Here is a 133,492-nt window from a genome sequence, read left to right as displayed (position 1 = left end):
TCCATAAGATGTTATGGAATGAAATTTTTGACCAATTTGATATTATATTGGATAGTTGTTATTGTTTAGTCACTAAGGCGTGTTTGATTCTTTTGTGACCCTATGGATTGTAGCCTGCCAGGCTCCCCTGTCCATGGGATTTCCCAGGCAGGAATACTGGAGTGAGTTGCCATTTCCTTCTCCAGGGGATCTTAGCAGGATAGTGTGTGTGACAAGCCCTGATGATGCCAATGATGGTACATGGGCCACCTTTTGTCATTTAGCCCTAATTGAAAAATGGTCCCTAGCACTTGACTCCCTAGTGGTGGAAAAGACAGCTGAGACCCAGCAGTTTTTTCCGTGTATTGTTCATTCTGCTTGCTGATGGGCCAGTATGTATCCCAACAACCCACCAAGCACTCCTCACTCCCTCCCCAGCTTTGGGAAAGAGTCACAATTATAGGTAGAGAATGAAAGGAAACACAACGTTAATTATGGGTTATTTATTTAATCAGAGGCTCCGGCACTGCAGGATCCGATCACTGCTCAGGGTAGAAGCCAGCAGCACAGGTTATATTCACACAGTTCCTCAAAGGTTTCCAAAGGGGTCTGCAAGAAGGTGCTAGAAATATCCAGGGGCTGGCAGCTGCTTGTCGGTAGCTCAGCCTCTGGAGAAGGGAAACGGGGAAAAGCTGTTATTGCTGCCATGTAATCCCCAACCTCAACCATATCCTTCTCTCTCTTCTCTTCCCTCAAAATGATTTCACGTGACCCCAACTCAAAACCATGCTACCGCACTCACAGTACAGGCAAACACGCAAACCTCCCCGCTTTCCAAGCTTCCATCCCAGAAAGTTTGTGAATTGGCAGACGGCTTGTTAGGATCTGAAGATGAGGTCAGAGGTGGCCCGCAGAACCAGTTCAAATTGGCAGGGTCTCTCTTTGGTCTTCACGCAGTGAGGACGGACTCAGAGGAGCTATTCTCAATGTGGAGCAAGAGAGGGTCTTGCCTCACCGAGAGTTGGGGCAGGGCTGGACAGATGATGTTAAGATTATTGCCATCCTTCCCAGAACTAGGTGAGGACAACTTTGTGGGACCTCATAGAGCAAGTAACCAGGCCGTCTGCTTGTCTAGTGACGTAGACATGCATGCTGGGAACTCCATTCACTGTGACCCACAGTTCAGTGATCCCAAAGAAGAAGCTGCCTGGGGAGATGTTTGAGGTGGTGGGACTGAATTTTCTGTGCATTTGTCCAGAGACTTCAGACAGCTGGTAAGCAACATGAGGTTTGTTCACCTTACCAAGCCTTCAGCTTCCTTCTCCTCATCCTGCCCCCAAACAGAGACTATCATTTAATACATGTTTTGTTTGCAAATGTCACTAACTGAGCTGAACTTGGAGTGCTCACTCTGGATTTGACCTGCTTTGTCATCTCCTGCTGGGACTTTGGTGATAGAGACTTTGGAGAAAAAAATTACACTTTTGTTGTAATTATTATGAGAGCCTCAGATGTGTATGGTAGAAATATTAGGGGGAAAAAAAGACAAATTCTGCCCCATAATCCTACTGCTGGAGACAGATATTGTTACCCTTCTGAATGTTTCTTTTTGGTATAAACCTACACATGCACATCCTTTTTAAACAGAAACTGGATCATACTGTACATACTCCTTAATAACCTACTTTTCAAAATGTGTATTTATATTTTAGAATATCTAATACATACACAGGTACAAAGTTCAAGAAGTATGAAAAGCTCTAGCATCAAAAGTAAATCTCCTTCCCACCCTGTCTGCCAGCCTCTAGTTCTTCAACTACTTCTATCTCCTTGCAGAGACAGTTACACATTTTCAAATGTCTGTATCTATTGTGTCACAATTGCCAGCATACTGGACACCCTTTCTGCACCTTGTGGTCCTTCATTCACAATATCATGAACATAACATGTATTGTGCATCTCCCAAGCTTTTTCAATAGCATCCTCACTGGGTGAGTGAACCTTCATTTGGTAGCCAATCTTGTAATAGGGACTATTTCATCTGTTCCCAATCTTTACTGTAAATAATGTTGCAACAGACATTCTCGAGGCTAAATTTTGCACATATCTAGGACTATTTCCTTAGGATAAAATCCAAGAAGGAAATTATTTGGCTATCTTTAAGAAATTTGATATACGTTACCAACTGCCCTTCAGAAAGTTTGTACCAAAGTACTCTTCTTTTGCAGGCTTGAGAGTGCCCTGTTCCCTGCTCCCTCACTACCAGTGGGTATTATCACTTATCAAATCTTTACCAATTTGATAGGAAAATAATAGTGTATCAACGTTACACGAATTCACACTCCTTTATTAGTGAATAGCATCTTCACGTGCCTATTGGCCATTTGTACTTCTTTATTTGTGATTTTTCTATTTATCTGATATTGGTATGTTTATCTTTATTATCAATATGTACTTTTATTAAGAATATTGTTTTTGGCAAGAAACATTGCCAATATGCTTTCCAAGTGCTTTGCTTTCAAGTTTTGTTTATGGTGCTTTTTGACATACATAAATCTCAATTCTGCAATTAATTTGTTCCTCTGTTGCCAGCTTCTTCTGCCTACTGTTTGTTCACTCTCTCATTTCTATCAGAATGGTCCTTCCAAAGCACAATCTGATTATGTCACTTCTGCTTAAAAATCTTTATTGACTCCTCATCACTTTTAGGACAAAGGCCAAACGCAGCATAAAACACAAGGTCTTTCAGATGGTTTCTCACACAGACTCACCTCCTGGTCCTCTTGCCAAAGTTCCCTGCATTCCAATGCTACATAGCTTCTTGTGATTCCCTGAACCCATTGTTCTCAGGTCTCTTGGCCTTTCCATGCTTTCCAAAGCCATCTAGCTGGCTATGACTCACCCTCCAACTCACTCTGCCTTGTTAATTCCTATAGGACTTGTCAAGGCTCACTGCTTGAAAGTCTGCCTTGACTCCTTAGTCTGCATTCCTAAAAAAACAGGAGCCTACCTCTGCCTAGCATTTGCTACAAATAGGAATTAGAACTTCCTGTGTCTGTTTCTCTAGTCCACTACCTGGATGTTCCTCAAGGCAGGTACTGTGGTTTATTCATCTTCACAGCTGAATGCTTAGCACAATGCCTGGAACGTAGTAAATGTTCAGTAAACAATGGGCATTGAACTTGAAATGAATGATGGATTCAGTGGCAAATATCACTTGAAGTAAGTGCAGACTTGGACTGGATCTGTCCTTCTAAGAACTGAAGAAATCTTGAGAGACTTGGTTCAAGAGAGAAGCTACACGTTCCAGCGCTATGTGTTCCAAAATATCAGAATCACTTGAAGCAGCTGTTTTAAAATACATAATCTCAGTCTCAGCCTTAGATCCACTGAATCATGGAGATGATGCTCAAGATACAAAAGTTTTTTAACATCCTGAAGAGTTTCTGCTGACCAGCCAGGTAAAGGAGCCAGGGCCGAAATAGACCAGCAGAAAATCAGAACACCCAGCTCCACTCTGTCAAATCATGTGATCTTTCAGCATGGATGTCTTTTGGCAGAAATAGATGGAGCTTTGTTTCAACACCAGTTTGGTGTCTACTAGCTGTGTGACTTTGGGGCAGTTACTTGACTTTTCTGATCCTCATTTTCCTGACCTTTACATGGGATACTGTCTTATCCTTTGAAAGGCTGTTGGGAGGATTAAGAAATACCTGTCTTCTAGGTCAGTACTTGGCACAGAGTAAACATGAAATAAACAATAATATCCTCCCCCTCCCCAGCCTCAGCTTCCTCATTTATATTTTCTTCCTAGCTTTATGCTCAGTCCTGTCTGACCCTTTGCGATCCCATAGACAGCAGCCCGCCAGGCTCCTCTGTCCATGAAATTCTCCAGGCAGGAATACTGGAGTGGGTTGCCACTCTTTTCTCCAGGGGATCTTCCCCACCCAGGGATCAAAAGCAAGTCTCCTGCATTTTAGGGAGATTCTTCAACGTCTGAGCCACCAGGGAAGTCCTCCTCATTTACAGTGTGGCTACTAATACCTGTATGTTTAGCTTGGGTATTTTCCCAGACTGAATTCTAGAAGAAAAGAGACTTTCAACAGTCCCGTGGGTTACTCTCTGATCAAATAGAACAGCTACTTGGGGGTTAGGGGAGCAGAGGAAGCCCCATCCTCCATCGCATGCCTTCTCCAAGCATATCAGACTCCACAGCAATCGGTTGGAGTAATTCTGCTGGCTTTCAGAACCCAGTGTTTCCTAGTCACATCCAAAGATCAACATAGGTTTCTTGCTGCAGTTGCTCCCAGAGGCTGGCAGCTTCTAGGCTGCAAGGAGAAGGCTATTGTCAGGAAAGAGGATAACTGCTGCCCACTCTCCTTCCAGTGCCCTGGTCACACGCCTCAGAACAGGAAAGACAAAGCTGGCCGCGAGGCCAAAATAGCTGATCTGCAGCTGCTTAGATTAAGATGCCCCTGCTGCCCACTCCCACTGCCTACACGTGCTCTCCCCACCAGCCCAGGGCAGGCAGCACAGACTGGGAAAATGCATTCAGTCCATCAGGCATGACAGAGTTCAAATTACCAAGTCAGCATGAAAAGTCTCCCTCTAAATGGACTGAAATTGGATTCTATTAAAAACCACATTCAGCGAGGCCCTTGGCTATTAATATTTGCTAAGACACAGAGAAGGGGGAGAAGGTAGAGGCCCCTGCAAAAGGTTGGGAATCTCAGCTGTTCTGTTGAATTGCTTGCCTGGAAAAAAGCCAACAATTGAAAGCCAGATTTGCCCTGTCTTCAACATCGCACAGAATCTTAGGGCTGGAAAGAATGTTAAAGTTTGATAATTCAACCTCTCATCTTATAGATGAGGGATCAAGTCCTGAGACGATAAGTGACTTCTTCAAGGTCACATAGCTAGTAAGGAACAAAGCCAGAACTAGAACTCACATCAGTTTTCTAACAACAAATTTATATTCTGTCCACTGAATCAACATACATTTACAAAGCATCTTTCTTCTTTGAATGTAATGCTGTGATGTTACTCTCTTCTAAAGAAAGAAGGAAAATAATACTCATGCAATCATCCTCTCGCTCAGAACTTATCATTCCCATCACTCTAGTATAGGTGGTTAACAAGGTATTGTCTCTGCTTGTGAAACTCAGTCTATAGGGAAGAAGGAAAAATAAACAGGCAACTTCAAAACTGTGTAATAAATGTTATAGAGACACCAAGGGCACATGGAGAAGAGGCATCTATAGCAATCCTGGAGGATCAAGGAATGTTTTCCCGAGGGAATGCCAATTGGAGGGGCAGAAGTGGTGAGAGAGGAGTCAACTTCAGATCAGGGTCAGTGGCAAAGCTCTGTTACTCCTTTTCCTGGATACAATATGCAAAGATTTGGGGCTGTCATTATGAGCTGTCTTTCTTTACCCTTTCACTGGGTTTCATGCCTCGGTTCAGGTAATGTCACTATACTGCCCGTATAGGCTCAGGGGCTGAGAAGCCACAGAAAACTCTGCAGACTCTATCTGATTAACCCCCCTCTGTGCAGAGTAGGGACAGGTACACCAGTTATCTCTGAGCTCAATCAGAAGCTCTTCAAGACTTGTGATTTCCACAGTAGGTGAAAATTCTACACTAGGTTTCATGAATGCAGCCCCACAGGCATCATGTCACGCGGACCTTTGATATATTCCATAGTTTTTTTCCCCCCTCTGTTTGCAGGCTCTTTGTTCTAGAACAGCATTGTCCATAAGAAATAGAATGTGGGCTACCTGCATAATTTAACATTTCTAATAGCCTTGAAAAGGTAAAAATAAAAAGAGAAAATGACTTTATCTTCATGTATAAATGGGTTAGTAAAAGTCAGAATCCTGTCTGGATATCGTAATCACCCAGTCAACATTTAGAAAATACAGACGGTGGGGTCCTGGAAATAGCATTTTTAAGAAGCTGAAATTCTGGCAAGAGAAGGGGACGACAGAGGACAAGACGGTTGATGGCATCACTGACTCAATGGACATGAGTGTGAGCAAACTCCAAGAGATGATGAAAGACAGGGGAGTCTGGCTTGCTGCAGTCTGTGGGGTCACAAAGAATCAGACACAACTGAGTGAGCAAAAACAAGAAAATTCTGGTAGTGGTTCATAGAGTCATATTTGGGAATTGCTGAACTATTGAAAGGGCTTCCCTGAAAGGTTTCTGACAGTTCTAATAGTCTATAAATATGTAGTAAGAAAGCTAGCTAACACAAACAGAATCCATCCATTCTGGTCCGTGTATTTGTTTCATTAATTTGCATGAATCAGTATACATACTGGAGACTTCCTTGGTAGCTCAGTGGTAAAGAATTCTTCTGCCAATGCAGGAGACACAGGTTTGATCCCTTGTCTGGAAAGATCCCACACGCCACAGGGCAACTAAGCCCATGCACCACATCTACTGAGCCCACGTGCTGCAACTACTGAGCCCATGCACTCTAGGGCCCATGCTCTGCAACAAGAGAGGCCATCGCATCACCGCTAGAGAGCAGCTCCTTCTTGCCACAGCTAGGAAAAAACCCACGCAGCCACGAAAACCCAGCACAGCCACGAATAGTCAAATATGCATATCGGTCAAAGGTGAGAAAGCTTTCCTTTTTCAGAGCTCTGGAGAAGATGGAGGGATAGACATAAAGACAGATGGAGTGTCTGACCATCAGGCATGGTTACAAGTTCATGGTAGACTGATATTTGATGGAAACTTCCATGACAAGGAAATGAAGAGATTAAAAAGGTATGCCAGGGAAGTTCCCTAGTGGCCCAGTGGTTAGAATTCCAGGCTTTCGTTGCCATGGCCCAGGTTCAATCTCTGGTCAGGAAACATAATTTAGTATAAGCAAGGTACTGACATTCCATCCCCAGTGGATCCACCTGAAACTTTTGAGCATGCATGAGGTTACTTAGGCCTCTTAGGTACCATCAGAGCCATCAAAGGACTTGTAGAAGAGCTGAATTCTTTCACTTCTTCCATTCTCCTTCTGCTCGCAGCCACAGCTACCTTTAAGCCACTACGCCCTACTTTCCTAGCCCGGGTCTAATCTTAGACCTGCCCAGGTTTGCACCAGCCTCTAGTTAAAAGAAACCAAGGTCTTAATTGAAGTGTGTTCTGAGATCCAGAAAAACGAAGGGTAAAACAGAAGAGGAAAGGGAGCTGAGAGAAACGAAAACTCTTTTTGTCAATCAGGTTGCTCATTTTGCAGTTGAGAGACTGAGGCACAGAGCACCGATGAAACCAAGCATGTCGCTAGCCTGGTCTTCATTTCTGGGATTCGCTGCACAGAGACCTCCGAGTCTCTCTTTAGGACTGCTGGAAGTTGCTTCCATTGGTTTCCTGCATCTGTTGGCAGGTACCAATAAGAAAATTTTGAATAAGACTATGAATAGAAGATATGCATTAAGAAATGTCTAGTGAATCCACTGATAGTAGAGTTATGTCTGGTGATTAAAAAAAAAAAAACTCATACTAAATATTGCTGATGTTAAACTGTGTCTATATGCCAAAGCCAGGAATGTTTGACATGGCAAAGGCATATTGGTGATGTGGTTCCCTTTTGCTGCTCATTTCTATACAAGAACTTTATTCGAAGATGAGTCCACTAAAGTATAAAGTTAAAGTTAATTTCAGTGTAGAATATAATCTAGTTCTTAGCATCATATCCTGGCATAGAGTTTAAAAATCCCAGCAGTTCACACATCCCCCATGGAGAGTCAGGGACCTAGATAGGTGAACAGCAGTGCTTCTCAAGCTTTTCTGTGCCCAAGAATCACCTGGAGACATTGTTACAACACAGACAAATTACTGAATGGGAGAAAATAGCTGCAAGTGGTACGACTGATGGGGGTAATATCTAAAATTTATAAGCAGCTTATACAACTCAATATCAGAAAGAAAACAAAGAACACAATTTTTTCAATGGGCAGAAGACTTGGACAGATTTTTTTTTTCACAGAAGACATACAGATGGCCAACATGGACGTGAAAAGATGCTCAGTATCACTAATCATCAGAGAAATGCAAATCAAAATCACAATGATGGTTAAAAGTCTGGCTTAACCTTTGAGCATCTTCAGCACTAGAGAAGTTGGCCAGATTGAGGTCTGAGATCCCTAGCCTCTTCTTCCTGACCCTCTCTGCTGGCCTCCACAGGACCATCTTACAGCCCCCTCCTCCCTCTCACTTCAACAGCTTCTGTATTCCTGTGTTCTCTACTCTCTCCACATCAAAGGTGGCTTTTAGAGGAAGATCTGAAAATATTTCTCAGTGTCTCCACCTGTACGAGTTTTTTGAGGAAGTTTGCATTTTAAGCCTTGCCACTTAATCAAGAGGGAAAAGTTTAGGAGAGCTTAGGTCTCAAGGATAAATGGCAGTTGATTAGGCTCAAGCTGGAGAGGGAAGTGGGGGAAGAAAGGGCATTCTAGGCAGGAGGACCATGCTTACATATCCTGGTCACTCAGTAAATGTTTGTTCACAAAGCGCTAAAGAAGAAAAGTGTGTTTAGTCCACTGGGACCAGAGAGGGATCTCTCTGAAAAAAATCTAGCCTCCTTTCCTGAACCTTTATCCAACTCTAAGTATGTTTAGTCCACTGGGACCAGAGAGGGATCTCTCCGAAAAAAATCTAACCTCCTTTCCTGAACCTTTATCCAACTCTAAGAGAAGCGAGTTGGACAAAATATGCTTCATACATGTTGTTTTCCCCTCTCTATTGGCCATGTAGGTTGATTTTTCCTTTAATTCAGTACTTTAAAAGTAAAAATAACCATTCCACCAGGTACCACTTAAACAAGAGGAAATCTCTTGCTTTCAACCAAAGGTATTTGTTAGAATGGAACAGGTTGGAGTTGCCTGCTTTTTACCCTCTCAGTAGCTCCCTTAGGTAGTCAGGCCTCTACATAGTTTCTCCTTCTAGAAGCATGGTAAAATCCTTTGGAATCTGGCCTCTGACCTTTGGAGTCTTGTCGGGGATAGGAACCAGAACCTAGAACTTTGCTGGGAGGACCACAGTTCAACCCAGGGCATGATCGGGCAGCTCCGCCCATTCTCTTTGTGTGGTTCATTTCTCTGACCCTCACTCTCCAACCCCTTGGCTTGCCTGAGTTGTGGGGACCTGTGACTGCTCTTCTAAGAGAGAAGCAAGAAAGAAGATAGCAGCAAAAGCAGCTTTGGGGTAAATTTCAAGCAGCTGGGGGGTTCTGCAATTGCTTGATGCTGGTACACAAGTGAATGGAAGTGTATTAGACCAGACTAGAATAGAAGATTGGAGAAGGTAATGGCACCCCACTCCAGTACTCTTGCCTGGGAAATCCCATGGATGGAGGAGCCTGGTAGGAGCCTGGGGTCTCAAAGAGTCGGATACGACTGAGCGACTTCACTTTCACTTTTCACTTTCATGCCTTGGAGAAGGAAATGGCAACCCACTCCAGTATTCTTACCTGGAGAATCACAGGGACAGGGGAGCCTGGTGGGCTGCCATCTATGGGGTTGCACAGAGTCGGACACAACTGATGCAACTTAGCAGCAGTAGAATGGAAGATAGAAGTGTGAGGAATGGGCACTTGGGGACAAAAGGGGATCATATGTATGAGTCAGGGAACAAGGATCCAAACAGTCAGTTTCTTCTCATCTGCAGAAACAATGGGGATTGTCCTTGGGTTGAGAGCCAGGGACACTTGGCTGATAAAGGCCTACTTATAAGAACACAGAGCAAGCTGAATGACACAGACATTTAGAAGAAAAATTCTGAGCTTTTATATTGTGAAGTGTGGGATAAGAGATGTTAACCAGTAGAACATCTTACTAGTTATACCAAGAAAGACTCTCATCCACAGAATGCTTGGGCAACTTAGAAAAGAACTAGTTTATTCTATGAACAGCCAGGTTGAATTTTTTAAGCCATTTCTGGCTGTTCAGTGAAGCTGATCGTCTAGTTGTCAGTCCCCAGGTTTCTGTCCCCGTGTGTCTTGCTCTCTTTTGCATCCTTGATGACAGGCATATAGGAGTGTGGGTGATCCACCAGCCTTCCAGCAATTAATAGTCAGGGGAAAGAGTTCATAATAAAGATCAAGAGCAACAAAAAAGTTGAATAGCGAGAAATACTTCTGCACCACCTACTCCTGCACAAAACTTAAGGCAAGGGAAAGGACTTCCCTGGTCATCCAGTGGGTAAGAATCTGCCTTGCAATGCAGGAGACATAAGTTTGATCCCTGGTCAGGGAAATAAGATTCCACATGCCTTGGAGCGACTAACTCCAGGTGCTACCTCTACTGAGCCCAGGGACTATAACTAGAGAGTCCCTGCCCCTCAGTGAAAGATTCCACAAGATGCAACAAAGATCTTGCCTGCCACAACTAAGACCCTATGCAGCCTAATTACTTAATTAATATATGAGTTAGTACATAAATTTTAAAAAAAAAAAAAGACAAAGGAAAACCTAGGCCCTAAAGTTGCTCTAATGGAAAGGTGGTCTTCCCTCAGCCTCTCCTGCTGTCATGTTGCATTTCACCCATGTCATCACCTAGTCTTACAGCCTTTGCCCCCCACCCCCCACCCCCAGCAAGAGGCTTTGATTAACCAGTTGAGTCACTTAATCTCATTGGAAAAACCAACTCTATGGTCTGTGACTCCTCCTCCGATAACCCCTACAGAGTCACCAGCAAACCAGTCATTGCTTTAGCCTTAGAGCTGACAGAGGAATTTCATCTGCCTTTTGAAACACAATTCATATGAGACATGAGGATAAAGACAACTGGCAACAAGAAATCAAAACTCTGCAAGCATCACCTGCTCTCATCCCTCCTTTCTGCTGACTTACTCCTTCTTGTCTCAAAGATGAGCATCTTCCACTCAGGCTGCTGAGCGAGGCCCGTTGACAGGGCAATGAGCTTTCCCAAGCCTTAGCCCGGTAATCTAGCTTGAAGGCGTCCTCTGTCATCAGGCCATTTTGGAAAAATGTAATTCACCGAGTTCTGATTTGTAGGAGGCTAAATCTTAAAAGAATGAGCACTCTGAAGAAACCATAGGCAGAGAAATAACTATCTCAGATAACAAAATGCTTTTATTGCATAAACTTCACAGGCCTCTAGAGCTTAAAAGGAGCTCATCTAATTGAACCTTTTATAAAGAGAGGGAGGCTCATGGTGACAGGGCTGGGACTCAAATCCATTTCTTTCAGAGTCCAAGCTCCATACTTCTTAGTGACCCTGGGCCTTCCATGCACTTCTAGGTTGGCAACTTGTTTCCTAGGGTAGGAATTCCATCGTGGAACCCCTCAATTTGTACCTCAAACCTAAGAAAAGAAGGAAGAAGTGACTTTGGGGATTCACTGTCAGGCCACTGAGTTGAAAGAGAGCTGTCACTATAATAAAAAATCCCTCAAGCCTCCTCGTCGAGGGGCTCAGCCTCAGAGCTTTCCAACCCCAGGAGCCTCGGCTGTGACCTTAGAAGTCTTAGCAGTTCTCTATGTCTTAGGTCACCATGGAAAGGGGGTGACCCCTGAGCATTTGATGGAGACAGGCATGGGAAGGACTGAATGGCAAGAAAGACCATGCACCAAGTTACTGTTGGCTTGGAATTAGAATTTGTCACTGCTATCAGAGCACAGCAGTAGTTAAGCTGAACAAATCCCATCAGTTCTATTTTCAAAATATATCTAGAATCTGACTGCCTCTTTCCACTCCTGCTAGTAACACTCTGGTCCAAGACATGATCTGTACCCTCTTAGCAACACTAACTAGATCCATTACCCCTGTGCTTGACTTCCTCAGTGTGTTCCAAAGTGATTCTGTTAAAACTTGATTCCAATCAGGTAACTCCTCTGCTCAAAACCTTCCATGGCTTCCCTCTCTCTCAGAGTAAAAGCTGAAGTATCAACCATTTACTATGAACAACAGGATCTGACAGGATCTGGATCTATAGCCTCTGACTTCATCACCTGCCTGCATCTCCAGCGACACTCGTCTCCCTATGACTTATCGCTGGTTCCCACCTCAGGGCTTTTGCATTGACTGTTTTCTCTATCTAGAATTCTCTCTGAACCCCCCTTCCCTGCCCTCATCCAATAACATGACTAGCTCTATCACTTCTTTCAAGGTCTTTACTCAGAAGACACCTTCTTAATAAGGCCCTTCTGACTACCCCCTTCTAAAATCTAACACTCGTCCCAGAAGGTGATATTTCCTACATCTCTTCACTGTTTTACTTCTTCTCCTTTGCACCTGCCTGTGACATATTAGAGAAGGTGACGGCACCCCACTCCAGTACTCTTGCCTGGAGAATCCCAGGGACGGGGGAGCCTGGTGGGCTGCCGTCTATGGGGTCGCACAGAGTCGGACACGACTGAAGCAACTTAGCAGCAGCGGTGACATATTACATATTTTACTTATCTTTCTTTGATCAGCTTTTATTAAAAATTTTTTTGCTTATGGCACGCAGGATCTTAGTTCCCTGGCCACAGACTGAACCCATGCGCCCTGCAGTGGACGCGCGGAGTCCCAGCCACAGGACCATCAGGGTTAATTTATCTGACTTAATGGTCTTCCTCTCCCACTGGAATACAAATACCATGAGGGTCCCTGTTGCTTCTCCAGCAACCAGAATGGTATTTAGCACAGAGGTGGCATTCAATTAACATCAGTTACTTTCTGAAAGGCTAGCGGATCACCCACACTACTGCATGCTTATCATCAAGCATGCGAAGTGAAAAAGATGCATGGTCTCCGCTCTTGAAAACCTTGCGTCTGATGAGGAACAGAAACATGAAGACTGATATCTTGATGATCAGCTTCAATGAAAGCCAGAGATGACTTTTTTTAAACTGGAGAGAATAGCATTGAAACATGTATATTACCTTATGTGAAACAGATCACCAGTCCAGGTTTGATGCATGAGAGAGGGTGCTCAAAGCTGGAGCACTGGGATGACCCTGAGCGATGGGATGGGGAGGGAGGTGGGAGGGGGTTTCAGGATGGGGAACACATGTACACCCATGGCTGATTCATGTGAATGTATGGCAAAAACCATTCAGTTCAGTTCAGTTCAGTCACTCAGTTGTGTCCGACTCTTTGCGACCCCATGAATCGCAGCACGCCAGGGCTCCCTGTCCATCACCAACTCCCGGAGTTCACCCAAACTCATGTCCATTGAATCAGTGATGCCGTCCAGCCATCTCATCCTCTGTCTCCCCTTCTCCTGCTGCCCCCAATCCCTCCCAGCATCAGAGTCTTTTCCAATGAGTCAACTCTTTGCATGAGGTAGCCAAAGTATTGGAGTTTCAGCCTCAGCATCAGTCCTTGCAATAAACACCCAGGACTGTCTCCTTTGGACTGGTTGGATCTCCTTGCAGTCCAAGGGAAAAGGGTCTTCTCCAGCACCACAGTTCAAAAGCATCAATTCTTCGGCACTCAGCTTTCTTCACAGTCCAATTCTCACAACCATACATGACTACTGGAAAAACCATAGCCTTGACTAGATGGACCTTTGTTGGCAAAGTAATGTCTCTGCTGTTGAATATGCTGTCTAGGTTGGTCATAACTTTCCTTCCAAGGAGTAAGCGTCTTTTAATTTCATGGCTGCAATCACCATCTGCAGTGATTTTGGAGCCCCAAAAAATAAAGTCTGACATTGTTGCCACTGTTTCCCCATCTATTTGCCATGAAGTGATGGGACCGGATGCCATGATCTTCATTTTCTCAATGTTGAGCTTTAGGCCAACTTTTTCACTCTCCTCTTTTACTTTCATCAAGAGGCTCTTTAGTTCCTCTTCACTTTCTGCCATAAGGGTGGTGTCATCTGCATATCTGAGGTTATTGATATTTCTCCTGGCAATCTTGATTCCAGCTTCTGCTTCTTCCAGCCCAGCGTTTCTCATGATGTACTCTGCATATAAATTAAATAAGCAGGGTGACAATATACAGCCTTGACATACTCCTTTTCCTATTTGGAACCAGTCTGTTGTTCCATGTCCAGTTCTAACTGTTGCTTCCTGACCTGCATATAGGTTTCTCAAGAGCCAGGTCAGGTGGTCTGGTATTCCCATCTCTTGAAGAATTGTCCAGAGTTTATTGTGATCCACACAGTCAAAGGCTTTGGCATAGTCAATAAAGCAGAAATAGATGTTTTTCTGGAACTCTCTTGCTTTTTCCATGATCCAGCAGATGTTGGCAATTTGATCTCTGGTTCCTCTGCCTTTTTGAAAACCAGCTTGAACATCAGGAAGTTCATGGTTCACGTATTGCTTGCTGAAGCCTGGCTTGGAGAATTTTGAGCATTACTTTACTACCGTGTGAGATGAGTGCAGTTGTGCGGTAGTTTCAGCATTCGTTGGCATTGCCTCTCTTTGGGATTGGAATGAAAACTGACCTTTTCCAGTTCTGTGGCCACTGCCGAGTTTTCCAAATTTGCTGGCATATTGAGTGCAGCACTTTCACAGCATCATCTTTCAGGATTTGAAATAGCTCAACTGGAATTCCATCACCTCCACTAGATTTGTTCTTAGTGATGCTTTCTAAGGCCCACTTGACTTCACATTCCAGGATGTCTGGCTCTAGGTGAGTGATCACACCATCATCATTACCTGGGTTGTGAAGATCTTTTTTGTACCGTTCTTCTGTGTATTCTTGCCACCTCTTCTTAATATCTTCTGCTTCTGTTAAGTTCATATCATTTCTGTCCTTTATCGAGCCCATCTTTACATGAAATGTCCCCTTGCTATCTCTAATTTTCCTGAAGAGATCTCTAGTCTTTCCCATTCTGTTATTTGCCTCTATTTCTTTGCACTGATCACTGAAGAATGCTGTCTTATCTCTTCTTGCTATTCTTTGGAACTCTGCATTCAGATGCTTATATCTTTCCTTTTGTCCTTTGCTTTTCGCTTCTCTTCTTTTCACAGCTATTTGTAAGGCCTCCCCAGACAGCCATTTTGCTTGTTTGCATTTCTTTTCCATGGGGATGGTCTTGATCCTTGTCTCCTGTACAATGCCACAAACCTCTGTCCATAGTTCATCAGGCACTCTATTAGATCTAGTCCTTTAAATCTATTTCTCAATTCCACTGTATAATCATACGGGATTTGATTTAGGTCATACCTGAATGGTCTAGTGGTTTTCCCTACTTTCTTCAATTTGAGTCTAAATTTGGCAATAAGGAGTTCATGATCTGAGCCACAGTCAGCTCCTGGTCTTGCTTTTGCTGACTATATAGAGCTTCTCCATCTTAGGCTGCAAAGAATATAATCAATCTGATTTCAGTGTTGACCATCTGGTGATGTCCATGTGTAGAGTCTTCTCTTGTGTTGTTGGAAGAGGGTGTTTGCTATGACCAGTGCATTTTCTTGGCAAAACTCTATTAGTCTTTGCCCTGCTTCATTCTGTATTCCAAAGCCAGATTTGCCTGTTACTCCAGGTGTTTCTTGACTTCCTACTTTTGCATTCCAGTCCCCTATAATGAAACGGACATCTTTTTTGGGTGTTAGTTCTAAAAGGTCTTGTAGGTCTTCATAGAACCATTCAACTTCAGCTTCTTCAGCATTGCTGGTTGGGGCATAGACTTGGATCACTGTGATATTGAATGGTTTGCCTTGGAAATGAACAGAGATCATTCTGTCATTTTTGAGATTGCATCCAAGTACTGCATTTTGTACTCTTTTGTTGACCATGATGGCTGCTCCATTTCTTCTGAGGGATTCCTGCCTGCAGGAGTAGATATAATGGTCATCTGAGTTAAATTCACCCATTCCAGTCCATTTCAGCTCGCTGATTCCCAGAATGTCGATGTTCACTCTTGCCATCTCCTGTTTGACCACTTCCAATTTGCCTTGATTCATGGACCTAACATTCCAGGTTCCTATGCAATATTGCTCTTTACAGCATCGGACCTTACTTCTATCACTAGTCACATCCACAACTGGGTATTGTTTTTGCTTTGGCTCCATCCCTTCATTCTTTCTGGAGTTATTTCTCCACTGATCTCCAGTAGCATATTGGGCACCTACCAACCTGGGGAGTTCCTCTTTCAGTATCCTATCATTTTTCCTTTTCACACTGTTCATGGGGTTCTCAAGGCAAGAATAGTGAAGTGTTTTGCCATTCCCTTCTCCAGTGGACCACATTCTGTCAGACCACCACAATATTGTAATTAGCCTCCAAATAAAATTAATTAATTAATTTTAAAAAGTTGAACCTGGCTCTTTAGGAATAGACTAGTTCTTCCCCAGGTCTCTGACCAAACTTTCTGTGGATGAATGAAGCAAAGGGTTGTTTGTTTGCCTATGACATGGCATCTCTGACCTGCCTTCCAGCTGGGAATGAGCAGTCAGGCCTCCTGAAATAACAATATTTGAGTGTCACCATCTCTGACTGTTTCCAACTCTGTCTCTCTCAATACGCAGTGAATAAAGACATATGCCTCATATCCCCATACTCCGTCCTTTAGCCTGATCCTCCTTTCCTACTCAGGCCAGTCCAACTCAGAGATCTTCCTGTCAAGTCCAGTGAATTTCAACTTGGTTAAGAGCAGTTGTTTAAAGGGCAGCCTTTACTACGTCAGCCACAATGATAAGCACTTTACAAACAGTACTTCATTTCATCATCACAAGGTAGGTAATATCATTCCCATTTTTATATGATAAGACCACAGCTTAGAGACTGCCCTGAACACCCAACTGAGTGATTTCTCACCTCTTTCTCTTCTCTGAGATCCTGCCATCTACCCACAGAGGTGGGTCCTTGCTGACATGCTGATACTAAGCATGCACACACTCCCCAGGCCAGGGCAGAAACTTGACCCCACTGCGGCAGGGTCAGTTCCTTTTTCCCAGAAATATAGATGTGGATACAGTGGCATTACTATAAGGTCCTTCCTAAAGGGAGGACTGGAACATCAGGTGTGGTCCTGGGTACCGTGGAGTCCAAGCAAGAAAGAAGTAAGAATCAGATGTGCTGAAAATCAGATGGGCAGAGTACAACTGTGGGGAAGGAAAAGGAGGAAGAAAGAGGTCACACCATGGTCCGCAGTGGCTTTTCCCGGCCTCCCAGGTTTTCTGAGACTCTCTCTTACTCTTCCAACTAAGTGCTCTATTCTGATCAAGATAAACTGAATGGTTTTCAATTATTTGTAACCAAAGGGGCTTGACTCAGAGAAGTTAAGTAACTTACCTAATATCACGTGGCCCCAGAAGGATGAAGCTGAACCTCCAAAGCTCATGCATGTCTGTAAATGCCAAACCACTTGGATTTTGTCTTCTCCCAGAGGCAGGCAGGGAAGCCTATAGGGCAGTCCCTACCTGGTCACACTGTCTTCTTGTCCCTCCTTTCACACCCAACATATTTTCCCAAGGAAAACTGAGATCACTCCAGGGCAGACTCAAATAGAGAAAGAAGTTAGTTAATGATGAGAATGTGGGACTTCCCAGGCAGTCCAGCAGTTAGGAATCTGCCTGGCAATACAGGGGACATGGGTTTGGTCTGGGAACTAAGATCCCACTAGATCTCAGGGCAACCAAGCCTGTGCACCGCAACTACAGAGTCCGTGTTCTCTAGAGCCCACATGTTTTAGAGCCTGTGCTTCGCAACAAGGAAAGCCACTGCAATTAGAGGCCTGAACACTGCAACTAAAGAATAGACCCCACTCACTAGAGAAAGCCCACATGCAGCAGCAAAGAGCCTGTGCAGCTCAGTGAAGACCCTGCATAGTCAAAATAAGGAAGTGAAGGGGCGACAGAGGATGAGATGGTTGGATGGCATCACTGACTCAATGGACATGAGTTTGAACAAACTCCGGGAGATGGTGAAGGACAGGGAAACCTGAAGTGCTGCAGTCCATGGGGTCGCAAAGAGGCAGATATGACTTAGTGACTGAACAACAATAACAACAAATAAATAAATGTTGAGAATGCATAGCAAGTAGAAAAGAGCAGCACCATATCATGGGTCGGGAGGAGACATCCTGGGGTTGATGTTTTTACCAAGTCTTGGGTCTTTGGGGGAACAGGTAGAACTATTCCTCCCCTCCATCAGACCTGGCTAAGCAGGTGGCTAATGTGAGGAGTGGGGGAGCCCAGTAAGGAGTCCCGGGGGCCGTCTTTGGAGCAGTGACTTTGTTCATGAGGCTTTCAGGCCCAACTCCACACATGAACAGAAATGCATTCAGACTTGCCCCCAAATATGCTATCAAGCCAGGCAAAGCCCACAAAAAAGTGGGCCAAAGGCTTCTCCAGGCAGACCCATTAGAGGTAGCTGCTCCCTTGGAGCCACTTGAAGTCTGCAGCTCCTGGAGCTCCGTTTATTGACTCTGTTTATTTCTCTAATTTGTCAAGTACTGTCTGCGAGCTTGAGCTTGCCTCCTAAGTGCTCAGCTTCTATCCTGCCTCCCAGGCTTCTCCAATTTGATTAGCGTACTCTGCACTCCATCTTTTGAGTCATTAATGAAAACACTGATGAATATTGGGCATAAGTCACATCCCTGGGAGGCCTCTCCTCAGCTGGCTACCAACCCAGCAGGGATGACCCCTCTTTTCAGACCCCTCTTTTCAGCCTTGTCTATTGTTCATGAGTTTTTGTCCTCTCTTTCCATTCATCCATTTATTTAATCACTCACTTGCTAATTGTGCTAGGGCTAGAGACTTCCTACAATTTCTGGCAAATGTAAATTCATGGAAATATTAATTATTACCACCGTGAAGTGCTCTAGGGACACAAAGATGCACTGGGAAAATCCCAGCCCTCAGCAATAAGAAGGAGAATAACGGTCGCCACCTACCAGTGATGGGCTAAGTATCACACATATTACTGAGTCTGTGCTGGACATTATCCACCCTAGCAGGGACAAGCGTTAATAAGGATTAAGAGGAAGGAGTCTTTTTTTAAAAAAAAAAAAACAGTAAGGATTCTAATCTTACAATAGCCTATAATGGAAAAGAAACTGAAAAATAATGAATATATACTTTGCTGTACACTTGAAACTAACATAATATAGTAAATCAATTATACTTCAATTAAAAAATAATAAAGACAATAGTAAGGATTTTTATTTTGGTTCTTCTACTTACTGGCTCAAGCCTTCTTTATCTCATATTCTCCTCCCATAAACTTACTTAATAGGATTATTATAAAACACTTAAATGACATAAGATGATACAGAAAAGGTGCTTGGAGCACATATAACAAACATTCTGCAAATGTTTACTATTATTATTATTTCACTCAATACAACTACCTAATACAAAGTACCATTATCTGGGTTTTACCAACAAGAAAAGTAAAGGTTAGCAAGGCTCATTTGCCCAAAGTCCTATGGCCAATAACAGAACTAGGATCCAGGCCTGTCTGTCTGAGGCCAAATCCCATTTGCTTAATTATGATAACCTGAAAAGGAAGATAATATGGCCTAAATAACTACTCAACAAGACAGCAAAGCAAATAAGACTGTAAGGAGCAGAATATATTCATGATACAAATAAATCCTCAGTGAATACTACCAAATGATGATGATGATGATATGCAGTTATTAATAGGAGGTGCCACACTAAAGTTTTAAGAGACAGTGTTTTAGGGTGTCAGAGGAAGGAGAGATCATTTCTGAACAGAGGACTTTCAGAGAGGAGGTACCATTTGAGTAGGACTTAGCAGATGGATAGGAGTCGGACAGAATGAGAAAAGAGAAAACAGCCCCCCATGTAGAGGAGGGGGACATGGGCAAAGGTAAGAAGATGAGGACCATTTAGGGTGTGTTTTAAAAAAATAGCAAGAAGTTCCATTTAGATAGTAAGTGGCATGTGCAAGGAGATAATTGGGAATGAGCTAGAAAGGAGGGGGAAAAAAAACCACACTGGTGTTAAATAAATAAAGCCTTGAATCAAAACACTGGCCAATGCAGAGAGATTCTGACACTCCAAGAGTCTCCTAGAATTCACTGGGGAAGGAACGATAATAGGGATTTGGGGATGAAGAATGGGATTTCTAAAGCGTCAGACATGATTAAGCACATGCACACACACACACACACACACACACACACACACACACACACGAGTAATTTCCAGAACTTATGCACAACAGGGCTTAAGCTTGAGGTGGGGGCTGGGCAGAGCTGACATTCAGCCAAGCCATGACTGTAAACACAGGCTGTTAAAACATTAATATGCTTTGAACCTCGAGGACATCATGTTAAGTGAAATCAGCCAGTCACAAAAGGAAAAATACTGTATGGTTCCACTCCTGTAAAGTATCTGAAGTCGTCCAGATCATAGATGTAGAAAGGTGGTTGCCAGGGGCTTGGGGGAGGGAAGAGGGGGAATTCATGTTTAGTGAGTATAGCGTTTCAGTTTCGCAAGATGAAAACGTTCCAGAGGTCTGTTGCACAACAATGTAAATATACTTAACACAACTGAATGGTACTTTAAAAATGGCTAAGATAGTAAATTTAATATTATGTATTTCTGACAAAAAGGGAAAAAAATGTGAATGTTCTCCCAAAATACTCTCCTTTCAGATGGTGAATGACACTGCCCCTTCCCCGGGACCCCTGGGCCTCCCTGACATCCTGCTATGAAAGGACTCATGTCTGGCACTATTTTGAAAATCACCCCTGGGGCTAGCGGACTTGGCTGAAAGATGCTTTTGTACTGCATTTTTCTTAGGATAGAAAAACACAACCATTATATCGATGAATGGGGGAAGCGGGCAGGGCCATGCTGAAGAGTGTGGAAAAAGCAAACAGGCCCGACCACTACACTCTGGCCTCAGACATTCCTCAGGAGGGATCCCTGCAAGAGAGAGTTAGCACTGCCTGGAACTCTCTTCCTGCTGAGTCACCAGGGCAGCGGCCCCACCCAGTCATGCCACTGTGTTCTTTGGAGTCTGGAGGTACAGACCACGAGACAATTTCTTCCTGGGTCCAGAAGGATCACAAGGACCATCTCAGGACATTGGGCATGCCCACCCCACTGGGCACACACCTGACTGTTCACCTTGCAGGCACCTGGCTTTCCTGTTGCTTCCAGCAGATACCCCGACCCCTCCATTAGCTTGGTAATGCTGTGGAAGGTGCCAGAAAAAAAAAAAAAAAACAGTCCCAAAGAGTTGGTTTTTGGCAGCTCTGGCTTAGTCATTTCTCTTCCTAATGAACCAGTGGAGAGATGGATCTGTCGGCCCATCCCGCTCCCTGCCCAGTGCCCAGTTCATCATCTGCCAGGCAGGACAGGAGGGGAAAGGAAAGGAGGTGGAAGCTTGAGGGTTGCTCTAGCCTCTGTTGTAACTTCCTCCTCCTGTCCCAAGCAATGGCCTCTCTCAGTCCTGCACTTTAATGATTCCTCCTACTTCCCACAGTCACCTCATCAACTTCCAGCACTTCGCAAAAGAGAATCAAGAAGAAGGAGGAAGGGATTCTGAGACCAAGCTACTGGTCAGCCAGGGTGCAAGGGGTGATGCCAAAAGTCAGATTGTCAGTGGTCTTCCAGGATGGATGGGGCCCCCAGTCCCTGACTTCTGGGGGCCCTGCATGCTACATACTGCTACTCCCTTGGGAAGTGGCTCCATCCTTGAGCCAGGGAGCAGTCAGAAGGAGCCTGTATGTGTTAGTTGCTCAGTCATGTCTGACTCCTCGTGACCCCACGGACTGTAGCTCACCAGGCTCCTCTGTCCATGGAATTCTTCAGGCAAGAATACTGCAGTGGGTTGCCATTCCCTTCTCCAAGGGATCTTCCCGACTCTGGAGCCTAGACATCTGATATCTGCCCTTCGGCTGGGTGAAGATATTATTTCTTTAAGAAAGGTCAGAGGCTCCCATCCTTCCCATAGAGAAAACTTAGAGGATAACATAGAAGGTCTTACCATTTACCCTAAGCCATGGTAACTTTCAGGGCTTTTCCAAGGGGCCTCCCCTGGGAGGGGAAAGGAGAGCCCATGAATGGCAGAGATCTGAACAAGGGAGAAAGGGGCACAGGAAATGGAGGGTCTGGGGCTGTGACAGTGAGAATGGTCTTTAGTACAGTATGAAGTTTTCTCCTAAAAATGGAGCTTCCACATGACCCAGCAATTCCTCCCCTGGGTGTATATTTTTTTTAAAAGAAAAATGCTAATTTGGAAAGATACATGCACCCCATACCAGCGTTATCTACAATTACCAATATATGGAAGCAACCTAAGTGTCCATCAACAGATGAATGGATAAAAAAGATGCCTTATATTGAAATACTACTCAGTCATAAAAAAGAATTTAATTTTGCTGTTTGCAGCAACGTGGATGGACTTGGAGAACGTAATGCTAGGTAAAATAATCTAAACAGAGAAAAATAAATACTGTATAATATCACTTATCTGTGGAATCTAAAAAAGACACAACAAATTAGTGAGTACAACGAAAAAGAAGCAGACTCACAAACACAGAGAACAAACTAGTGGTCACCACTCGTGGGGCTGCAACACAGGGGTAGGGGAGAGGAAGTACAAACTATTAGGTGTAGGATAGGCTCAAGGATGTATTGTACAGCACAGGGAATATAGCCACAGTTAGTAATAACCGTAAATGGAAAGTACCCTTTAAAAATTGTATAGCACTTCCTTGGTGGGACAGTGGATGAGAATCCACCTGCCAATGCAGGGGACATGGGTTCAATCCCTGGTTGGGAGGATTCCACATACTGCGAGGAGGATTCCACATACTGCGAGGAGCCGCTAAGCCTGTTCACCACAACGACTAAAGCCTGCGTACCCTAGAGCCTGTTCTCAACAGGACAAGCCCGCACACCACAATGAAGAGCAGCCTCTGTTCACTGCAACTAGAGAAAGCCTTCACAGCAATGAAGACCCAGAGCAGTCAGAAATAAGTAATAATAATAAATACAAGTTTTTAAATTGTATAAAAATTTAAAGATTTTTTAAAAAGAAATAACGGGGTGGGTGGAAGGTCTTTACTGGCACATCAGCCTTCATTGCGCAGTGCCTGCCACGTGTCCGCCTGCAGCAGGCTCCTAGGGAAGCATCCGTGTTTTCCATTTTGGCCATCCTCCCCCTGCAGGGGCATATGCTGTCGGTTCCCTGCCCACCTCTGGCCTGATGCACCGGTGAGCTGGAATGACATCATCTCTGCTCCTGCAGAGCCCACTTTCAGTTCCTGACGTCAGCTCCTCTACTGCGGCCCCTGCGTCTCAAGCCAATGGTGCTGATTTGGGGATTTAGTTCAGCCTTTCCTGGGCATCACCAGTGTTGGCTTGGCCACCCCAATGGCCGCAGACACTGACCTGGCCACCCCCGTAGCCTGGTCACCCCGTCATGGCCTATGATTCAGCTTGACATGGCGAGAAGGCAGCCTCTCCTACATGTAGAAGGACTCTTGTTGAGCTATAGTATAACAATTCATATTTATATAGATAACAACACCTAATTTTTAAATAGAACTTCTCAAGTACCAGGCACTATCCAAGTGTTTACATGTATTGCTCATTTAATCCTTACAACTTCGCAAGTTCTATACTACTGTTGGCCCCAAGGAAACTAGTGCATAGAAGTTAGCTAAGATACTCAAAGCCGCATGTAAGAAACAGAGCCTGGATTCCAGTCCAAGTTATTAACTCCAGAAAATGCAAGCCTTTTCCAAAACATCATGCCATGAAGCCACCAACATACACAGGACTGGTACCCAATTCTTTCCTCAAAACAGGTGGTGATGTGGTGGATGGAGAAGCATAAGAGGAGGCAGATACCCAAAAGATGGAGGGAAAAGGGCTCAGAAAAGGGATTGGAGTCAAAGGCCAAAGAGGAGCTGAGACTTGTTCCCCTGTTTCCCAAGACCTGGCTCCCACGGCAGATGGTAGGCTGTAGGGTGGGAGTGAGGAGAAAATTAAGGACCTAGAAAAAAGATAAGCAAGCAGAGGAGGCCTAGAGGCAAGAAATGCAGGCAGGCTGACCCAAGGGAAGCGGTGAGATGGACAGCACTTCAGAAAAGCAAGATGGGAGGAGCTGGGGAACCAGTGCTGACCCCCCAGTCTGGATCCAGGGCAGAACCAGACGGTCCCTGGATTTAACTGTAAGCCACGACAGCAATCCAAAGAAATGGAAGCAGTGACAGATTTTATTTTCGTGGGCTCCAAAATCACTGCGGATGGTGATTCCAGCCATGAAATTAAAAGACCCTTGCTCCTTGGAAGAAAAACTATGACAAACCTAGACACTGTATTAAAAAGCAGAGATATTACTTTGCCGACAAAGGTCCGTATAGTCAAAGCTATGGTTTTTCCAGTAGTCATGTATAGATGTAGGAGTTGAACCGTAAAGAAGGCTGAGCAGCAAAAACTGATGCTCTTCAACTGTGGTGTTGGAGAAGACTCTTGAGAGTCTCTTGGACTGCAAGGAGATCAAACCAGTCACTCTTAAAGGAAATCAACCTTGAATATTCATTGGAAGGACTGATGCTGAAGCTGAAGCTCCAATCCTTTGGTCGCCTGATGCAAAGAGCAGACTCGTTGGAAAAGATCCTGATGCTGGGAGAGATTGACGACGGGAGGAGAAGGGGGTGACAAAGAATGAGATGACTGGATGGCATCATCCACTCAATGGACATGAGTTTGAGCAAACTCCAGGAGATAGTGAAGGACAAGGCAGCCTGGCGTGCTGTAGTCCCTCGGGTCACAAAAAGTCAGACACATCTGAGCGATGAAACAACAATGAAGGCAATCAGTTCATCACTGCAGCCCTCTTGTTGACCAAATTTTCCCGAAAGCAGGAGACAGCAGCAACCCCCAACAGGGCTCCCAGCTCTTGGGGAAGAGAGAGAACCAGGGATGCAAAGATAGAAAACAAACACTAACCCTTTGGCCAGCAGGGCTCAGGAACTGCCTGGTATTGCCGGTTCCTTGGCCCTGAAGCAGGCTGTCAGCCCAGGCCAGGCCAGGGGTGACGAAAGGGAGGAAGGCCACCCCCACCAAAGCCCTCGGGGGGCCATGTCCACAGGCTGGTGTCCTCTGGAAAACACTCCAGGAAAAAAACAGCAAAAGTGAGACAGAGGATTTCCTTCCTCCAGCCTGCCAGAAATTCCCTCAGGGCTCTTCCAGGAGCCACCAGTCTGCATTTTGTAACCAAGTTTTTAATCCACCCTGTGAGCAGGAAATGGAGAAGGAAGTAAGATGGAAAAGCCTCAGAGTCCGTCACTGTTGCCGGTTCTTGGCACCGGGATAAAGCTGAGGAAACACAGATTTTTCTGAGTTGCATTTGATGCGGGTGGAAACTGAGACCCACTGCCTAGAACTGAGGGTCAGGGGGAAAGGGCTTAGTAGGAAAGAAAGCAGAAAGGGGAGGAGCTGCAGGGGAAAAGGAAGGATGGGAAAGGAAAGACGGGAGGAGGGGAGGGAGGGGAGGGGGAGGGGGAGGGGGAGAAAAATGGGTAGGAGGGGGGTGGGAAGGGGGAGGGGGGAAGTGAGATGGAATCCTCAAGGACTAGTCTGTCTCACTTTTCCCTGCCTCTTTCATCCTCTATATACTCTCCATCAGCACGTTCTTGCCACTGACACTTAAAATTCTCCTCCCTTTATTGGCCCTGCCACCCACCCCTCCAGGTCCTTCCTGCCTCTCACCTGGACCTTGTCAGTGGTTTGCATTAGTCTCTTAGTTTTTCTCCCATCTCCTCCAGCTCATCTTGCACCCCTCTAGACTAACCCTTCCTACACTAATTTTTTCATGACTTCCTTATCCTACCGTATAATTTTTTTCATAACCCCCTCTTCACTCCCACCACCCAATTTGGTGCAATAGAAAGAACATGGGCTTTTTGTAGAACCAACCTTAGCGGCTGCCGGTCTCAGCACTATTGATGTTTGGGGCCCAAGCATCCTTTAGTGGGCGGTGGGGGTGGGGGTGGGGCTGTCTTGTGCACTGTTGAATGTTTAGTGCATTCCTATTACCCCGTAGATTGGAGAAGGAAACGGCAACCCACTCCAGTGTTCTTGCCTAGAGAATTCCAGGGACAGGGGAGCCTGATGGGCTGCCGTCTATGGGATTGCACAGAGTCAGAGACGACTGAAGCGACTTAGCAACAGCAGCAGCATTACCCGGTAGCATGACTCTATCTCCTCAGCCTCAACTTGCGACAGCCAAAAATTTCTCCAGGCATTGTCAAGTATCTCCTGGGGCAGAAAACCGCCCCTAGTTAAGAACCCCTGCTTTTGTTGTTGTTCAATTGCTTATGTCAGACTCTTTGCGACCCCGTGGAGCGTGGAGCGTAGCCCGCCTTGCTCCACTTCTTCCATTCATTCTATTGGCCAAAACCCAGTCACATGACCACACCTAACGGCAAAGGACCTATCTGGCTGGGCAGGCAAGTGCTTGGCTAAACCTTCTATTAGTGTGGATGAGAGAACAGAACTTGAGAGGACCTGTAGCTCTCAGTCTCTGTGTATACCCCATATCCCACAGTTCTACTGAAGGAGCTGCCCCTTCAGCCAGCCTGAACAATGGCTGTCTCCCTCAGCAGCCCCGACTTTCTTCTCTCCACCCCTTTGCCAGCTTTGTCCGTCCGCAGGGGTTTCTTTCCCCTTTGCCCTGCCAGTCTCAGCCCTGCACATGCTTTCAGGCTGTGCTCACTCACTCAGTCGTGCCTGACTCTTTTCGACCCCATGGACTGTAGCCTGCCAAGCTCCTCCATCCATGGGATTTTCCAAGCAAGAATACTGGAGCGTGTTGCCACTTCCTACTCAAGGGGATCTTCCTGACCCAGGGATCGAACCTTCCTCTCTCACGCCTCCCGCATTGGCAGGTGGATTCTTTACCACTAGCGCACCTGGGAAGCTCCATGCTTTGAGGCTGAGCTCAATAACACCTCTTCCTTGAAATCTCCTCAGATGACCTGCCCTGCCCCCTTCCCCGAATAGAGCAAGCGCTCGCTTCGCTAACCTCCAACAGGGTTTATTACCAACCTAATTACAAAAACCTGATTTACCTTGAACAGTTGCTAATCTATGTGTTGCTTCTCTTCCTGAAAGAATTCTTTGAGAGCCTTAGCCCATGCTGCCTGCTTTTTCAAATCCCTATGTAAAGCACAGTATTAATTTGCTAGGGCTGCCACAGACTGGGTGGTTTAAACAACCGAAATCTATTTTCTTACAGTTCTGGAGGTTAGATGTTGGAGGTGAAGGCATAGGCAGTGTTGGTTTCTTCCAGAGGCCTCTCTCTTTGGCTTGCAGATTGCCATCTTCTCATGGTCTTCTCTCTGCACCTGTCTGTATCTTAATATCATCTTCTTATAAGGACATCAGTCCTATTGGATTAGAACCCACCCATTGTTGTTCAGTCCCTAAGTCGTGTCTGACTCCTGGACTGCAGCACGCCAGGCCTCCCTGTCCTTCACTATTTCCTGGAGTTTGCCCAAGTTCATGTCCATCGAGTCAGTGATGCTATCCAACCATCTCACCCTCTGTTGCCCTCTTCTCCTTTTGCCTTCAGTCTTTCCCAGCATCACAGTCTTTTCCAATGAGTGGCTGTTCACATCAAGTGGCCAAAGTTTTGGAGCATCAGCTTCAGCTTCAGCATCAGTTCTTCCAATGAGTATTCAGGATTGATTTCCTTTAGGATTGACTGGTCTGTTCTCCTCCATAAAGGCCCTATCTCCAAATATAGTCACATTCTGGTACCTAGGGGTGAGGGTTCTAACGTATCTACAGGACACAATTCAGCCTGTAACAGCCATACTGTGGAAGCTCAGGAAGTATTTCTTATCTATCTGATTAAAAGGCACCGAAGGAGAAAGGACAGTCATGCTGTTAACCAACTCCTGTGCCCAGGATCTCTCTGTAATGTCCAACATGTTTACTTCTCTTGCCTCCTCTCAGAACTCAATATCCCCTCTGGCTCTATGACTGCACTCTCTCCTGGGTCTCCTTCTCAGGCCAGTCCTTCATCTCCTTTATCAGTTCCTCTACTCTATCATCCTCTAGACAGGGTTTGTTGGTGCTCTTTTCTCCCAGCTCTAAGCTCTTTCCGTGGTCGTCTCAGATACTCTATTCCCATGATCATCTCTTGCATTCTGATGGTTCTCACATCCATAGCTTCCACCAAAACCTCTTCTGAACAAGAGGATGGTCATGTCCTAGGTCTCGAGTGAGTCCCTGGGATGGGCTACTATGTGAGGGTCCTTGGCTTTGAGCAGGAAAGAATTCAAGAGTGAACCATAGTAAAGTGAAAGCAGGTTTATTTTGTGAGATACGCACTGAAGCTGAAGCCCCAAAACTTGGGCCACCTGATGCGAAGAATTGACTCATTGCAAAGACCCTGATTTGGGGAAAGATTGAAGACAAAAGGAGAAGAGGGTGAGAAGTTACCTAGCATCACTGACTCAGTGGACATGAGTCTGAGCAAACTGTGGGAAGCAGGGAAGGACAGGGAACCCTGGAGTGCAGCAGCCCATGGAATGGCAAAGAGTCGGACATGACTCTCAGTGACTGAACAACACTCCATATACCGGGTGTGGGCAGTAGCAAGGGAGAGCAGTGGGCTCAGGGCATGGGATTGTCTAAAAATGTAGGAGCAACCGAGGTGTGGGAGTGGATAGTTTTTATGGTCTTAGAAATTTCATAGGCTAGTGAGTGGGAGGAATGTTCTATCTTGGAGAAGGGGCGGGGAATTCTGGAATTGGGGCACCATCCACTTTTTGGCTTTTTGTGGTCAAGAATCCACCTGCAATGCGGTAGACCTGGGTTCGATCCCTGGGTTGGGAAGATCCCCTGGAGAAGGGAAAGGCTACCCACTCCAGTATTCTAGCCTGGACAATTCCATGGACAGAGGCGCCTGGCAGGCTACACTCTATGGGGTTGCAAAGAGTCGGACACGACTGAATGACTTTCACTTTTTCAGAACTGTCATGCCACCTGTGGGTGTGCCACTTAGCATGCTAATGTATTACACTGCACTTATAACGAGGCTCCGGGTGTACTGGAAGTTGAGTCTTCTGCGATTTTGGGCCTAGTAGGTTCTAACCAGTTTTTATCATATTCTGCTCTTCTTAAAGGTTGTGTCATTCTTTGATGGTTGTGCCCTGCCCCCCCTTTCTTCTAGGCTCACCACCAAGTTATATTTGGTCTTCCTACTGGTGCCATCACCTCAATATGCCCAAACTGGATTATCTATCAATTCCCTCCATCTTCTCCACCATAACACACTATCTTCCCAACACACACACACACACACACACACATTCCTTCTTCTCTAAAGATCCTTACCTAAGTAAACTTTATCACCATCTCCCCAAAACTAAACTCCCTCACTCCTACATCCAATTCCCAAATCCCACCAAGCTTCGCCTTCTTAATACTTCTTTTCATCACCTTTTCTACCAGTTGACTTTAGTCCGCTGTCATCTCTCACTTAGATGACTGAAAACAACCTTCTTTCCAATCTCCCTACCTTTAATCCACTCTTTTCCTCTTCAACCAAAGCGATTTTCTAAAACATAAATACAATGATACCACTCCCCTGATTAAGACCTTTTAGGGACTTACCTAAAAACTGCAAATTATTCCTTAGTCTGGCAAAAGAAGTTTTAGAAAAAATTGCAAATTCCTTAGTCTGGCAAAAGAATTTCTTCGTGCTCTGGGCCCTTCTATATTCAGCTTCATCTCTCACCCATCCCCCTCAACACGATTACATTACATTACTTTATTACATTACATTATCCTATTACATTACTTACAGTTTCCCAAAGAGTTCTATACTCTGCTTCAGCCTCCAGCTTTTAGACACATTTTTCACTCTGCCTGTACTCCTTTTCTTTCTTTTCTTCTCCTGGCCAATTCTTATTCATGTTTTAGGTCTCAGTTCAGATATTTCTTCCTCCAGGAAGCCTGATCATCATTTGAGAAACATCTTTGTCTGCAAACCATTGTCCAGGAACTGGCCTCCTCTTTCACCCTTCACACCCAAGAACACCCTCCCTGGCGAATTCCGTTTCCTAACCCCTGAGATCCTCTTGTCCTTTGTTTATGTCTTTGTTAAAGCATTTATCACACTGTAATTGATTTTTGCACTCCTGTCTCCCCTTCTCATAGGCAAGCTCCATGAGGACAGAGGCTGTGTCTGATTTCTATGCTAGAAATCTGCTTGTCCTTCCAGATCCCCACTCTGCTCTTCTCTGCCCTGCTGTGAACCCCAAGAAGCTGATTCATACTGACAACATCAATCAATTGTCCAAGGAGACACACGTGCTGACTAAGCAAGACTTTACTGGGAAGGGGCACCCGGGCAGGGAGCAGCAAGGTAAGGGCACCCAGGAGGGTTGCTGTGCCACGTGGCTTGCAGTCTTGGGTTTTATGGTGATGTGGTTAGCTTCCAGGCTGTCTCTGGCCAATCACTCTGACTCAGGGACCTTCCTGGTGGTGCACACATTGCTCAGCCAAGATGGATTTTAGAGAGGATTCTGGGAGGTTGGCAGGGCATCTCCTTTCTTCTTTTGATCTTCCCCAAATTCTTCCAGTTGGTGGTAGCTTGTTAGTTCCACATTCCTTACTAGGACCTGCTGTTATAACTCATGCAAGCAGTTACTAACTTGCCTGGCCAGGGCAGGTGGTTTGGGTCAGTGGTTTCCCTAACAGAGGGAAGTGAGGGAGATCAAGGTTTTCGTTTCACCAGAGAGATGAGTCCTTCAACCTAAGGCCACACAAAGCTCCTGCCAGGTGTTCCTCTCCACAGGGGTCTCTCCTGCTGGATTCTGGAAACATTCTCTCCTTTTATCCCTTCAGCCCAGGGTTGATAATACCATCCTGATGTTTGTAGTTCCAGGGAACTACAATATCCCCTGTTTTCCTATACTCTATCCATCTTTGAAAACATCTCTCTATTCAATTCAGTTCAGTTTAGTCATTCAGTCGTGTCCAACTGTTTGCGACCCTGTGGACTGCAGCACCCCAGGCTTCTCTGTCCATTACCAACTCCCAGAGCTTACTCAAATTCATGTCCATCGAGTTGAGGATGCCATCCAACCATCTCATCCCCTTCTCCTCCTGCCTTCAATCTTTCCCAGCATCAGGGTCTTTTCCAATGACTCAGTTCTTCACATCAGGTGGCCAAAGGATTGGAGTTTCAGCTTCAGCATCAGTCCTTCCAGTGAATATTCAGGACTGATTTCCTTTAGGATGGACTGGTTGGATCTTGCAGTCCAAGGGACTCTCAAGAGTCTTCTCCAACACAACATTTCAAAAGCCCAAATTCTTTCTTTATAGTCCAACTCTCACATCCATACATGACCACTGGAAAAACCATAGCTTTGACTAGACGGACCTTTGTGAGTCAAGTAATGTTTCTGTCTTTTAATATGCTGTCTAGGTTGGTCATAGCTTTTCTCCCAAGGAGCAAGTGTCTTTTAATTTCATGGCTGCAGTCCTCATCTGCAGTGATTTTGAAGCCCAAAAAATAAAGTCTCTCACTGTTTCCATTGTTGCCCCATCTCTCTATTAACTCTCCTCAAATGACATGACCAATTACCCAATTTAAGTTTGCCAGGACTTGACTAGTTTCCTGTTTGAATCCCTTGCAAAGAATCTAGGACGTAAATGTCAAATGAATGAATGAGTAAGTGAATGATTCAGTGAGGGAAACAACCTAAAACATTGACTAGCTCGGCTTAATCAACCTCCAGCTCACCTCTATTTCATAAGGAGAATGGGGTGGAAATCCCAGTGTAGAATTTGGTACTAAAGTGAGAAAGTTTTAGGGTTGGCAAATAAGGAGATATGGGGGCCTTTTGGCAGGAGGTGTGGTGGGTAATTGGTAAGGGGCTGTTGGGCAGATAGATGGGCTTTTACAAGCATCCCCCAAGTTCTTTTGCAGTGTTTTCAGAGGGTTGGGTACATCCCCTCTGTGAGCCCCCAAGGGAAGTCCATGTCCTGCGGTGACTTTGTCCCAGGCAGTGCCTATCGGTGGGAAGGGCTCTCAAGCCTTCTTTTCTTCCTCTTGGTCTCACCCTTAGAGAAGTGCTTAGAAAATGACTAGATGCTTCGGGTCCTCCATCCTCCCGCTCAAATCCAGCAGCCAGAAATTCAAACTCTAGAGGTGTGGGAGGGGAAAGGTCAGCCATTGTCAAAACAGGATCGACTGTATTATTGAGGAGAGTGGGGTTAAGGCCGCAGCCTGGGGGCAGGATCTTCCGGTGTGATTCATGCACCACACAACCCAGAGGTGTCCTCCCACTGTCCTGAGGGCTGTGGCTGGGAAAGACCTCAGTGCTCATCAAACCAGTGGAACCTGGGGCCCAGGAAGGGGAAGCAATTGCCCAAGATCACACAGTGGGTTAGTGGCAAAGGAGGGGCCAGAACCTAGGTCTCCCAACCAACAGGCCTACCATCTCCCTGCTAAACACACCTCGCTGCCTCCTGAGGTCAGGGGATGCCCCCAAGGTGCCAGGTCTCAGTGGGAGGGACAGGTTTACAATAGAAGAGGGGCAGAGCTGCCACAAGGGTCTTTCACTGTGTGACTTGGGGAAGGGAATTAGCACTGGCCGAGGCCTGGCTACACCCCAAGCCCTGTGCACGGGGCTGTCAGGGTTAAGAGCACTGGCTCTGGGCTCAAACAAATATGGATCTGAATTATGTGTGACCCTGGATAGATGAGTCAACTTCTCTAAGCCTCAAGTTCCTCTTCTGTAAAATGAAGATGAAAAGAATACCTCATAGGATTTGGGGGAGGATGAAACAAAATAATCCCCATTAAGCACTTAGCACATTTGAAAACTGACACCGATTAAGCCAGCATGCAATATATGTTGGCTATTATTTTCAACTACAGCAGTTGTCTTAATTCTCACTCCAACCTCTAAGGGAGGGAGGACATAGGATCAGAAAAGATGTGACTTGCTCAAATTTATGTGTCCATTTATATCTGTTAAGTTCCTACCAAGAGCCAGACACTGTTCCCAATACTGGGGGTGGAGCAATGAACAAAGCTGATGAGAATCCCTGCCCTCATGGAGCTTCCGTTGTAGTTGGGGAAGACAGACAATAAGTAAGAAATAGAGCTGAAATGCATAATATGCCAGAGGGTGGTGGTAAATGCTGTGGGAAAGCACAGCAAAGAAGGGGATGGAATGAGGGCATGGAAGACTGCAATTTTATTTTAACTGGATTATTATTTTTTAATTGAAGTATAGTTGCTTTACAATGTCGTGTTAATTTCTGCTATCCAGCAAAGTGAATCAGCCACATGTATTCATATATCCCCTCTTCCCTGGAGTTCCTTCCCCTTTAGGTCAGCACAGAGCATCGTGTAGAGTTCCCTGTGCTGTACGAGGGCTGCAGTTTTAAGCGAGTGAGTGAAGTCGCTCAGTCATGTCTGACTCTTTGCAGCCCCATGGACTGTAGCCTACCAGGATCCTCCGTCCATGGGATTTTCCAGGCAAGAGTACTGGAGTGGGTTGCCATTTCCTTCTCCAGGGGATCTTCCTGACCCAGGGATCGAAGCTGGGTCTCCTGTATTGCAGGCAGATCCTTTACCCTCTAAGCCACTCTTACAACTTTTAAAGTGATCATGTTTTAAAGTGATCATGATCATGCTGATCAAAGGCTTGAAGGAGGCAGGGGTGTAGTCATGTGGGTCTCTAGGGGAAAAGCATTCCAGAGAAAGGAAAGTACACGTGCAAAGGCCCTGAGGCAAGCAGCAATGATTAGGAGGATAACCCAGAGGCTAATGCTCTGAAATAGCCTTGAAGTGAAGTGAAGTGAAGTTGCTCAGCTATGACCGACAGCCTTAGAAAAATATGATCAACTGTGGCTCTGGAAGCTTGGGTTTGAAGCCAGAACTAATTGCCAAACCCAGGCTCACAAACACACTCTGCCTTGCTCGGCCGCAACACAGGCTCCCTAGATTATCAGCTCCTGTGATTGTGGGGTGGGGGGAGAGTTGATTCTGTTTTTCCTGTGGTTCAAAGTCAGATACCAGGAAGGGGGTGAAGAATTTCACTTGCAAATGTGTGTAATATCTCTATCTTCAGAACCCCAATCCAGAATATAAATTCCAGTAAGTATGAATACAGAATACCAGGACATCCGGGACATGATCACCATACACAAGCAAAAATGCTTTTCAGTCCTGAAGATGCTCAGCTATTTCTCCTTTATCCACTCCTAATAAGGAGCATCTGAGAAGCTTCTTTACTTGACCCGAGGAAGGAGAAACTGCAGAAAGGGGAAGCGTCCCAATCCTCTATCTGCTGTGATAGCAGCAAGGTCCAAGTAGAAAGCATGCAGAAAGGGTGGCCAGGAACCCCAGAGACCCAGGCCTGATTTCTGATCCCTCTCAAGACCTTCTGCATTGCCTCCCTTTTCATCCTCTAGGAAGAAGCCCTCCATTGGCCCCTAGCCCCCACACCTGAGGGTATTGCTAGGAAGGATCAAAGAGAACCTCTTGAAAGGGCTGGTTCCCGTTCCAGATAATTGCCAGGTAAACACGCAGTGTCTTTATGATGTAATGGGCCTGTGCTGGCAGAGCTGAAATTGCTCACTTTGGGGAGGGGCAGGAACTCTTCCAGGCCATTACGGTCCACTAAGTAAGTTGCCTCTGCCAAGGTGAAGTGGTTCCCTCGTGACTTGAAAACTGAACTATCATCTACCGTTCCATAAAGCTTTTCAGTTCCCTGGGCCATGACCTTCCTCTTCCCTCTCCATGAAACATCTGCTGCAGGGCTGCCATACTTCGGGCCAAAAGTCTGGGAGAACAGCCGCATCTCAGGAGGGTGGGAGTTCATGCCGAAGGAGGTTGGGGCAAGGAGAGGGTGGCGAAGAGGTGACCTGCAGCTACGGGAGGGGCCTCAGGGATAAGACAGAGAGGACCCTAGCCCTGGCTCCAGTCTGGGCATTTCTTGATTCCAGCCATCCGCTAAACCAACTACAGGAAGTCAGCTCACAATTCTGGCCCTCGGATTTCTCATATACGAAGTGAGAAGATAATTGCCAAGTTCATAGTCAGCTCTGGAATGCCAAGATGATAATCAGAAGAAGAAACTGCGTGGGGCTTTTGTAATGGCTGGGGTGGCTCGCGGCTGGGCTGAGATGATCTGTCTGTTTCCAATCTGGAAGCCCCCTCAGCTGACTTTATCGCCGCAGGACAGACCAAGACCTAGAGGAGGTTTTCATCCAGGCGGCAAAAATGAAACAAAGGAAGCGGGCTGGTCATTTTTACGTGGAGCTTGGAGGCCCAGAGGAAAAAGGTACAAAGAGGAGAGGGACACACACACACACGTAGTCCCTGAAATTTTAATACCAGAAGATCATAAGTTGCGACAACAGCCTGGTATCCCAGTTGGTGCCAACAAAACCCTCTCGCTTAATTACATGCCTAGAGCACCACAATTTAAAATCCTGGCAACGGTGTTCTATGCAATTAAAAACAAACTAACAAACAGTCCTTCCTTGCGCCCTAGCATTTCGTTGGTTTGTTCCTGCTGTTCTCCCACGTCCCTGGTAACACCTCATGCTTTTCACCAAACAGCCTCCCTGCCCTGTTCCTCCAGTGCCCACCCATCACTCTCTGACTTTAGACAAGAGACCCATGCTCAGCTATGGTTTACTGCCATAAACAACAGTTTTGTTTACTCCCAGCCCCAGCTGCCAGGTCACTGTGTTTCCATTTTTTCCTCATCAAGTAACAAGATCTTTGGACTGAGTTGAGGATGCTGAGTGGATTTTGCATTATCACTGGCTTTGAAAGTGAGGCTTGAGCATCCAGCTTTGATTAGCCTCCATTCATTAAGCAGCTCTGTTTTTTCTGCCTTTCCAGGTTTTTGAGCAGAAATCTTGAGTGCTAAAGAGATGCTGTCCATCAGCCAGAATCACAGGGAACAAAGAACTCTGAACCCAGCACACACAGTTCCAGACATCATCCCAACCAAATGTTAACCCCAACTACATATTCTTGTGAGAGCTATGAACCAGCAGCTAGCTATTGGGTTGGGCTTGAAGCTTAACATTTCCCCAACCTCCCCACCGCCTCCCATCCCAGCAAATGCTTCCACTTCACCAGGGAGCAAAGGAAGCCCCGTGGAGCTACCCTTAGTGATGGAATCTCCACATCAAGTCCATCAGTAAGACTTGGGTGTTCTCCTTTTCTTCACCTAAGGTTAGTTCATTAGTTAGTTCAGTTGCTCAGTCATGTCTGACTCTGCGACCCCGTGGACTGCAGCATGCCAATCTTCCCTGTCCATCACCAACTCCTGGGGTTCACTCAAACTCATGTCCATCAAGTCAGTGATGCCATCCAGCCACCACATCCTCTGTCGTCTCCTTCTCCTCCTGCCCTCAATCTTTCCCAGCATCAGGGTCTTTTCCAATGACTCAGTTCTTTGCATCAGGTGGTCAAAGTATTGGAGTTTCAGCTTCAGCATCAGTCCTTCCAATGAGTATTCAGGACAGATTTCCTTTAGTATGGACTGGTTGGATCTCCTTGCAGTCCAAGGGATTCTCAAGTCTTCTCCAACACCACAGTTCAAAAGCATCAGTTCTTAGGCACTCAGCTTTCTTTATAGTCCAACTCTCACATCCATACATGACCACTGGAAAAACCATAGCTTTGACTAGACAGACATTTGTGGGCCAAGTAATGTCTCTGCTTTCTAACATGCTGTCTAGGTTGGTCATAGCTTTTCTCCCAAGGAGCAAGCATCTTTTAATTTCATGGCTGCAGTCGCCACCTGCAGTGATTTTGGAGCCCCCCAAAATAAAGTCTCTCACTGTTTCCATTGTTTTCCCATCTATTTGCCATGAAGTGATGGGACTGGATGCCATGATCTTAGTTTTCTGAATGTTGAGTTTTAAGCCAACTTTTTTACTCTCCTCTTTCACTTTCATCAAGAGGCACCTAAGGTGCCATGGCCTAGTCTAGGCTGCCATCCTTTCCTGGGTGTTGGGCAGTCAACTTCTACAACAGCCTCTGTGGACAGCCACGGCTTTCTCTGCTACCCTAGTTAATCCACCCTTCACTCCACAGCCTAAAGAAGCTTTTCAAAATTCAGAGTAGATGATGTCACCCATGACTGAAAACAATGATTTCTTTCTACTTAGAATGAAATACAAATGCCTTACTATGGCCTCAAAGACCCCCAGAGCAGTCCTCTTTTGGTGGGTTCCTCATCTTTCAAATCTTGGCTTCAATCAGCAGTTCTCAATCAGGAAAAATTTTGGTCCTGAGGGACTTTTAATAATGCCTGGAGTCATTTGTTTTTTCATTCTTACAAATGGGGGTGGAAGGTGCAGCTATTGGAATCTAGTGGGCAGAGGCCAGGGATGCTGCCAAACATTCTACAACACGCAAGATAGTCACCAGAGCAAAGAAATGTCTGGCCTAAAATGCCAGTGGTGCTGAGGCTGAGAAACCTTGGCTTAAATTCCTTTTCTCAGAGAGGCCTGCCCTGGCCTTCTTTATCTCAAGCTGGTTCCAACCCCATTGTCCTTCACATCACTAACCACAATCTGTCCATACGTTTTTGTTGTTTACATACTTGGATGCTCCACCAGGTTAGAGACCAAGTATGTCTTGTCCAGCTTTGTTGCTGGATAAGATATCTCACTTAGTAGATGCTCAATAAATATTCATGGAAAAAGGACAGAAAGGAAGAAGGAAAGAAGAAAGGGCAACCAAGATTAAACAGCATCCCTTCCTACTGTTTCTGAGCCTCTTGTATTGTCATGCCCACCTTCATCTTTACGTAGAAAATCTTCCAGTCAACTTGACCAGTTGCGCTGATGGTTTCCTAGAGAATAAGCTCAGTGGATTTTGAAACATTTTAAAAAGTCTATGCTGGGTAGTGGCATGAAGATATGTAGATTTCTTCAGTATTGACTTGTGTTTTTTCAAATAAGCCCACCTCAGGGTAGGAACTGTTTCAGGCTCCACTGTAGACAGAGCACGTTGCCTGAGGCCTGGCACATGGATGGTAACTTCCAAATGATGTTTATGAATGAGTGAATGAGTGAATAAATACCAGAGGAGGGGACACATAAACTCCCAACCTTGAGGGTGGGGAGAGCTGATACCACCCTGCATCCATTTCTCTAGCAGCTCGTAGGCCCATTCAGAGAGCCAGTTCCCAGTCTAGACTCTAGCTCCTCTTCTTGGTGACCTTTAAAAGAGCATTGCCAATAAACACTTCACCTCTGGAAGAGAATTCTGTCCTTCGTCAGCGATTTCAGACTGCTCTTAAAGGAAAAATATATTTGGCTTGAAGTTTTCCCAACGCCTATTTGTAGTCCATCACACAAAACCCAGACATTTATACTGTTTTGTCATCCAAAAGTCTGCTAACTCTCTCAAAGGTGACCTTCTCTCCACCCCCACCCCAACAACTCCAACTCAGTCACCTCCTCCCCCGCCGGGGGCTGCCAGGACCTGTGGGAAGGAGCTGCTGGCTGTAAGGTTACCACAATGCACTCCTTACTGGAATGAATCTGCCTACATTTCACTCCTAAATCCCAGAGATTAATGTTATCTTATTAACAACACAAAATGGAAAAAGACTGAGCTCTTTTGGTTTAATCTGCTTAGTTTCCAAGACTTCAGGGAGCTTCTCCAAGGAATGTGCTTGGCTTTTGTTAGAAGTTTAAAAAAAAAAAAAATCCAATATATTATTTGGCATAAATCTGCCTATTTAATTTAGACTGTGAAAACCCACTGGTTAAGTCTTGGGTCTGTCACTTACTTTCCTCGGAGTCTACAAATATCAATGCTATTAGGAAATCTCATACCTTAAAACTATTGCAAAGCCCACTTTTATTCTGTCTCCCATTACTCACACACACACAGTCTGCTCTTTATTCTCATCGGCGCCATCTGGTGGTCACTCAAATCCTCCAGGACTTCTAAAAATTACTGAGGCCCCCAGAGTACCTGTTTATGCATGTGCTTTATATCTACTATGTTCGATAAAGCTGAAAAAACTTTTAAATGCATCAATTCTTTTAAAAATAACGATAATAAACCTGTTAAATTGTAAACAAAGAAATTATCAATGAACATAACCATATTTTTAAAAAATTTATGAAAAGAGAGTCATTACTTTACATTTTTGCGTGTCTCTAATGTCTGGATTAATAAAAGGCAGCCAAACTCTATACCTTCTGCCTTCAGTCTGTTTCAGCATCTTGTTTTGGTTTAAACATATGAAAAAAATCTTGCCTCACACCAATATGTATTTGGAAAAAAGGGGCTTATTTTAATAGCCTTTTCAGATAATCGTGGGTATTCTTCTCTGATACTATACCAAAACTCAACAAGCTATAATTTCTTAAATGCCAGTTGGAATGTGGAATTTGAAACCACAACCTTGAACTTTTCATACTATGCTGTATTAGAATCCATTGGTCTATCTTGGGCTTTGCGTGGATTTCTGAATGCTTGATTTGGTGACTTCATTACTGTCATATGGAAAATACTGATTCACTGAGTTATGCAGAACTTCTAAGGGTTGACACATTTTATTATATGACATAAAAGAAATCACACTCATTAACATTGCTACCAATCGCATCAGAAAAATCTCCTAAGTATCAGCAGGCTGTCAAGTTCATGACAGACTCGATTTTCCAAAATCCTAATTTTTACTTGAAAGTTTGAATTTTATCATTGGAGACAAATACTGTCAGTTGTTTTCCTTGAAGCAACAGTCTCACTTTATTCATTTTCAAGAAAATATCTACCAAATACTCAGGCCTGAATAATTGTAGTTGTCTTAATGATCATTCTTTTGAGTAACACTGGTGTCCTATGAAAAAAAAAAAAAAAAGAGGACACAGCCAGCTCAGCTGGCCACTCAATCACGTGTATGCTTTCCCTGAGACAAACCTTGTGTGTCTACAGGCAGCAGATACGGCTTTATGTGAACTTCACATTGCATCACACAGAACGCTAAAAAGATGAGTTCACAGTCAAGATGCCATTAAGTTAGTGATGTCCACTGTTTTATTATGGACGTTCTTCAGTGGACCTGACATCCCCGCTACTGTGAGTACATGATGGTGAAGAATGCAGGGAGTTCTGTCCAGTTTGGCAGGTGCTAAAAGATGCCGGTAATTTTACCCATTATTGTTTAAAGTCAACATTCAAAAAACTAAGATCATCCTGTCCCATCACTGCCTGGCAAATAGAAGGGGAAACAATGGCAACAGTGACAGACTTTATTTTCTTGGGCTCCAAAATCACTGCAGATGGTGACTGCAGCCATGAAAGAAAAGCTATGACAAACCTGGACAGCGTGTTAAAAAGCAGAGACATTACTTTGCTGACAAATGTCCTTCTAGTCAAGCCTATGATTTTTCCAGTAGTCACATATGGATGTGAAAGTTGGACCATAAAGAGGCTGAGTGCTGAAGAATTGATGCTTTCAAACTGTGGTGCTGGAGAAGACTCTTAAAAAAGTTTTTTTAATTTGTTTTTTAATTGAGGGGTAATTGCTTTACAGAATTTTGTTATTTTCTGTCAAACCTCAGCATCAATCAGCCATATGTCCCCTCCCTCTTGAACCTCCCTCCCATCTCCCACCCCATTCCACCCTCCTAGATTGTTACAGAGCTCCTGTTTGTGTTCCCTGAGACATACAGCAAATTCCCACTGGCTGTCTATTTTACACATGGTAATGTAAGTTTCCATGTTACTCTCTCTATACATCTCACACTCTCCTCCCCACTCCCCATGTCCATAAGTCCATGTTCTCTATGTCTGTTTCTCCACTGCTGCCCTGAAAATAAATTCTTCAGTACAACTTTCTAGATTCTACACATATGCATTAGTATACAACACTTATCTTTCCGACTTACTTCACTCTAGGTTCATCCACCTCATTAGAACTGACTCAAATGCATTCCTTTTTATGGCTGAGTAATATTCCATTGTGTATATTTTTTGTCAGCTACAAACTGGCGCTTACCAAGAGCATTGCCAATGACCCAACCACAAAGGCGTTCGCTATCTGCCTCTACGGAGACTGAACGCCATGCTGCTACAGCTGTTCACCTTCAACAACCCCTGAGGGAGTTCAGGGCGCAGTGAGGCACTCTGTGCTCCAGGGAATCTGATGGGACAGGTCTTTAGATAGTTGGATGTTTTTAGCAACAGATTTTATGATCTCAATCCTTGCATCTCCTCATATCTAGTTCAGTTCAGTTCAGTTCAGTTCAGTCGCTTAGTCATGTCCGACTCTTTGCGACCCCATGAATTGCAGCACGCCAGGCCTCCCTGTCCATCACCATCTCCCGGAATTCACACAGACTCACGTCCATTGAGTCTGTGATGCCATCCAGCCATCTCATCCTTGGTCGTCCCCTTCTCCTCCTGCCCCCAATCCCTCCCAGCATCAGAGTCTTTTCCAAAGAGTCAGCTCTTCACATGTCTAGAGAAGCACTAAATCCTTCATGGTGACATCAGACCCTCCTGACTAGCAAACTCCCCCTTCACCCAAATCTTATATATTGACTTTCCCCCACTGCGGCTTTGGAGCAGTCTCTCAGAGCTATCTGAGATGCATAGTCTTCTTTTTGCCCCAAATAAAACTTAACTCACAACTATCAAGTTGTACATCTTTGTTTAGTCGACAGAGTGAAGATTTCCAGGAACTGGGCCACTGTCCACTCCTTGGTCTTTTGACAGTGCCTTGGAACTGTCATAGCGCCTCAGTTCAGTTCGGTTCAGTCGCTCAGTCGTGTCCGATTCTTCCCTGTCCATCACCAACTCCTTACTCTGACTCACATCCTTCGAGTCCGTGATGCCATCCAGCCATCTCATCCTCTGTCGTCCCCTTCTCCTCCTGCCCCCAATCCCTCCCAGCATCAGAGTCTTTTCCAATGAGTCAGCTCTTTGCATGAGGTGGCCAAAGTACTGGAGTTTCAGCTTTAGCATCATTCCTTCAAAGAAATCCCAGGGCTGATCTCCTTCAGAATGGACTGGTTGGATCTCCTTGCAGTCCAAGGGACTCTCAAGAGTCTTCTCCAACACCACAGTTCAAAAGCATCAATTCTTCGGCGCTCAGCCTTCTTCACAGTCCAACTCTCACATCCATACATGACCACGGGAAAAACCATAGCATTGACTAGACGGACCTTAGTCAGCAAAGTAATGTCTCTGCTTTTCAACATGCTATCTAGGTTGGTCATAACTTTTCTTCCAAGGAGTAAGTGTCTTTTAATTTCATGGCTGCAATCATCATCCTCAGTGATTGATTTTGGAGCCCCCAAAAATAAAGTCTGCCACTGTTTCCACTGTTTCCCCATCTATTTCCCATGAAGTGATGGGACCGGATGCCATGATCTTGGTTTTCTGAATGTTGAGCTTTAAGCCAACTTTTTCACTGTCCTCTTTCACTTTCATCAAGAGGCTTTTTAGTTCCTCTTCACTTTCTGCCATAAGGGTGGTGTCATCTGCATATCTGAGGTTATTGATATTTCTCCTGGCAATCTTGATTGCAACTTGTGCTTCTTCCAGCCCAGCGTTTCTCATGATGTACTCTGCATAGAAGTTAAATAAGCAGGGTGACAATATACAGCCTGACATACTCCTGTCTCCTGTACAATGCCAGGAACCTCCGTCCATAATTCATCAGGCACTCTATCTATCAGATCTAGGCCCTTAAATCTATTTCTCACTTCTACTGTATAATCATAAGGGATCTGATTTAAGTCATACCTGAATGGTCTAGTGGTTTTCCCTACTTTCTTCAATTTGAGTCTAAATTTGGCAATAAGGAGTTCATGATCTGAGCCACAGTCAGCTCCTGGTCTTGCTTTTGCTGACTGTATAGAGCTTCTCCATCTTTGGCTGCAAGGAATATAATCAATCTGATTTCGGTGTTGACCATCTGGTGATGTTCATGTGTAGAGTCTTCTCTTGTGTTGTAGGAAGAGACTGTTTGCTATGACCAGTGCATTTTCTTGGCAAAACTCTATTAGTCTTTGCCCTGCTTCATTCTGTATTCCAAGGCCAAATTTGCCTGTTACTCCAGGTGTTTCTTGACTTCCTACTTTTGCATTCCAGTCCCCTATAATGAAAAGGACATCTTTTTTGGGTGTTAGTTCTAAAAGATCTTGTAGGTCTTCATAGAACCATTCAACTTCAGCTTCTTCAGCGTTACTGGTTGGGGCATAGACTTGGATCACTGTGATATTGAATGGTTTGCCTTGGAAATGAACAGAGATCATTCTGTCATTTTTGAGATTGCATCCAAGTACTGCATTTGGGACTCTTTTGTTGACCATGATGGCTACTCCATTTCTTCTGAGGGATTCCTGCCCGCAGTAGTAGATATAATAGTCATCCGAGTTACATTCACCCATTCCAGACCATTTTAGTTCACTGATTCCTAGAATGTCGACGTTCATTCTTGCTATCTTCTGTTTGACCACTTCCAATTTGCCTTGATTCATGGACCTAACATTCCAGGTTCCTATGCAATATTGCTCTTTACAGCATCGGACCTTGCTTCTATCACTAGTCACATCCACAACTGGGTATTGTTTTTGCTTTGGCTCCATCCCTTCATTCTTTCTGGAGTTATTTCTCCACTGATCTCCAGTAGCATATTGGGCACCTACTGACCTGGGGAGTTCCTCTTTCAGTATCCTATCATTTTTCCTTTTCACACTGTTCATGGGGTTCTCAAGGCAAGAATAGTGAAGTGGTTTGCCATTCCCTTCTCCAGTGGACCACATTCTGTCAGACTTCTCCACCACGACCTGCCCGTCTTGGGTGGCCCTGCGGTCATGGCTTAGTTTCATTGAGTTAGACAAGGCTGTGGTCCTAGTGTGATTAGATTGACTAGTTTTCTGTGATTATGGTTTCAGTGTGTCTGCCCTCTGATGCCCTCTTGCAACCCCTACTATCTTACTTGGGTTTCTCTTCCCTTGGACGTGGGGTATCTCTTCACGGCTGCTCCAGCAAAGCACAGCTGCTGCTCCTTACCTTGGACAAGGGGTATCTCCTCACCGTCACCCGCCCCTAACCTTGAATGTGGAATAGCCCCTCTAGGCCCTCCTGTGCCCATGCAGCCACTGCTACTTGGACGTGGGGTAGCTCCTCTTGGCCATTCCTGTGCTGTCACAGCCTGGCACTCTTGGCCACTGCCCCTGGCCTTGGGCATGGGGTAGCTCCTCCCGGCTGCTGCCCCTGACCTCAGACATGAGGTGGCTCCTCTCAGCCGTGCTCTGTGTGCCATTGCAGCCGCCCGCGTTCTGTGCCATCTTGTGTGTCTGTGTGTCTGCCATCTTGGACCCATTTAATTCTAATCAGTTTTTGTTGTGTCCTTGGGCTATGTTATTCTTTCAAAAGTTGTGCCCTGCCCCTTTACCTCCTGTTACAATCTGATTTCCTTGCTTTCCAAGGGATTCTCAAGAGTCTTCTCCAGCACCACGGTTCAAAAGCATCAATTCTTTGATGCTTAGCCTTCTTTAAGGTCTAACTCTCACATCTGTATATGACTGCTGGAAAAACCATAGCTTTGACTAGATGGACTTTTCTCAGCAAAGTGATGTCTCTACTTTTTAATATGCCATCTCTGCTTGTCATAGCTTTTCTTCCAAGGAGCAAGTGTCTTTTAATTTCATGGCTGCAGTCACCATCTCTAGAGATTTTGGATCCCAAGAAAATAAAGTCTGTCACTGTTTCCACTTTTTCCCCATCAATTTGCCATGAAGTGATGGGAAGAGATGCCATGATTTTAGTTTTTTGAATGTTGGGTTTAAAGCCAAGAACCTGAGCTAATCATTAAGTCCTGAGACCAAGTGTGTGATTGCAATTAGAAGACAGTGGGTTCGAGTCCCAGTCTGAGTTCTGGCCAATGGGTTCAAGTCCTATTTCAGTTGTGTGGTTTCATGCTCATACAAAGGAGAATGGTTTTCCAACAGGAGGTCTCTGTTCCTGGAAGATCAAGTCTTACAGGTAGCAGAGAAGGGGAGCATCTTAGGTATGGGGATGGCCTGGGGCAGGGACAGTGTGGTAGGAGTTTGGGAAGGTAGATTGGGACCAGATGGTAAAGGGCCCTCAAGCCATGCTAAAGAATGTGAATCTTCTCTTACAGACCTTAGGGTGTAACGTGATCAGACCTGTATTTGGTGAGCATATTTGCTAGGGCTGATCCTCCTTACCCCTTTCACAAGGAAGTCTCCAGTGCCCGCCATTGAGACTGCACAAGAGACCCTCCCAGTTGGGTAGCTGCAGTGTGACCAGCCTCTGAGAGGAGGGGCAGGGCAAAGTGCAGAAGCCCACTCTTCACCACCGCCACCCCCATGCCCCTACCCCAGAACGTGTTCTCCAACTTGAGCTGGTCAGACTAGATTGGGTGGGGACCGGAGGGCTCAGAGGATTAGCACATCCCAGCCTTGAATGAAGCACATTCCATCATCAACTAAACAGGGTGTGGTATGCCTTGGCCCAGCCCGGTTCCTTTCATGGAGGGGTGTGTCTATGTGTTGCAAACCTAAGAGCTCATGACAGGCCCATCCACAACCAGACATTCCTAACCAGCTATGCCCTGTTGAAGACCTCCATGTGCCTTCTCTCTTAGGACTGTCTTCCTGTCTCCTCACCAGGTTTTGCTTGCATTTTGCAGGTGGCTCACCAGTCCAGCACCATCTCTCCATTGGGAGGAAATGATGAGCAAAGGAGTAAGGAAGAGAAGAGGTACCATTTGGAATGGGAAGCTGGCCCTGGCCCCAGCACCAATTTCATCTTCCAAGAGCAGGGCTTCTGCAGTTACTGTGCTGTGTTACTTGGCACAAGGGGGTCAGCCTCAAAGCAAGGGACCTGTGGAGCATCTGCAGAGACCCCTGGGGTCATGAGGAAGTACCCCCAAACTGCTATAGTCATCGTTGTTTTACTGATTGTAAAATGAACATATATTCTTTGAAAAAGGCCTTAAAAGTTTTGAAAGTAAAGAACATTTTTAGGTTATCCATAATATCTCTCCATAGAGACATCAATAACTGACTATCTTTCCATCTTTTACTTATGCTTATCAAAGGAATTTTTTTTTAAAGATGGAAAGGAAAGGAAGTATATTTTCTGTATTAGGATCCAGTTACTTTTGAAGCTTTTGGTATCCTGCCTTTAAACTTTTGAATGCTTCCCTATCTTCTTAATCTTGAACAATCTGATTTTAATGGCTACATAACCTCACATATGGTTGAACCGTAAAATCAGAACCTATGTGAGGTATCACCTGGGGTCACTTTCCCACAAGAAAGAGACAGGCATGTACTGCTTGCTATGAGAGGAAGCCATCTCATGCCTTTGTGCTCCACCATCCCGTAAGACTCCACTCAGATGTCACCACCTCGGTGAGGTCTGTGAAGCCCCAGCTCAGGCTGATGCCAATCCGTGGTGCTCCTGCAGCACCATCATTAACACTGACCACCTTAAACAGGTGTCTGTATACTTCAGTCTCTTCTAGCAGACCATGAAGTCTTGCAGAACTGGCCTGTATCCGAACAAGCTGTAAATCTCCAGTGTCCAGCTGGCACCTGGCACAAAGATATTCAATAAATGCCTTGCAGAGCTGGAAAGTTTAAGCAACCCCGTTGCCAGGCATTTAGACTGTTTTTAATTTGTAATTAGAAACATGCTTTCATATTGTTAGATTCCATGTTGACCGAGGAAGTGGGTAGTAGACCCCCAAAATCTTGTTTGGGTCATTTGTAGTCACTAGAAGCCTAATAACACTGAGATGGCTTGTAAACAAGTCTTTGCCTGCATCTGACTCATTCCTATGATATGAAAGCAGAGGCTAGAATCAGACAAAGCCCAGCTGCACTGTTTGATAGTTCTGTGGCCTTGGGCCTGTTCCTTGACTTCAGTCTTCATTTTCCTCAGTATAACATGGAGAGAATAATGGGATCTACTCTTAGGATGCTGAGATGTTGTAAATGAAATAATGCAGGTCAAGACAGGGCAAGGCTTGGCACACTGTAGCTAGTTGTGTTACTAAATGAAATTTCTGAGTCCAAGTTATAGAATTAACGCCACAAGATCAAACTGCTCTGCAGAAACATGGAGCAATTTATATACATATGTCTCTCATAGCATTTTTTTGAACAAGGAGTCAATTTTCTCAAGGAAAATTTTGAGTCAATTTTTTTATCTTTGCCCAGCCTGACAAAGGTCATATGGCCCTGGTCAAACCAGCTTTGAAGTTCAGCACAAGGTCATCTTTCTCCTCACAGTCTAAGCATCTAGCACTCACCCCAGACACCCTCCCCAGGTAGCAGAGAAAAGGGCTAAGAGGTACGGAGTGAGTGAAGGTCGAGGTGTTAAAGCATGAGCGGGTCAACATGGAAGTTCAGAAGCCACTTGTCCACATGCAGCTGAGTGATGAGAAACAGTGGACTAAAGAATGGCCCCAAACAAAATTCTTCTGCTTTCACCCTCAGCCTCACCCAATGCACAGTCACAGAAAGTGAGCACAAAGGCTGCTTTGTGGTGAGCTTGCTCCAGAAGAGACGCAGAGAGATTAAGCAGCTTGCCCAAGGTCACACAGCTGGCAAGTGCCATTCAGAGTATCAAGACCACAAGGAGCCCATGACTCACAGCTGGCAAACCTTGTCCACAAGTGCACGGCTCCACTCGGGTTTGTCCTCTCAGTCGCATTCCCAGCTTCGCCAGGAACGTCAGAGAGGACACTGATGGGGGTGAGAGAGCATATCCTTGCTAGGAGTTCTGAAAGCCAAAATTCACTACCTGGGCAAAGTCAGTTGTGCAAAGAGACTGAACTGCTTCGGTAGACACCTGTTGGTGGGTCTCCATGGTCTGGTTGGGGGTCTCTAAAATCTTCAAGGAGGTTCCTCACCTACCTCCTCTTCCCTGCACCATATCTACCCCTCTCTCCCATTATTTTACCCCTACATATGGCAGTCGTTACTTGGACATCTTGTGTACTTACGAAGAAAAGAGGGGAAAGGACAAGTTTACAAAGCACCACGGCAAACTAAAAGTCATGATTGTAACAGTTTTATTCAAGTCTGTGTGTGCTCTGGTGGTGAGACCAGGCTGAGATCAGCCTTACGCTGTAATACGATAAGAGGTTTAGCCATTGAACCAAGCCTGCTTGGCATCCCTAGTTAACAATTTACAGTACCTTGAAAAAAAAAAAAAAGCCAAAGAAAAGAACCTGATAAGTTCCCTTCAGGACTTTTCTATTTTTAAATATTGTTGACAAATTACAATAACTTAAATCCCAAAGCGAAATGGGAATTCAAGGACACAGGGTCAGCACACGAGGAAAGGACAATGGAGCAGGGAAGGCCTGGGAATGAAAATTAGGAGCTACACACACAGGAACAAAACCAGCAGGGTATGTGAACTTCCATTTTGCCTGGACGCAAAGGCTCCAATGGGGAGGAAAATCCCAAAGAAAGGTTTTCCGTGAGTTAAATAAAACCCATCTCCAGCTCCTTTCCTTAACCTCCCTAGAAAATACTGATACAGTCTCAGACTAAATCTGCGTGTATGTGTGTGTGAACATGTGTGTGAGTGTGAGTGTGACTGTGTGAGCATGAGTGTGTGTGTTTAGCATGGGTAGTAAGGAAGATTAGAGGAAGAAGTAGACAAGTTCATCACCTTCCTTCTTTGCCACAGCTGAGTAACAAGGGCACGTGATTTGATACGATAAAAAGACAAAAGCCTGATTTCAAGTTCCCAAGAGGAGCTACAATAAGGCTTCCAAATTCGAGAGGCCCAGAGGGATGTGGGTCGAAGCTGCGGTAAAGAGTGGTCAGTCATGGGGCAACTGTGGGCTGGAAAGAGAAGTGAGAGCCCACAGGTCTTCGGTGATGCTGGGAGAAGAGCTACGCAATTGACGTATTCAACACCCCCTGCACAATCATAAAGAGGAAACGATGGAGAAGAAAGTAGCAGGTGCAGAGAGGAGGTCGGCTGAGCTCCAGGGAGATTGCAAGCCCTGTTGGGTGTCTCCAGTCTCAGAGGCTGGTGGTAGATTAGTCACAGGACAACTCCTCCTTGGATAGAGAACCATCTCAGAGCCATGGCGGACCTAAGCTAGGCTAACTTTACCCCCGAGTGTCTAAACAGTGGCCTAAAATGTGCTCAGGAGAAAACAAGAGATGACTTTGGAGCCAACAGATCAGCAACACTCCTAGCTGTGTGACCTTGGGCCTATAACCATCTGAGCCTCGGTTTCCACATTCTTAGCTGGAGGTAATATACTCCCACCCCACCCCCAGGGTCAGTGAGTCAAAAAGAAAGAAAAGAATATACACTTTCAGGACAGCACTACTCACCTAGAAGAAATATAATGGTTTCATATAATTTATTGTTAGTCCTCATACCCAGACCAGGATGAACCCATGCCTCATTCTGACAGTGATGAAGCAAAGAGCCATAGCCAGCATGGCCTCTGGAACTGGAGGGAAGGATAAATGATGAGAGTAAAATAAAGATGACAGAGAATAATAACAGTAGCAAAAAGGATACCGATGGAGGTGACGTGATGGCTGACATTATGAAGGTCACTGAGGGCCAGGCAGTAGAGTGCCTGTGGAAGGGAATAAAAATGCCTCTGTCCATTTTGGTCCTTTCTGGAAATGGGAAAATGGTTTATTCACTTCTCTGCAGGTTCAGAGATGTCCCAGAGTTTTCAGATGGAGACTCTAAAGCATCCTTCCCACTATAATCCCTTCCCTTTACACATGCACTCGTCTAAGCGGCCTCAGGGTTTCAGAGAGGCTGACAGGCAGCTAGGGGACATCCAGGAAAAGTCACCCCAGTCACAGGTCCAAGGCTGAAAACTGCCCTTGGTGTTTCACTGCTATTAAGTCAACACATTCCTATGCAAACACTCCCAGGGTCACCACCCAGCTCAGAACCTGAAAGGAAGGAAGCCCAGAAAAGACCTGAGCCTGCCTCACAGCTCTGCCCTCAGCGTGTTCAGGTGAGGGGCAGGCAGAGCTGAGATCAGGGTAAGGTGAGGCAACTCGCCTTGGATGTAAGATTTAAGGGGGTCACAAAAAACACCAAAAAATCCCTCTGCTATCCAGATGAATCATATTTCAAAGCAGTACTTTTAAAAATTGAAATTAATGAAAAATTCATGATGAACATAAGATTAGAATTTTTTTAAATGCCATATCTCTCAAAGCAAGTAGTTAGAGGTGAAGGATTTCAGGAACACGGGCAACAGGTTATTGGACTGGCCAGAAAGTTCCTTCGCATTTTCTGTATTTTACAGAAAAATCCTAACTAACTTTTTGGCTAACCCAATACTTATGAAACTTGGTTTTAGACTTCAGGAAGTGTAGAGAAAGACCACTATCTCCATGGGGCCATCATCCACCAGGACCCCTCTAGATAAACCAATCTGACCTCTGGGTTCTGATTTCCTGGACATCTACCCAACACAATCCAACAGGAAAGGCCTGTCTCTGAGCCTCTGGCACTGTACTCTGGTGTCCGTCCTGAGATTCCTATCTAGTTGCCAGGTTCATGCCTGCCCGTCAGGCGGGTAAAACTAGATTGTGGGTATTTGCGGGGAGGGTGGATCAGACCAGTCAGGAGGGAGACTGGGTCAGGGGAAAGGCAAGTCTGTTTCCAAAAGAAACAAAGAGAGGAGTACATAAGCTCCTGGCTCTGCCAACAGCTGGGCCCTAAGACGCTTCTCTATTTCCAGCTGTGGTCATGAGTGGAAGACCCAAAGCCAGGCCACGGGCGGGAGATGCAGAGAACCACAGCCAAGAAGAATCAGGAAGGGCCAGTCCTACTGGCTCCAGACCATGGAGTAGCCCAACCTTCAGAAGAACAAATCACGGCTCCCTGAGCAGCCTCTGGAGGCCAGGGTGCTCCCCTAGGGCCCAAGATCTGAAATGGACAAAGGAGGGGGTGAAGCCTGTCTATAGTGCATCAGGACAAATGGAAAATAATCTAAGCGAATGTGAGGCTCACCCGGGCCATAGGGCCATCCAGAAGTGCAGGGCCAGGTCAGGCTAATTAGACACCTACCCCCCCACCCCATTAATTAGCCTTAATCAGCCAGGACTCCAGTTTCTGCCTCCTGCCCTTCCAATGCCAGTGACTGCAGTGGTGGGTGCTGGGCAGCAAGGCCAGGGCATAGCCAGGGAATGAAACCTCCCCAGAAGCAGTAGAGGGTTTCCCCTTCTGATGTGGAGTTTTACTCATTTGAATTCCTGATCTAAGAAAACAATGATACGTCTGACCAAAGAGAGACATTTGGGAATGTGTTCCTCATAATAACTGTGACTTGACAAGAAGGCATCTCAGGCCTGAAGCCAAGGAGAGAAGCAGGTGGTCTAATCAGTCAAACCACATGAGACTGCCAATATTTGACTTTCAAACACACACACACACACACACACACACACACACACACACACACACACACACACACACACAGAGTCCTCTACAAAGGGAAGCAACCCAGCCAGGGGGCGCTTATCAGTGCTGGATGAGGGGCCCTGGGACTACAGACTTTCAAGCTAGAAAGGCAGCATCACCCTGGGCTCACAGCTGGGCTCAGAGATCCAGAGAGAGGGAGAGACGTGTGTGACATCACACTAGTGGGTGGGTAGCTCTGATCACCAGTTTCCTGCTGCCCTGTTCCCTTACAAGGCACCAGGGGCGGCTCTCCCCCGACCCCAGTCCACAGTCTCCGGCAGAGACCTCGCAAGAGCCTGGCACTACAGAAGCGGGAGCACCTGCCCCCTCCCCAAAATTCTTTAAGAGACAACAGTGTTTCTGACCTGCACTCACACGCCTGAGTCAAAGAGGTGGGCTCAATGAGACACGTGTGGAAACGGTCAAGGTTCTGCACTCACAGCAGGGCCTGCCCCACCCGCACGGACATACCAACCCCGCAGTGTACCACTCACAGCTGTCCTTTAATACTCTGTACTTTGAAGAGTTAGGAAGGCTCAAGACGGGGTTCCTTCCTTCTAGGGGAGGGGGCGGGAAGGAGTCTCCCACGGGGGACTGTGAGCAAGAATGCTGACACGGTATCAGGCCTAGATGCTCTTGGGGTGACTTGTGTCCTGAGGGAAAAGCAGCTTTGTGATGAAGCCCCCACCATGACATGTGTCCTATGGGCCAGCAGACCCTTTCCTAAAGATTGTTTCAGGAGCTGGCCTGATTCCTGCCTCAAAACACATCAGACTCCGGGAAATGACTCCAAGAAACAAGAGGCCCCGACTTGTCATTTGGGTGCTGCTTCCAGCTCCCTGTCACCCACTTCCTGCTCCATAAGACACTCAGGACAGCGATGATCAGCCTAACGACTTAAGTGGGGCAATTAGGAGTGATGCTTGTAAACACCAGGTGCCATATAAATACAGTAGAAAAGCACATGCCTGACCATGGTCCCCATTAGTCATTAGGCCAACTCCAAAACTTGCCTCTTCCAGAAGCCAGAGGAAGTAGGCAAGTCCCCCAGAGGCAAAGGTGGTGGGGACCGCACTGTCAACTTCAGCAGTTTGTCCTGTTTGCTGGCCGGGAGCCACGGGCTTCTCGGACCTGCTCGGATACATGCTTTTTTTGCCCTTGTGAGGGAAGCAGGTGACGGCTGCTCTTACAGGAAGGAAATCTGAGAGGGACTAAGAGACAAGCCCGAGGTCAGACAGCAAAAGCAGAACAGAGAACAGAGCCAATGCATTCAGTCTTAGAGCTGGGTGCCCAACTCAGCCATCGGTCCAAGCAGCTTATTAACTTCTCTTCACTTGGATCTTCATCTTTAAGCATTTCCCCTTCTCTACCACCAAGTGTATCAAAGGTAGAAGGCAAATAATGTACTTTTGTAAAGGTTAGGAGGAAGGGTTAGCCTTATTCTGAGTCATCCAAATGTCAGGTACCATCACCATCATCATCACAATAGACTCTCCTGATACTAAAGGATGTGAAGCTAAGGGCATCCTTCAAAGCCTTTTAGACATAACATATGAAAATAACTGGGACATCTATTCAGCCCCTGGCAGTGACCTGGATCCTCAAGAAGAGAGGACAATCCTATGTAGAATCAGTGGAATGAACTGAAGAAGCCAGAGGGGCAGAGAGCAGTATCTGTTTCCCATCACCATCTTCCATGAAGGAGCACCTGCCAAGAGCAGTGGAAAGTGTCCGAGGAAAGGGAAAAGGGGGGCAACCCAAACCTTATTCTATAGGATCCTATCCCACCCAAGCCTTGCCCCAGAGAGAGAGAGAGTGGCAGATGGGGGCCCCTCAGAGACCCAGTTTGAAGGAGCCGAGAGACGGAAAGTCCTCCATCATCATGGAAGCCCACAGAAGCATCTTCAGAATAACCCCGCTTCTGCCTCTTGTAGGTATAGGTCCTCCCACAGTAGAGCCCCCACCTTCCCTTGTCATCCCCTAGGCGGATGAGGAAGAAATGGGTTCAAGCTGTCAGCCAGTGGCAAGGGTTTACTCTAGACAAAATGACAAAAAGCAGAAAATGAGCTAAGACTCCTTGCCTCATTCCAGACCACTGGCCAGAGCCAGGGTGGTCTGGACAACACTGTAGGCTGCACCCACCAGAGGACCAGAGACTGGGGCCAAGGGTTTAGAGACGTGAAGGTGGCTTAGGGCCTGGGGCCCTGGAGAACCCTAGGAAAGGGCACAGGCCATCTGAGGATGAAGAGCAGTCACTTGGTTGGCTGAGCTGATGAGATTCAAGCACCGCCCGCCCCCCCCCACCCCCTCTAGCCAAGGAGTGGGGTCGGGAGCAAAAATCATCTCTTTTGGACTGTCTTCACTGAACAAAGAAACAGAGAGAAATGAGACGCGACAATAGAACCCTGGGCAACAAAACCAACAGTGCCTCCCCGCCCAAAAGTAGGTGGGGCCCTTGAACCTAAGTGCCTGCCAGTGGGCTCGTAAAACAAGGAACAACTTGAAAACCAAGGCCGCGCATTTTGTCATCCTCAGGGCAGGACTTCTAGCATAGTCACAGAGAGAGCAGTGACCAAATCCATCACTTGTGCCAACAGCGCTGCTCTTCTGTCCTGCACCTGGGCAGCAAATGCAAGGAAGCTGCAGGTGGGCCCCCAAAGCCTGCAGAGAAACAGCACAGGCTAAACGACGAGGGAGTGACACAGAGTCTTGGGTCAGGAGGAGCGTGAACTAAGGACTCTACTCCTGTCATTATCCCCACTCAAAGACAACTGTTCACACCTGCCTCGGGAGCCTCAGGGTAAGAGGAAGAGAGGAGACGCGTGTGAGAAAGCTCCAGAAGATCAACATTCAAGCCACAGAAATGAATTCCAGAAAAGCCAGGATTGGCCTCTGTTCCTTCCTATCCAACTCATGGTCAGGAGTCCCGCAGTGGGGGCTACCTGTGCATGGAGACAAAAAGCCCTGGTCGGTCTCCCACACTCGCACTTGAAGATGAGGGTACATGAGGGGCTCACAGGGCACCTTACAGGTATCGTCAGCCACCACATCCATTCACGCAAGGAACTACTAAGGGCTCGTTTGACTTTAAGGGCTTTGCAGAATGACAACGGGCGAGCAGGAAGCCCCATGGCTCCAACTCCCAGTGTCTGGGACCCAATTCTACATCCTATTCTGGTGCAGGGTAGAGATACCTCCCCACCAAACATGTAACCTCAAATCCACTAATTCCAGGGACTGGAGGGCAGATCAAGGCAAGGGAAGACACATACAGATCAGATGACCAAAGGGCCAAACACAGGAACTTTGTCTCTGGTTTCAGAACTGACACCAGAGATTGAGCCTCCCCAGGCAATTCCTGGGATGGGTGCATATTTGATTCAGAACCGGGTCTGATCACATCTGGACCCCCAAGCAGGAGATGGGTGCTGTCAACACGTGCTGGTTTCTGCCCTTCTTTGAGTGTTTATGAAAGGAACAAGGACAGACAGACTTTGTTACCCTCTTTACTGCAACTCAACTGTATTTCCTAATTCCCTCCTCTTTCCAGTTCTCACGGAGGCAGGTCCCGTACCACTGGGAGGCTCAAATAAAGAAGTGGGGGTGCATGGAAGTGCAGCAGGTGGTCCCAGCTCCCTCAATTCCTGTGCCCAACGCAGGGGCACTCTGTCTTCCATTCTCTAGCCGGCACCATAGGGCTTAGGACGCAGAAAACCTCACATCTCACACCAAACGAGATTCTCATTCATGGGTGTCAGGAAAGCACGTGGAAGAGGAGCAAAATCAATCAGAGAACATCCAATACTGGGTGTGTGCGGAAGGCTGAACTCAGGGCTAACAGAGGGACCCCAGGAGGGCACCCCCTGGGGGCTGAAGAGAGGGAGCAGCAGGCAGATTCGGCTGAGTGACTGCAGTCACCCTGAAGGCGAGGAAGACTGTGGAGGGTGGGGGACATGCACGCACCCCTCCCTCCCCAACACAGCCAGAGCTGACGGCCACAGCCCCTCCAGCGGACCTGGGGAGAAGGGCCCTGCAGGGTGAGAAGCCTTCTGAAGGGGCCCTGCTTCCATCCCTTCCATCTTCAAAGTGCATTATCAGTGCAAGAAGTAGGGCGGGAGGCTCTGAGGGGTCCAATTCTGAGAAAGGGCTGTGCCAGCCAGCTCCCCTCCCCATCTCCTCCTGCGTCCCCCCTTGCCCGCCCTCAACCCTTTGCATGCTAAGACCAGAACTCTTGCTGGATCTCATAAGGGGCAGGCCTGTGTGTGTTCAGTTCAGCTCTGCACAGCGGCACAGTGCTGTCCTGACTCTGGCCCTCCGCATCCAGGTCTAGAAGCGTCCGCTCGGTGGGCGGCAGCGGCCCCGCCTGGAAGGGGAGCAGGGCTGGCAGGCCCGGCCGCTCCTCCACGGTGCTGCTGCTGCTGGCCAAGCAGGAGTCCAGGTTGCTGGGCGTCTCTGTGCTGGAGCTGTTGGCCGGGGAGGCGCTACGGGCGTGGCTGGGGGACACAAACCACCACGGGTCCAGCCGTTGCCGGTTGGCCGAAGGACGTGGCCGAGGCAGAAACTCCAGGGTCTTGGGTCTCTCCAAGGTAGAGTCCTGCTGGGTGTTCCAGCGCCTTGGGGTCGGGGGAAAGACCACATTGGGGTCAGGGAGACGGGGGAATTCACCTGGGTCTCGGCTGGGGCTGGGGGTTTTCAACATTCCTGGTCCAAGAGACAAAGGGAGAGGTTATCAGACGACAGACCACACTCATGGACTACACAAGCCACTTACTCCCCGCCCCACCCTCCCACACTCACGGACCACACGCGCCACTTACTCCCCACCCCCCCTCCCCCCACCCCCGACCACGGCCCTGACCACCTGGGATAACTTGAAAAATGAGCGCCTACTCTGTCATGCAGTGTGTTGGCAGGCACTGGGGGTGTAACAGTGAACTACAGACCATATCCAGGGGACAGACCATGGTCCCTGTATCTTATAATAATGGGACACATGAGGTCATATCTGTAATGAAACAACTTAAGGAAATGTCTTTCATTCTCAGTTCATCCATTTAATAAACGTGTGACAAGAACAAGGGCTTTCCAGGTGGCGCTCATGGTAAAGAACCCGCCTGCCAATGCAGGAGACATAAGAGACGCAGGTTCAATCTCTGGGTCAGAAAGATCCCAGGAGGAGGGTATGGCAACCCACTCCAGTATTTTTGCCTGGAGAATCCCGTGGGCAGAGGAGCCTGGTGTGCTATGGTCCATACAGTTGCACAGAGTCGGGCACGACTGAAGTGACTTAGCATGCTCGACAAGGACAAAGCAGGTATCAGAAACCTGCTGCTGCTGCTGCCAAGTCGCTTCAGTCGTGTCCGACTCTGTGCGACCCCAGAGACGGCAGCCCACCAGGCTCCCCGGTCCCTGGGATTGTCCAGGCAAGAACACTGGAGTGGGTTGCCATTTCCTTCTCTAATGCATCAGAAACCTAAAGACTAGTAATCTGGGGGTCTCCTTTTCCAAAGAGGCCACCTGATTTTAACAAAAAATCTGAGCAGGAGAAGGGCAAGCTGAATAGTAAAGCACAGCTGTCACTCATATTCGAGTCTCACTGAAAGGGTATTGCCACGCCCTCCTCTCCTATGGGATTTCAGGTGGTTTTTATGTCAGATAGAGGTCTTCTAGGGAGCAAGGGATGGGGCGGGAGTGAGAGTGTATGCTCAGGTGTCTCAGATGTCAGCCAGAGAAGGACTGGGTGTGCTGCGGCAGAGCAGTTCACCTGGCCGCATCTCCACGTCTGAGCGTCAGGTGTGAGCAAGGGATGAGCGATGCAGGGTGTGATGCCCGGCTGGAAGCCTGCCTTACGAGTGTGTCTGTACTCACTCTGTAATGACAGGCAAGAGCCGGGCTACGTGCAGAAAATACCGCCCTGTGTGTGGCCAGATTCCTCCCTGTAATTGCAGTCTTCTTTCCAGGGAACAAACAGAGCTGGGCTCCTACCCTTGATGCACCCTCAAAGTACTGGCCCGTACGCTCCCAGATCCGGGGCCCGAGCATCTCACAGGAGTCCCGGTCAGATTCTCCCCAGATCCTGCCTGTATGCTTCCCCTCTTCAGGGAAGGCCCCCCTGAGGCACAGGATGGACGGACGTCAGTCCTCTCCCAAGGCCCAGAACAGCCTGTCTCAACTGGCTGAGGCAGAGGAGGAACTTGAGGTTGGCCTGATATCTCCACTCCTGGGAGAGAGGCCCCAAGGCGAAGGAGGCCCCAAGAGAAAGGCGTAAGGAGGAGGAGGAGGGCAGGTCTCAGGGGGCAGGTCTCACCTGCTCCAGGGCTGGGACTCAGCCCATTGCTGGAGGAGGGGCTCCTGCTGGCTGGAGGGGCAGCCGGCTTGAGGGCCCCGTCGGAAGGAGTCCGCCGGTGAGCGCTGGGCTGCGCGGGGGCCGTGAGGGTGACGTGGGTGGGGGTCAGGGACTGCTTCGGGTCTCGTTTGAAGCGCTCCACTCGGACGTTGACCAGGGGGTTGCGGGTGCAGGGGCTCAGGGCCGGGGCCTCCACGGGGCTGACGGGCATCTCGTACACCACGATCTCATCGCTGTCGGATCTCAGCAGGGAGCGGGTGGAGTTGCACTCGGAGATGGAGGAGAGAGACAGCAGCGTCAGCGAGGCGGAGGGGTCTCCTAGCAACAGCACGGGCTCCTCCTTCTTGAAGAGCTTCCGGGATGGGGGGCTGGTGCTCCGGCGGGGCCGGCTGGCTCTCAGGAAGAGCCCCTCGCGCCTCTTCTTCTCCTCCCGGGCTGGTGGCTCGGGCTCCTCCGGGGGCGGCAGCTGGCACTTGCCAGCTTCCAGCAGGTCAAACCCGAGGCCCGTGGCGGCGAGGACGGCCCCGCAGCCGAGCAGAGCCACCTCGCAGCGGCGGTGGTGGGGGCCGCCCCGCTTGAGGCTGTTGGTTGGCGTCAGCTGAGGGGTACTGGTGGCCGAGTTGACCGGGGTGGGCTCCTCGTGACCGCCGTCGCTGAGGGGGCCATCCCCATCTTCCCCGCGAGGGAATGGGATACAGAGGTAGGACTGGCTGGGTGACGGCGGGAGACGACTCTCCCCACTCCGTGGGCCTTCGCTGTCTTCGTCCTCTGCGGAGACGAGAGAAGTGGAGGGAGAACAGAAGATGGGAGCGAGCCTGCAGGAATGAAAATCTGGTCCTTCTCCCCTACCCCAGGTCCCTGGCTTAGTGCTAGGGATCCAGAGGTTGAATAGTCAGGGGTGCAGGACCAGGAACCAACAGGACTTCACACTCAACAGTGACCAACATGGGGAAGTCGCTCTCCATCTCAGAGCCTGTTTTCCCATTTGCAGAAAAGGGGATCTGCCAATTTGCTCCTTCTGTCATAGAAGTGCCGTGTCAGTTTCCCAGAACAGGTACATCCTTAATTATTTTACGACTTGAAACTGGAAGGGAATGGGAAGGGAGTTCAAAAGGGAGGGAATATATGTGTATGTATGGCTGATTCATTTTGCAGTACAGTAGGGACTAACACTGGGCTTCCTTAGTAGCTCAGATGGTAAAGCATCTGCCTGAAATGCGGGAGACCCGGGCTCGATCCCTGGGTTGGGAAGGCCCTCTGGAGAAGGAAATGGCAATCCACTCCAGTATTCTTGCCTGGAGAATCCCATGGACAGAGGAGCCTGGTAGGCTCCATGGGGTCATAAAGAGTTGGACACCACTGAGCGACTAACACACAGACAGGAACTAAGACAATATTGTAAAGCAACTATACTTCAATAAAAATTAATTTTTAAAAAATGGGAAGGGACCTGGAATTTCTAGAACTGACAACCTACAGACTTGTCTTAAGACCCATTTCCTGCAGAGGATTAGAATACTCGGCATGGATGAAGGCCAATCTACCCTATGGACTGACTGATTATGACCTTGGAATTCTAGAGAGAGGAATGCTTTCTGAGAGACAGCCTGGAGAAGGCCTTCCACATTTAGTAATCACAGGGCCATACTGGAAGAGCTTCCTTGGAGGAACACTGGGGTTCTATTGCCATCTCCCATTCTATGGACTCCCCAAGTTAAAATACAAGGAAGCAGACCCAGGAAAGGCAAGTGCCTGATTCCACGCCTCCCCGTGCCTCACTGCCCTAAGGAGACTATAACCAGCCCCTTGGGACAGGAGGTCAAGGGCAGAGTCCATGGCAGTGGTGGTGATGTGGAAATATCCCTGTAATGGGAGTAGGGCAAACAGAGAGAATAGGGTGCGGGGCCAAGAGTTGAGGAAAGGAGGAAACAGCCCCACGAAGCAGTGCTAGAGGTCTTGAAAGAGTCCAAGAAGCTTGGCCACGAGTTCCCTGAGGGATCAGGGGAGAGTTAAAACAAAGGCAATGCTTACCCATCTCCATAAGGCTGGTGAACGCCGGCAGGGCTGGACTACTCCTTGGGCCCTTCCCCAGGTTGGGGGCACTGGACGACCACTGTTTGTATCCATCTACCAGGGACTTGAGGCTGAACGAGAGGAAAAGATGAAACTGTCAGAACTGGTTACTCCCTTTACCCTCAGCTCCGTGGGCCTCTCCCCATCTGCTTCATTACAGCAAAGCCCAAGAGCCTCAGGGTACAGGCAACAAAGCTTGCTGAGCCCACTTGCTTCTTTAACAGAAGTGCACATGCTCTAGGGACAGAAAAGCAGGGGCATGACACACCCCTACACATGCTGCCATGGAGCTGTGGGAAGACCTCCTGGGCAGGCTGGCAAGAGAACAGAAGGAATGAGGACTGCCCGGCCCTGGCCAGGGTCTTGCCTAAGCCCAACTTAAGGGAAAAGCCAAGACTCCACAGACACTGACCAAAATATAACACACCGGTGACATTAGAAAAACTGCAATGCTGAGATGTGCAGGGCAAGGCAGGCACTGGGCGATGAGCTCACAGAGACGGGCCAGGCCACTCCACTCACACCACTTCTCAATTTCTCCTTCCAAGCCTCCAGCATGCTTAGGCAACTTCCAAAGCCATCCATGTTTCAAATACAAAAATCGACTGACAAAAGCTGCGTCAACCCAGTGCACTTTGGGACAGACCTATGTGGGTAGCACATAAGGCTGGACTCGAACCCTCGGCCTGTCTGGGAATGGAGAGGAAGAGGACAGGAGCTGGCTTTCAAATCCCCATTATCAGCTCCCAGTGGCAAGTCAGTAATTCCAAGGACACAGACTGGGTACCCCGCCAACCCTCTTACAGGACAGGGCATCAGAGGCCCACAAGCACTGGTCTTTTTCCCATAGAACAGTGAAGGAGGCCTGAGGAATCTGTGGGCTATGATTGCCAAGGAGATACTGGGATTATAACCAGGGGCAGCTCTCATTTTAGGACTAGAGAGAGCATTCAACTAAAGCCCACTCTTCCCAGCCTATCTCCAGGGAGGGAGAAGGACCAGCTTTTTCCCCTGCCTGCAGATCTCTGTTTCCAGTGCTATCAGAAATACCAGTGATTAAAGTACATTCCAGACATCAGTGATTTCAACCAAAATACACAGCCAGAGAGAAACATGCTGCCAAACCCACAGCCTGAGACTTCTGACTGAAAATCTTATAAATCCCTTCCAGCTCTGGATCCAGGGAATTCAGATCAGCAGCATCAAAGCCTGTGCTGAAGACCAAAGGATAAACAGCCATGTACTGACTCCCTAAAACGAAGGATGCTGGGAGAACCTTAACAACAGGAGTGGTCAGGGCAATGAGGAAACGTTAAGTCGGACCAACACAGGAATTTTCCCAAGGTGCACGATGGTACTGCTTCCCAAAAAAAAAGTCAGCATGGCGCTGGCAATAATGAGGCTTGATTCTGCGGGGTGTGCTGTGAGGACAAGGAAACGGGGGCGGGGAGGAGGATTATTATAGTACATGTGATGAGGTGGTGAAGATCAGACTCACCCCAAGTGGAAATGTGGAGACTCTGATGGGGTACTTAAACCATTAGCTTTCTCCCGTCTCTGAGGGGATCTTCAATGAATAAAGAGAATCAGTAGCAGGCAACAGTGGATACATGCCGCTCAGCCTCTCCCACCTGAGAACCCTCAAGGCTGGGCTCCTGTTACGTCGCCAGCTGCCCTCCCCTTGCAAAGCCCACACCATGAAGGGATCACAATAAGATGGCCCTGCTGGAATGGTCACAGGTCCATGACCTCCCTATCTGTGGGATAAACATCCCAGGGGCAGCCACAGCTTAATTAGCAGGGGTGGTGGGGGGGGGGGGCTGTGAATCCATAGATAGCTGCTGATTACAGACAGGTGCATATGTTTCCTATAGAAACATACCATTTTTTTAAAGGATGGGGATGCAAATTCACCTAACGTTGTTGAATTCAGTACAGCTTTTTGTCATTATATATTTTCTTCAGTCAACAGGAACTAACATTTAGAAATAGTATCATACAGAAGCTCTCAAAAATTCCCAACATTAAGTCTTTTCCTGAGATTTTATTTCTTCAGAGGAATTGATAATCATGAAAAACTAAGTCACATATTTTGAACTGCTTCAAAAGTGTTGAGGGCAAATCTATGTAAGAAGGAAGAAAATTCTAAAGTTAATGTTTTGTGTAATGTTGAAATGCAGTGAGTTTACTGGCAAGACAAAACATACATTGAAATGAAACAGAACCATTGAGACTGTTGGGATCCATAGCCAACCTGGCAAAGCCAACCTGGCAAAGCCTACCTGGAATCACACTAATGTCAGAAATACCAAGGGATTCAGGGTGACTAGGTTCCTCAGCCCGAGCTCAACCCCACTCTAGCCAAGGCTCAAGGGACAGACTGGGGAGTGCTTGCACTTCAGACTTTAGTACAACAGCGCAACCAGGGGACTCCGTCACTGAATTCTTACACAGCTTAGGGAGGCCTGCCCTACATATCTAAATTTTCTGTTCCAAGGTAACTAGTGATTTCCAAAGACTGGCTTCAAAGAGTCCATCCTTCATGAACCAAAACTTATTTTCACCTTCTAGCATAGCAAAATAGATTTTGGACATGAAATCTTAGTATTCAGAGAAATAGCAAGGCCAAGGCCAGTTACAGGTTGAGGGCACCTTTAAGTCTAATAGTCAACCTTAGAAGCTCTTTGGAAAGCCACTAAAAAGGAGGAAGAGGGCTGCTGCTTATCCTCACACTCGGAAAAGTCAAGAAATATGGTTCTAGATTCTAACGCAAGAATAAGAAGTATACCCCATCACGTGCATTCTTCAGGTATGAAGCAGAATTGCATGAGAAGCGTGGAAGAATCATCAGAGTAAGTATTTACATAAGTTTATTTATGCAAGTTTACTATGAGCTAGCCCACCTTTTAAGGGACTTCCCAAAGATAAGCTTACTCAGGGTCAACTCCATGAGACGGGTATGGAGAGAATCCCCATTTAACAGATGAGGATACCTAAGGCCCCACTGCTGGGTGTGGAGGAGTCGGGATTCACACCCAGGCAGCCTGGAGTGAGCGTTCATGCACTTCACTACCACACTGCAATCAACTGGTCTATGAAAGACCAGGGCCCGTGGGCCACAAACCCTCAGTGAGAACACGAGCACATCCAAGGCAACAGGGCCTGCTGTGTGCTTTGTCCAGAGGGGTCTCTCACACATCAGCGTGGTTATGGGGTGGGCTCATAGAGAAGGGCTAGTGGCCCTGGAGTGATCTCCGCCTGCACCTCCAGGGCCGGGTAGCTCCGCCTGCCTCTGGTTCAGGACAAGCCTTTGCTCAAGAGCCCTGTCGTCTCGCCTTTCCTTCTCTCTCCTCTGGGCAGATGCTTTAAGGACAAGAGCCAGGTGTAAGTAAAACACAGGCGGAACTCCTCGCAAGTGCCAAATGCTTGGGCTACTTGCTCCTCTCAACAGGATACTCCAGGGGCTGGCAAACTACCTCATGAGCTACATCCTGCCCAACACTTGTTTCTGTCCCATTTTACTGGAACACAACCATGTTCATTCGTTCACATATTGTCCATGGTCTGTGGCTGCTTCTGCATTACCACCGTGTGGGGCTGAGTAGTCACTACGGAGACCACATGGCCCACAAAGCCTAAAATGCTTCCCACTGGGCCCTTTATGAAAAAACTGTGCCAACCTCTGAACAAGGCAATTGGAAAACCTTCTTGTAAAGATCAAGAGGCATGTAACTTCTTTGAACAAGGTGAAACACACAACAGAGAAAAAGGTATTTCACGCCGCATTTTTAAAGGATTTCCCATCATCTGGCTCTTACCCTTCGTCTCCTGAGGCAAATTCCTTCTGACCAAGTGTACCTGGCCCCCACGTCCGCCCCTTCTTCTTGGGGGCCCTCTTCTCCTCCTCCTCCCCCTCCTCCTTGGGGATCACAGAGCTCCGGCCCCAGGTTTTGCTGCTTTCGCCTGGTGTCACTGTGAATAATAAAGGTCACATGGGATTAGGAAAACAGAGCGGTGTCCCCCTAAACTAGCGTCTCCCCGACCAGACACACACACTCACATAACTGGAGCTGCAGGTGTGGGGGAGTCAGACTTTGTGCCCAACTCTGTGCCCAACTCTGTGCCCCGCCGGGCATGTAAGGGAGTTCCCAGCCACCATTCACTCTGCGCCCTCAAAGTGCCAAATGTGGGAAAACCACCCAGATTCTTCCGAGTCCAGTGGAAGGTGGATACCCTGGCCAGCCAGTCACCAGAGCTCCAAACAGACCTGACTTCGGGAACGTGTTTTATTGGGGGTAGGTGGGTGGGAATTGGTCTGGGCGATGATGTTGGGGGGAGGGGGAGGGAGAAAGTAGGTGGGAGAGATTAGGAGTAAAGATGATGTAAAAGTGAAGAAATTTTGGTAAGAAAGTGCTGGAAAGCAAGGAAGTGAGTTCAACACTATGGAGAGGGAAGTTAGGGACTGGGAGCGACAGGCCTGGAGAAATATAACAGAGAGGGGAGGAGGAACCTTCTCCTGACCCTGACACCTTAGAGCGAGGGCTAAAACCCAAATTCTTCAGAGACTGGCCTTTTATCATCAATGAGTAGAAGGAGTGTGTTAGTTGCTCAGTCATCTTCGACTCCACAACCCCATGGACTATAGCCCTCCAGGATCCCCTGTCCATAGAATTCTCTAGGCAAAAATACCGGAGTAGGTAGCCATTCCCTTCCCCAGGGGAAAATGGAAGGAGCCAGTTATCAAAAAACAAAGAGTTAATGGGACTGAGGCAAAATACAGAGCACATGAAAAAAAGAATCCACTGATTTGACTTGATTTTTCAAGGAAAGCCAAAAATTCAGGTCTTGGGGGGTTTTCTCTGGGATGAAATCTCTCTATCTTTAAATTAGGGCATATGCCCCTCCAACCTCTCCCTCCCACACACTAGGAATATATGTATATATGTGTGTGTATACCTAAGTTCTTTTTGATAAACACCATCATAAAATAAAATTGGCTCAGATTTGGACTATTGTAAAGTATTTGGCAAGTTTACCTTGGAACCTGCACTTTGACAAAGCCCCTTCCTAGGAAGCATGGATTAAAGAAACACCATGATGCCCCAAATATAGCAGAGGTCCCAAGTCCTAAATATACCAGATCCCAAGTCCAGGGTACTTTCATCACATCCCAAATTACTCTGTAATTCACTAAAGATCCCGCCAACACCCACAAACCCCTCTGCAGGTATCTGGCTAATAGTGAAAGGTAGAGGAGGCAGGGTCAAGTTCACGGAGAGATGAGGTAATGGGGGTAAGGGCCTGCATACATACGTGCGTGCAAGCATGCTAAGTCGCTTCAGTCACTTCTGACTCTGCAACACTATGGACTGTAGCCCATCAGGCTCCTCTGTCCATGGGGTTTTCCAGGCAAGAATACTAGAGTGGGTTGCCATGCCCTTCTCCAGGAGATCTTCCCAACCCAGGGATTGAACCTGCGTCTCTGAGGTCTCCTGCATTGGCAGGCGGGTTCTTTACCACTAGTGTCACCTAGGAAGCCCTCACACGTGTGGATGTGTACACATATTGTCCAAGAGAGGTGGCAGAGTTAGGACGGAGCCAGCCTGACCAGTCTGTGGCTGGACAGAGCAGGGGACAGGTGGCCTGGTGTGTTCTGGCCCCAGTTAATTTGGGAAACAGACGTACACTGGATGGCGCGAAGGCGAGGGATGATGGTGGGGCTCGCAGGAGGACTGGACCGGCTGTTGATCAGACTCTTCCTTTTATCCATGGTGGGCGAGGCCTGTACCGTGAACTTGTGCTGGAAGTCTGCTTGGGGGAAGACGAACAGATGTGTGTGTTAGAATTTTCCCATCATCAAATTCTTATGAACTACAGGGATATATGGGCTCCCCTGGTGCCTCAGTAGTAGAGAATCTGCCTGCCAATGCAGGAGACTCAAGGTTCGATCTCTGGATTGCGAAGATCCCCTGGAGAAGGAAGTGGCAACCCACTCCAGTATTCTTGCCTGGGAAATCCCATGGACAGAGGAGCCTGGTGGGCTACAGTCCACGGGGTCACAAAGGAGCTGGACAGTAGCAATTAAACAACAACAACAGGGATATGTGGTCCAAAACAGGAAATATAGCCAATATTTTATAATAACTATAAATGGAATATAACCTTTAAAAATGGTGAGTCATTATGTGTGCACCTGAAACTTGTATAATATTTCACATCAACTCTACTTCAATTGAAAAAAATTCCTATGAGAGAAATGACACTTGCTGGCAGCCTTGAGGGATGGGCCCTATGTCCTGAGAAGCTCCGTTACAACTGGGAAATGTTCTCTTTTAGAATCATTTCTTTTTCCCATAGGGATGTGGCAGCTGGATGTATGTAGAGACGGAAGCTTCATTACCCAAGTGAACTTCATTAGACTGTTTTCATAAAGCTGTCCATGTAATGTACATAGAGGTAGCAAGTACCTACTTGGAATAAATTTTTTAAATATCATGAGACCTTGTCGATTATTCTGTGTGTGTGTGTGCTTAGTCACTTGGTTTTGTCTGACTCTTTGCGACCTTTTGGACTGTAGCCAGCCAAGTTCCTCTGTCCATGGGATTTTTCAGGCAAGAATGCTAGAGTGGGTTGCCACTTCCTTTTCCAGGGGATCTTCCTGACCCAGGGATAAAACCCGCATCTCCTGTGTCTCCTGAGTGGCATGTGGCTTCTTTACCCACTGAGTCACTGGGGAAGCCCAGTTGATTATCCTAAGAAATCTAATATAAAATACATAAACTACTCTGTCTCATATAATCTATTAGTACACATCTCCTTTTCTCAGGGACCAAAGCAGGGAGACCGATGCTTCTCATTAAGTGCAGGGTAACAGGATTAACCCATGGAACCTGAGAAAGTGAGGGAGATGCAGTTAATGGTCCAAGTTCCTGTTCATTCCAAAAGTGTTTACATCAGAGCACGAGGAATGTAAAATGTACATTCTCTGAGTTTCTAGGCTTCATTCTCCCCAACTATTGAAGGGCTTATCACAAAGATCTGCCTGTGGGCACCTAGGTTTCCCCTCTAGATGGTGATCTCCCTGGAGGTGGGATCCATGGCTTTTCTATCTGCTTCCTTAGCACACATCAAGATGCTGGCCCATGTTGCTCCAGAGATGCTTAAAGACTCTGTGTTGCCTGAAAAAAAAAAAAGGCACAGCAACACTCACTGAATTGCACTCACTGGATTCTCTTGTCTGTGCCTAAGCCACCATCCCAGTGCTTAAAATCATCTACTACTGCTCCCGTTACGCTATTTTCCCTTGATTCCTTAGACTTCTAATAAGCCTGCTTCCTGGGGACGGACAGGCTCAGAATACAATGAACTTTTTAATCTACATAAACACACACTCGAGTACTCACCTCCCTCCGCGGGACGTAAACTCCAAAGACTCTAATTCATAGTTTCTTACTTCTTTGCATTTTCCCAAGGTGGTACCTACTGCAAATGTACCTTTGCTCAACTAATGTGTTTCTGAAAGGTTACGTGCAAATCAAATTCTTAAACATTCATCCTAATCTCAACTGCACATAGAGAACTAATTATTATGGAAACCCTGAGTTATTTTGCAGAGCCAGGAGTCTTCTTATCTCATAGGCACATACACACACTCACCCTGGGATTCTTTTACCCCAGTGACATCTTCATTCTCCAGGTTTTCCTACAGTAAGAATTGCCTGTATGCACGGCCATGCTTTCTAGCAGATTGGACCACGCCACGGTCAAGGCCTTGCCCTCATGTTCTGTGTGCAGTCACACTCCAAAATCCCCCTTGGAAGGGTGAAGCTTCTCAGCAGGCCAGGCTTTCCCTGGAATAGAACCTGGGGTTTCCAACCAGGTCTATAAGGAACCTGGGATCTCACGTTTCTGAGCCCAGTCCCTGGTTCCCAAAGAGGTCCCCGTGGCGCATGAGCCCCTTGGCCCACTCATGCTTCCCCTAGGTTGTGCGTGCTCAGCTGCTTCAGTCGTGTCCGACTCTTTGTGACCCCATGGACTGTAGCCCACCAGGCTCCTCTGTCTATGGGGATTCTCCAGGCGAGAATACTGGAGTGGGTTGCCATGCCCTCCTCCAAGGGATCTTCCTGACCCAGGGATCGAACCCGCTGGTCTTACAGCTCCTGCACTGGCAGGCGGGTACTTTACCACGAGCCTCACCTGGGAAGCCCTCCCCCAGGTCTCCCGGGTACCAACCAGAAGGGAGGCTAATGCGATTTCCGTCCTTGAGCTTCAGCCGGCTCTTCCTGAACTTGCCCTTGCGCTTCTTGACCCGGGGCTTCTCCTGGCATAACTGGTGGATGATGATGTTGAGCTCTCGTTCCAGAATGTCGATCTCCCGCTCAGCCAGCTCCTGCTCCCGGCGCCGCAGCAGCTCCTCCTGGTTCTTCTGCTGGAGCGCGGCCCGTGTCAGCTCCTCTTCCCAGGTGCGTAGCTCCTGCCGGGCAGGTAGAACCATCAGAGAGAAGGGGGCACCCCCTGGGGCAGTGGGGGGGCTCACCCCTGGGAGAGCAGTGCTCACAGCAACCTGGACAGCTCTCCTCTAATGCCCCACACTTCACTCTCTGGAGGAGATGGAGGTGCTGGATAGCTAGTCAGCAAATGAACATCTGACCACCCCAAATGGTAAGGGAAGACAGGCTCAGAAGAGACATCCTGAGTACACAGCTAGGGTAGCCACAGGCCAAGCCCTACAGAAGGGGGCTGAGAGTTCCTGGTGCTGGAGAAGACTCTTGAGAGTCCCTTGGACTGCAAGGAGATCCAACCAGTCAAACCTAAAGGAAATCAACCCTGAATAGTGATTGGAAGGACTGATGCTGAAGCTGAAGCTCCAATACTTTGGCCACCTGATGCGGAGAGCCGACTCATTGGAAAAGACCCTGATGCTGGGAAAGATTGAAGGCAGGAGGAGAAGGGAGCGATAGAGGATGAGATGGTTGGATGGCATCACTGACTCAATGGAGATGAGTTTGAGCAAGCTCCAGGAGATAGTGAAGGAGAAGGAAGCCTGGCATGTTGCATCCATGGGGTCACAATGCGTTGGACACAACTTAGGGAGTGAATAACAACAACACCTTGACTGATTAATTAAAATTATCTGTGACCAGGAAAAACAACAAAGTTTAGGTAGAAAATATAATCATAATCCTATGATGATGATCATATAATCATATAATAGTCTCGGTTCTATTTTGATTTGTTTTTCTGTTACATAAAGGAAATTTTTTAAAAACCAGAGCCAACTTAAGGTAATCTAGCTTAAAAATGAGCCTGCTCTAAATGAGTCATACTCCAGGCATCATCTAACGTGCAAATAAAAATAAATACATTCCCAGGGTGGCTGTTCAAAAGGTTCGTGAGGCATGTCATCTAAATCTTGGTTCACTTTGGTTCAGTGAATCCACTGAAGCATGTGGTTGAAACTTTCATCTTATCTTAAAGGGCAACCATGTGCTCTAGAGGGACAGAGACAGCCCAGCAAAGAGAAGCAAGAACACTTCCTGAAGTCTTTGCCAGGCACTTGCTCTAGAAACACTACCACACTGGGTGGGCAGAACCTCTTCCTTGCCTTCCCTTTGTCCTTCTGCGTGAATTTATAAATGAACTCAGCATGGGGTTCCTAGGAAGAGGCAGGAAATTACAGCATCAGGAAATAGGATAGAACCCAGGAAAGAGAATAAAGCATCCGTAAACAACTTTATAGATTCTAAACTATTAACACTGGTTACTGTAGGCGCATGATGAAGTGAAAAAAGGCTGTGGCTCAACTGGGAGACACAAGCGATTCAGGTTCAATTCGTGGGTTGGGAAGATCTCTTGGAGAAGGGATGGCAACTCACTCCAGTATTCTTGCCTGGAGAATTTCACAGACAGAGGAGTCTGGTGGGCTACAGTCCACGGGGATGCAAAGAGTCGGACATGACTGAGCAACTAACACTTTTACTTTCAGGATTGAAATGGGGTGGGAGCAGAGGGTTAAAATTTCAGAAGCTTTCATGTCAACAACCTGAGAGAACCAGGTCTAAAAAGCGGGGACTTATTTTTTCTCCCCAATAAAGCAGCCAAAGCAACACTCCTGTGACTGGAACTTAAAATTCTCAACGAAATGCTCCACTCTAAGAAGTCATTCTGCTCTCGAAAAAAATATAGAAATGGAACCCAGGGCTAGAAAAAAAATATGTGAACACATACTGGGGAAGCAGAGCAGCAGGCAGAGAACAGAACCAAAATGGGAATAAAATATTCTGATGAAAGGAGTGTTTCATTCAACTTGCCTTCTGTTCGCAAGACTACCTGCTAATGTCCATCAAAGTGATAGAATAGAAATGAGAAGAGGGTGAGCACTTTGAAGGTTGGCTCATTAGTTGCTGATTAACCTTTGAATCAATGAACGAAAGAAATGAGGAGAGGAGAAGACAGTGTTATAAACGCAACCCTTCTTTATGGTAATATGCATTCATCACAAGTGCCTGAGAAATGAGCCTGAACTTCTGAACTTCTTCTCTGATGAACAGATTGACTGCTGTGTGCCCTCCAAATCCTTGGCTTTCTTGTTTTCACCATCAGAACAAAAACATGTAGAAGATTCAGAAAAATTATTCTTGGTTGGTTATTTTGCTGCTAAATGGGAAAGCTAAAATTAGTTCAAGCTACTCTCAGCCTTCCTAGGTCCTCTCTCCTACATGCTTTTGTCTAAGGAATGGCTTGAGTCTAAACTCCTTCCTTTAAGGAAATTCGAACCCCAGCCCAGAAACCAATCCATCCTCACATACAAGGGAGCAGCAGGTTGAGCTATCCTGAAGAGTGAATTATATGGGAAACCAGGACATTTATGGAGTACTGGCCTATGGCACCATATACCTGGCACCCCTCCAACATGGTAAATACCCTTCTTGTAGAACACCTATTTGGGCATCAACTCCGTACTATATAAATCACACCTTTCACATACAATGATTTAAGAGGAATCTCTCCAGAGAGAAAGCTCATCATCTATCCTTACCCTCACTTGCTGAACTCCAAGATTTATAATGGAGAGGCATCCATGCTCAAGGCAAGGACTCCAAAACAGAGTGGTTGAATCTGTGGCCTTGGGCAAATTAAAATGGGCATCACATTTAATATGGAGGTAACAGCACCAACCTCACAGGGTTGTATTACCTAAAACAATTACTAGCTTTTTATGCAAGATTATGTAAGAATTCATATAAATTACTTAGAGCATGGCATATAGCCTATGCTCTACACGTGTTAGCTCTTATGAGAACTGGTTTGACTTTTCCTAGTATCTACTTTCTGACAAAATCCAGCTTTCATTTTTCTTACTGGTTGGTACCCTTATAGTGTCATCAATCAAAAGAAATAATCAGAGAACTATATTCAATATCCTGTGATAAACCATAGTGGAAAAATATGAAAAGAATATAAACATATATATATACACACATGTATACTTGCATCACTTTGCTGTACAGCAGTAACAAATGCAACACAGTAATTCAATTAGTTTTTGTAGCTCAGTCACTAAGTTGTGTCCGATTCTTCTGTGACCCCATGGACTCTAGCCTGCCAGGCTCCTCTGTCCATGAAATTCTCCAGGCAAGAATACTGGAGTGGGTTGCCAGTCCCTTCTCCAGGGGATCTGCCCAACCCAGGAATCGAACCTGAGTCTCCTGCATTGGCAGGTGGATTCTTTACTGCTGAGCCACCAGGATAGCCCATAATTCAACTTCACTTCAATAAAAAATAAATTAAAAAAAAAAAAAAAAAGAAAACAGGAGTTAGTGATTCAAAAAAGGTCAGGAACTCTGGGGTTCTTCTAGTTGGAATATAATTAGTAATTGGAACAGTCTCTTTTAATCATTCTGCTCAATGGTCAGCGAGGATCCACCCCCTCTCTGAGCTAAAGAATTGTCACAAGCTCATTGCATCCCCCTGCAGAATGCTCCTGACTTGCCAAACAGTACTCTGGTGGCTCGCTGGTAAAGAATCCACCTGCCAATGCAGGAGACATGAGTTTGATCCCTGGTCTGTGAAGACACCCTGAAGAAGAAAATGGCAACCCACTCCAGTATTCTTGACTGGGAAATTCCACAGACAGGAAATTCCATAGACAGAATTAGAGGAACCTGGTGGGCTACAGTCCATGGGACCACAGAGTCAGACACGACTAAACACAGAGTCAGACATGACTAAACAACAAAACCAGGCTTAGGATTGCTATGTTGCAGCAAAACATCTATATCTTCAGATCAGCTCTAGAAATGATTTTTAAGTCATTTGTTTAGGGAACAACAATGATATTGGAAAGAAGAGACGGTTTTGGAACCAGAAGGCCCTGGTTCAAGATTCTGCCTCCTCACTTACTAGGTGTATGACTTTAGGTAGATACTGATCTGCTAAGATACTGCTCTGAGATGCAAAAGTTAATAACACCTGCCCTACATGCTGTAGCAGAGGGCATAAAACTCCTGGATAAAACAGATGAAAAGGTCTCTTCATACCTTCCAAGTGAAAGAACTGGGAAGCCATGAAGACAATTTTAGACACTACTATTATTTTGCTTTCCGAATTTCCACAGTGGGGAGTGAGAATGAAAAGAAGAAATTAACCAAGTCTACCCATGGACATCCCTCATGCCCCGAGCTGCAGGTCCTGAGGAACAAGCAACATAATTGCTTTGATTTGGATTAGCTTCCTCCATGTGGACCCTGACTGTTAGCTAGATACTACGGCATAAAACGGAGCCATTCAGAGAACGGTCACCAAAACAAAAAGGCAGATCTCTAATGGGCTATGAGTCTCTGAACTCCTCAGTTGGTTCAGCCTTTGAGCCCTTTCTCATGGTATTTTTAACCCACGTGCTGTCTCTGATCCTGACCCCCAAAGACACTGGCAGGATGTTCTGCTAACTGTTCTCAGTGTTCAAGTATCCCTATATCCTGTTAACCCCCTTTGACGAGTCCATTGCAGAACCAAGACACCTTTCCAGAACCTTCTTGTAATTTGTCCAGCCGCCAGAGTGAGACAACCTGTTGGTACTTGCCCAGTGGTGCTCCCCCTCCAGTTTGGACAGTGACGTAGATACGCTGCAAGGAGAGCTTTGGACTCATGACTTCCCTTACTTATCCCTGTGCGTGCATGCTCGGTCACAGTTACTTCAGTCGTGTCCGACTCTTTGTGACCCTGTGGACTGTAGCCCACCAGGCTCCTCTGTCCATGGGATTCTCCAGGCAAGAATACTGGAGTGGGTTGCCATGCCCTCCTCCACTTATTCCTACCACATCTCCAAAAGAGAGAAAAACTCTCTTATCGTTTCAGGTCACACCTGAGGCCTGGAGAACACTCCACATAAAGCCAGGAAGGAAAAACCTGCTTTGATATCACAAACCAAGCAGGAAGGTGGCCTCATCACAGTCTTGCTCAGAGGCCCCAGTGGAGAAGTTGCTCTGAGTCAACACATGCCTTCCGCTTCTCTTTCTTACCTTTTCTTTGGCCCTGAGTTGGTCAAACATCTCCTGAATCTCGTGCTTCCAGTCATCCTGCAGGCAGTGGAAGGAGTCCTTGGGCATCTCAAAGAAACCAGACTCCTCTATGGTAGTTAGCTGGTCCAGGATACTCGTGAAAGATGGGCGTGAATGGGGGTCAGGATTCCAGCAATCTGCATGGAGCACACGAGTCAGGAAGCATGAATGGACAGAGGCAGACGGAAGACTTAGGATGTCACGGGACCTCATCTGACAGAAAACCATCTCTCATTTCTTCTTGCAGAAACAGAGAAACTGGCATTGAGGGAAGCCCCAACAGGTCTCAGGAGGTAAAGCAAGCTGCCCAGCATCACAGTCATCAAGAGGGAAACTGGAAACACAGCACAGCAACTCTGCACCCACTTTGTTCTCCTCATTTAGCAGAAGAAAGGCAAGTCCAAAGAGTTTTCGTGCGTAAAGTACAACCACCACAGTTTATCAAGTTAGTATAATACATGATTCCGGGTGTGACAATGGGTAGTTACACCTTGGGCCTCGCTTTCCCGCAAATAAATGAGCTACCCTTCCCCTCCTCGATGTGCTGATGAGATGAAAAGCACGAGCAGGGGGCCCAGAAAAAGCGAATTCTATCTACTCGCAGCTCAGTCCCTAACTAATGGAGTGGCCACCTATCCATTTAACCTTTCTCAGCTTAGGGTTTCTCACTGATAAAAATCATAGGACCTAATTAGATGGCTTTTAGAATTTCTCTCTTCTTGGATCGCCTTCATTTCTACACATAAGACACTCAGAGGTCTTGAAATAGAAGCTACTATCCTTTCTTATTTTGCATTAACTAATATACCGCAGCACTGGATAGCAGCCTTTAGTTTCTAAGTTAAGTTCTATAGTCACTAGATGGACAGAAGGGACGTGGGTGACACCAGTGTAGCAGGGTGCTGATATCATCTTGAGCTAACTCTTGTAACCATCTTTAGGATTCCTCCTCGAGTGACTCCTACTTCACCTCCTCTTCCAGTTACTGGTCATGCAGAACTGGCCACACTCTATCCAGTGCTGACAGAAAGGTCAAACAGTCTCTAGTTTTGTTCCAGCCAGGGGTCACTCACCTTCCATGAGTTTGGCAAAAGGTTCCGGGCACGTAGAAGGAATGGGAAGGGCGAGCTTGTTCATGGCCACTCCGTAAGCGACTGCTAAGCCATCGATTCCCCGGAAGGGCACCTCACCAGTCAGGAGCTCCCAAAGCAGCACCCCGTAGCTAGGGAGAGGAAGAAGACAGAAGTCATACAATGAACCACAGCTGTAACTTCATTGAAATAGCTCATGAGGCTTTGACGAGCATCCCACATCTTCTCTAACATGTAGGGAGACTTACAGAACAGACATACTGCCATAATATAAAAGGGAGGCCAAGCCCTACTGGCTATGAGCAAAAACTCTGCAGTCAAGCACACTAGGTTTCAAAGTCTTATTCTTCAAATAACTCATCTGTGAAGTGTGAATAACATGAGCAGTTGGACAAGGCTATCATGAAATGAATGCTCTATTGTTTAAATCACTGCTCAAGGGCCACAGCTATTCTGTGGTTGCTATTGTGAATGTAATAAACTGGATGAAGAGGAAGGCTCCCAGGAATATATTTTTTTCTGCTTTAAGAAAAATTCAGCTTTAGTCACAAGATATATTATTTTCTTTTAAATTTTATTTAAGTATAGTTGATTTACAATGTTGTATTTAATTTCTACTGTATAGCAGAGTGATTCAGTTCAGTTCAGTCACTCAGTCATGTCCAACTCTTTGTGACCCCATGGACTGCAGCACACCAGGCCTCCCTGTCCATCACCAACTCCCGGAGTTTACCCAAACTCATCTCCATTGAGTCGGTGATGCCAGCCAGCCATCACATCCTCTGTCATCCCCTTTTCCTCCTGCCCCCAATCCCTCCCAGCATCAGAGTCTTTTCCAATGAGTCAACTCTTCACAGGAGGTGGCCAAAGTACTGGAGTTTCAGCTTTAGCATCATTCCTTCCAAAGAAATCCCAGGGCTGATCTCCTTCAGAATAGACTGGTTGGATCTCCTTGCAGTCCAGGGAACTCTCAAGAGTCTTCTCCAACACCACAGTTCAAAAGCACCAATTCTTCGGTGCTCAGCTTTCTTTATAGTCCAACTCTCACATCCATACATGACCACTGGAAAAACCATAGCTTTGACTAGACGGACCTTTGTTGGCAAAGTATTTGCTTTTTAATAGTATATACACACACACACACACTCCCCCCACATATATACTTTTTCATATTCGTTTCCATTATGGTTTATCACAGGATATCATGTATAGTTTCCTGTGCTATACAGTGTGCGTGTGTGCTCAGTTACAGTCATGTCCAACTTGACCTCATGGACTGCAGCCCACCAGGCTCCTCTGTCAATGGGATTTCCCAGGCAAGAATACTGGAGTGGGTTGCCATTTTCTCTCCAGGGGATCTTCCCAACCCAGGGATCAAACCCACGTCTCTTGCACTGGCAGGCCGATTCTATAATACTGAGCCACTTGGAAAGCCCATACAGTAGGACCTTATTGTTTATCCATCCTACATATAATGGCTTGCAATGCTAAGCCAAAACTCCCCTCCCCTTTGGCAACCACAAATCCGTTTTCTACATCTGTGAGTCTGTTTTTATTTCGTAGATATGTTCATTTGGGTCATATTTTAGATTCTATGTATAAGTGACATATATAGTGTTTGTCTTTCTCTTTCTGACTCACTTCACTTAGTGTGATAATCTCTAGGTCCATCCATGTTGCTGCAAATGGCACTACTTCATTCTTTTGAATGGCCAGGTGATAGTCCATTGAATATATATACCACCCACATCTTCTTAAACCAATCCTCTCTTGATGGGCATGCGGGTTGTTTCCATGGCTATTGTAAACAGTGCTGCTTTGAACATAGGGGTGCATGTATCTTTTCAAATTACAGTTTTGTCTGGGTATATGCCCAGAAATGGGACTGCTGGATTATATGGCAACAGATACATTGTTTGTTTAGCTTTAGAAAAGCAGAGAGATGACCACCAGAAATAAACAGATTTTGTTCCTGTGAAAGATTTCTTTCAGTGCCCATTAGGCTGAGTAGATTCTTGCCCATGACCAGCATGAGTAAATCCATAACAATGAACTCTGTCTAATTCAAAGGGGCAAGTTTCACAAGGGTGGACTGCAATGGTGGAGCGGGGCAAGCTTCAAGTTCCCTCCCTACCTTTTAAATGCACATGAAGAATTTCTTTTCATTTGTCCTTGGAGTTAGAGAACTGGGAATACAGAGTTGAGTGGAATAATTATCCTATGAATTCACAATCACTACCAGGCAGACTCATGTAGTGTTATTAACTACTCGTAATTATTCCTTCCAGGAATAACTCAGGAACAGAAACCATGAGGCCATGAGCAGTCAGAAGAGGGGCTTTCCTTATATTTGCAACACGAATCTCAATTTTTTGGTAATACTCCTCGGTAGTTTACAATCAACAAGAAGACATATTAATGGTAAAAAGAATAATAAACCCAGTAACTATTTGACCATGGCATCTCGCACATACCGCATGCTAAGACATTTACCAGTGTCATCTTGAATCCCTACAACAAACCTGCAAGATAAATATTATCATTTTTCAGATGAGGAAAGTTAAGTTTTACCCACATCTATTAAGGGCGTATTGGAGAAGGAAATGGCAGCCCACTCCAGTGTTCTTGCCTGGAGAATCCGAGGGATGGGGGAGCCTGGTGGGCTTCCGTCTATGGGGTCGCACAGAGTCAGACATGACTGAAGCGACTTAGCAGCAGCAGCAACAGCATTAAGGGTGTATATAGAGTAAGTCATAGTGGACCTGGACCAATTCTCAATTCTTTCTCCCTAGCATGCCCTTCTACCATTTCTCTCTGCTTGGTAAACTCTGCTAATTATCTTTCAAGATCTGATTAAAATGCACCACCATTTATTCATTCATTTTAAACATCTAATATGCATCAAACTCAATGCCAAGCACTAGAATATAGGATTAAAACACACAGATCTTATCCACAAAGAAATCAGAGAGAGGAACAGAAAAAACACTACGTAGAATACAGAGAGAGAAATCACAACAGAAATACTATGAGGGCGCAAAGGAAGGTCACCTACATCAGACCAGGACAGAGGCAGGAGGCAGCTAGACCCTGAGCCAAACTTTGCTAAGGGAGGGACAGAGGCCAAGGATCAGCATAAAAAAGGGTGTGGACTTGCCCTCAAAGGGCTCCCAGTGGCCTGGCATGGCTCCAAAGGAAAGCAACGTGCCCACCTCTGTGCCAGGGCATCCCAGGGGTCTCTACAGAGGGACCCTCAGAGTGGACTGGCCAGTCTCCTTGGGCAATGTCTTTCTCCCAGTGAGCCCTCCAGATACTATACATTTTTTTCATGTATTTTGACAGGGTTGGGGGAATAGCCTAGTAGACTGGTAGTTACAGGTCTTGTCTTGTCCTGACAGGAAGTTGGATTTTAGTCTGAGACTGATGGGAACAATTGGACGCTTCAGGAAGCCTTTCCTGACACCCCGACGTGTTACTCAGCCCTTCAGTTGTTTGTTTACCAGCCTGTGGTCTCCTAAAGGGCAGGGACAACTGGTTCATAACCTTTGCATTCTCAGGACCTTGCCCAGGCTCCGGTACGCCTACACACTCACATAGTGAATGAGCTGATGCGTGGATGTAGGAGTGAGGGCACAGCCAGACTGTCCCACAGGCTGCACCAGGTACCACAGAGTAAGCCCCAAATACCATCAGGAACTGCACCAGGGCACTTCTGGCCAAACCTCTCAGGTGACTTATCCAGACAGCAGCCATGCTGGGCAGCACCCATCAAGGGACCTCTACAAGTTCTAGACACTGCTACCTAGATTCCATGCTAGAGTCATTCCCGTGTATGGCTGTGTGTTCCTGGCACTACTGCCTACTTCTAGTCTGAGGAATAAAAACTCAGTGTTCCCCAAACTCCTTTCTTCCATATAGGTAAAGACAATCGATATCCCAACCCTAATGACCTGGAAAAACACGGTGTTTTCAAAGATCCAAATGTATCCAAAGATCCAAATGTATCCTGTCTATGTCCTCGAGTCCTGCCTGCTATGGTTTTTACACTGTGTTCTACTCTAGGGTGATGTTTCAGGCCACCAGGAAGGGGGAGGAGTCGGGGCCCTCCCCTCCAGCTTCCACAGGGGCAGCTCTGCTCTCACCTGTCTCGGTCCTTTGTTGATGGCATTCCACTTCATCTGAAGGGCTCTGCAACAAGGAGAAGTGGGAGAAGTGCTGCTCAAGAAAGACTTAGACTTAAGCCAAATGCCTGCTTTAACACTTAGAGCCGTGTGACCTTGAGAAAGCAAGTTCACCCCTCCAAACCTGTTTCCTCAACCGTGTAACAGAGCCAGCAATCCCAACACCTCACAGAAGAGTTGCAAGGAACAAATAACAATAACTACCCAGCATCCTGAAACTGCCACCTATTGCTGGAAAATGCTGCGTGCTCCTCACGGCAAGGGCCTGAGATGAGAAAGCGTCTGGAGGGGCACTAACATTCAGGGAAGGAGCCCTTCTGGGGATGAATTAACCAGTCAAAGTGTTCCTCTGCCAATGTTCCCCTGTATTTTTATAACAGAAGGTGGGTGATATAAATGGAGGTCTGGTGTTCCTTTGGCAGGAATAGAGTCCCAAAGGGGGACTGGAGAAACCCCCAGTAAGTGGATCTGAGCCACTGGGGAGAGGTAGACATGATTTACCTTGGGTTTAGCCTATTTTCTTGCCCTCCCAGGGTTAAGAGAAGGTCAAGAAGTCTGTTCAAGACCATTTACAAGTGGCCTCCCAGAACCAGCTCAGCTAGAACTCTGCTTCAGCATCCCTTCCACTGAGAGAACTGCCAGCTCTCACAGGGCTGCCAGTAATTTCCCAAGAGTCCTCAGAGCCCAACCTCAAACCCTCGGGAATGCACCCTGTGTCAATCATTAACCACCTTCAGAGGTGCAGTAATCCTTTCCACGGGTAATGCTGGATGTGGGGGAGGGGTGAAGGAAAGGCTGAGAGTGAACACCTTCTGAACCAAAGGTACAGCAATTCTGCACCTGTCCTGGCCAGAGCTGTTTTTCTTATTAACCTGCATGGACTTTAAGACTGTCAGCTCAGGGGTCCACTCTCTAAAAGGAGATGGTGTCCCTTGAATGGGCTCCTGTACTTACTTGGTCATCAGCTGGGACCCCATGTTGCAGGAACCACACTGACCGTTTAATAATTTTGACAAAGACAACTGAACTACTATACGTGAATGCACTTTGCAAACTGTGAGGCAGCATACAATTGCTCTTCTTATTGTTAACCAGACCCTCATTCAAAATGACAACATATTTACTAATTTATTTACAAATATACATGTTAATATATTTATTGACATAATAAATACTTATTAACATGGCAATGTGGGGACTTCCCTGGTGGTCCAGTGGCTAAGACTCTGTGCTCCCAATGTAGGCGACCCAGGTTCAATCCCTGGCTGGGGAATTAGATCCTGCATGCTGCAACTAAAGATTCCACATAGATCCCACATGCCCCAAACCAAAGATCCCGTGTATGACAACTAAGCCCTGGCACAGCCAAATAAATAAGTTAATTAAAAATAAATACTGGAAAAAAACCAAAGAGCAAAAATCATTAAAAATACACATAACCATTTTTTTAAAAAAGCATGAGCATTCATGTAAAAAAGGATAAATACCAAAAAAAAAAAAAAAAGGCAATATGTTCATGCTGCATTACATTCAAAAAGTTAGCTTACAAAACAGAAATGATCCCATTTTAAGGGACGGGTGGGTGATCATGGGAACAGGAATAAACACACCAAAATGTCATCATAAATTATCTTTAGAAGTGCGCTGTGGGTGATTGTCTTCTTTTCTTTCTTTTTCTCTTTTGTTTATCCATATTTTCCAGTTTTTTTTTCTGCAGTGAACATGTTTTCCTTCTATCATTTAAAAAACTTAAAATCGTTAACAAAATGCCCCCACCTCATCCTACACACCACAGGTAAGGAGCCACCATGGGAGGATGCCCTCTGACTGTCACCACTGCCCTCCCTGCACAGCACAGCCAGAGGGAAAGAATGTCTTCTTGAGGGAGTCTGGGCCATTCTCATCCTACCCCCCATCACAGCATGGAAGAGGTCCAGAGAACTACCCTTGAAGAACACTGAGACACACTCTGCTGGCCCTGGGCACCTGGCAACTGCAGAGCCCCAAGGCCCTGGATGAGTTCAGCAGAGTGAAGGCAGGTAGGGGAGCGCAAGGAAAGGTGGTTGGACTCAGGCTCAGCCCAGCATCTGACACTGAAACCATACCATTACCTCCCGCAGTGAAGGCCCATAAGGTAGAAACGAGATAGGAATAAAATGACACCTGGAGGATATCAAGCTTGTTTCGCAGAAAACCAGGGAAACCACAGATACAGAAAACAACCTGCTGAGAGCCTCCTTCAAGGTACATTGAGGGACTAGGACAACCAATAGTGAACTTAGATAAGGAACTTCACACATTACAGGCTGAAAATCCACCTCACGTAATGTAAGGAAGCCCCCTGAATTTGCACATGCAACCCACGCAGTGGCATGAAGAGCAGTCGAGACTGTGCAAAGAACTCCAGAAACTGAAAATCACTTTCCACTGATCATTTCCCAGTCCCTTCCCCTCTTATCCCCTACTTCCACATAAATATCCCACTCAACAGCTGATTGATTTGTTGTTGTTTAGTCACTAAGTCATGTCCAACTCTTTGTGACCCCATGGACTGCAGTACACCAGGCTTCCCTGTCCTTTACCGTCTCCTGGAGTTTGCTCAGATTGATGTCCATTGAGTTGGTGATGCCATCCAACCATCACATCTTCTGTCATCCCCTTTTCCTCCTGCCCTCAATCTTTTCTATAGCATCAAGGTCTTTTCCAATGACATGCCATCAGGTGGCCAAAGTATTGGATCAATCGATTAGGGAGACAGATCTGAGCACTGCTTCCTGCTTGGCTGCACTGCAATAAAAACTTTTTCTCTGCAAAAGTCTCGGTGTTAGGTCTTTCTATTATGCAGCAGGAAGTGAGCACACTTGCTTGGTCATAACACAGAGTAAGTAATTTTTAAATAAACATTTCTTGAAGGAGTAATGCATTATAAGTCAGTTTGGGAACCAGTTTGTCCTGAAAGTTCCTAGACATGCTTTGGCCCTCTTGGGACATCCTGCTAGGTCTCAGGCATGATGGACCATGGGCCAATCCCCCTGGAAGAGGGTGCCCAAAGTACAGGATTAAGAGTACACAGATGGTGAAGTGGCTGCAAGCACAGATTTTCAAAGAGACACATATCTAGTTCAAATCACAGCTTTACCTTTAGCACCTGGGTGAACCTAGGGAACTAACTTCAATCATCTAAGCCTCAGTTCCCTCATCTGTAAAATGGAAATAAGAATACCTACTTTTGGCGTCATCTCCAAATTAAAGACAAGCTGCTTCCTATGGATAAGTTCTCTTTCCCCTTTTCTGTGGGATATAAATACAATACTTCTGCAGAAGTAACTGTCACTCAGATGTAACTGTTCAGATAAGAACAACATGCTGAGGGATCCTGAAAGAATCTGAGTTCCTAAACGATCTCAAGGTGCACAGCTCTTCCACCAGTTTGGACAGGCTGGACTACTCCTTGAAAAAGAAATACATTTCTTTCATTGGTAGGTCTCTTTGTAATAGCCAATTAGATTAATACATCAACTAATCTAATTAGCCAACAGTCAAGTAATGAAAGTGTTAAGTTGAAGTGTATGAAATTTCTGTTTTTGTGGGTCAAAAACAGTTGACTATCAAGATATAGCTTAACCTAATGAGATCTGGTCAAATATTTGAAGGAAAGGAAAACTTTCTTTACAATAGCTACTTCCCCCTGTAATTAATGTGCATGGAAATAAGATTCAATATTCAGAAGCTATAAAGCATCATTGAAAGAAATTAAAGAAGGTCTAAATAAATAGAAAGATATCCCATGTTTATGGATTGGAAGACTTAGTATTACTTAGATGGCAATACTCCCCAAGGTGGTCTAAAGATTTAACACAATCCTTACAAAATTCTAGCTGCCTACTTTTCAGAAAAGGACAAAAAGGTCCTAAAATTCATGTGGAAATTGAAGAGATCCAAATAGCCAAAATAATCTTGGAAAAGAAGAAAGTTGGAAGACTCACACTTCCTAATTTCAAAATTTACTAGAAAGCTATAGTACTTAAAAACAGGTGACATTGGCATAATGGTAGACACAGATCAGTGGAGTAGAAGTGGGTCCAGAGATAAACTCTTACATTGTGGCAAACTGCTTTTTGACACGGATGTCAAGACAATTCAGTAAGGGGAAAAACAGTCCTGTCAACAAGTGGTTCTGGGACAACTAGATAGCCACAGGAAAAATAATGAAATTATGCCCCCACCGCACACCACATACAGAAATTAAGTCAAAATGGAACAAAGACCTATACGTTAAGAGCTAAAATTATAAAACTCTTAGAAGAAAACAAAGGTATAAAACTTCATGACTTGGTTTCTTGGGTAGGACACCAAAAAGCACAACCAATCAAAAAATAGCTGATAAACTGGACACCAAAATTTTAAAATGCTTGTGTTTCAAAGGATAACATCAAGAAAGTGAAAAGAAAATGCACAGAATGGGAGAAAATGTTTGCAAACCATGTACCTGATAAGGTTCTTGTATGTAGAATATATAAACATAAAAATGTTTCAACATGAAAATGTAAGGATTCAATATAACTCAATTTTAAAACTGGTAGAGGATTTGAACACATTTATTCAGAGAAGATATACAAATGACCAATAAGCACATGAAAAGATGCTCAAGATCATTAATTAGGGAATACAAATTAAAACCACAATGAGATACCACTTTACATCCACTAAAATGGCTACAATAAAAAATAACTAGTGTTGAGATGATATAGAGAAATTGGAACACTCGTGTGTTGCTAACAGTAAGCCATGGTAAACAAAAAAATTGTTTGGCACTTCCCAAAAAAGTTAAATAAAGAATTACCATATGGCTCAGAAAATTTCTCTCTTCGGTATATACCCAAGAGAACTGAAAACGTATGTTCACACAAAAACTTGCACACAAATGTCTGCAGCAGCATTATTTACATTAGACAAAAAGTGAAACAACCCCAAAGTCCAACTAATGAAATGAATAAACAAATTGTGGTATATCCATACAATGGAATATTATTCAGCTATTAAAAAAATGAAGTTCTGACGCATGCTACAACATACATGAATCCTGAAATATGCAAATGAAGGAAGTCAGACGCAGAAGACCCCTTACCATGTGATTCCATTTATACAAAATGTCCCAAACAGGCAAATCCATCGAGACAGAAGGTGAATTAGTGGTTTCCAGAGAGTGAGGGCAGGGATAGGAGACATTGGGAAATGACTGCTAATAGGTATTGAAGGCTTTTTTGAGTGATAAAAAATATTCTGCTTGTCATGGGTTCAATGGTGGCCCCAAAAGGTACATCCAAGTCCTAATACCTAGAATCCTTATTTGGAACAGAATCTGTCCTATAGTCTCTGGAGAGAGCATGACTGGAGAGAGTCCAGAGAGTCTCTGGAGAGAGACTTCAGATTCAGACTTCTGGCCCCTCGACTAAAAATTTCTACTGTTTTAAGCCATCAGGTTTGTGGTAGTTTGTTAAAGCAGCTTTAGGAAACTAGTAACAATGATGATTAGTGTAAAACCATGTAAATTCACACACACAAAAAAAACAATGACTTAAATATATTTTAAAAGGTACACCTTGTGGTATGTGAATAATATCTCAATAAAGCTGTTATTTAAAATACACACACAAACAAGCTCGCTTTACAACACAGTGAGAAGCAACAGCTTCATAGACAAAATATAATGATGATCTATAAGTCCTTGGGCTTCTAGATATAAAGATGATCTAAAGTCTTTTCTTTTGTATACCAAGGTGATGCTACTGTCTCACAGCCATGTGGATGCTTAGATTCTGTAGATGTTCACCCTCCCATTAGTGGGAACAAGATCTTTAGCTCCAAGTCTTTGCGACCTTTTGGGCTGACATTAACTAGAGGGAGGGTTGGTCTAACCTTTGACCCTGCAGTTCTGGGCACATGCTTGAGACCCATCTTCTCATGTCTTTATCAGTGCTCAACAGACAAGACAGATCCTTAACCAAAAGCTTAACCGGATAACTGGAAAGGATAATTTCCAGCCCACCCAGAAAAAAGAGACAGCACAAACAATACTCATCAGCTGAAGAGCTTACAGTGAGAACAAGTTCATCAGTAACAGCCACTGATGCTAAGGAATCCAGGGTGACTGTGGGGAAGGTCTCCAGGAGTGACTGGGTCCCCCACCATCCCGTAGGCCAGTACACACTGCCCCTAGAATCTTCTGGTCTTTCTTAGGAATCAGTCGCCAACACAAAGGAGCCTACATAGAACTGGTACCAGCCGTAGCACTGGGGGGACTTCTGGTTGATAAGGCATTAGAAATTGTCATTCAGCAGTGTGGAATTTAGTATAAATCGCTCTGAAGAGGTCACCTAGACATTCTCTGGGGTTCCTGGGATTGTACACCAATTCTCCAAGGCCTGAGGCATCTGTGCAGTGAAAATACATCTGGGGAAGGCTGACTGTTCACCTCTGGACCTTACCTCCACACATCGCTGCCTTTGGAAAACATGGAGGCACGAATGACTTCAGGGGCCATCCAGGCATAGGTCCCAGCTGCGCTCATCTTGGTGGTTCGGTGCCATTCCCGAGCCAGGCCGAAATCAGTGATCTTCAGAACCTTGTTGCTCAGGTCTCCATTCTCCACCTTCTGGAGGATCAGTACTGGACAAGGAAAGGAATACAGAAGAGACCAGAGAGTCTGCATTAATGACAGGAAGCCACGCAATACAGAGCCCTCCCGCCTTCCTCTGGGCCCCTCCTGCAGGCTCTGTCATGCGGCTACCGTGGGTGGATGGTGGAGCCACCATCCGTAAACACCTCGGATGTACTCATTCTGGTGCCAGGTATATTGCAGGCGTGATCTTCAACCCTCACAACAACCGTATGAGGTAGATAATATTGCCATGGCTACTCTAAAGATGAGGAAACTGCAGTGCCACTAAATACATTTTCCAAGGTCACTCAACTAATAAGCCAGGACTGAAACTCCGGCAGCCTGACTCAAGAGCTTCTTCTGTTACCATGACACCATAGGGCCCTCTCACACCCCAGGACAGAAGAGCAGGGGGTCACAGCCCACTCTCCTGAGGAGAAGCTCCCCGGGCTTCCTGTCTCTTCCAGGGCACTCCTGGGCTTTCACCACTCTCAAACCATCAAGAGTGGAGGTGATTGTTGGACTTCTAAGGTTTTCAGACAGTGTCTGAACAGTTTCCATGAGCCTCTGCAAGTGACTTTATTTCGAGTCTTATGAAAGTATATCTTTTGGGCAGAGATTTTCCCCTTAATTTGAGCTCCTGAGACATGAGGAAGCCAAGCCTCCATTTCCACAGCTGGGACGGTTCCCAGGGCCCCTGGGTTAGCACCCCTCTGAGGCCCAGATGCTGAACCACCTGGAGTTCAGAGCTCTGTGCACAGGATTTCAGAGAAGAAGGGAAGATTCTCTCTGCCATTCAAGTCTAAATGGGAAGAGCAGGAGAAGGGGGTGGGTTTTAGGACAAGAGCTGAAGTCAATCCCTCAAGTCATACAACTATACTTTTCTTTTCCTGCCCCCTGAACTGCACCCAGCACACGTCCACTAAATTGTTACACAATGAAAGGATGTGGGTCAAAGTTTTCTATGTCCTGTGTGTATCCCAGAAAATCAGCAGTAGAGAGGGATTGTTGCTGTTTAGTTGCCAAATCTTGTCCAACTCTCTGCAACCCCATGGACTGTAGCCCACCAGGTTCCTCTGTCCATGTAATTTCCCAGGCAAGAATACTGGAGTGGGTTGCCATTTTTTTCTCCAGGGGATCTTCCTGGAGAAAACCCACGTCTCCCGCTTGGCAGGTGTATTCCTTACCACTGAGCTACCGGGGAAGCCCCAAAGAGGGATGACAAGCAGCTATGGGGATAGAAGCACAAAAGAAAACAGCGCCAGCCACTCCCTGGATCTAATGGACTAAGTTTCTTTCCTCCACACCCTCTCCCCTGCTCCCCTGACCCCTGACACACCCCCGCCCCACTCCAAGCTTCTAGCATCCTGAATGGGTCCCAGCCTTGGAATGCTTGGGAGATTAAAACAAACAACAAACAACTTTCTACATCTCATCTAGTCACAAAAATCTTCCCGGATTCTTCTGAGCCTCTCTCCCCTTCTCTGAGAGAGAACAGACTAATAAGCGCTCAGACTGCCGGGGAAGCGGCACCAGAGAAGCCACCACGCCCGCCGCAGTGGCGGTGACTGGTCGCCGAGCATTTCTCTGAGCCACCTGTAAATTGAAGACTCTGGGGGAGCCCTTCCCCTTACAGATCCAATGGGGTGACAGGACCGGACAGGTGGCTGGGACGGGGTGCAGTGGGAGGAGGGTTATGGTTTCACACCGCTTCATGAGTCCAGCTGAGCTTTCTCAGAGCCTATGCTGGAACGGGAAGGCAGAGAAGTTTAGATGCCGTGACAGGAGACGGACTTTTAGAAACGGGATGGCCTACTGAAGGTGATTTTCTAAATCTATTAGTCTCTGGATGGCTTAAGAGGGATAGCCGAAAGATGCAAACAGGCAAGAGGCAGCCCAGGGCAGTTTATGTAAACTGGAATGCCTTTAGGCAGTGCCCGTCCAGCCCAGCTCCGCCTAATCTCCATGACTCTGCGGCCTTACACCCAGACGACCTCAAACATCTGTTGTAACAAGTTGGGCCCCTGAAGGCATGGAAGTTAGAAATCTCTGGCCTAGGGGTCCTGCCCACAGCGAAGGAGAGAGGTTATAATCCTGGCAGTCAGTAATTCTAGCAGATGGTTGCAGTCAATGGTTCTCAAGAAGAGTGTCCTGAAATACTGGTATCTACCAAATATGTATTACTATTAACAATCAAAGCAACAAAGTTTGTGAAAGCCGTTTTTTGGTAGTTTTTTAAAACTGAGATGAAATCCACAAAGCAGAAAATTAACCATTTTGAATTGAACAATCCAGCAGCATTTAGCACACTTGCAATGCCATACAACCACCACCTCTGTCTAGTTCCAAAACATTTTCACCACCCCCAAAAGGAGACCCCATATCCATTAAACAGCTATTATATGCAGAGTACATCATGTGAAATGCCAGGCTGGATGAAGCACAAGCTGGAATCAAGATTGCAGGGAGAAATATCAAGAACCTCAGATACGCAGATGATACCACCCTAATGGCAGCAAGCACTAAAGAGGCACTAAACAGCCTCTTGATGAGGGTGAAAGAGGAGAGTGAAAAAGCTGGCTTGAAACTCAGCATTCAAAAAACTAAGATCATGGCATCTGGTCCCATTACTTCATGGCAAATAAATGGAGAAAAAGTGGACACAGTGACAGACTTTATTTTCTTGGGCTCCAAATCACTGCAGACGGTGACTGTAGCTGTGAAATTAAAAGATGCTTGCTCCTTGAAAGAAAAGATATGACAGACCTAGACAGCATATTAAAAAGTGACACCACTTTGCCAACAAAGTCCATATGGTCCAAGCTATGGTTTTTCCAGTAGTCATGCATGGATGTAAAGAGTTGGACCATAAAGAAGGCTGAGTGCCAAAGAAGTGATGCTTTTGAACTGTGGTGCTGAAGAAGACTCTTGAGAGTCCCTTGGACAGCAAGGAGATCAAACCAGTCAATCTTAGAGGAAATCAACCCTGAATATTCACTGGAAGGACTGATGCTGAAGCTGAAGCTCCAATACTTTGGCCACCTGACGTGAAGAGCCAACTCACTGGAAAAGACCCTGAGGCTGGGAAAAATTGAGGGCAGGAGGAGAAGGGAGCAGCAGAGGATGAGATGGTTGGATGGCATCACTGACTTAATAATGGTCATGAGTCTGAGCAAGCTCCAGGTGATGGCGAAGGACAGGGAAGCCTGGTGTGCTGCAGTCCATGAGGCCACAAAGAGTTGGACACAACTTAGCAAGTGAACATTATCATCACACATCATCCCCGTTCTCCCCTCTTCCTAGCTTCTGGCAACCACCAACTTGCTTTCTAACGTTTCCCAGGTTCACCCACGTGGTAGCTCACCCCAGGACTTTAATCCTTTTTTGTGACTGAATAGTATTCCATCATATGTATATACCATACTTTGTTTCTCCTTTTGTCCACTGATAGACATTTGGGCTGTTTCCATCTATTGATTATTGTGAATCTGCTGCTATAAATACATGTGCACATATACTTGTTTGAGTGCCTGTTTTCCATTTTGGGGGGTGTATACATAGGAGTGGAATTATTAGGATATATGGTAATTCTCTGTTGGACTTTCTGAGGAAGCACCGAATTATTTTCCACAGTAGCTGAACCATTTTACATTCCCATTAGCAATATATGAGGATTCCCCAATTTCTCTGCATCCTCACCATACTTGCTATTTTCCTTTCCTTTCCTTTTTCTTATTATAGTCATCCTGCTAGATGTAAAGTGGTATCTCACTGTGGTTTTGATTCGCATTTCCCTAATGACTAATGACACTGAACATCTTTTCTCATGCTTGTTGGCCATCTGTACGTCTCCTATGGAGAAATGTCTGTCCTTTTGCTGAGTTATAAGTTCTTTATATAACCTGGATTCTAGACCCTTATCAAACACATGATTTGAAAATATTTTCCCCTCTCCATAGGTGTTTTACTTTCTTGATAATGGTCTTTGATGTACAAAAGTTTTTAATTTAGATGAAGTCCACTTCAGCTATTTTCCCTTTTGTTGTTTCTATTCTTGATGTAATACCAAAGAACTGCCAGATCCAAGTTCATGAAGATTTGCCCCTATGTTTTCTTCTAAGAGTGTTCCAGTTTCAGCTCTCACATTTAGGTTGTTAATCCATTCTTAGTTAATTTCTGTATTCATATGAGATAGGGGTCCATTGCCAGTCTTTTGCATGTGAATATCCAATTTTCCCAGCACTGTTTGCTAAAAGGGAAAGCTTTACTTTTTAAAACAGAGTGGAGCATAGTTTCCTCCAAACATGTTTTCCTAGGTAAGAGAGAAAGGTTATATTCATAGCAGCTAACTTATCTACACCACTGCTGTGAGCCCATTCCAAGCATCTTACTGCTGATAAGCACAGGTGCAGCAGTAACAAGCTATTGTGCTTTTACTTCTTGGAAAACTTAAGGATGTTTTATCAAAATCTGGTGAATTCCATGAAAGCGTATCGTATAAACCCCTCCTCTCGTGGCAGGTGTGGTAGAACAAATGCTGAAAACTAACAAATACAAGTCAAGAGGGGTCTGGCCAGGCAGAGGAAGAGAAGAAAAAGATGAACTGAACTGAAATCCTAGTGATTAATCAGATAAAGGGGCTTGACAGAAGGAAGACATCTCTTGTCTTTCAGTATGGATAACAAGTAGAATGGCAGTACCCCAACTGAGAAGTTGAAAGACAAACCCATTTGAGGAAGCCAAGTTCAGTCTGGGACATAATGGGTTAGGGTGACAGTAACAAGAGTCAGTGAGAATAGAAAAAAACAAAAACGAAAACAGGCAATCTAAATTCCAGGCTTGACATTTTCCATGCAACGCTTGTTAAGTTTCATAAACACTACATCATGATTCCTGATTCTATAAAATGGGGATAAAGATTAAAGGCAATACAGTGATAAGGCACCCACCAGAGTGCCTGACACATAAATAAATAGGCACGCAGGACATTACAGCTATCGTTACCACTATTATGATTAAGGGGCTCATATGTATGTGGAAACCATGGGACTCTGAGTTCAAAGTATTGAGAACTCTATTGGAAAGGTTGGCAGGCCCTGACACATAATAACCATGCAATACGTCTTTACTGTATAAAAACATGGGCTTCTCTGGTGGCTGAAACAGTAAAGAATCTGCCTGTAATAGGTGAGACCCAGGTTCGATCCCTGGGTTGGGAAGATCCCCTGGAGAAGGGAATGGCAACCCACTCTAGTATTCTTGCTTGGAGAAGTCCATGGATAGGGGAGCCTGGTGGGCTACAGACTGTGTGTCGCAAAGAGCTGGACATGACTGAGTGACTAAATCATATGGTTGATTAAATAATAATGATAGCTAACCATTATTGATCACTTATTATATACAGACTTAGCTCGTTTCATCGTACTTTGCCTTATTGTGTTTCATGCATACCGCATCTTTCTAAACAAAACTGAAGATTCGTGACAACTCTGCATTGAGAAAGTCTACTGGTGGCATTTTTCCAACAGCATTTGCTCACTTCATGTCTGTGTTACATTTGATAATTCTTGCCATATTTCAAACTTTTTCATTATTATCATGCTTGTTACGGTGATCTGTGGTCAGTGACATTTGTTCTTACTGTTGTAATTGTTTTGGGGAACCATGAACCATGCCCACAAAAGATGGTGGACTTGATTGGTAAATGTTGTGTGTGTTCTGACTGCTCCACCGGCTAGCTGTTCCCCTGTCTCTCTTCCTCTCCTCAGGCCTCCCTATTCCTTGAGACACAACAATATTGAAATTCAGCCATTTATTAACCCTACTATGGCCTCTAGGTATTCAGGTGAAACTCTCTCACTTTAAATCAAAAGCTAGAAATGATTAAACTTAGTGAGGAAGACATGTCAAAAGCCAAGACAGGCCAAAAGCCAGGCCTCTTGCATCGGTTGTTCAAATGGCGAATACAAAGGAAAAAAACTCTTGAAGGAAATTAAAAGTGTTACCCCAATGAACACACGAATGATAAGAAAGCAAACAGGCTTATTGATGATACGAAGAAAGTTTGAGTGGTCCAGAAAGAAAAATCAAACCAGCCACAACATTCCCTTAAGCCAAAGCCTAATCCAGAGCAAGGGTCTAACTCTCTTCAATTCTATGAAGGCTGAGAGAGGTGAGGAAGCTGCAGAAGAAAAGCGTGAAGCTAGTGGAAGTTGTTTCAAGAGGTTTAAGGAAAGAAGCCATCTCCATAACATAAAAGTGCAAGGCAAAGCAGCAAGTGCTAATGTAGGAGCTATGGCAAGTCTTCCAGAAGATCTAGCTAAGATCATTAAGGCAGGTCACTCCACTAAACAGCAGATTTCCAATGTAGATGAAACAGCTTTATATTAGAAGAAGCTGCTACCTAGGACTTCCATAGCTAGAGAAGAAAAGTCAATGCCTGATCTCAAAGGACAGGCTGACTTTCTTAGGGGCCAATGAAGCGGATGACTTTAAGTTGAAGCCAGTGCTCATTTACCATTCCAAAAATCCTAGAGACCTTAAGAGTCCTGTTATATTTACCCGGATGGGTACCAGGCAAGCCTGGATGACAGCACCTCTGTTTACAACATGGTTTACTAGTTATTTTAAGCTCACTGTTGAGACCTACTGCTCAGAAAGATTCCTTTCAAAATATTACTGCTCACTGACAATACATGTGACCACCCAAGAGCTCTAGTGGAGATGTACAAGGAGTTTCCTGTTGCTTTCACAACTGCTCACGCAACATCCATTCTGTACCCCATGGATCACAGAGCAACTTTGCCTTTCAAATCTTAAAATTATTTAAGGAATACATTTCTTTAGACTATAGCTCCCATAGTGATATATCTGATGAATCTGCATGAGGCCAATTAAAAAACTTCTGGAGAGGATTCAACATTCTTGATGCCAATAAGAACACTAGTGATGTTCAAAATATCAACATTAACAGGAATTTAGAAGAAGTTGGTTCTGATCCTCACGGATGACTTTGAAGGGTTCAAGACTTCAGTGGAGGAAGTCTCTGCAGATGTGATGGAAAAAGAAATAACACGAATTAGAAGTAGAGCCTAGAGACATGACTGAATTGCTGCCGCCTCATAATGAAACTTTAACAAATGAGGAATTGCTTCTTAATGGTTGAGCAAACAAAGTAGTTTCTTGAAATGGAATCGACTCCTGGTGAAGACTGTTGAAATAACAAAAGTAGAATATTACATAAAACTTAGTTGACAAAGCAGCTGCAGGGTTTGAGAGGATTGACTCTGATTTCATTCTACTGTGGGTAAAAAACTATCAAACAGCATTGCGTGCTACAGAGAAATCATTTGTCAAAAAAAGTCAATCAATTCTGTCAACATCTCTGTCTTATTTTAAGAAATGGTACAGCTACCCTGATCAGTCAGCAGCCATAAACACTGAGGCAAGACCCTCCACCAGCAAAAAGATTATGACTCACTGAAGCTTCAGATAAGGGTTAGCATTTTTTAGCAAGAAAGTATTTTTAATTAAGGTATGTACCTTGTTTTGTTCCATTCTGAAGGAGATCAGCCCTGGGATTTCTTTGGAAGGAATGATGCTGAAGCTGAAACTCCAGTACTTTGGCCACCTCATGCGAAGAGTTGACTCATTGGAAAAGACTCTGATGCTGGGAGGGATTGGGGGCAGGAGGAGAAGGGGATGCCCGAGGATGAGATGGCTGGATGGCATCACTGACTCAATGGACGTGAGTCGGAGTGAACTCCAGGAGATGGTGATGAACAGGGAGGCCTGGCGTGCTGCGATTCATGGGGTCGCAAAGAGTCGGACACGACTGAGCGACTGAACTGAACTGAACTGACCTTGTTTTATGGACATAACAGACTACACTCAATAGGCTACAACACAGTGTAGCCTGTGTTTTATATGCACTGGGAACCCAAAAAATTCATGTGACTTGCTTTATTGTGATACTTCACTGTGGTGGTCTGGAACCAAATCCGAAATATCTCCAAGGTGCATGCCTGTAGTGGAGTTACACTCTTTACATGATGTATGTAAACAGCTTGCCATCACCTTAGTTAACCCTTAAACCAACCCTGTGAAGTAGGCATAATTATTTTCCCTATTTCATCCATGCTGAAACAGACACAGAGAGGTTAAGTCAGCTGCTCACAGTGAGTGAGGGATGGAGAGGTGTTCCAAGGCCAGATCTCTCTTCATGTGTTGTGCCATCCAGAGAACAGGAAAAATCCTATACATCTTTATGGCTTAGCTCAATTTCCACCTGATCCCTAATGCTGTCATTAATCAACTAGTCTTCACTGCTCTCCTTTTTCATGAAGTATTCTTTCAGCACCCAAAACCAGTACCACATAATTTAACACTATATACTTTTTTTTTTTTTTAAGATTTTTAAAGATTTTTTCTTTTGCTGCACCAGGTCTTAGTTTCTGCCCACTGGGTCTTAGGTATGGCATGCAAAATCTTAGTTGCAGCATGTAGAATCTTAGTTGCAACATGCAGAATCTAGTTTTCTGACCTCCAACCCCCTGCACTGAGAGAGCAAATTCTTAACCACTGGACCACCAGGGAAGTCCCCTATATGCTTCTTTTAATTATTCCCTGCTGCATGTACTTGTCTCATCATTCCCTCTATAATGTGACGGAAAATAATTTCTAGAAGGCAGAAACTCAATTCTCTTTTTTCTGAGACTCATGCCAACGCCGCTCCAGGAACCAAGCAGAGGACCATGCTCTCAGAAAGAACCGACCCCTCACTGGTCCCTTATTTCACTGCAGTTAGTCCCTGTGCACCTTCTCAGACTATCCACTTCCTCATCCTGTTGCTGCCGGGGCTGGAGGGACACCCCTCCTACATTATCCAACCGTGAGGCACTAGGGGGAGTCGGGTGGGTACCAGGCAAGACAACAAGACCGGAGAAAGGGGGAATACCTCAGCCAGGGTTACTGGTGACGAATACATCCTGCTGCTGTCAGCCGGGCCGGGGGACCCAAGGATAGATAAGATAGAGATGTTGTCCTTAAGCACCCCTGCACGATGTATGCAAAGACACGTGACAAATCTGAGGATCAGCTCAAGACGACAGGTGCTTCAACTGAGGGCTCACGTTTTACTATCAGCAGTAAGATAATCACAGTTTTCCAACCCTCAGTAAACCAAGGACACTATTTCCAGACAGGCCACCACCTATATACCATTTACTTAGTATTCTTCTTTAATCTGACTTTTTAAAAATTGCAAAAAGAAGAAATTTTATGTCATTACTTTAAGTGGAAAAAAACAAATATTCTTCTAGTATCAGGTAACCTGTGCAAATAAATAAAACAAGAACAAAAATTAATGTTAGTAGTTTCAGCAGATCCTGCACTAGTCAGAGTTCTGAGCCTAAGACCAGCTGCCTCTGTTAGAAAGAAAAGATTGCAAGGGCTAGAGAGAAATAAAGGCAAACTCGCACCAAAATGAACCTTGATCCTCCCTGAATTCAGAGGGTGAATGACTTTCTACGGGATTTGATGTTCTCTAACACAGACCACCAACAATGATCTCAAGTCCATCCCCTGCTAGAACAACAGAGGGAGAAATGAATGAGTTAGATAGGGGTGGCCACAAAGGACATTGTGAGTCCAACCAAGTATCATTTAGCTGGAGGCCAGGCTCTCAAAACTTGGCATAACTGAGGACACTTTCCCATATGTCCTAATGGGAAATTGAGCTTTGGTTGATGATTTATCATTTTGAGGTTTCTTATTAATTATTCATCTCCATTAGCACAAGGGACTTTGATTCGCTAAATGTTCACCTTGGCGCCAAGGTTCCCACATCCCCAAGCTTTCATTTGGCCCAAATGATTCAACATCATCTCTCCCAGATTAAACAATAGGTCCAATTCTGTTTTGAGTGCTGTGTTTTGCTTGGTTTAGTCTTTTTTTTTTTTTTTTAAAGCTTACTGTCAAATATATATACACATGACAGGGTGTATAAAACACATAGGATTTAAAGAATAAGATGAAAACCCACCTGACTCCGTCCAGTCCCTTAGAAGTTCCACACGTTCCTCTCCATCACATCCCTTCCCCTCTCTCCAGATATCTCACAATCTTCACTTCTACTGTCGTTGTTCAGTCACTAAGTCCTGTTTGATTCTCTGTGACCCCATGGACTGCAGCACACCAGGCTGCCCCGACCTTCAGTATCTCTTGGAGTTTGCTCAAACTCATGTCCATTGAGTCGGTGATGCCATCCAGCCATCGCATCCTCTGTTGCCACCTTCTCCTCCTGCCCTCAATCTTTCAAGGCATCAGGATGTTTTCCAATGAGTTGGCTCTTCTCATCAGGTGGCCAAAGTATTGAAGCTTCAGCTTCAGCATCAGTCCTCCCAATGAATATTCAGAATTGATCACTTTTAGAGCTGACTGATTTGATCTCCTTGCTGTGACTTCAATTATTTGCCCCTGTTATCTTACCCCCTATGTATACATCTGTGAATTAAGATGTAATTTAGTTTTGAAAAAGTGAATGACAAGCACAAATGTAGCTAGGTGTACTAGTTTCCTGGGGCTGCTGTCAAATTAACACAAATATGGTGGCTTAAAACAACAGAAATCTACTGAATCTCAGGTCTGAAGCAAGACCTCTGGTCCAAAATCAAAGTGTTGGCATGGCCATGCTACCTCCAAAGGCTGTAGGGAAGGACCCTCCTGTCTCTCTTCAGGCTCCTGGTGGCTGCCAGCAATTCTGTGTTCCCCAGCTTAGGGCAGCGTGACTCCAGTCTCTCTACTGGCCATCTGCCCTCTGTGTCTGTCTCTGCTCCTCACATGGCACTCACACCACTGTGTGTCTCTATCCAAAATTCTCTCTTCTTATAAACACACCAAGCATTGGACAAGGGCCAGTTCTCATACCACAGGACCTCATCTTCACTTGATTACAGAGACCCTATTTCTGGGAATTCCCTGGAGGTCCAGTGGTTAAGACACCCTGTACTTTTGCTGTAGAATGTTTGAGTTCAATCCTGGCTGGGGAACTAAGAGGCCACAAGCCACGTTATATGGCCAGAAGAAAAAAAGAAAAAGAAAAAATAAAGACTATTTCCAAATAAGGTCCATCCACAGGTTAGAACTTCAGCATGTCATTTTTAGGGAGACACAATTTGACCCACAATATAGTAAAAAATATTGCCTCTGCTAGATAAAAGCTCTCAAGGAAATAAGCTAAACAGTGTCTGGCCATGGTCCCAGAGAACTGACAAGAGCCCTTCCTGAGAAAGTCAGTAAGCAAGATCATATATGAGGGCTAGAAAAACTGGGTAGGTGGCCACGGTGGGGAAAGTTGACTGCAGGGAATTGTGGGGAGAGATGTAGACACTGGACATCCATCAGAAATATGTTTGCGGGGGGTGGGCTCCCTCTATTTTCTGTTTTGAAATTCACTTGGGGGCCTACTTCAGGTTCTTGGGGTTGGTCAGAGAAAACATTTTTGTCTATCCAGGCAACAGAGTTTCACGAGCACATGAGCAAGACAGCCAAGGATGGATAAGAATCCTGATGAGACTCCCCAGGTAGTCATTCCTCAGGTTAAAGTGACGGAGCAGCGGCAGCAGGCGAGCTGGAGATGACAGTCCTGAGTCACACTTTGGGATCTAGACTGCCCCCTCTATGGCCCATGCACAGCTCCTCTCCCAGGGTCTCCTTTCCCAGTCCTCAGGGGCTTCCCTTCACTGGTGTCCTCTGTCCTATACCCTGCTTTCTCTTTCTGCTGCTTTCTTCTCCTACTTTAGTGATAGGCATTAGCCAACAACTCCTTAGAAAGAATGCACGGAAGGTACACTTTTTTGTTATAAAAGTTCTACATTCTATCCCCATACCTGGCATAAAACTGATGAGATTTCCCTTCATCATCTTGAAGGCATCACGCATCCGTTTCTTGCTTCTGACGTTGCAGTTCAGGAATCCGGAACCACTTTGCTTCCTGATGCTCTGTATGTGACGTGTCTTTTTCTTTCAGGAAAATTTGAGTCTCTTTTTAATCCCCAGTGTTCTGAACTATCAGAGGGATGTGCCTTGGGTGAAGACTTCGTGAGTCCTCTCAAATCAGAACAAACTCATGTTCTTCAGTTACAGGGAGTTTTCTTGAAGTATGTCACTGTTGCTGTCTTCCCCATATTTCTCTATTTTCTCTCTCTAGAGCCTCTACTGCTTAGGTCTTAGGCTTTCTTTATTGGTCTTCCAATCTTCTTTTCTCCTCTACTTTTTCATCTTTTTTCTCTTTTTGATCTTCCTGAAATGTCATCACTTTGTCTTCTAACCCTTCTATTAGGTTTCTCATTTCCCCTCTCATGACTTTAATTTCTAAGGGACCTCTTTTTTGTTCTCTGAATTTTTTTTTTGTTCAATTGAGAGGCAAGCACCTTCCCAGAACAATCTCTGAGCTGCAGCAAGGCAGAAAGGGGAAAAGCAACAGATGAAGAAGCAGAATGCCTGGGTTTCTGGCTTCAGTGCTATGCAATCTTCACCAGACCCCTGTGGTCCACCTCTGACCTTCTCAAGAATCTATAATTCCTTGAAAGCTGTGATGGTCTCTCCTGGGGGTCAGCGCAGCTCCCCCAGCCATCTGAGCTGAAGGCCAGCTACAGTTAACGGCAATCAGGCCAGAGGCATTAGACCAGAGGATTCTAGCCCAGAGAAAAGCTCCCCTCGCCAGACCCAGCCAGGCCTTGGGGCACCTGAGTCAGCACCGAAGACACTGCTTCCTGCAGCCCTTTGTCTTCAGTGGAGGAAAGACCACCTCCGGCTCAGCCCCATCCAGCGTTCCAGGGAACCGGCAGTAAAACCCCACGGCAGGCTCGCTGTAGGGCTGAATCGGCTGGAGCCACGTGGAAGAGCCTCACTTCACTAGCCACTCGCGTTCGGTGAGAGCACGGCCAGCACCCAGGCCCGGCCTCTCCCACGCCCTGGCCCTCGGCCCACTTTGTCCGCCCCCCGGGCGAGGCCAAGAGAGGCCGGATGGACCTGCTCACCGAGGCAAATGATTCACCGCCTAGACTCCCTGACTGTCCGCCTCGGGAGAGGTGTGGCGTTGCCGGGAGATGGCAGGGAGATGCCGGCGGCCGCTGCGGCCTCAGCCGGGATCAGCGCTGTCAGCAGAGCTGCGCCGAGCTCCGCGGGCACAGCCAGCAAAGAAAACAGGGCTTCCCGGCAAACCCGGGGCGCAGGCAGCCAGAAATCCCTGTCGAGAGAACTACAGAAAGATGGAGCGAATCGGGTGCTTGGGGATTTAGGAGCCACTCGCTGTTAGTACAAAAGAGGAAACCAAAGGGAAGGGACGTGTGCAGTGCACTCCTGGTCAAGCCAGAGAACTCGGTAAAAGGAGGGACTTCCTCCGAGTGCCAGGGCAAATCTGAACTGTAATGGCCCCCCTGCTGTAACCCGAAGAGGCCTAATAAGTGTTCAAAAAATAATGGTCTTGAACGAATGAATGAATACAAACTATCCCCAAAGACTTCTAATTAAGTCAGTTAAGGCAGTAGCCCCAAATATGTGTTTGAGGACTGGTTACACTAGATTCACCAGAGGCTACAGCAATCACTCCTGATCTTTTAAAATATGTCCTTTCGGCTTAAGAAGAAAAATGCTATCATGATGGCAGCTGTACTTATAGTGTGTGTTGATTAAGGAGAAAACACTAACCAGAGCTCATGTTTATGGGAGCCTTCGTGTGTGCAGGGCACTAAGTGATTCATGTGCATAATCTTATTTAATTGTCTCAACCATTCTGGAAGGCACTGCAGATATGGAGAGTGAAATGAAGAGAGGCTGGTCCACAGGTGGCAAGAGGTAGGGACAGGACACAACCCAGGTCTGAATGAAAGCACAAGGAGGACCCCAGACTACCAGGCTGTATTAAACACCCTGGAGAAAAGTGTTTTTAAATGAGTTTGCATTTTATCAACACAGTAGCACCTACCCACCTTTTAAAAACAGAAATATGAATACTTATCCTTTCTACAGTGCATTTAGATTCAAAGGCACCTAGCAGCAGTCCCCTCCCCCGGGGTCTGCAGCCCACCACTGGGAATCGCTGATGGCCAGGCTGCCACCGGAAGCCCATTCTGCAAAAAAACAGCTGGTTACTGCCCCTGGGGAAAGGGGCCACTCATCTGCTATCATCTCCCACTGAAGAAACAGGTGTCCCAAAGCCTCTGACTCCAGAGGGGTGGATGGGTGAGCACCTCCAAGGAAGGGTTAAAAGAGAAGGACAGACTCAGCAGCATTTGTGAGAAAGAAAACAAAGTGGAAACACAGCAGAAACGAACTGCCACATTAGCAATCCTGGCAACGCATCATGAAAGGACTAACAAGGGATTAATGGTAGGAAAAGAGCTTAAAATGTGTGACCCAGACTGCCAGTCGCCCTGCAGTGGTTATGCACCCCTCCTCCCATAGTAACAGAACCCTCCATTTCAAGATGGGCACCAGGCCACGGATAACATTAACATTTCCTAGGCACCTTGTTCCAAGGTACAGCCAGGTGCCTAAGAAGTATCATGTGACTGCTTTCTGTAACCTGTCTTCAAGGACATCAGCTCAGGGCTTTTGGCCCTTCTTTTCATCCCTTCCTACCCTGTCCTGCCTGGAACATGAATGTGATAGCTGGATATCGAGCTACGATCTTGCACTACAAGGAGAAGATCAGGCCCAAAGGCTGGCTGAGGTATAGACAGGAAGGAGTCTAGGGCTCATGGAACAGAGATGCTGTGCCGGCCATGGATTGGTCTCCTGTTAAGACCTTTACATACAAGAGAAACAGATTTATTTCAGCTACTGTTACTTTGGGTATCTGTTTCTCATAGCTAACCTAATCTAACTAATACAAAGTTCAATTTCACTACTATTAAATCTCTTTATAGCAAAACAGAAATAGACACATTAAAATTGAAAATCTAAACCAAAAGCCACATTCCAGGCAATAAGATCTCCATATGATATAGCCAAAGATTTGGACAGCCTCTCCAAACTGCTATAAAATGATTCCATTTGAAACGGGTTTCAGCTGCATATTTTTTTCTTAGTAGAATGTCATGTTCTATAATAAGTGTTGACTTAAATCCTTCCCCCCCCAAAAGCCCACATGTATAGAGGGCCCATATGCATTGTGCTAAGTACAGAGTGTTCAAATATAAATAAAACCAGTACCTCCCCTCAAGAAGATCACTAGCCAGGATGAAGATTCAGGGAGTAAGAAGGGCAAGAGCAGGAGAGCTTTATTTATTATGAGCCTTGTGATATATCTGGCTTGTCAAACCAGATACACATGCGTTACTTTAAAAATATGCATAAAAGATATATTGCTGTTGTTGTTTAGTTGCTCAGTTGCATCCATCTCTTTGCAACCCCCTGAATGGCAGCACATCAGGCTTCCTTGTCCTTCACTATCTCCTGGAATTTGCTTAAACTCATGTCCATTGAGTCAGTGATGCCACCCAACCATCTCATCCTCTGTTGCCCCCTTCTCCTTCTGACCTTAATCTTTCCCAGCATCAGAGTCTTTTCCAGTGATTTGGCTCTTCACATCAGGTGGCTAAAGTATCAGAGCTTCAATTTCAGCATCAGTCCTTCCAAAGAATATTTAGGGTTGATTTAAGATTGACTGGTTTGACCTCTTTGCAGTCCAAGGGACTCTCAAGAGTCTTCTCCAGCACCACAGTTCGAAAGCATCAATTCTTTAGCACTCAGCCTTCTTTATGGCCCAACTCTCACATCCATACATGACTACTGGGAAAACCATAGCTTTGACTATATGGACCTTTGTCAGCAAAATGATGTCTCTGCTTTTCAATACACTGTCTAGGTTTGTCATAGTTTTTCTTCCAAGGAGCAAGCATCTTTTAATCTCATGGCTGCAGTCACTGTCTGCAGTGATTTTGGACCCCAAGAAAATAAAGTCTGTCACTGTTTCCATCGTTTCCCCATCTATTTGCCATGAAGTAATAAATAGGACTTTCCTGGTGGCTCAGATAGTAAAGTGTCCGCCTACAATGCAGGAGACCTGGGTTCAATCCCTGGGTCAGGAAGATCTTCTGGAGAAGGAAATGGCAAGCCACTCCAGTATTCTTGCCTGGAAAATCCCATGGATGGAGGAGCCTGGTAAGCTACTACAGTCCATGGGGTTGCAAAGAGTCGGAGATGACTGAGCGAATTCACTTACTAACTCACTCACTCACTCAATGGGACTGGACGCCATGATCTTAGTGTTTTGAATGTTGAGTTTCAAGCCAGCTTTTTCATTCTCCTCTTTCACCTTCATCAGGAGGTTCTTTAGTTGCTCTTCACTTTCTGCCATTAGAGTGGCATCATCTGCATATATGAGGTTATTGATATTTCTCCTGGCAATCTTGATTCCAGTTTGTGATTCATTCAGCCCAGTATTTTGTATGATGTACTATGCATATAAGTTAAATAAGCAGGGTGACAATATACAGTCTTGGCATATTCCGTTCCCAATTTGGAACCAGTCCATTATTCCATGTCTGGTTCTAACTGTTGCTTCTTGACATGCATACAGGTTTCTCAGGAGGCAAGCAAGGTGCTCTGGTATTACCATTCTTAGAGAATTCTTATTCTCTTTAAGAATTTTCCACAGTTTGCTGTGATCCACACAGTCAAATCCTTTAGCATGGTTAATGAAGCAGAAGTGGATGCTTTTCTGGAAGTCCCTTGCTTTTTCTATGATCCAAGGGATGCTGACAATTTGATCTCTGGTTCCTTCTAAATCCAGCTTATACATCAGGAAGCTCTAGGTTCACATATTGTTGAAGCCTAGCTTAAAGGATTTTGAGCATTAACTTGCTAGCATGTGAAATGAGCTCAATTGTTCAGCTGTTTCTACATTCTTTGGCATTGCCTTTCTTTGGGATTGGAATGAAAACTGACATTTTCCAGTCCCGTGGCCATTTCTGAGTTCTCCAAATTTGCTGGCATATTGAGTGCAGCACTTTAACAGTATCATCTTTTCAGATTTGAAATAACTCAGATATTTAAAAGATACGTAGAAGGCAATTTAATGATATATGTGACTATATATTAAGAAAATATTAGTATACAAAAATACATAATTTGATCAGTCCTTTCTGTTAAGAATATGCTATCTACCACATAGAAAAACACCTGAATGCTATGGGACTGGGACTCGGGGTGACAAGCTTTTCTCTATGTTCATCTATATTGTTGAAATCATTTAAAATAAGCACATAGTCTTTGTTTAAATTTTTTAAACTTAGGTCATTTAATAACACTAGTAGCTACCATTTCTTGCATGCCTGCTATTGTCCTAGGTACAAGAACTTCTCATACATCACCTCATTCAGTCCTCATGACAACCCTGCAAGGGGAGATGACATCCTTATTTTACAGATTGGAAAGCTGGGCTCAAAAGTTAAGTAACCTTCCCACATCTAGGCAGAGAGAGAGAGGCAGGACGTGAACCCTGCACTGGATTCTATGCCCATGCTCTTTCCCCTGTACCACGCTGACCCTCCCCTCTGGGGTTCTGATGTTTAACAGATCCATCTCTACAAGACCTTGTGTCTCTATAATGCTGGTCTCTCCTACACCAGTGTACGAACCACATCTGCATTTGATGTGTCTTGGGGCGGCCTCAGATCATAAATTAATTGGGCAGACTGCTCACCAAATTCTATATTCTGTATGGACAGAGCCACTGCTAAGGGTAGTTTTCTCTGTCAAGTTGAAGGTTACTTCTCAATGGAACGGACAAGGAGGGATAATTGTGTTCAGAGCGGAAGAAAGCTGACAGAGAAACCCCAGAAACTAGGAGTCAAATGTAATTCTGAGTCCACTGTCCTTTCCACTAGAACCTGGGGGACGAGGGGGGAATCTCTAAAGCTAAACCATTTGAGCATTGCTCTAGATGCTTCTAGAGAAGGGAACCTGCCCTTTATATGTAAATGGGAGGGCTTTAGAAGTGAAGTCTGTACATATTTGGGGAGCTAGAAGCTACTCAAACTAGGACAGCTTTGGCAAGGTGAGGTGGGAAAGGCTTGCTGGGGGGCAGCTTCTCACCAGCCCTAATTCAGGGCACAGGTGTGCTAGAAGCACCAGCGCTAGCATGTTAGCTTGAGGGTTGGGACGAAGGTCTCATGGGCAGGACAAGCAACCCTCCTGCACCAGGTCTGACACCACTTCAGAAGCTGTGAGATTTGTTTTGGGTTGTACAAGCCAACCCTGCGAACTCAATACCACCGACCATCTCTCAGTCACAGCCCTCTAGATGGCACAGCTAGGCAAACCATCAGTAAGGTCAGTGGAGAGCTGGGGAGAGAAAGTGAAATGTTCTAAAGTGTGAGGATAAGAAGTCATAAAGCAGAGACACCCTAGGCTCTTCAAGTTCACTATCACCCCTGGACCGTCATCCTCGAGACAGGTGAGACAGGTGCTGAGCGTATCAGGTGGGACCAATATGGCTGTTCATTGGAGCCCAGAACAAAATGTGCTTGATCCAGGATCTCCACTTCAATTTACAGAATCCTCTCCCAGGGGCCCTTCAGCCACGAGGCTGTAAGAACCATGAAAAGCCTCTGACTGACTCATTCAGCTGTCCGCCTGACTCAAGGTCCTGGTGCTTGGCCCAGGGCAAATGTCATTAACCCTTTCGCAGGCGAGTCTTCAGTTCCTGCCACCACCCATACCAAGCCACCATCCACATCTCTTTTTCCTTTTCTGAAATGTGTGCCCTACCCAGTGATTCACCTCCAGATCAGCAGAAGCATCCTACAGAGAGTGGTAAGAAAGGCTGAGGTTCATACATCAGAAAAGCAAAGAATAAGCATCAACGCCAAAACTCTGCACCTGGGTCTACCAACAGGGAAATGTAACTCATTGCTCATCCACCCCAGGAAGGACAATTCATCACGTTCAAAAACGAAGGGAAAGGTTATTTTAGACAGGAAAATTCTCCTCGCTCCATCACACTCCAGGGCTCAGAAAGACTCCTATCAGACCAGCCTGGTGCTATTAACAATGGTCAGGGTACCCTGGATGGAATTCTGAAGCCCCTCATCAGAGGGCAACGTGCCCCAACTAGTCAACTCTTGAGATGCTGGGCTCTGTCCACAGACCTTAGGACCCCACCCTGACTAACTGGAGCATCCACCCTCCTCTCCAGGAAGGAGCCAACATGGATGGAAACTGATTTGGTTAACTAGTCTCTGAAACACAACCTACACCCAGGATCACAATGAGAACTGAGAGAATATCCAGGCTGTTACTCCAAGAGATCAAGACTCATCCCCATTAAACATTCCTGTGTGAAAGTCCACTGAGTTTGGCCAGTAAAAGATACCAACTGCTTCGGTTATTGGAAAAAGTCAGCTGACACTTAGAGAGGCAACGGGAGAGGAACAGAATGGGATGAAGAGACGATCTTATCAAGGAACACAGGATGGCAGTTCGCTCATTCTCACATTTCCATGCCCATTCGTTCTGGCCACAAAGCTACATCTATAACCACTTTCATCATCATTATTGGATTTATGTATTTATGAAGCCCTTCCTACATGCCGGGCACTGTGCTAAGCATTTCACAAGCACTCTCTCTTTTAAAAACCTCAAGAGATGGGCAGTGTTCTCATCTCTATTTACAGATGAAGAAACTGTGGCTGAATCAAGTGAGGATCTAACTCAGAGTCACACAGCCAGGAAGCGGCAAAGCTGGATGAGTGGCTCCAGCTGCCATGTGCTTGACGATGATCTGATTCTGCCCCACCTTATTTGAGCATCTCCTGCTGAATAACAGGCAAAGGAAGAAGCTCCTCGGAAGAAAGTCACAAAATATACATCTGCTCTTGCACCTGTAAAGAAGGGTCAGGGCTTAGTCCATGGGAGAGCATCAGGAGGCCACTCTAGGGAGGGGGAATAATGTGATTCCAAGCCAGAGAGGGGGAAAAAAAACCTTGATGCCACAAAGAAATAGGAAAGAGTCCCTTGAAGCTGGAGCAGAACCTTCATGAGGGGAAAAAGGAAAAGATGGAGCTGGAGCACTGGGCTGGGGCAGGACCAGAAGATGCAGGCCACATGGAGGGGGAGCTGGTGGAGGGGCTGGGATCTACCCTGGAGTCACAGGCAATTTTTAAGCAGGGAAACGGTGTGAGCAGATTTGTGTTTTAGTCAAACAAGCAAGGCTGCAGTGAGACAAATGGAACTGAAAAAGCAAGAGGTTGGCAGCAAGGACAAAGAAGTAACCTATTAACTGTTCAGGGAAGGCGATGAAGAATGAACTAGGTACTGGGGGTGGGGATGATGGGAAAAGAGACGGAGTCATTAACTACGCCAAAGGGAGACGGAGTGGCCAGCAAGTCCTAGGGACATCCTCTGGGTTTGCATGACCCGCTTGCTCAGGCAGGGACTCTGTATGTCATCAGTCTCATAGAAAGGTACCAGCCAACATCTGCCCACCTATTCTTTCCTTCCAGCAGGGACCAAAGCTGCCCATCTCCTTCCAGCCTCTCCACAACCACCAAGGAACATGGTTCCTTTGCTTTCAGTTGTAACTACCAATTCATACCTTACTAACTGTCCCTGTCTGGACCACACGCCACTCCACAGTCCAGACACACTAAGACCAGAAGAGCTCCGTGCTGCACTGGTCTGGCACAGTGGGCCAGCCCCAGATGCCAGGGCCCTGTGCTTCAGTGTCAGCCAAGGGTGTGCAACCGAGAGCTCAGGGAACAGCGAGGGCTAAGAACCAGGCCAGAGGGGATGGATTTGATAGATGAGCTTCCCTCGGCTGGCTAGGATGTTGTCCTAGAGAGCCAGTCCTCAGTCAGGTACCTGGGCCTTAAGATAGCTAATGGGACTGTGACACAGAGGCCTTGGTTCACATCCCAAGTGTGTCCAGGGTTCCAGGCCAGTCCTAACTGGCTGGCCATGTCGTGACGACAGGCCACGGGGAGCAAGCGAGAATCACATATACACGTGTGGACCAGCACTTGAGAAGCAGCTCAAAGCACCAGGCTTCTTCATGACGTGCCCACGTCTGTGCTTGCCACATGATTTAACAACAAGAGTGGCCTTCTGCTACCTTTTGGGGCTGGAAGATAGAAGAGAATGTGGTAGGGAATTACTTTGTTTAGAGACTGACAGTGGCTCCAGTAGGCACAATAATTCATCAGCCTGTTTCAAGCTATTTTTCAGCGACCCCTTGACTAGCCCGTTTTCCACAGAAGCTTCCCTTTCATCTCTTCTCTGGATGTCATACCCGCTTCTTACCTCCCTCATGCTGCTAAGGAAAAGTTTTCTTACAGCCAAGCTTCCTGTGATTAAAACAGAAAAACTAGTATCACCTCCCTGATCAGAGTCGCCAGCACGTGTTTGCTGGATACCTTGCTCTCAGCAACATCCTAAAATACGACTATTTCAAAAGTCAGACCTTTTGAGCACCTATAGCCATTGCCATCTTGTGCAAATTAAGCTCAGATAACACAGCTGGGACTCCAGTCCTGAGCTCTTCCAGACACAGATGGCAGCAGCAGGAGACAGAAAGCCAGAGACAGAGCCCCCACGCAGCCACTTTCCTTATTAAAATCATCTCCAAAACCCGCCTGCCCCAAATATCCCTACCACCCGGCTCAAAGTGACTGAGGACAGTGGCCCGATCTCTGCCATGCCTAGAAAGCACCCAGCTACAAACTAGATAAAAAATAAAATAAAAAAGAGTCAGCACATCAGACTCTTGATGATTTTGTCAACAAAGAGTCACTCTTCTTTCTTGGCATGTGGGTGTGGGGGGCTGCTGCATGACTGGCTCCCTAAAATCTTGTCACACACTCACACACACACACACACACACACACACACACTATCCTCAGCTCTGCCATCAGAGTTCCTGCGGCAGGCCTGGCAAGTTGATTTTCCAAATGGCACAACACCTCCCATCTTAAATGCTTCCTCCAATGAGACCCATCACCCCTCTCCTTGAAAGGTGTGTCTATGTGGCCTGTCTGTGAACCTGGGTGGGCCTGAGACTTGCTTCCACTGCCAGGAAGCAGAGGAAGTGACATTGTGTGATTTCCAAGCCAGACCAGAGAGGATGATGCAGCTTGGTCCCTGGAGCACTTGTGCTTGAAGTCTTGAGCCACCACATGAGAAGGCTGAGAACCCCAAGATACCATGCTCCTGGAGCAGCAATACACCGGCAACTTCACCAGCCATCCTAGCCTTCCAGTCCTTCCAGCCCAGACACAGATACGGACATGACAAGTCTTCCAGATGATTCCTGCCTTCATCTGCAGCCTCACCCCAAGCCTTCAAATCTTCCCAGCAGAGGCTCCAGACACCGAACGGCAGAACAAGCCATTCGCACTGAGCCCTCCTTTCCTGACCCCAAATCTCCATGAGCATAATGCAATGGCTCTTGTTTGAAGGGTGGTGCATTCTGAGGCAACAGTCATGGAAGCAGCTGGTGACGCACTTGTGAGTCTATTCTCAGATCTGCTGCCACCAGAGAAGCAGCTGCTCTTGGAAATGGAATTTTAAGAAAAAGAAAAGTTCCCTTTTATTGAGCATTTACTTTGTGCCAGGCACTGTGCTAAGCTAAACCTCAGTCGTGTCCGACTCTGTGCGACCCCATAGACGACAGCCCACCAGGCTCCCCCGTCCCTGGGACTCTCCAGGCAAGAACACTGGAGTGGGTTGCCATTTCCTTCTCCAGTGCCTGAAAGTGAAAAGTGAAAGCGAAGTCGCTCAGTCGTGTCCAACTCCCAGCAACCCCATGGACTGCAGCCCACCAGGCTCCTCCATCCATGGGCCTTTCCAGGCAAGAGTATTGGAGTGGCATGCCATTGCCTTCTCCACTGTGCTAAGAGCTGGTGTATAATTTCACTTAATGCTCATTCTGGTGCTGTGAGTTAAAACTAGGATTATCCCCATTTGACAGAAGAAGAAACAGGCTCAGAGGCTGAGGACCTTGCCCAAAGCCAGGTCTGGCTGACTCGGAGCCCCTAATGCTGTACCACACTCTGCTCTTTGGCCATGCAGAGACAGAAGCTGTTTCTATAGCGAAGACTCAGTTCCTTACTACAGACAGCCTTGCTTTCCTGTTCAGTAGGCCAGGTCTGGGAATTCCCCAAAGAAGCCAGGCAACAGGGGCACGGCACTGAGAAACACTTGGCCTTATCTGAGTAGGGGCTGGCTCCTTTCCCTATAAAGCCACTGCTGTGGCCTACCACCCTTTTGGGCTCCCCAGGTGGCGCTAATGGTAAAGAATCCGCCTGCCAATGCAGGAGACATAAGAGACGTGCCAGTTTGATCTCTGGGTCAGGAAGATCCCCTGGAGGAGGGCATGGCAACCCACTCCAGTATTCTTGCCTGGAAAATCCCATGGACAGAGGAGCCTGGCGGGCTACAGACCATAGGGTTGCAAAGAGTTGGACACGACTGAAGTGACTTAGTGTGTGCGCACACACACACACCCCACCCTTTTATTGATTCTCCCTGAATCCCACTCCTTCTTTAAGGTCTATCCATCAAGGCCTTCCAGAGAATTCTCTATACCCCTGCCCGTCTCATATACACCTGGCACACTATTCCATATGGCTTCATACTGTTCTGGTTGTTGGGGGGTGTTTACACAGCACGGCTCTGAGGATGGGAAGAAGGTGGTGGAAGAGACATCTATATAGGCATGATAAAATGACTGACCCATCATATTGCCTACGGCATCGTCATAATAGCAGACACAACCGTCTCACACAAGGACCAGCTGGGCTGAGAATCATCATCCAGGCACGACACAAACACTCCAGGCTCTGTGACTTGCGCTTCACCCGAGGCATCAAGGGGAGAATGGATTTGAGGGTGGAGGAGGAAACGGCACGGCACACCATAGAGACCCATCACATCACCTTGCGATGGAGGGAGCCCCAGCCACAAAGGCTCAAAACAATGGGGGCTGCCATTTTGAACCACAAGTCCTTAATCGTCCTAGAAAGCTAAGAGACACAGATTAAAGCTTCCTGTGAGTCATTCCTCAACCTCTCTGCCTAAGTAGGGAGGGACCAACCTCCAGACCTCCTCAGGTCAGACTAGCTTTGTTCTGACTCACCGTCTTCCTGTTGGTGCTATGGATGCTCTTGCTAGTAACTTCCTTCCACCTCCATGCCCACTGGGATGGGTGAGACAAGAAGTGTTGCCTTCACCTTTCCAGCCTGCCTCCAAAGAATACTGTCCTTCCTCTGGGATGGAGTCGGAGATCTTACTATGGCGGTAAAACTCAAGGCCACACAGATTCTCAAGGTGGCGCAGTTCAGTTTCCAGGAGAAAGCCAGCCTGTTCCTTCCTTCCTTGGTACCTGGGAAAGTGGGCATATTGGGCACAGCCAGAAACTGCTGGGAATAAGCTCCGCTGCCTTATGTGCTGTTCTTAAAGAACTTCTTCCTTTTTCCTGAGCAGGGACACTCTTACTCTTCCTGGAAAGTTATTATTGGTACACTTTCCATTCCCAGTCACTTCTCCTATATACTAGATAACAAATCAAGCACCAAAAAGCTTATGATGGGCCTAAAACTGGCCAGATTCATGGTCCATCCAACCTAGAGCCACGCAAATAAGGCCAGACTCACATGTTACAATCATGGGGCAGAGATGTGTTTAATGGCCAGAGGAGGACCCTAAGTAATTCCAAATTAGGTGGACTTGACTTATTTCATTAGGCAGGGGGCTCATATGGTCCACTGCAACACTTCTTTAATCCATTTTTGCCTCCCGCTCATTGTCTTCCAACAAAGCAGCCCACAAATGTCCTGCTTAAAATTCCATTTTAAAAATGTTTCTGTTGGGCTGAATGTGCAGGATTCTGGTCCTTGTCCCCTTGCCTGTCCTCCATCACAAAAGTGCAAAGTACCAGGAGCAACAGAGTCAAAATTCTCTCTGTGAGGCAGGAGAAGGGCACAGTTGGGAAGCTTCACTTAAAAGAGATCTGTGTGTGCGTGCTCAGTCCGACTCTTTGTGATCCCACGGACTGTGGCCCTCCAGGCTCCTCCGTCCATGGAATTTTTCAGGCAAGAATACTGGAATGTGCTGCCATTTCCTCCTCCAGGGGATTTTCCGGAGCCAGGGATCGAACCCGCATCTCCAGCATCTCCTGCGTTGGCAGGTGGATTCTTTACCTGTAAGAGTTTGGGTACTACTCCCTCAGCGATCAGTGCTAATCAGGGCAGTAAGGAACGAATGGTGAAAAGTCTACAGCAAACCCCCTACATACAAACCCTTCAAGGTGCCAACTTTCATGTATCTGGTTCCAGCAAGGAGTCAGCGCCTGTGTCATCAACATCAGGTGTGAGTGAAATTGCAGCTTGCCCTCCATCTCCTACAGCTGAGGATTCTTCAGCTCTACTATCTTCCACCTCCTGCCCCACCTCCAGTCAGTAACTCTTGTGGCCTGTGTGCTTGATGCCAGCCTCTGTATTCTAGCTGTTGTACTTTTCAAGATACTGTACTATAAGATTAAAAATCATTATTTTTTGTGCTTGTCTTTTATATACTATTCGTATGAAAAGGATTATAAACCTATTACAGTACAGTACTATATAGCCGTATTAGGTAACTAGGCTAACTTTGTTGGATTTAAAACTGGCCTTATGAATGTGCTCTTAGAAGGGAACTCATTCATATAGAGGGGATTTATTGTGACTTGTATTTCACAGCATTAATCTAAGAATATAAGCGGGCACCACAAAGCATGCCTAGCAATCTGTCTTCCACGGGACATGGAATTGCCATACTGGTGCAACACAGTCCATCTGGTTACACGCTCAGCTGCAAAAGCAGTGCCCTAGGAAGGCCTGCTTACCTCCCAGATGACATGGAGCTAAGAGTTGTGACATCTGAACAACCACGAAGGGCTGTGCCATTAATAAATGTGTCCAGACACTTTCTAAATGTTTACATTACTCTTCGGGTTAGAAATTTTTAAATTCCATAAACAAACATCTGTGAACTTATCTGGAAATCTAGCAGACACGTCCCTTGTTTAACCAAACACAAAACCATAACACAAACACAAGCAAAACCAAGATAAAACCAATAGAGCAGAAACTTCGAGAGGCGCCAGAGGCCCCTGAGCTGGAACAGTTCAGGATCACCTCCCTGAAACTCCAGATGTGGGGACAATCCGCCCCACAAAGCCACGGGATTCGAGTTTAGGCACCATCATTCTCTAGTTCTGTTCTTGGGCAAGGCGTTAAATGTCTCTTAACCTCAGTTTCCTCTAGTTAAATGGGGGTGATCACCACCTCTGCCTGGAGTACCTTAGATACTGTTCCAAATCAAACCCTATAGTACCAAATACAAAATACGGTTATTCATCCTAATTCTAAGAATACGGGGGGGCGGGGAAAGTAAAGGGACACGTATTTCTTCACCATGAATAACAAGCTAAGGGAACAAAATCAGATAGTGCCACAGCACATTAATCATCTTAAATCACCCTAGAGAAGCTTTTACTGGGAAAACGTAAGTTGATTTTCCATTACCATCCATGGCACTTGATGGAGTGTCCTTCCATGTCACCAGCTGCTATGCACTTGGGACAGACAAGTAATTTAATCCAAATAATTAGGAAGGTAGGTCTCCTATGGCATTGGGGGTAGGGAGGGGAGAATTGCCAATGGTAGTGAGATTACTGATCCACTCCTGGGCCTCTTATATCTAAATTCAGGTAGCCAGGAATTCACTGCTTAAGACATAAAAATGTTTTTCAATCTGATTAAAAAATGGGCCAGGATAGAAATTTTTCGTAGGAAGATACACAGATGGCCAACAGGCACATGAAAAGCTGTCCAACATCACTAACCACTAAAGAAACGCAAATTAAAACCACAATGAGGTATGACCTTGCACACGTTAGAATGGCTATTACCAAAAAAAAAAACAAGAAACAAGTGTTGGTGAGGATGTGGAGGAAAGGGAATCCTTGTGTATTGTTGGTGGGAATGTAAGTTGGTGCAGCCACTGTAGAGAACAGTATGAGGTTCCTCAAAAATATTTTAAATATAGAAGTACCTTATGGCCCAGCAATCCCACTTCTGGATATATATCCAAAGGAGATGAAATCACTGTCCAGAATAGATATCTCCACTTCCATGTTCACTGTAGCATTAGTCTCAATTAGCAAGTTACATAAAAAACTAAGTGTCCGTCTTTGGATGAATGGATAAAGACGAAGTGTATATATATTATGGAATACTATTTAGCTATAAAAAAAGGAAACCCTGCCATTTGTGCCAACATGGATGGACCTTGAGGGTATTACACTAAGTGAAAAAAGTCAGAGAAAGACACATACTGTATGATCTCACTTACCAGCGGAATCTTATAAGAAGTCAAAATCACAGAAACAGAACAGAATGGTGGTTCCCAGGGGCTGAGAGGTGGGAGAAAAGAGTACAAACTTCCAGTTATACGATAAATAAGCTCTGGGGATCTAATGTACAGCATGGAGACTATAGTTAACAACACTGGATTATATGCCTGAAAGCTGCTAGGAGAATAAATCTCAAATGTTCTCACCACACAAAAACACGGTAATTATGTGAGGTGATGGATGTGTTAACTACTCCTATTGTGGTGATCATTTCACAATATTTATGCGTGTCAGGTAATCTTGTTGTACACCTTAAATGTACACAATGCTATACGTCAATTATATCTCAGTGAAACGGGGGGGGGGGGGGGGCGTGGTGGGGTGGGGAGAGACAAGAAGAAACAAAGATTTTTTTTTACTATTTTTTCCCTCCTGAAAATTAAACCACCTAGAAAAACAGTGAATACTGTTATCCTTCTACATAATACAGAGAAGAAAATGACCAAGTTCATGTTGGCAAGCAGGAAAGACAGACTTCACTCCTCGGCTCCTACCACTGGGTCCTATTAATTAGTCATCACTGACTCCCTGGTTGGTGTTAAGAGCCTCATGCCACCACTGCCCACCACACTGGCTGGAAAGCCAGGCAGAGTAACTGGCCATTGTCAGCGTCTGGGAATGGCTGAGAGAAAGAACACAGTCACGAGATTCAGGAACCCCAAGTGGATGGCTTTTAAGCAAGCCACTCAACTTCTCCAGGTCACAAAAGAAGGTTCCTTTAAGCTCTAACCTTACCAATAGACAACAAGAGAAAATCAGGATCACTGGAAACTGAAGACTATCTCTATTTCACTCAACCATGGCCCTTTGCCCTTTCTCTTGGATTCTGAAGATTAACAGGAGGCAGGAACAAAAAAATATAATAAATGTCCAGACAGTGTGTGAACTATGACTATAATGGTAGGAGAAGATGAGGTCTATTGGGCAAATCATATACAACCATTGGAACAGCCAGATTTGCACGGTGGAATCTGGGATAACTTATTTTTTTTCCAATCATCATCCTTCTTCCTGTTACACTGCTGTATCAGGCACATCAGATTGGAAGAAGTCACTAGGATTTGCAGGGGAAGGTCTTACCTACAAGATCCCTTACTACCTTGCCCTTGTGCCACGTTCGGGGTGTCCCAACTCTGCTCTCAGGGAGGGGAAAAAAGATGGAGCCTTCAGAGGTAGGCAATTCTGGAGGCTGACATTAGGCTTCCAAGCAACTTCAAGGAACCCTTTCCGTAGGGCCCCCAAGCTCCCAAAAAGTTTATGAAATGGATATATAAAAGCCAAGGCTGGATAACCATAAAGGCAGCTCACCCAGTAAAGGAGTTTGAGTCCATCCAGAAAGGAAGTAGGAACAGAAAAGGCAAGATTTCACAGCAAAATCGGAACTGCTGCCCAACATCTGGACTGCCATGTGTAAGTCCTCTGTTAGGCAGGGTTGGGGAGCGGGGGGGGCAGGAGCAGGGAAGATGGAAGAAGGAAAAACAACAACCCTTCTGCCATCGAGAATCCTAGTGGGCGGGGTATAAATTAGGAGACTGGGATTAGCATATACACACTATACATAAAACAGACAACCAACAGGGACCTACATATATACTGGTTCTCCAGTGGTTAGGGCTCTGTGCTTTCACTGCCGAGGAACTGAGATCCCACGTCACACGATGTGCCCCCCAACCCCAAAAAACTTACTGAAAAAAAAATCTATAGTGCAATCGGACAAGTAGAAATAAAATACTGAAAATACAAGTATAAGACAAATCATACCCAAAAGTACAAGAGCACTAATTGTGGATGTAAATACCGAGGGAGTATAGCTGCTGGAATTACAGTAGATGTATGCACCACTCACTATGTGTTGGCCACTGCTAAGAGCTACACCTACATGATTTTATTTAATCCTCACTTCTACCCAGTAAAATAAGGGAGGTGGGATTACGATTATTCCCATTTTACATTTGCAGAAACGAAGAGAGTACATCCTTTTCCGAAGGTCCCAGCTAGCATCAGAGACAGGATTCAAAACCAATGTCACCCAGAGCTCACGTGGGTTCATTTGAAGTGGAAAAGGGGATTCAACTCTCAAGTGCGGGCTCTAAAGGAGGAGAGCTTGGGCATTGTCTGGAGAAGGTCTCTGGGGGCAAGGGGATTCATGCATGGGGAAAGGCCCCAGGGTGGAATCTGTGATGATCAAAACCACAAACATTTCTTGAGGACCTTTTAAGTGCTGGGCACAACCAGATTTGGAAATAAAGCTGTAATACCGAGAAGGAAAAAAGGAAATCATACTCCATTCTCCTTCCAAAAGAAGACAATAACACTTAAAATAAAATCTCTTTTGCCCACTCTGAATATTCCAGGGTCTCAAAAGAGACCATGCCACAAGAATGCTACATTGATTTGGGTAAGTCGGGAGGGGGATGCAAGAAAGGGCATTCCCTTTGACCTTGGCAGCAGACGAAAGAGCGAGAGAAATATATTGCCTTCCTCCTGGGGCAAAAGCATTTTAATTATCAGCTGAGAGGCCAGCAGAGCCATAAAACTGGCCAGCTGTCCCATTCAATCAGGCCAAAGGCCATAACAAGACAAGGCAGTGTTCTCAGGGGGCCAAGCGCTCGGAGTTAAGGCTGGGCCAGGAGAAAGCAAGAGGCCCGCACACAGTAGGAAGGAGCGGCTGGGGATAGATGCCTTCCGTGGCTTCAGCTGAAACAAATCTGCCTGTTTCGGTGGAGAAGGAAATGGCACCCCACTCCAGTATTCTTGCCTGGAAAATCCCACGGACAGAGGAGCCTGGTAGGCTACAGTCCATGGGCTCGCAAAGAGTCAGACACGACTGAGTGACTTCACTTTCTTTTTGGTGAGAGGGATAAAACTACCCCTGGCTGACTTGGCAGAAAGCAGGGCTTTCTGGCTGCCTAAATCCCCATACTACTTTAAAAAGGGAAACCCAGCTACAGCCTGTGTATACCTAAAATAACAAGAGATAGAAAGAGCGGGGAAAGGGGCAGCCCTTCACTGAATGTGGTTCCAGGTGATACCTTCATGGTAAGTTTCTTCGGTCGTGTCCGACTCACTGTGACCCCACGGACTGTAGCCCACCAGGTCCCTCTGTCCATGGAATTCTCCAGGCAAGAATACTGGAGTGGGTTGCCATGCCCTCCTCCAGGGGACTCTTCCCGACCCAGGGATCAAACCCATGAATCTTACATCTCCTCCATTGGCAGGCGGGTTCTTCACCACTAGCACTACCTGGGAAGCCCAGGTGATACTTGGCACACATCATTTCAGGCCATCTTAAAACAGCACTGCTCTCTTTTGTCTTGTCCACGTATTACAGATGAGAATCCTGGAGCTCCAAGACACACACCCAACGTCAGGGGCACAAGAAGTAGCCTAAATCCAAGTCTCTCTGACTCCCAAGCAGTGTTCCTTCCGTGAGACCACATGGCTCCCAATGTCAAGCTTAAGGGGGACATGCTTACTTCTCAAAATCTTCGAGTTTTCCACAGAGAGCAAAAATCCTGGGAAAGTTAGGAAAGAAGGCAAAGTGTGATCCACAGCCTTAACATTTCTCATTTCTGTGTCTCATGGCCACTTCTAGTGTGCTGCACAAGCAGTCTCCCTCACTTCTGTTGGTGATAGGCACAGAGGCACAAGATTAAAAGCGCCTAAGTGGACTGGAGGGCTTCCCTCATGGCTCAGCGGTACAGAATGCCCCCACGAATGCAGGAGACATGGGTTCGATCTCTGGGTGAGGAAGATCCCCTGGAGAAAGAAATGACAACCCAATCCAGTATCCTTGCCTGGAAAACCCCTTGGACAGGGGAGCCTGGCAGGCTACAGTCCATGGGGGTCGCAAAGAGTCAGACACGACTTAGTGATTAAACAAGTGGTCTGGAGCCCTGCCGGAAAAAGCCTTGTGTTGTTGATTCAGAGGAGTGAGTGGGAAACCAGCCACAGAGCTCTGACAGGCCAGGACGCCCCCTCGCTCAGCTCCAAGGACAGAGGTAGCCTGTGACGAGCTGTGTCCTGCTTCCAGGAGGAAGGCTGCCCTTGGTATATTGTAAGTCCCTGGCATGATTCTCGTGGCTGGAGCATCTTGTCTCAGCAAGGCCATCTGTCACGCTCCGAGCAGCAAAGAGGGAAGGGAGAACCTGTGGGCTCCGGTCAGCTGTTTCCCCACTGAACCGCTTGGTGAAGACTCCCCATCGGGAGCTCTGGCCCCTGCAATGAGCCCAGGCAGCGGGGAGCCTGGGCGCACTGTAGTGTGACACAGATTTAGACAGAGCACGAGGTCATCATCCACCCCCAACACACACATACTCCCTAGATCGTGTCATGTCGGCCCCAGGAGGGAGGGATCTCAGAGACCATCTCATCCAAACCTCTCATTTCACAGATGAGGAATCTGAGGCCCAGAGAGATGATGAGATGTGCCTGGGACCACCCAGCTCATCTGCCCAGGGGGCACCTGGTCAGTGCTCCTTCCACTGCCCCATCCTCTTCTTACCCAGACACCCAACTAAGAAGCTCTCCTTTCGCCAGAACCTTCTCTGAGCCTCAGATGAGTATAAGCTGTAACCCTCCTCTCCCAAAATTAGTATGAGCTGTAACCCTCTTCCTTCCAAACCTACACACATTTTGCATAGATCCTTCCTTAATAAGAGGAGCAAGCGTGGTTGAGCAGGAAGCTGATGGGGGTCCTGACAGGGACTTCTAGGTAAAGAGATGGGTGACCTGGGAAGAAGCTACCTTTTCCTTTTGCCTCAATCAGACCATGGTCTCCGCCCTGTGTCCCAGTTTCCCATCCATAAGTGACCCCGAGCTACCTCCTGGGAATGGGGGAAAGCACCACGTCAGGAAGGGAAAACCGTCCAAGGGCCGCGGGGCGTAGGGAGACACAGACAGACTCCTGTCTCCTCCGAGATCCCGAAGCACAAACCTTGACCCTGAGCAATGACAGTTTCACAGGCCACTCGCAGAAAGGGGAGATGGCTACTTGGCTGTTACCAGGTTTGGGAGGGATGTGGGGAAGAGAAGACAGAACAATTTTCCTGACTTTCAAGGTAACCAAGGCTCGAATCAGAGGAAACAGAAATAGTGGGGAAGGGACAGTAGAACAGTGTGGAAATTCACGACTTCCATCCTTTATCCAAATCCTTTCCTGCCCTGAACCCAACCCTTACCATGGTGTTCTCCCCAAGCTCAGGGCTCAGTCATAGTCCAGGGACACCTACCAAGATCATCCATACGACACAATCCTCTGACCACTCCAGCACAGGCTCTGCAGGTACCTACATGCTGCCCAGGGCCTGGCTTCTCCCTGCACCTGAGTAAGTTACAGAGCAGAACCCAGGATCGCCAGAGGAAAAACAGGCGGACAGCCTCCCCAAGCAAGCTGGGTAGAATGAGGGCAAATGTTCCATGAAGAGAGCAGCGCCCTTTGCGAATCCTAAGAAGGGGACCTGAGCCCCTCCAACTTCAGGAAAGGGCTGAGGCAAGAGAATCCATGGGGATGTCCAGGCACCATCACCTCCTGGGGGGCCATGCTTGCACTGGGCTGGTTTTAGATCCTTCTCTGTGACCCCACAGGGAACTCCTTGAGGGCAGGGCTGTGTCTATTATAGTCCCAACACCAAGCGCTCAAAATGACGCACCAACAAGAGCCATCTCTGCACAGGAGATGGTCATGTCCAGGTGAAAGTGGGAAAGCAAGGCTTCCAGGCAAAGTTGAAGAACTGAGAGGTGCACGTGGCCTGCAGGTCAGACCTCCCGGCCTCGCCTGCTGAGTCACACTCACCAGAATGGTTCTTTGCTTCATTTCTGCTTTATTTACTTATGTATTTATTTTGACTTGCAGAATCTGTCTCTGTATCCACAGAAAATGCAATCTATCCACTGAACACAATACTTTAGGACATGCCTGGTATACCTGCTGGGTAACTTTAGAAACAGCCTCCTGCTTAGCACTGACTCCAGAGATGAGCTAGCAGGAAGTGGTCAGGTGTGACTTGAGTACAGGAAAATGAGTGGGGTTTGGCCAGGCAGAGAGATGAGGTGAGGGTACCTCTGAAAGCAAGCTTGATCCCACAGCAACAGTAAGTGTGATGAGGGCCCAATGGGTGGGAAGTAATACACAGCATATTCCAGGGAAAGACGAAACTGGCCTGTAAAGGGAAAACACCTTCAGAGGAAGAAGAGGGAGATAGGATAGCAAAGACCCGTGAGAAGTTGACATCTGAAAAGAGGAAGGCTAGCTGAGTTCAAGCTGACATTTGAAAAGGCGTGGCTAGTCCTGAACCAAATCCAGTTCATCACTCACCTCTGCTCTTTCAGCTGTGAAATTAACAATGAGTTCTCATGTGTTAATGACATGTGGACACTAAGGCCCAGTGAACAGAGTAACATTATTCCTAATTATATAAAACAAAAGCACTATACGAAGTGAGTAGCAGGGCAGTGAAACACCCCAGCTAACCCTCAGCAGAGTGCAGCCATGAGGAGTCAGACCTGGGCTCGGGACCAGCAGCGAGAGCCCAGAGCAATGGCTGCCCACTTTGAGCCTCTGCTTCCTATTTGTAAAACAGAGACACGCACAGTCTTCACTCTGCAGGGTTGCTGTGAAATTTAGACGGGAACCCACATAAAATGCTCAGACAGGGCCTGACCAAAAGAGCACTCGATAAGCATTAGTTGCTTGTTGTTATTATTATTTAGAGGTTTGGTGATGATGATTATATACGGGTTTGGTTTAGTTAATATATTATATCTAAATACTGTAGATGTTGTTGCTGTTTAGTTGCTAAGTCGTGTCCAACTCTTCTGCGACCCCATGGACTGTGGACAGCCAGGCTCTTCTGTCCATGGGATTTCCCAGGCAAGAATATTGGAGCGGGGTTACCATTTCCTTCTCCAGGGAATCTTTCTGACCCATGGATCGAACCCGTGTCTCCTGCTTGGCAGGCAAATTCTTTACACTGAGCCACCTGGGAAGCCAAAATAGTGTAGTGGAAAACTGTAAAACCTTTAAATATCTTGTGGTAGAAGAATATTTATTTAATAAGAAAGTGGTCACAATATAGCAAGTTGGCAGTGGGGAGAGAAAGCATGCTGCAAGAAATGTGCTTATTAGGCTCTCCTGTGTAAGATTTGGGGCTTCCCAGGTTACTCTAGCAGTAAAGAACCCACCTGCCAATGAAAGAGACATGGATCAGTGTAAGAGACGTGGGTTTGATCCTTGGGTCAGGAAGGTCTCCTGAAGGCAGGCATGGCAACCCAGTCCAGTATTCTTGCCTGGAGAATCCCAAGCATAGAGGAGTCTGGCAGGCTACAGTCCACAGGATCACAGTCACACACAACTGAAGTGACCTAGCACACACACAGTTAAGATTTAGGGGTGAAAAGAAATATGCAAAAATGCCAAAAAAAGGGAAAAACACACACTGGGTTTAGCTCTATGTTCTTCCATGTTTCTTAACAGGAGGAAAGAAGTTAATAACAAAAGTAATACCACTACCTTCACTTTGAGCAAGGCTTTTCATTTTCCATCACCTCATTTTTATACTAATTTTATTTTTAATAGCCCCTATTAAACTGTTATTTTGCCAAATGCCCTTAAGCCAAAACCCTGAAATCCACTTACCTACCTCCAAAAGGACAATCTTTCCACTAAAAGACCATCCTTCACTAACATCTTTGCTAACAATCAAGTGGCTGGTTTTCCCCAGTGTGAGGAGCAGAGACACATAAATCCACTTTTATAGCCAGGACTTCAGTGAGTAGTTTCAAGAAGAGATGTTTAAGTTAATGATGCACTGCAGTAGAGTAGGAGAAACCACCTCTTAAATCAGAAGTCTGAGCCACAAGTCCCAGCACCTGGCTAGCCCTGCTTTATTGGCTGTATGATGGTAAATATCTAATCAATACCTAAGATAACACTTCTTCCCAATGCATGTTCCCAGATTTCATGGTAAGACGGCCAGCTGTGTCCCCACCATCCATGCTCTCTCTCTTCCTTGGTAACAGACCCTGATTATTGGCCAGAATCCATGCCAACCCAGAATAAAACCCTCCACCACCCAGTGGCCCTTGCGCTAGCCATGGCTATGGGACTCCACTCTAGCCACTGAATACATGCAGATGTGTTGTGCTGGATTTCTAGGAAGCTAATGGGAGACGACTCAGCCACAGGAGCAGCTTCCTCTATGCTTCTGCTTTTCCTGCTCCTTCAGGCCTGTGACTCAGACCAAATAATTGGCATTTCAGAAGTCATCTTGTATCCTAAGGCAACCCTGAGAGGCAGTAAAGAGATGTGGAGATGCTTTAAACACCCCCAGCCTTCTTTTCAAACACAAATGAATTATACCTTGTTTTAGCTACTGTTACTTTGTTTTGTTTTTTTCAAGTTATGTGCATTAAACCAAAACTTACTTCAGATGATACATGAACAACCTAAGATGTTCTATGCTACACATATGTCGTAAATAGCACATGACTTTTTAAAACGGATGATCAAGATATATTAAGCCTTTTAAGAAATCCCTTTTTTACTGAACTTTTTGTAACAGTTAGATTTTATCACCAGCTACTTTCTTTTTTCCACAAGACAGCCCCCATGTGTACCTTACTCTTTTCTCTAGGGGTTCAAAGTCAACTAACACATGTAATTCACAGAACTCTGCCCTCACATGACTATGAACAAAATGGGACTCTCTGGAGCTCCTAATAAAAACCAAGAGAAACAGGCCAGTATCCCCAAGTCTGCAAAACACAAAGAAGTTACAACTCTCAAACTGGAGGCAAAGAAGTGACATAACATTTCTAAAATGATTTTCAAGTTGTGTACACACAGCAATGGAATAAGAACAACAGTGTCATCAGGGCTCATATTGGATAAATTCAATCACGGACAAACAGCCACCCACAGACAAATACCAAGGAGTTACCACAACTTGCATGTGAGATTTACAGCAGGCATCAACATCAGCACCAACCAGCAGCCCAGTGGACTATGGACATTTCAGGGCATCAACTGTCTTGCTGGGTGAGGTCCTTTAAAATAGTACCCTATGTATGCCCTGCCACCATACATTGTACCTGAAGGTCCCCCTCGGGAATCCTAAAACCCACATTAAGACAAAGGACCAGGGTTTTGTCTCCAAGGAGACAGAATGACAGTCAGGTCCCCTGCACCTCGTTAGCAAGTTAGCTTTCCCTTCCTAAGAGTCTAGACTTCCAATATAAATCAGAAAATGTAAAACCTTGTATCTGCAGCTTGAAATTATACCCAGATGTAAAACTTCATAGAGGAAATTATTAACTTTTACAATCACCCACCCTAGCCCAAGTTTTTAAATGGGCCCAATTATGTAAGATTAGTGCACAATGCCTAGTTCACTCAGCATGATAAGGGTATAAGAATGCATTCTTTTTTTAATTCAGTTTCTATATCACATTTTCTACCAACACATCTGCTTATTCTCACTCTATCATTCAAAGCAATCTCTAGATAGAAATTTTTTTTTTTTTCTTAAAAAGGAAGTCAGCAGAAGTTTTAACTTATTTTGTACATTTAAAGGGCTTCCCTGGTGGCTCAGATAGTAAAGAATCCGTCTGCAATGTTGGAGACCTGGGTTCAATCCCTAGGTTGGGAAGAACCCCTAGAGGAGGGCATGGCAACCCACTCCAGGATTCTTGCCTGGAGAATCCCCATGGACAGAGGAGCCTATAGTCCACAGGGTTGCAAGGAGTTGGACACAACTAAGCACACACACACACTTTTAAAGAACAGAATTGTGCAGGAAGGATGAGAATAACCACATAGTAAAGAGATAGAATAATGGCAGAAGGAAAAGAGAAACCAGATTTATTTTAAGGAACTGAAATCCTTCACATGCATTATATCCAAAATACATATCTAATCACCAGGAGGAAATTTGCTCTTATTAAAGGGGAAGAGGATGCATGTAGATGAGGTAAGGGTAACAGATGCTATTTTAAAGTAAGTTGGAGAGTATATTTCTGTATATATGGGCCATATATGCTTTTTAAATGTCTGGGAAAATATGCCAAATGTAATATATACACTTCCAGAAGGAAAACTGGAGAAGGCAATGGCACCCCACTCCAGTACTCTTGCCTGGAAAATCCCATGGACAGAGGAGCCTGGTAGGCTGCAGTCCATGGGGTCGCTAAGAGTCGGATACAACTGAGCAACTTCACTTTCACTCTTCACTTTCATGCATTGGAGAAGGAAATGGCCACCCACTCCAGTGTTCTTGCCTGGAGAATCCCAGGGACAGGGGAGCCTGGTGGGCTGCCATCTATGGGGTCGCACAGAGTCGGACACAACTGAAGTGACGTAGCAGTAGCAGAAGGAAAACATTATGGGTGATCCTTCTTTCTGTTTATCTACACTTCCTAATTTTTGTAGAACAAAAGCACTTACTACTTATGTTATTTAAAACATATTTTTTAAAGTTAACAGATTCACAATAGCATCAACACAAAAATAAGCCACATGTGGAACAACCAGGAGGAAAACAAGGTCTAAAGGATTTCTGGGCTCAAAGCCGAAGGACACAGAGCGTGAAATTCTGGGACCCCAAACTCCTAACGCCCTCCTCTCTGGACAGGATGCCCAAAGTGACTTCAGGCATATACCACTTAGCAAACTGTATCCTCTCTACCATGCAGTTTAGGTCAGGGAAAGTCCAAATTACCACACAAAAGAAGCATACTCCCAAGGCCTGCTGATTCAGCCAAGGAAAGAGACTGAAGTTTATACCAACTCACCATTTAATTATGTCTAACACTTGCTTTACAATCCAGTTTATGGGTTCTAGATGTTTAATAAACAGTTATTTCTCAGTTCCCTGCTATTAAACACTATGTAGTTATGACAATTAATTAATACCACCTTGAGGCTATCAGGAGAGCTGTAGGTCTACCAGTGAGGTTGTGTTCCCCAGGCTGACACCGTCACCTGAACGGGCTTCATGGCTTAAACAACACGTCTCCTCTCTTGGAACTCAGGTTGGAGAGTTCAGACAGAAATGCAAACAGATGGTATTGGTTTGATTTATCTATTGTTTCACTGAAGAGGAAACCTCCTTTTGTGTTCAGAAGCACCCACCCTTCCCTCAAAATGGAAAAACGAATCTATGTTTTATTTGAACAGTACATCACAGAGTTACACACTGCCAACCATGCCTGCTAATTGGGTTTTTTCTTTTTTTGGTACTTTTCTTCTTTTCTTTTTTTGGTAATTTTTTTTTTTTTCCTTTTTCTTTCTCTTTTTTGCTGAGGTTAAAGCGTCTGCCTCCAATGTGGGAGACCTGGGTTCGATCCCTGGGTGGGGAAGATGCCCTGGAGAAGGAAATGGCAACCCACTCCAGTATTCTTGCCTGGAGAATCCCATGGATGGAGGAGCTTGGTGGGCTACAGTCCACGGGTCACAAAGAGTTGGACACGACTGAGTGCCTTCACTTTCACTTTTCATGTGGCATGCAGGATCTTAGTTCCCCAACTATGCCCTCTACAGTGGAAGCATGGAGCCCTAACCACTGAACCACCAGAGAATTCCCGAAGGATGGACTGGCTTTAAGCAGGGCATTTCACTGCCCACTAAGATTCCTGAGACATTCATTTCAACCCAAGCTACGGACCGGGTCTGAAAGTGATCTCAAGCCCTCCAGCCCCACCTCTCTGTACTCACTGTTGCTGGATTTAAGGTCACGGTGGATGATGGGGACAATCGCCTCATCATGTAAGTAGTTCATCCCTCTGGCAATCTGCACGGCCCAGTTCACCAGGATGTCTGGGGGAATCCTTTTCCCAGATAACACTCTATTCAAAGGCCCTCCACGAGCAAACTCCATGACCAAGCAGAGGTTGGGTTCCTTCAGACACACCCCCCGAAGGGCAATGATGTTGGGGTGCTTCAGCATGGCAAACAGCTTGGCCTCCTGGCGGACGTTCTCTATGGTCTGGCTGATGTCCTCGTCGGGATCATGGCGAGCTGCTTTTACAGCAACCTCATCCCCTATCCAGAAAGCACGATAGACCTTCCCAAAGCCCCCGATGCCGATAATCTCTTCCAAGGTCAGCTCCGCAAAATCAATCTCTAACACTGAGAAAGAAAAGGAAAAAAGGAGCAAGTCAAAACCATTTGAAAAACACCATTTAATCACCCATTTGCCTAGCTGGGTAAACACAACAAGCTGTCTGTCCACTTGGCTTTTCAGTCTCCCCACAATAAACTCCTCAACGACAGGAAAAGTGGGTAACATTTTTTTCTGTGGCCAGCGCGTTATCTTTAGTGACCGGCGCATAGTAGGTATTCAATAAGTATTCACGAAATAACTCCTACTTGGAACTTCATGAAGAATACTGTACTGAGAGCAACCATTTTAACTAAAAGAAAAACTGGGGGAGACCAATCATTGTGTGGCTTATTCACATTTTACAGTGTATATGCTAGGTAGCAAGAAGTATATAATACAGTGCCAAGGCAGACAGACAACAACCAAACTGATGTAGAAGAGCTTCGGTGGTGGTACAGTCCAAAGATGAGGGAAATCACTCACTCCCACCACAGGACAGGGATTAAGAGAGTGGGTGGGAAAAGGATTCTCAAGGAAGGAAGCATCTGAAATGGGCCCAAAGAATGAGAGGAAGGGATACCATCAGGAAATGAAGACCAAGGTGGAGGAGACAGTCGCGGCAGATGGAAGGTCGTGAGCCAGAACATGGGGCACGAAGCACTTATTCACAGTAGACATGACATGGAGACAAACTAGATGTCCATCGACAGATGAGTGGGTAAAGATGTGATGCACACACACAACTGAATGTTACTCGGCCATAAGAAAGAATGAAATCATGCCATTTGCAACAACCTGGGTGGACCTGGAGATTATCATAGGAAGGGAAGAAGTCAGACAGGGAAAGACAAATGCCACATGACAGCACGTGCATGTGGAATCTAAATTATGACGCAAATGAACTCATCTACAAAACAGAAACAGACTTAGAGACAGAGCAGACTTGGGGTTGCCAAGAGGGGGAGTGTATTGAAGACGGACAGAGTGGGAGTCTGGGGTTAGCAGATGCAAACTAGCACATATAGAATGGATAAACGACAAGGCCCTGCTGCTCCTACAAGGGAACTGCATTCAGCATCTTGTGATAAACCATAATGGAAAAGAATATAAGGAAGAAAGTAAGTATATGTGTAACTGGATCACTTTGCTATACCGCAGAAATTAACACAACATTGTAAATCAACTCTGCTTCAATACAGAAAAAAGGGGGGGGTGGAGAACATGGGCATGAAGGCATATAGTCTATCAGGAATTTCAGGGAGTCCAGGGCAGCTGGATTATATATGCATTAGGGGAGATGAGGCTCAAAGTCTTGCTGGGGTCAGACTTGTGACTTAGAAAGGAAACCAACTCCAGCAGCTATGTGGAACGTAATAGCGAAAGGGACCACTAAGGAGAACACTGCAGTAATCCAGGTACACAAGCACAGAGTCAAATCTCAGGAGCTGTGAAGACTGAGATCAGGAAAAAAAATCAGGAGACCTTCAAAACTTGGTTTTATCAGGACCTGGTGATTAAAGTGTGCAAGAAAGAGGAGTCTCCAAGGCAACATCTTACCCTCACCACAGTTCCAGCCCTGAGGTTCCCAGTGACACCCCCACCCTCTCATTTCCCATCCCAAATCCAGTTTGAATCTACTGTACTTGACTGTATCTTTAGCTGTTTGGAAAGACTCCCATGGGTAGGGAATAATAACCAGCAGTGATTATGAATCTTGAGTTAGATATGGTGTTGCTGTACAAGTGAAGTGCTATTTCAAGTTTCTCTCATGAAAACCCTATTCTCTGTCTTCTCAGTCTCTTTCCTTGTCTTCACCCAGCTGACCCAGCTGGTCTCAGGTCTCAGCTTAACTAGAATCTCCTAGAGGAACTTTTCCTAACTCCTCTACTAAACGAGGCCAGGCCCCCATCAAGCACTCCCATGGCAGTCTCTATTGGCAAGACTCAACAAATTTATAGTTGCTTATTCAATGCCTATTGTCCTACTAGACTGCAAGATGCACGAGGGCTGATCCTCTCTGCCTGGTAAAACCACCACTGTCCAGTACGTGCTGAACATTCAGCTGGTGACCAATAGAGGGTAAAGCAAAATGGGGAGAATCTACTTCAGTATGAAAGAAATCAAACTCAGATCTGTGGACCTCCTGAAACAAACACAGAGAATAGTCGCACTGCTACAAAAGCAAAAACTGAACATTAAGATCACGTATTTCTGAACTCTTGGCAAGAGCGAAAGAGGAGATGCCCACTGCAGACTCTTCTTTTCTATTCTCATCCAGCTCCACAATGTCTCCATTCTCCATTCAGATGCTGGTGGTGCTCAGAACTAGGTTCCTGCTCAGTTATAGCACTTCCATCCTATCTAGGGCTAATATTCATTTATATTTTGTAATTCACTTGGCAGTCTGCACAAAGCAAACTCTTAGTTAGTCGGACTGCCTTTAAGTATACAAAATATGTGGCCCATTTGCACCCTCAAAGTTCCGATTGTTCAGGATTATCACCTCAGTAACCAACACAGCATTGTAAAGCAATTTTCCTCTAATTAAAAAATAAATTTAAAAGTTTTATGAGAACAAAAGTAAATAAATGACAGCAACAACAAAAGCTCATCACCTTATCTAGCACCCTTCTTGAAAAATAAATGGTGTGTCCTGCAGACTAATATCTACATCCATTCTACAGTCCTCCAGTATACCTTTCAGCACTGCAGAAGCTGGAAAGTTTAAAAACTATATTTCCCAGACTTCTTGACAGAGTGCTGGTTCAGCCAATGAGATGCATAAGATTCAGAAGGCAGAAGTGATATGGAGACCATCTCCTTGCTGATTCTCTTGGTAAGCATGGCTGTGGAGAAGTGGGTTTTCTATAATATCATGTCAGTGTCCAATTATTAGGGTTCCCAAGTGGCGCTAGTGGTAAAGAATCTTTCTGCCAGTGCAGAAGATTAAGAGATGTGGGTTCAATCCCTGGGCCAGGAAGATCCCCTGGAGAAGGAAAAGGCACCCTACTCCAGTATTCTTGCCAGGAGAATCCCATGGACAGAGGAGCCTGGTGGGTTATAGTTCATGGGAGTAGCTTACTAGTTTTGCAGATATGGAAGGAATGTTGCAAGGCCAAGTAGTCACCTAATCTCCAGACAGCAACTACAACAGGGTATTGGAGAAGTCAACTTCAATGATAACTCCTGATTCTGTACCTTCTCAGAGAAGCAGCAGCTTGTCTGGTAGGCCAGGTCTGCAATGGACTGGGAGTTGGTCCCATAATTCTAGCTGAGAGCCCCTTCTCTCTGCCCTTCCAATAAATCTACAAGCACCCAATTTCTTCTACTAAATTGTTTTCTGTTTAAAGTAGCTTGAGTGTTTTTAGGTCCTAAAACGAATCCTGACTGATTACTAATTCTTATCTTATCTATTACATGAATAAGAAAAAATACACCTACCTCAAAAAGAGATTAGAACCTTCCTGGAGAAAAATGTAAGTTATGTTAGGAATCCCTTGGTCATGGAGGGAGCACTCATATTTTTTCCTACCAGATTTTTTTTCATGGATGAAAAGGTAGGTGCCTATTTAATAAATGCACATTTACATATCTTATTCCTCAGATATCTGAATTCTCCTTAAGGAAATTAAGTGCTATATTTTCTTGTGTATCCACCCTCTTCTTTCCTCTGGTCTGAAGCATAGTTGTTAACACACAGGAGGTGTTAAATATTTATTTAAACACTTATCATCGTTGTTTAGTCACTAAGTCATGTCCAACTCTTTGCAACCCCATGGAGTGTAGCCCACCAGGTTCCTCTGTCCAAGGGATTTCCCAGGCAAGAATACTGGAGTGGGTTGCCATTTCCTTCTCCAGGGGATCGTCCCAACCCAGGGAATGAACCCATGTCTCCTGCATTAGCAGGCAGATTCTTCACCACTAAGACACCAGGGAAGCCCCTTATTTAAACATACGAGGACTTAAAAGATGTGATTCTGAACGAAGGTGCTGAAAGGACAGCTCCTCTGATGGCATTCCACAGAAGACAGAAAACCTCTGTGGGGAAGGCAAAGCCATGACCGACCTCTCTCTCTCTCTGCGTAGAACATAAACTCTCATGTTCTTGCTATTTAGTCAAGGAAATATTTTGACCAGCCTTCAAGAAAAGCATAGAAGAGTACTTACAAGCAGACAGAAGACAGAATAGTGGGGGATGTGGGGAGGGTCCTCTCCTTTCTCTTCCCTGTTAGGAAGTCCTCGTGGGTAGAAACTAGACTATCACTGCAGCTGAGAGCATGTGGGACTCCTTCCCTTCCCTGCTCCAGTCAAGACCTGGTTTTAAGTAAGAATCGGGTCAAGTCTCATGCAGCACATATTTTGGTTTCTGTGGAAGAATATTTCCAGGAATATCAGGAACAAATCCTTATTTCTTTCAGTCTTGGAGTCAAGACATTATTCCCTCTCAAATGTATCCTTAGAAACTATAGACATATAGGCACATTCTGATGAGTTTGGGGTAAGTGAATAGTACACACATCACTCATTTAAAAATCTTAAGTACATCTGAAAATACACCCTTATACTTCTAGTGAGTGCAAGAAAGAAATGTAAATCAAACATATCCTTAATTTATGCCCTGCTTGAAAAAAAAAACAGCTCTCCTGCAAGAGAAACTTTTTCTCAATACCTACGGTTATAGATCTCCAAAGATGATATAACTGTACATTTCCCATCTTTTGCTAAAATAAAGATGAGTATGCTCTTGGGTTATTTATATTTGTCAGCCCCATGGACAGCTAAACTCTAATACCTACATTGGAGAAGATAAAAGCACTCTATGAGTGTTGGATGATTTATAACATCCTTCCTATATGTTTTCCTTGTCACAAGATTTAGCAATTTCCTCCTCTTCTGTTTTGATTAAAGACTGCAACGAAAGTTTTACTCTGAAAAGCAGTATTTGAAACTGAAACTGAACATTATTCATAGCAACCCACTCCAGTATTCTTGCCTGGAGAATTTCATGGATAAAGAGGAGCCTGGCTGACTAGAGTCCATGCAGTCGAAAAGAGTCAGACACGACAGAATAACTAACAGTTTTGTGTCTTTTATTCACAATCTAATAGCAAAATTCATGCCCCAAAGAGGAAGTTCAAAAAACTAACTGGAGAAAAGTTGTCAAAGGCTCGATTTCATTCAGAGTCTTTGGAGACAAGGTCATCAATCACCTTTACTTTCTGAGTGACAGTAACTGAACCGATGGACACAGCATACAGACCAGAAACACTTGATCAGATCAGCAACTTCCTTTAGCAAAGCACTGCACTGAAATTATATATTTACATCACCAGTTTCCCTCATGCGTGACTTTTAAGTACCTCCTCACTTTCTCATTTCTTTAACCCCTGGTATTTAACACAGTATCTCTCTTTCGCTAGGCACTCTAATTGGTTTTTGATTAAAACTAAATTTTCTGAATTATCAAGAATTAAGCCCAGTCAAGACCAGAACTCCCAGTGTGGCTAAATAACAAGACCTTCAAAGGCAATGTTGTTCAAGTCAATTATTTCAGTAATTTCCTAATTTCTCATCATCTGAGTTTTAGATATAGGAATCTATTCTATCCAAGGTAACTTTTGTTATCGCAAAGGTGAAGTCCTGGGCACCCAACGAGAAGGCGCTTTTAACGTGGTGCAGTGAGTGTGGACCTATCTGGCTTTCTGTGCATGGGGTTCTTCCAGCCTCGATCAGGTTCACTCCTGACTGCTCTGAGAGCAGGAGCACAAGCTACTAAAGAAACTCAGTTCCTGCTCACGAACCTCACAGAGCTCTTCTACTCTGACACCAGATGTCTCTAAAAACCAAACATCACCCACAAAGAACCTCAAAATATGACATGTTTAGACTACACTACTCTCTAACATGCCAGGTTGCATCTCTTCCAGTATGCGACCAAGTTCATCTTCAGCACTATTTGGGACATTATATGCTAGGACCTTTACCCTTCACTTTTCCAGCACTAGTGCCAAAAAGATGCAACAACTGGAAACAGTTTAACTTGTCACCTCCTGGTATTATAGAGATCAACTAGCAGAAGCTGGAAGTTTTTAATTGAATAAAACAGAGTAAACAAAGGAAGCTAAATACTTGAATGTCAATTTGACAGTCAAAACAAGGAAAGAGGCTATGATTTTTTTTACTAACGGCTGTTATTTAATAAACAGGTTAAGATATAATACAATTGTTTGGGTGAAAATAAGTCATAGGATCAGAGAAATAACTGTTACAACTGAAAGTTTTAAACTATTTAAAGTTATCCCTTGGTAATGATTTTTTAAATCAGCTAACGGGCAAAGTACATAAAACACGGAATAAAGATACATGTGTACTAACAATACGTTTTTAACAGGAAAGAAATTATGGAAACCCTCAAATACAAAATAGTGTAAACTGTACCGGGAGATATTTACATCTTTCTTCTAAAACCACCTAGCATCACAGATTATAGAATTCTAATGGCAAGTTAACTCCTTTGAAAAAACAAAGAAAAATTCATTACAGGGTGTGTTACAGGGGGCTCCTGGGAAATTGGTGAAAACCAGGACACTGCAAGAAAGGCCCTGGGAGGGACCCCTGGGTATCATTCCCCTGAGATTTGGCAAATACCAAATATAGGCAAGGATCTAGGGTGAGAAGAAAGGAGAAATATATTGTCTAGGTGTCAATGGGCTGGGATTTAACCACTATACCCTGTGCTCCTGATCTCTCTGGGGGGAATGACATACTTTACCCTTTCTATCATTTCTCCGCTCATCACCTCCCCTCCACCCACTCTCTCTCTCTCTCTCTCACACACACACCCTTCTTAGCACATTATTCAGTGAGACTCCTAGAGGTACCACTTCTGAGACACAAGATTAGGATCGAAGAAATCAACACGGTATTTCAAAGGTGTTTCAGAGGTTTCCAAGACTCGTGAACCAGCTCGGCCCTGAGGGAGACACCACCATCTCCTTCAAAGCAAAAGTAAGGGGCGACGACAGGCGATAAAAGAGGTAGGGAAGGTCCCTGATTTGAGGACTAAGGTTATTACAGAAACCGCCAGCTTGCCTAAAATCCTGCCAGATTTGCGGGGCGGGGTGGGGGCGGGGTGGTGTTGGGGCTTCAGGATGTGGAATCGAGCTGCTGCTGAGGTGGTCAGGTGAAGGTGAAGAAGCCCAAGCGCCCGAGGTTCCAGGCGAGGCCTGCCTGCGGCGTGTCTATCTTAGCCACTGCACCCACCAAAGCCCGTGCAGCCTGAGCGCGCGCGCGCGCACACACACACACCCAGGTCAATCATTGCCCACCCCAACCTAACCCTCAGGGAGGTCTCCTCTCCCTCCGCAATCATCCCCAGGCCTCCATCATTCCCCGCCCCACTCCAACGCCGGGCTCCCGGGCCCGCCTTCGCCTTACACTGAATGGGCGGGTAGCAACTGGGGTCCTCGCCGCCGGGCTGGCAGCGGCTGGAGAAAGCGCTGCGCGGGGTCACGTAGTTGCTCGGGAAGATGCCCACTCGCTGGTTCAGCTGCCCGGTCCACCAGCCCTCGTCGCCGGACACCTGCGAGTCCTTGGACAGCACCTCCACCACGTCGCCCAGCCGCAGGGTCAGCTCGTCCTCGCCCGCCGCCTCGTACTCGAACACTGCCGTCCAGTAGGGCAGCGGCGCGCCGCAGCCCAGCTCCCGGGGGGCCGCCACCGCCTCCTCCTCCTCTTCTTCCTCCTCCTCGGCCCCAGCCCCGGCTCCATCCTCCCCCGGCGGGGCGGCAGCGGCGGCGCTCGCCAGGCAGCCGAGAAGCGCTCTGGAGGGCTCCATGGAGCGGCCGATCCATAGGGTGCGGGGCTGCCGCCGCCCGCAGGAGCCGCCGCCGCCTATTGTTCATGCGGCTCCGCAGAGCTGGGGGGACACCCCTCCCCCGACGGCGGCCTCAGGTAGGGCCGGGGTTGGCGGGGCGGGGAGCGCCGGATCGCTCGGGGCTGGGGCCGGCCGGGCGCGGCGACAAGTGCGCGGAGCTGGAGCGCTCACCGCAGCATCGGGGCGAGGCGGGCCGGAGCCCTAGCCTTCGCGATCGCCCCCCTGGGGCGGCCTGGCTACCTCCACCGCGGGTAACCTGCTCGCGCAGCCGGTGCCAGCAGCCGCCCGCCGCTGCCGCCACCGCCGCCCGCCGGCCGCTGCTCCCCGCTTCGCGCTGCGCCCCGCCCCCTGCGCCGCCCTCACGCCCTGAACCACCTGACGCGGACCTGGCTCCACCCCAGCCCTGCGGACCCGAGGGGGCGGGACCATCTGCTCCCGGGCCCGCCCCCGGGCTATCCGGTCTTCCCATTGGCCGCCACCGACCCCCGCCAGCCATCCACCCCGCCCCTCTCCACCCACCCTGCTCCTACGTCACGGGTCCCCCCTGTCCCCGGCCCGCGCCCTGTGCGGGCTCGCTCATTCTCAAACCCCAGGTTGACCCATTTCTCTCTCCCATTGGCCCGCCGCAGCTCCAACCATTGGTCTGAGCTACCTGTCCGTTTCCTGGGAGTGTTCAAGGAAGAGGCTGCGGCTTCATTGGGCGCCTGAGGAAGGATGGGTGGTTCCGCAAAGGTAGAACCGAGTCTTCCTCATTCAGACCAAAAAGGCTGAAGGAGACCGTTCCCTTTGTTTGCTGC

General features: G+C 46.1%; 1 protein-coding gene across 2 annotated transcripts; it reads right to left on the bottom strand.

Moving 5' to 3' along the window:
* Positions 1 to 55,569: 55,569 nt before the first annotated feature.
* On the bottom strand, positions 55,570 to 132,656 carry MAP3K9 (mitogen-activated protein kinase kinase kinase 9). Of its 2 annotated transcripts, none has more exons than XM_068965417.1 (12): positions 132,257 to 132,656; positions 124,432 to 124,845; positions 85,092 to 85,272; positions 74,405 to 74,553; positions 73,293 to 73,468; positions 68,005 to 68,245; positions 65,458 to 65,580; positions 63,591 to 63,744; positions 61,271 to 61,339; positions 59,680 to 59,843; positions 57,661 to 58,467; positions 55,570 to 56,054 (listed from the first exon to the last, which is right to left on the bottom strand). In XM_068965417.1, the coding sequence occupies exons 1-12, from the start codon at positions 132,654 to 132,656 to the stop codon at positions 55,570 to 55,572; spliced, it is 3,363 nt and encodes a 1,120-aa protein (XP_068821518.1). The 2 variants fall into 2 exon arrangements, with proteins under 2 accessions (XP_068821518.1, XP_068821519.1); XM_068965418.1 differs by having other exon boundaries at positions 59,731 to 59,843.
* Positions 132,657 to 133,492: the final 836 nt, after the last annotated feature.

This window comes from Capricornis sumatraensis, chromosome 2, assembly GCF_032405125.1.
Source record: "Capricornis sumatraensis isolate serow.1 chromosome 2, serow.2, whole genome shotgun sequence".
In the NCBI taxonomy this organism is placed as follows: Eukaryota; Metazoa; Chordata; class Mammalia; order Artiodactyla; family Bovidae; genus Capricornis; species Capricornis sumatraensis.
This window is presented reverse-complemented; position numbering and strand designations above follow the sequence as displayed.

Bases quoted from the DNA above. Each gene is read 5' to 3' on its own strand.
- MAP3K9 (XM_068965417.1), bottom strand. From the start codon at position 132,656: ATGGAGCCCTCCAGAGCGCTTCTCGGCTGCCTGGCGAGCGCCGCCGCT. The intron at 124,846-132,256 runs GTAAGGCGAAGG...TTTCTTTCTCAG, and splicing joins TTGCTACCCGCCCATTCAGT to TGTTAGAGATTGATTTTGCG. The intron at 61,340-63,590 runs GTAAGAGCCAGA...TATTCATTGAAG, and splicing joins TTTGCCTCAGGAGACGAAGG to ATCCCCTCAGAGACGGGAGA.